Source organism: Muscardinus avellanarius (assembly GCF_963383645.1).
Source record: "Muscardinus avellanarius genome assembly, chromosome: 10".
Taxonomy (NCBI): domain Eukaryota; kingdom Metazoa; phylum Chordata; class Mammalia; order Rodentia; family Gliridae; genus Muscardinus; species Muscardinus avellanarius.
In genome coordinates, this window is record NC_137796.1 from 57,341,222 (window position 1) to 57,483,174 (window position 141,953).

At 49.5% G+C, this 141,953-nt stretch overlaps 5 protein-coding genes across 5 annotated transcripts; 1 reads left to right on the forward strand and 4 right to left on the reverse strand.

Moving 5' to 3' along the window:
- Positions 1–8,214: 8,214 nt before the first annotated feature.
- Positions 8,215–26,535, reverse strand: CEACAM16 (CEA cell adhesion molecule 16, tectorial membrane component; the record flags this gene model as incomplete). Its single annotated transcript, XM_080703622.1, has 6 exons — positions 8,215–8,273; positions 8,646–8,972; positions 11,505–11,783; positions 13,575–13,850; positions 14,164–14,508; positions 26,478–26,535. 6 exons carry the CDS (start codon positions 26,533–26,535, stop codon positions 8,215–8,217), a joined length of 1,344 nt encoding a protein of 447 aa, XP_080559748.1.
- A 33-nt stretch (positions 26,536–26,568) lies between these two features.
- Positions 26,569–27,807, reverse strand: LOC308269108 (tubulin alpha-1B chain-like; the record flags this gene model as incomplete). Its single annotated transcript, XM_080704267.1, has 1 exon — positions 26,569–27,807. One exon carries the CDS (start codon positions 27,805–27,807, stop codon positions 26,569–26,571), a length of 1,239 nt encoding a protein of 412 aa, XP_080560393.1.
- A 5,757-nt stretch (positions 27,808–33,564) lies between these two features.
- CEACAM19 (CEA cell adhesion molecule 19) lies at positions 33,565–44,629 on the reverse strand (the record flags this gene model as incomplete). Its single annotated transcript, XM_080703623.1, has 7 exons — positions 33,565–33,618; positions 34,384–34,437; positions 36,179–36,261; positions 37,795–37,841; positions 38,021–38,147; positions 43,128–43,496; positions 44,575–44,629. The coding sequence occupies 7 exons, from the start codon at positions 44,627–44,629 to the stop codon at positions 33,565–33,567; spliced, it is 789 nt and encodes a 262-aa protein (XP_080559749.1).
- Positions 44,630–52,128: 7,499 nt separating this feature from the next.
- On the reverse strand, positions 52,129–67,324 carry PVR (PVR cell adhesion molecule; the record flags this gene model as incomplete). Its single annotated transcript, XM_080703624.1, has 8 exons — positions 52,129–52,200; positions 52,602–52,633; positions 53,202–53,324; positions 55,402–55,574; positions 58,262–58,379; positions 60,162–60,473; positions 62,641–63,000; positions 67,264–67,324. 8 exons carry the CDS (start codon positions 67,322–67,324, stop codon positions 52,129–52,131), a joined length of 1,251 nt encoding a protein of 416 aa, XP_080559750.1.
- A 51-nt stretch (positions 67,325–67,375) lies between these two features.
- CEACAM20 (CEA cell adhesion molecule 20) lies at positions 67,376–118,545 on the forward strand (the record flags this gene model as incomplete). The annotated part of the gene is made up of 11 exons (XM_080703626.1): positions 67,376–67,492; positions 107,054–107,171; positions 107,279–107,356; positions 109,250–109,324; positions 109,455–109,733; positions 111,000–111,281; positions 112,572–112,850; positions 115,139–115,417; positions 117,814–117,931; positions 118,218–118,222; positions 118,472–118,545. 11 exons carry the CDS (start codon positions 67,376–67,378, stop codon positions 118,543–118,545), a joined length of 1,704 nt encoding a protein of 567 aa, XP_080559752.1.
- Positions 118,546–141,953: the final 23,408 nt, after the last annotated feature.

Genomic DNA, 141,953 nt, shown 5'->3' on the forward strand with positions numbered 1-141,953 from the left:
TGGCGCTGGGCCAGCAGAGGCCCAGCTGGAGGTGAGCTCTGCCTCCTTGCTCAGGGCTGGGGAATCAGAGGCCCTAATCACTATCCAGGTTTTGTGGCTTGGGGGGAAATGGGGAGCTGCCCTGGCCCCTCTCCAGGGGCAGAGGAATAGCCCAGTTAGAAGCCTGCTGTGTGACTATGCCTGGTTCCTGCCCCTCTCTGGGCCAAATTCCTCCTCCTCCTCCTCCTCCTCCTCCTCCTCCTCCTCCTCCTCCTCCTCCTCCTCCTCCTCCTCCTCCTCCTCCTCTTCTTCTTCTTCTTCTTCTTCTTCTTCTTCTTCTTCTTCTTCTTCTTCTTCTTCTTCTTCTTCTTCGTGGTGCTGGGGATTGAACCCAGAGGCCTTCCACCTCTAGGCAAAACCCCAGTCCTATTTTACTTTTTATTTGGAAATAGGGTCTCACTAAGTTGTTGAGAACCTCACTACGTAGCTGAGTCTGGCTTTGAACTTGGGATCCTCCTGTCTCAGGCTCCCAAGTACTGAGATTACAGGCATGGGCCACCACGCCTAATGTCCTTTTTTTTTTTTTTTTTTTGTGATACTGAGGGTGGAATGCAGGGACTTTTCTACCTCAGACCTATTTTATATTTTATTTGGAAACAGGGTCTCACTAAATTGCTGAGAACCTCACTAAATAGCTGAGGCTGGCTTTGAACCTGCGTGATCTTCCGGTCTCAGCCTCCCAAGCTCGGGGATTACAAGCGTGCGCCACCACGCCCGGCCCAACGTCCTTTTTTATTTTTTATTTTGAAATTATCTCACCAAGTTGCTAAAGATCTTGTTAAGTTGCTGAGACTGGCCTCAGACTTACGATTTTCCTGCCTCCAAGTACTGGGATTTCTAGCATGCACCATCATGTCTGGCTCATTATTATTATTTTCTTAGGGCTCTGTGTTTGATCCCCAGCAACATACACACACACACACACACACACCCAGCAACACACACACACACACACACACACACACACACACACACACACACACACACAGTCTTATTGTTTTGCTGGTGCTGGGATGCTGGGGATGGAAGCCAGAGTCTCCTGCACCTGATTTACCACAGAGCCACATCCCCAGCCCGGGAGTTGTTACCATTTGTGGTTATTGCTGTTCTTTGTTCTTTTCTGAACTATTAAAATAGGGGATCAGAGCCAGGCATGGTGGCACACACCTGTACTTTCAGGACTTGAGAGGCTAAGATAGGAGGATTGCAGGTTACAGGCCAGCCTCAACAATTTAGCAAGACTCTTAGCAACTTAGTGAGACCCTGTTTCCAAATAAAAACCAAAATAGGGCTGGAGGTATAGCTCAGAGGTAGAATGCTCCTGGGTTCAATCCCCAGCACCACAAACAAAACATAATAGACAGGGGATTGGAGTGTTTGGGAGGATTCAGTAGAAGAGCCCAGAGGGACAGGACACTTGGTCCTGGGACATCTGAGCCTCCACACCTCGCTGATACAGAATCTGGCTTGACCTAGAAACCTGAGCCGGCCCCTCTCTGTTGGCCCTCCTGTTGGCCCCATTCTGCACTGACTGCCACAGCGAGCTCCGGCCTCACACAACCAGAGGAGATGCTCTGCGCCCAGTTTTTCCTAACCCTCTACTACCGTAGCCCAGCTCTTACTCTTGGCTGTAAGTGAGAAAGGCCATTTTGTCCAGCTGGGAGGTAGGAGTTCCAAGGCCTGGCAGGGCAGAGCCGGCTGCCCACCTGGGACCCATTGTCTCTGCATCCTTAATACCAGAAATCGGATGTTTTTAGAGGCGGAAACATACCCAAGGGAAAGATTGCACTTTCCAGACTCCCTTGCAGCTAGGGTGGTCATATGACTAAGAGCTGGTCAATTAGATATAAACAGGAATTGTTGGGTGGAACTTTGGGAAATGTTCCTTAGGAGGTGCATAGTATGTTAGCTGGCTTGGGGCAGTTTTTACCCTGTGTTCTTTACTTTCTCCTTGCCTGAAAAATGGATAAGGCAGCTGCAGTTTTTGCAGCCATTTTGGATCATGAGCTCCAAGCTAAGGATGACGGAGCAGAAAGATTCATGTTCCAGATGATACTATGGGGACTACACTCCAGCTCTGAATAATTTTTTTCTGGGCATTAAAAAAAATGTTTGAGAAAAATAATCCTGTATTTATGTAAGTTACTCCTACATATGACAGATTATAAAAAAATTTTTTTCTTCTTGGAGCTGGGAATTGAAACCAGGAGAGTTCTACCTTCCAGACCTTTTATTATTTTTTATTTTGAAATGGGGTCTTGCTAAGTTGCTGAGGGTTTCACTAAGTTTCTGAGGCTGGCCGAGAACCTATGATCTTCTTGTTTCAGCCTCACAAGTACTGGAATCACAGGCGTGAGCCGCCATGCCTGGTTTACTGTTTTATCTCTTCTGTTAGTCTCCTCTGTCTCTTCGATGTTTGTTTTATTTTCATTCTTTCTTACTAGCCTCTGAAGAGAAAAAAAAAATTTTTTTTTTGCACTAGGAATTGAACCCAGGGCATTCTACCTCCAAGTTATATCCCCAGCCCTATTTTATTTTTATTTATTTATTTTTTTGTGGTATCGAGGATGGAACCCAGGGACATTGTACCTCTGAGTTATTACCCCCAGCCCTATTTCTTAGTCTTTTTTTGATTTCTGAAACAGGTGCTCACTGAGTTGCGAAGGGTGTTGCTAAGTAGCCGAGGCTGTCCGTGAACTGCGATCCTCCATTCTCTGCTTCCCAAATGCTGGGGTTACAAGTGCGTGCCACCATGCCCGGCCTTTATTTTTATTTTGAAACAAGATTTCACTGGATTAAAGAGAGTCTTACTACTTGCTGAGCCTGTCCTCAAACCTACCATCATCCTGTCTCAGCCTCCCAAGTATTGGGATTGCAGGCCTGCGCTGTCACTCCCAGCTCTGGAGAGGAATTCTAGCCCATACCTAGCCCTTTGCATGTCTCTGACTCTTCTGTAAACTTGGGGGTGGAATATGGACTTTATTTCCTTCTGGGGGAGGGGTTGGAAAGCATCGGGAACAGCACGGGTTCGAATCTATTCTTAACCCTTACCTGTATCGTCACTGGGAAGCCCCATAGCCCACACTGGAAACCACTGACACAGGTAATGGCTTGCTTTCTCTCTCTCTCTCTCTCTCTCTCTCTCTCTCTCTCTCTCTCTCTCTCTCTTCTTTCTTTCGTGGTACTGGAGGTTGAAGATTGAAATTAGGGACATTTTACTTCTAAAATATACCCTCAACGTGACTTTTTCATTCCTTATTTTTTAGTGGTACTGGGGATGAAACCCGAGGGCATCGTACCTCCAAGCTACACTCCCAGCCCTATTTTTTAGTCTTTTTATTTTATTATTAATATATTATTATTATTATTATTATTATTATTATTATTATTATTATTATTGGTACTGGGGTTCCTGGAAGCCCTTCTACCTCTGGGCTACACTCCCAGACCTATTTTATACTTTTTATTTGGAAAGAGGGTCTCTTAAGCCAGAGAGGCTGGCTTCGAACCTGCGTGATCCTCCTGTCCCTGCCTCCCAAGTGCGGGGATTACAAGCCTGCGTCACCACGCCCGGCTGTCTTTTTATTTTTGAAACAGGTTCTCACTGAGTTGCAAAGGGCCTCTCTAAGTAGCTGAGGCTGTCTGCTAACCTCGATCCTCAGCTCTCTGCCTCCCGAATGCTGGAATTATAAGTGTGTGCCATCACACCCGGCTTCATTATTATTGAAACAGGGTCTCACTAAGTTGCTGAGAGCCTCACCAAGTAGCTGAGGCTGGCCTTGAACTGGAGATCCTCCTGTCTCAGCCTCCCAAGTGCGGGGATTACAAGCGTGTGCCACCATACCCAGCCTGGCTTATTTATTATTTATTTATTTATTTACTTATTTTTGTGGTACTGGGGATTAAACCTGGGGCATTCTACCTCTCAACCCTATTGTTTTTTTTTTTTTTTTTCAGTACTGGGGATGGAATCCAGAGCATTTTACCTCCGAGCTACACCCCCAGCCCTATTTTTTAAGGGCCTCACTAAGTAGCTGAGGCTGTCTGTGAATCATGATCCTCCTGTCTCAGCCTCCCAAATTTTGGGATTACAAGTGTGCACCATCATGCATGGCGCCTGGCTTATTTTTTTTTATTTAATTTTTTTGTATTGAAGATTGAACCCAGGGGTGCTCTGCACCTCCAGCCCTTTTAATTTGTTTTGGTATTAAACTTTGGAGTGTTCTACTTCTGATCTCTACCCTAATCTACCTATCTTTCTTTTTTTCTTTCATTTTATGTGGTATTGGGGCTGAAACCCAGGGGCATTCTACCACCGAGCTACACTCCTAGTCCTATTTTTTTAGACTATTTATTTATTTATTTATTTATCGCGGGTCTGGGGATGGAACCCAGGGGCATTCGACCTCCGAACTACACCCCCAGCCCTATTTTTTATTCTTTATTTTGAAACCGGGTCTCACTGAGTTGCAGAAGGCCTCACTAAGTAGCTGAGGCTGTCCGGGAACTGCGATCCTCCAGGTCTCAGCCTCCCGAATGCTGGGATGACAAGCGTGCGCCACCACGCCCGGCTTGGCTATTTATTTTTTGAAACAGGGTCTCACTCGTTGCAAAAGCCCTCACTAAGTAGCTGAGGCTGTCCGCAAACTGTGATCCTCCTGTCTCAGCCTCCCGAATGCTGAAATGACAAGTGTGCACCTCAGTGCCCACCAGGCTACTTCTATTTTAAATATTCACCTTCCATGTTGACTTGGAAGTCAAAGAAAGGGTTCTAAGCCTTTGAAAAGTAGTTTGGAAAGCCCCACTACTAGGGGTCTTTACTGAAGGCTAACCAAGGCTGGAGTAGATTTGTGGCAGATGTAAGATTACAATCCAGATCTCACAGCCCTCATTCTGGAGTACTTACCCGCTGTCTGAACCCAGTGCGGCCATGCCTAGAGCATCATCTCCATCTCTGCCCGGACTCTTTCTTTTTTTTTTTTTTTTTCTTTTGGTGGTACTGGGGTTCCTGGAAGCCCTTCTACCTCCGGGCTACACTCCCAGAACTATTTTTGCATTTTTATTTGGAAACAGGGTCTCCTAAGCCAGCGCGCGGGGCTAGCTTCGAACCTGCGCGATCCTCCTGTCTCTGCCTCCCAAGCGCGGGGATTACAAGCGGGCGCCACCACGCCCGGCTGCCCGGACTCTTTCTACCCCCAGCCTGTATCATGCTTTGGTCTCTGGCGGGATCTCTTGGCTGGGTGAGGCTTGCAGCTCAGACTTGCTTTGAGAAGACTTAGAAGATGAGCTCATCCCGGCTCCTACTCCCTAGCAAAGGGATCCCAAGACAACAGAAAGGGGCACCTCCAGCCAATGGAACCCAGAAGATGTTGAAATTTCCTTCCCCCTCCCTCCCTCCTTCCTTCTGTTTGAACTAGGGATTGAACCCAGGGGTGTTCTACTCCTGAGCTACATCTCTAGCCCTTTTTGTTTTTATTTTATTTTGGTACTGGGGATTGAACCCAAGGGCATTCTGCTTTCTGGCTACACCTCCAGCCCTTTTTACTTTCAGTTTTGAAACAGGGTCTTGCTGCGTCGCCGAGAGTCTTGCTACTTTGCTGAAATCCTCATGTCTCAGCCTCCGGAGTACTGGAATTACAGGCCTGCACTGCAGGGCCGGTTGCAGGAACTCTGAGAAATGTTTTCATGCCCTGAGTGCAAACAGCTCTGCTTTAGGGCCCATTTGTCAGCGGGGTTCCGAGGTTCCGAGGGGCTGAGGGTGTCTTCCCGTAGCCCCAGGGAGGGGCTGTCTCTGGCCCCCTGGGAGCCTCAGATATAACCTGGGTAGCGTGGGAAGGGCCTGGGGTTCTGCCATTCAGCAGCGGGCGGCGGGCATTGTGATCTGGGCATCCCTATACACCCAGACTGGGAACAGCCTTAGGAGGAGAGGAGGCGAGGTGGCCACCAGGACGTGGCTGGGCTGGCGGGTGCGGAAGGAGAGGCTGACGCGCGTGTGCATGAACCAGGACGTTTATGGCCCCCTTGGCTCCCCGACAGCGTGGGAAGGAGCGGGGCCCTGTGGGCTCTAACTCTAGGTGGAGGTGGGCTCGCTGGACGATTGGGTCGCAGAGCTCTTGCTGGCTGCAGGCGAGTGGTCCTCTGCTAGGGGCAGCGGCGGGGGGACCAGGCAAAGAGCGCTTCTCTCCCGAGTCCTCGGCGGCGGCCGCGCTGCTACTCCAGGGCTGTGGGGAGCACGGGCAGGCGGTCATCCCTATGCAGCCGCGTCCCGCGCCCACCCTCCTGCTGCCCGCCAGCCGCGCCCCGCCGCCCGCCCCGCGCTCAGCCTGTGTCGGGTTCGGATTCGGAAAGTGGCGTAGGTCCTCGTGCGAGGGAGGGAGGTTGGCTGCGAGAAGAGAGACAGGTGAAGAGGAACGCCCGGGCTCCTCGGGGTGGCCCCAGGCCACCCATCAGCGCCCCCTCCGGAGGGCTCAGTTAGTGCAGGACAGATAAGGGCGTCTGGGAGTGGCTGCTCAGGGTTGGCTCCCTGACCCTGAGGCTTCCATGCTGAGGGTGCTCTCGCCATCGCTGGCTCAGGACTTCTGCCAGTGCCCAGTCTGATGGGGGAGTCAGACTCCAGACTTGGGAGATGACCACATTTCCAGTGTCTGAGAGCAACCCGTCTAATGCCCTGGGTCTCTGTAAATACCTGCTTGGATAGGGGAGGGAGACAGGATCTGGAAGCTCCCAGTCTGATGGAGGAGACATGGTCCCTGACTCTGGGAGCTCCCAGTCTGATGGAGGAGACATGGTCTTTGATTCTGGGAGCTCCCAGTCTGATGGAGGAGACATGATCTTTGACTCTGGGAGCTCCCAGTCTGATGGAGGAGACATGGTCTTTGATTCTGGGAGCTCCCAGTCTGATGGAGGAGACATGGTCCCTGACTCTGGGAGCTCCCAGTCTGATGGAGGAGACATGGTCTTTGACTCTGGGAGCTCCCAGTCTGATGGAGGAGACATGGTCTTTGACTCTGGGAGCTCCCAGTCTGATGGAAGAGACATAGTCCCTGACTCTGGGAGCTCCCAGTCTGATGGAGGAGACATGGTCCCTGACTCTGGGAGCTCCCAGTCTGATGGAGGAGACATGGTCTTTGACTCTGGGAGCTCCCAGTCTGATGGAGGAGACATGGTCCCTGACTCTGGGAGCTCCCAGTCTGATGGAGGAGACATGGTCTTTGATTCTGGGAGCTCCCAGTCTGATGGAGGAGACATGATCTTTGACTCTGGGAGCTCCCAGTCTGATGGAGGAGACATGGTCTTTGATTCTGGGAGCTCCCAGTCTGATGGAGGAGACATGGTCCCTGACTCTGGGAGCTCCCAGTCTGATGGAGGAGACATGGTCTTTGACTCTGGGAGCTCCCAGTCTGATGGAGGAGACATGGTCCCTGACTCTGGGAGCTCCCAGTCTGATGGAGGAGACATGGTCTTTGACTCTGGGAGCTCCCAGTCTGATGGAGGAGACATGGTCCCTGACTCTGGGAGCTCCCAGTCTGATGGAGGAGACATGGTCCCTGACTCTGGGAGCTCCCAGTCTGATGGAGGAGACATGGTCTTTGACTCTGGGAGCTCCCAGTCTGATGGAAGAGACATAGTCCCTGACTCTGGGAGCTCCCAGTCTGATGGAGGAGACATGGTCCCTGACTCTGGGAGCTCCCAGTCTGATGGAGGAGACATGGTCTTTGACTCTGGGAGCTCCCAGTCTGATGGAGGAGACATGGTCCCTGACTCTGGGAGCTCCCAGTCTGATGGAGGAGACATGGTCTTTGACTCTGGGAGCTCCCAGTCTGATGGAGGAGACATGGTCCCTGGCTCTGGGAGCTCCCAGTCTGATGGAGGAGACATGGTCCCTGGCTCTGGGAGCTCCCAGTCTGATGGAGGAGACATGGTTCCTGGCTCTGGGAGCTCCCAGTCTGATGGAGGAGACATGGTCCCTGACTCTGGGAGCTCCCAGTCTGATGGAGGAGACATGATCTTTGACTCTGGGAGCTCCCAGTCTGATGGAGGAGTCATGGTCTCTGGTTCTGGGAGCCCCCAGTTTGATTGGGGAGGCACAAATCCTACTTTTAGAAGCCTCCATCCTAATAGAGATAATCCATATTCCATTCTGAGAAATTGACTCTGCCTCACAATGGTAGATATTTACTCTCGCTTTTGCTCCAGTGGAGAGGAGCAGCCCCATCTGTCTAGGATCTCCGAATCTGAGCAGGAAGGTATGGCTGGCCCTCACTGTGTATCTCCAGTTTGCTAGGGGAGGTAAATGCCATCATTAACCCATTTCCCCAATGCAGCAGGAGAGGCAATGTCTCCTGTGTTTGGGTCCACTCACCTGCAGGAAAAATGATGCCCCACCCTCAGACTCTGCTCCCTCCTTTAAAACGTTCAATCTGACGCACCTCTGATGTGAGGGAGAAAGCATGGAAGCCCCCTTGCAGTGAGTTCAACTTGAGGGGCGAGGCCCCCGAGTCAGATGGAGGAGACATTTGGTCTATGTTCCCAGCCTTAAGGAGGAGGCAAAGGGCCCTTTGGGGAGCCCCTGTTTAAAAGGACCCCCGCCCCCCCCCAACACTCACGGGCCACCTGAAGCTCTACTTCCAGCGTGTCGGTCTTGCCCTGCAGTGTCACGGTCTTGAGCGTGTAGCGGCCAGCATCTGTGAGGTTCAGCTTCTGCACCAGCAGTGAGCAATTGGCAAAGCCCACCTCCCGGCCTGAGTGCGCAGGGCCTGCGATCCAGTTCCCTGATGGCAGCTGGCTGAGCAGCCGATTGGGCTCCGAGGCAGGCCCACGGTACCAGGCATACACCAGCAGATCCTTGGGGTAGCCCTGTACGGTCAGGGTCACATCCTGGCCTTCCATCGGCTTGGTGGGCACGGGCACGATCATCATGGTGATTGCGGCCGCTGGGGAGAGAGCAAGGATTCGGGTCATCAGGATCACACCAGGCGCTGTGTTCCCTCCTGCCCTGGCCAGTCCATCTGTACCTCCCCCAGCTGACTAGAGCTCTCTCCATACAGGTGCTAGGGAGGAGACAGAGGATGGAGGTGACCTGTGTGGTGCTGCAGGTCCATGAGAAACTGATTCTCTGTCCCAATGGATGTGCATCTCATCTATTGGACTAAGAATTTCCAGCCTCTGGGGACATCTCTCCAATCATGGAATCCCCTAGTGGGTCGGGGCACATCTCCTCCATCAGATTGGAAATTTCCAAAATATAGGGGCCATGTCTCCCCCATCAAATTGGAAATTTCAGAATAAAGGGGCCATGTCTCCCCCCATCAGAGTTGGGAGTTGCGTCTCCCACATCGCGCGTCTCTTCTGTCAGATCAAGAGGCCCCAGAATGTGGAGATTGAAGCTCTGCATCATATCGAAAGATTCTAGAGGGAGAAGACCATGTCTCTTCCATCAGATTGAAAATTCCTAAAAGGTGGGGGTCCCTGTCTCCTCCATCAGACTGAGAAACTGGAGTCTGTTAGGGTGGATCTTTCCAATGAGGCTGGGGATTCCAGATGTTAAGGGAATGTGTATGTCCTGTTAGATTAGAAATTCCTAAAAAGTGAGGACTTGAACTCTCCCATCAGATTGAGAGTACCCAAAGGTGGGAACTGGGTATCCTCCATCAGACTAAGAATTTAAAAAAAAAAGGTTAATGTCTCCTCAGAACCATGTCAGAATGGACATTCTCCTGGACCATGTCTCCTCCCTCTGACGGGAAGGTCACCAAGGGTGGATATCGTGTCTCTACCATCACTGCCTAGAACCCCATAGAGGATGAAGCTTTCCTCTTCTCTTGACTGGCATCTCCTTGAATCGAGGGGCATGCTTCCTTGTTCCAGTGCGTCTCTCCAAGGGCAGAGACCATGGCCATGTTTCATCCATCTGATCAGTGTCTCCTCACGTGGGAGCCAGTGGTATCTTTCCTTCCTTTGTCTTTCTCCTGGCACCCCACCACAGGATTGCAGGCTCCGGAGGCACAGGAACCCCTCAGGGGTGCCGTAGCCTCTCCTGACACATACCTGCACACCTCAGACCACCCCCATGTTGGCCTGCATGGGCAGGGCTTAGGATGTCTCCTGGGGTCATCTGGTCCACTCCCATCTCCATCCAAGACCAGGTGCCAAGGCTCCAGGTGGGGCAGGACAGGGGGTGCACTTACCTCTGGGACTGCCATTTCTGCGTTGGGTGAAAGAGTATCCACCCTTTGCGCGTGACCCGGTCCGTTAGCGGGATGGAGGAAGGTGGGGAGGAAGGGAAGGCCAGTCCCCACTGTCCCCAGGGGATGATGGCCACTTAGGGAGGCTCCGAGGTGGAATTAACGAGGTCTGGGTGTTCAAAGCCGCAGTCCCCGGGGATGAGCAAATGTCCCTGAGGATGCCGATGACCCTGAAAACGCCAGCTGTTGGCGCCGCCCCAGGCCCCAGGCTGTTTCAGGGCACAGGAAAGAAGATGATGCCTCCCGGCTGTGTTTTTCCACTTGCAAACAATTGGCTGTGATTTTTCAGTCGTGCGTGTGAGAGAGAGAGAAAGAGAGAAAGAGAGAGATCTGGGCCAGACAACCGTGCCATCTAGTTGGCTGCCAAGGAGCTGGCCGTCCGTGTTGGCAGCGGGAGGGTGGTGAAGCCCTCGGCAGCTGGTGACTGGATTCAGAGACATGAATGAGTGTCTCTGTATGAAGGGACATCTGTGTTGTTTCTCACGGTGCCACTTTACAATGTGGGACCCGTGACCCATTTCTTGTTTTTTTTTTTTTTCTTTCTTTCTTTTTTTTTCAGTATTGGGGATTGAATCCAGGGGCATTCTTCCTCTGAGGTACATCCTCAGGCCTTTTATTTCTAATTTTTTTTTTTTTTTTTTTTTTTTTGCGGTACTGGGGATGGAACCCAGGGCATTCTGGCCCTGAGCAGCACACCAGTCCTATTTTTTATTCCTTATTTTGAAACAGGGTCTCCCTGAGTCTCAAAGAGTCTCACTAAGTAGCTGAGGCTGTCTTCGAACAGCAATCTTCCTGTCTCAGCCTCCCAAATGCTGGGATTACAAGTGTGTGCCACCACACCTAGCTCTTATTTCTAATTTTGAAACAGGGTCTCACTAAGTTGCTGAAGAGTCCCTCTAAGTAGCTGAAGCTGGCCTCGAATCTGTGATCCTCCTGTCTCAGCCTCCTGAGTACTGGGATCACAGGCGTGTGCCGCCACGCCTGGCTCCGGGATGTATTTCTCACTCTGTCATCCCTCAAGGAAGAGGCTCTGGTTGGCCATTGTTTTCCAGGTGATAGGGCACTGGCTGTCTCTTTTTACACCTGGATGAGGGGACCGCCTGACACACTACTCTTTCACTGGCCAGTGAGTGGGCTGGGAAGGTGCTCTGTTGGGCGGATGCTGGCCACCCTTCCTAGTCTACTTGGGACTCTTGGGGAGGTCAGGCTGGCCTAACTCACCAGAGAGCTTGACCACCACCGAGGCAGAGCCAGACAGCAGGGTCTTGGGGTTCTTAGCGATGCACGTATAGGTGCCCTCCTGGGCGGCCGTCATGCTGCTGATGTTGATGTGGTCTTGGCCATTCTTGAGGGCCCGTCCATTGAAGGCCCACACGTACTCTGGCTCCGGGCAGGACCGGGACACGCACCACAGGGTGAGAGACGTGTTGAAGTCAACTTTGATGGTGCAGCCCGTGCGGGTGGTAGAATCCTGGAGGATGGCCACGCGTTCGGGGCCAACTGTGGGGGTAGGAAGGAGAGACAAGGGCCAGTAGAAGGGGGCGGGGAGTAGAGGTGGGGACTGGGGACTTCCTCGCCACCAGGCTGGGTCCCTGGGACTGTCTGGGTCTAGGGATGGGAAGAGAGAGAGGGACCGCCTGATGTTCAACCTTGACCTCTAACTGGCTCTAGGAGCCTGGGAATCACGTCTCCTCCCACAGGATCTGTTATTTTCTTCTGTAACAAGAGTGTACGGGCCAGTGACATTTCAAGGCAGCTTTGAGATCTGTGGCTTCATTAAATAAGGTAAACCGCTAAGTGCCCCCCACCCCAAGCCATTCCAAGAGAGTCTGGAATTCTAAGGCTCCGAAAGTCAATGCTTCTAAGCTGGGCGTGGTGGTGCATGCCTGTGACCCAAGGACTTGGTGTTAGGCTCTGGACCCCCCCAATACGGGGCAGGGGCGGGGCTGACCCGCCTCCTTACCCTGCAAGGCCCAGGATGTTCCCACGGAAAGCCACTCCCCTTTGATAAAGAGGGGAACGGAGCGATCCAGGGAGCTAAGCGAGCTCGGATGGAGAGAGAGAGACTTCTACACTCGTGGAAGGTCTCCTTCCACACCCCCCCCACCCCGCACCTGCGGCCCGGGGTGGGGGAGGGAGCCACCCGGGACAAGCGGGCTAGATCAATAAAGACTTATGGCACCTGCATGGATGATCTCGCGTGTCTGTGGGTGCAAAGGGATCGTGGACAGATTTTAGACCGTGCGCAGATCTTATACTTGGGAGGCCGAGGCAGGAGGATCGCAGGTTCACAACCAGCCCCAGCAGTTTAATGAGATATAAATAAAAATAAATAACAAAATAAAAAATAAAAAGGGCTAGGGGTATAACTTGGAGGCAGAATGCCCCTGGGCTCAACTGGTACCAAGGACGGGCGGGGTGGGGGAGGTCAATGTCTGCTGTTAGAGTTTTTTGGATTCTCAGAGTCTAGAATGCAGAGATTCAGAAATCTAGAATTTTCCAGTAGTGGGATTCTAGCCTCTGATTTTCTACATCACTGGCCCTCAGGGCACACACTTAAGTCAACTTAGTGACTTATTTATTTGGTACTAGAGGTTAAACCCAGGGGCATTCTACCTGTGGGCTACACCCCCAGCCCTTTTTATTTTTTTTATTTTGAAACAAGGTCTCAATAAGTTGCTGAGGCTGGCCTTGAAGCCGGGATCCTCCTGTCTTAGTCTCCCAGGTACTGGGATATAGTGTGCCTCCGTGCCTGGCTGACTTATTTTCCCAGGATTCCGCACTGCAGGCCTGCGTCTCCTGGGAACAACTGTGGGTTTTTGGTTGTTTTTTTTTTTATCACGTCCCCTCCCCTTTCCTTATTCTTTTTCCAACCAAGCATTCCTTGTCCTTTCTCTGCAGCAATTACCTCAAATTAAGGATTCTCAGTGTCAAAGGTGCTGAGTCGTTCTTTTTCTTTCTTTTTTTGGTATTGGGGATTGAACTCAGGATGTCCTACCTCTGAGCTCTACTCCCAGCTTTCTTTTTTAAACAGGGCCTGAGGGCCTCGCTAAGTTCCTGAGGCTGGCCATGAACCTGTGTTCTTTCTATCTCACTTCCAAAGTACTAGAATTACAGGCACGTGCCACCGTACCTGGCGAGGTCAGAAACATTTTAAGAGACACCCCTGGCTCCTAACCCTAGTCCACCTGTTGACTTGCTGTGTGCCCTCGGGCTCTCTCTCCTGGCCTCAGTTTCCCCATCTGTGAAGTCTGGGCACCAGGTGTCCCTGGCGACGCCAGGAGGACTCACAGTACACAGTCAGGTTGATGGGCTCGCTGCGGCTGACGCTGACCGGGTTCCACACTTCACACTGGTAAATGCCCGCCTCCTCCCTGCGGACGCCATGTCGGGTCAGCGCCCGGCCATCCGGGGACAGGCCGAGGCGGACGGCGACAGGCAGGGCGTCGCCGTTGAAGAACCAGCGGACCTCGGCGGGGCTGGGGCTGCTGCACACCAGGCGCAGGGTGTCTCGACGCTCCACCAGTGCCGTGCTGTTGGCAATGACCATGGGCTGGGCCAGGATCTCTGTGGGGCGAGAGACAGAGGGGGAGGGGGCCGGCACCACCTGCTCTGAGGGTCTCCTAGCCCCAGGCAAGACGCATGGCCAGACAGCGGCAGTACCCCCAGGCCCCCCGTGGGAGGCCCAGAGAATGGGTTTAGGAGGCAAGTCTAATTCTGGAAGCCATCCTGGAGGAGGTGAGCATCTTAGTGTTACTTTTTTTTCCTGATTAAGAAAATTGGAGGGGAAGATTCCCCCCACCCCATAAAAGGGATTGGGAGGGAGGTGGAAAGGCCTGGCCGGGGGAGAAGGTAGATGTGTGTGTGTGGGGTGTCTCACCATAGACCTGCACGTGTCCGTAGCCCACCTCGGTCTGGAGCTGCCTGTTAAGGGTCTGCAGGATGTAGGTGCCCGAGTGCCCGGGCAGGACGCCCTGGATGTCCAGGCTGCCATCGGGGCGCACGGCCTCCCGCCCGGTGTGGGCCGGACCAGGAGTCTCGTCGCCCGTGCTCACGATGTAGCTGGCCACCAGGTAGGTCAGGCTGAGTGTGGGCCCGGCGTACCAGCTGTAGGCAAGCAGTTCCTCTGAAAGCCCGTGGGCCACCAGTGTGACGTTATCCCCCTCGGCTGGCTGGGCAGGCTCGGGGGTGATGGAGATCTCTGCCCCCGCATTTAGGATGGCGGCTGAGGAGGAACCGAGAGGCTACATGAGGCGGCTCGGCTCATCCCCGCGTTTGGCAGAGGCGCTGACTCAGCCCAGAGAGAGGATGTTCCCAGCCTGAGCTCTTCTGTGCTCATGCGACCAGGCCACGCCGCGGCGTGTGTGTGTGTGTGTGTGTGTGTGTGTGTGTGTGTGTGTGTGTGTGTGTGATTGAACCCAGGGCATTCTACTTCTGAGCCATAGCCCCAGGCCTTTATTACTTTTATGTTACCTTTTGTTTTGAAACAGAGTCTTTCTAGGTTGCTGAGGTTGTCCTCCAACTTGCGATCCCCTTGTCTCAGCCTCCCAAGTACTGGGATTACAGGTGTGCACTACCACTCCGGGCTTCAAGCTAGGATTTGAACCCTGCAGACTCCCAACACCTCAGCCACCTAATCTATCTACCTAACCCTCCCTCCCTCCCTCAGACCCTTCTTCTTTCCCTATTTAACTGTGTACTGGGGATTGAACTCAGGGCTATTCTACCTTCACCTTACAAGCCCTATTTATCTTTTCTTTTCTTTCCTTCCTTCTTCCCTCCTTCCCTCCCTCCCTTCCTTTCTTCCTTCCTTTCTTTCTTTTTTGGTGGTACTGGGGTTCCTGGAAACCCTTCTGCCTCTGGGCTACACTCCCAGACCTATTTTATATTTTCATTTGGAAACAGGGTCTCTTAAGCCAGCGAGGCTGGCTCCGAACTAGCACGATCCTCCTGTCTCCGCCTCCCAAGTGCTTGGATTACAAGCCTGCGCCACCACTCCCAGCTTGTTTGTTTCTTGAAACAAGGTTTCACTATGTTGCTGAGATAAATTTCTGTGGAAAACCTCAGCTGGGCTGGTAATCCCAATACTTGAGAGGCTGAGACAGGAGGATTGCAGGTTCAGGGTCAGCCTCAGCAAGTAGTGAGACGCCTCGAGACCCTGTTTCTTTTTTTCTTTGTTAGTACTGGGGATGGGGCCCAGGTGCATTCTACCTCTGAGCTATACTTCAGCTCTGTTTTTTATTTTCATTTTGAAACAGGCTCACTAGGCTGCTGACAGTCTTGCTGAGGCTGTCCTTGAAACTGAGATCTCCTATCTCAGCCTCCCAAGTACTGGGATTACAAGTGCGTTATGGCATCACACCTAGTTTGAGAACCCTATTTAAAAAAAAATGAGATGGGGGTATAGCTTGGAGATAGAATGGCCCTGGATTCCATCCTCAGTACCAGAAAACAAAACAAAAAAAAAGCAGAGATGGCCTTTATCCACTCCACCCCTCCTTCTCAAGGGACAGATAAGCCTCAAACTGGAAGAGCTGGTCTGGGCCGTCTGGGTTTGAATGGTGCGCGACTGCCTGCCAGGGGCGGCCATGGCCCTTCTCGTATAGGAAACACTTAATAGTTGGCAGGTGTGGTGGCCGGCCTGTACTCCCAGGAATTGGAAGGCGGGGAAAGGAGGATTGTGGGTTCAAGACCAGCATTAGCAAATTAGTGAGGCTTTCTGTTTCAAAACAAAAAATTAAAAAGGGGAGGGGATGTAGCTCGGAGGTAGAACATCCTTGGGTTCAATCCTAAGTACAAAAAAAAAAAAAAAAAAGAAAGAAAGAAAGAAAGAAAGAAAGACTCATAGCCTGGTTTCTAGTACTTTCCAGGCTGGGGTGAGGGGCCCCAGGCCTAGCCTTCCACTTCTGTTGTGTGCCCTGGCCAGTGACTTTACCTCTGCGCCTCCGTCCACCCATCTATAAAGCAGGGTTACAAGTGGCCTTCCTCCAAGGGTGGTTGTATACAGTAAGCACTCATCGGTGCAGGTGGCTGCTCCTGGCCTGCCCCACACTTGTGCCTCTTGGAGGGGCACACGGCCTATGTACAGTAGAGCTGCCCTCCCTACCCAACATGCTGGAATTCTGGCTCCCACTGTCCCTCTTCTGGGCTGGGGGTCCCTCCCTTCCCAAGGCCCTGGGGGCCGAGGTCCTGGGGCGCCCTTCTCACTCACCACCGAGGAAGAGCCAGGCGTACCCGGCCAGTGCCATCTTTCAGCCCAGGCTGGGTCTTGGGGATGGTGGCCTTGGCGTCCAGGGCTTGGAGGCCCTTCCTGGCTGGGGCTTGGCTCCGTCTGCTGCCCGGCCCGGGAGAGTTTGGCGATTTGGAGCCGGGGGAGATCACCTGAATTTGGAGGGATCGAGTCTCCAAGGATCTGGGGCCCCATTTGGCCACCAGGGTGGGTGTGGCGGGCCCGGGCCAGGGGCCATGACCCGGCCAGGCCTCCTGGGGCAGCTGCCTAACCCTCTTTGTTCCAAAGGCCCGATTTGGTACAGGGAGAGGAACCAGGTCAGCGGGGAGGAGGGAGGGGAGGAGGGAGAGCAGATCTCAGGCAACTCCTGCTGACCACCGGCCGCAGCGTCCTTGGCGGGAGGCTGAGGAGTAGGCCAGCCACCCGCTCAGGCGACCTGCAGGTGTTCTCTCAGCAGGTGTCAAAGGATCCTGTCCAGGGGGCACCTTTGGGATCCTCATTTGGAGCTGGGGAAACTGAGGAACCAAGTTCCTACAGGGAGAGGGAATCTGGGCCCTGCCAGGCCGAAGGGAAGGAGGCTGGATGCCCATGCTCCCTGAGAGGCTCTGTTTCTTCTTGGCTTCCTGCAAGGGACAGAGTAATCCACCTTCTCTTCCTTTATTTTTGGTACTGGGGATGGAGCCCAGGGACATTCTATCTCTGAGCTACAGCCTAGCCCTTTTTGTTTTGAAACAGGGTCTTGTTAGTTGCTGAGGGCCTCGCTAAGTTGCTGAGGCTGGTTTTGAACCTGCGATCCTCCCATCTCAGTCTCCCAAATACTGGGATGGCAGGAGTGTGCCATCGCGCCTGGACTCTTTCTTACCTTCTGAAATCTTGTATGTTCAGTGGACCTATGTGGAGGTTTTAGTGTCTGAGAGAGCAGGGTTTTCTTGTTTTCATACTGGGGATTGAACCCAGGGGCATTCTACCTCTGAACTATATCCCCAGTTCCATCTATCTATCTATCTATCTATCTATCTATCCATCCATCCATCCATCCATCCATCCATCCATCTATCTATCTATCTATCTATCTATCTATCTATCTATCTTCTACCTCTGGGCTACACTCCCAGACCTATTTTTATATTTTTATTTGGAAACAGGGTCTCTTAAGCCAGCGAGGCTGGCTTCGAACCTACGCGATCCTCCTTTCTCCGCCTCCCAAGCGTGGGGATTACAAGTGTGTGCCACCACGCCTGGCTATTTTTTTGTTGTTTTTGAAATAGGGTCTCTCTAAGTTTCTGAGGGTCTCACTAACCTGCTGCAGCTGGTCTTGGACCTGTGATTTTCCTGTCTCAGCCTTCCACGTATTGGAAGGGCAGGCGTGTACCACCACACCTCACTGACAGCAGAGTTTTGACTTTGGTTCTATGTATACCTGAAGTGTGGGCTCTTGCTCAGGTCCCCATTTATTGCTCAGAAAAGGGCTGGGGATGTAGCTCATTATTAGAGCAGTTGCCTAGCATGCCTGAGGCCCTGGCTTCCACCCCCAGCACCACATACAAATGTACACAAAAGTTTATTGTTCAGAAAGTTGGGGCCAGTGGCACAGACCTACCATCCCGATACTTGGGAGGCTAGGTCAGGAAGATTGCAGTATGAGGCCATCCTCAGCAACTGGTGAGACCCTCTTTCAAAATCAGAAAGGGGTCCGGCCTCTTCCGTGGGCTGCGGGGCCCTCTGGAGGCACCTCTGGGAAGCTGATGCCGGGCAGTGGCCTCTGGAGAGCTGGCCGCTCTGGGTCCTGGCCCTTCTACTTGTGCTGGCCTGTCTGGCTGGCTCCTGGGCAGTGTCCTGGGCTGCCCTGCAGGCTGGGCTCTGGTGAGGGGTAACTGGTGCCCCGGCTCCCCCACCTGTGGCCTCACCTCACCCTGCTCTACCTTGGCCCTGCCTTCGCCCCGAGCGCTGGGCCGCATCCCAGTGACATTCAGGATACCTCATGTCCCCGGGCGCCTCTCAGGCTCCTTGTCCTCACGCGACCTGGGCACCTTCCCAGAGCTCTCCTGCCCCATCATCTTACCAGGGAGGGTGCTACCGCCTCCCCTCATCCCTGCTGCCACCCAACAGGCCCCCGCCGCACCCCACCCTGCGGCGCTGTGTGTGTGTGTATGTGTTTCTGGGAATTGAGCCCAGGGGTGTTCTACCTCTAAGCTATATTCCCAGATCTTTTTTATTATTTTTTTGTATTTTGAAACAAGGCCTCGCTAACTTGCTAAGGCTGGCCTTGAACCTGTGAAACTCCCATCTCAGCCTCCCAAGTACCGAGATTACAGGTGTGTGGCGCCCAGCACGATTTGGCAACTGCCTCTTAGGACACCTCTTTCATGTGCACCCTTCTCTCCCTCCTTCTTGGTCCAGGCACTTCTCCCCCCACTGTCTGGGTTCTGGTCGCCACCAAAACCTTTTGTAGTCTTCAGGGCCTGGGTTTTGCCTCCTTCCGTTGTCTCTTTATGTGGCAGACAGTCTTTTTTTGTTTTTTGCGATACTAGGTATTGAACCCAGGGGCATTCTACCTCTGAGCTACATCCCCAGTCCTATTTTTTAAATCTTTATTTTGAAATCAGTTGCGGAGTGCCTCACTAAGTAGCTTGAGGCTGGTCGCAAACCTGCGATCCTGTTGTCTCAGCCTCCCAAGTACTGGGATTACAAGCATGAGCCTCCATGCCTGGCTGTGTGTTTTATTTTTAAAACAGGGCCTCACTAAATTGCTGAGTGTCTTCTAAAACAGAAACCTGCCTCTGTTCTCCCCTGCTCAGAACCTGCTATGGCTCCCCAGTGCCCTCAGGAGGAAGTGCGGGCTCCTCACTGTGGCCCATGAGGCCTTGCGTGTCCACCGGGTGGCCTCATGGAACCCTCCTCCCTTCCTTCCCAAACCCTCTGCCCTGGTTATTCTGTCTCGATTGCCCTCCACACAGCACAATCTCTGTTCTAATTTCACTGTCTGCTCAACTCCTCCTCCTCCTCCCCCTCCTCCTCCAGGAGCCCCCCCACAAGGCCGCTGAGTGTCCCGTCCTATCCTGTCTCTGACTGGGATGGGCTGTCTCTGTGGCTGGGCTGTGAGCCTCAAGAATGCAGGGCCGGGCTGTCCCCATTGTTGTCCCCACCACTGCTCAGGGCTCAGAGGGTGTTTGTGCAACTGGACACTGCTATGGAGGACAGAGAGGTGTCTCCAGGGAGGCGCGGGTTTCTGGAGACCTGAGGATGTGAGGAGGCTCTGGGAGGCCCGGAGGAGAACCGGCTTCTGTCCAGACCCTGCCTTGGCTTCCACGGCCCCACGTATCACACGACCCTTCATGTCTGTCTTCTCTGCTGTCATCCTCGCCCCTCGCCTCCTATGAGCCTGGATTCTTGGCTCAGTAGGGAGCTGCAGCTTCCAGAGCACCTACTGTGTGCTGGGCTCAGGGCTGAGCAGAAAGAAGACCATGTGATGAGGGGGGGGAGGCTGGAGCTTTCGGATTTTTTTTGCGGTGCTGGTTGTGGAACCTAGGGGCATTCATTCTACCTCCAAGCTACACGCCCAGCCTGACTTTTTATTCTTTATTTTGAAACAGGGTCTCAGTGAGTTGCAAAGGGAATCGCTAAGTAACTGAGGCTGTCTGTGAACTGTGATCCTCCTGTCTCAGATTCCCAAATGCTGGGATTACAAGCATGTGCCACCACACCCGGCTTTTTTTGTTTGTTTTTTAGGGGGGATATTGGTCTAAAGTACACTCCCAGCCCTTTTTATTTATTAATTTGAAACAGGGTCTCACTAGGTTGTTGAGAGCCTTGCTAAATTGCTGAGGCTGGCCTGGAACCTGCTGTCTCAGTCTCCCAAGCACTGGGGTTACAGCCGCCCGGCTCTGAGAAGCCGTCTTGCAGGCCAGGAGCTGAGGGTCCGGTCCTTTGCCTCCGGAGGCTGCAGCAGGTGGGTGAGTCGCTGCCTCTTAGCACAGCCCTCTGGGTTGCGGTTGTAGATATGACCTTGTTCTGGCAGTTCCCCCATCCCTGGGGAGCCCCAGGGGGACCTTGGGATGAGCCTCGCTCTTGAGGCCCTGCCCACCACTGACTTGCCGAAGGTCAGCTGGGGACGTGGACCTGGGCCTCTGTGGCGGGCCCTCGCCTGAACCCCTCTTCTCTTTCTCCTATCTTAGGCCGGATGCAGGTGCGCAGGTGTTTGCCCAGCGATCCACCCCAGGTGTGGCTTTCTTTGCTGCCTGCTAGGGCTGGGTTTGGTCCCAGCTGCGTCCTAGAAGGCTGTTCTCAGGGAGATAGAACGCCCTGTCCCCTTAGTTCCTCACCCTGGGGAGAGCCCCCTCTGGAGAGGCAGCTGGCTGGAGCCACAGCTGGGACCTCTGCCCGGCCTGCTCTGCTGCGCTCACCCTGCCCGCCGGCCCGGGGGTTTCCAAGCCATTCACTCATTTAGCAAATATTTATTGAGCGCTGACGCCGTGCCAAGCTGTGTTGGTGATACAGACCACAGCCGTGTCTCTTCCCTGGTAGGGCTAAGTCCTGTTGGAGGGCTATGGGTGATAATGGAAAGCTGATAGAGCATAGGGTCAGGCAGAGGTAAGCGCCATGGGAAGAACAGCAGATGGCGAGAGAATGGGGCTGGCCGCTTGTTCTTTTAGCTAGTGAGGTGGGGGTGCTTCTGAGGATGTGAGCTGAGACCCAAAGGAGGTGACAGGGAGCCAGTGGCAGAGGTGATCCCCCCCCGCCTTCAGTACTAGGAATTGAATACAGGGGCATTCTACCCTGAGCTATGCTAAACTCCAGCGTTATATTTATTTATTTATCTATTTATTTATTTTGTGGTACTGGGGGTGGAACCCAGGGGCTTTTCTATCTCTGGGTTACACTCCCACTCCTATTTTATATTTTATTTGTAAATGGTCTAACTTGCTGAGAGCCTCACTAAGTGGTTGAGGCTGGCTTCAAACCTGTGTGATCCTGAGGCTGGCTTCAAACCTGTGTGATCCTCCTGTCTCAGCCTCCCAAGCGCTGGGATTACAAGCATGCGCTTCCATGCCCGGCTGGCTATTTTATTTTTGAAATAGGGTCTTGCTAAGTTGCTGGGGTCTTGCTATATTGCAGAGGCTGGCCTTGAACCTGTGATCCTCCTATCTCAGCCTCCCAAGTATTGAGATAACAGATGTGTGCCACCTTGCCTAGCATCTAACAGTCCTACTTTCCTTCTTTTTGTATTATTATTATTATTATTATTATTATTATTATTATTTGCAGTACTGGGGATTGAACCCAGGGGCATTCTACCTCTGAGCTATATCCTCAGCTCTTTTTTTTTTTTTTTTTTTTTGCGGTGCTGGGGATGGAACCCAGGGGCATTTGACCTCCAAGTTACATCCCTGCCCTATTTTTATTCTTTATTTTGAAACAGGGTCTCACTAAGTAGCTGAGGCTGTCCGCGAACTGCGATTCTTAGGTCTCAGCCTCCCAAATGCTGGGGATTACAAGCGTGCGCCACCACGCCTGGCTACCCTCAGCTCTTTTATTTTTTTAATTTTTTAATTTTTTTGTGGGTCTGGGGATGGAACCCAGGGGCATTTGACCTCCAAGCTACGCCCTCTGCCCTATTTTTATTCTTTATTTTGAAACAGGGTCTCACTAAGTTGCAGAGGGCCTCATTAAATAACTAAATGAGGCTGTCTGAGAACCACCGTGATTGTCATGTCTCAGCCTCCCAAATGCTGGGATTACAAGCATGTGCCACCATGCTCGGCTAGCTCTCTTATTTTTTTTTAGTGTGTGTGTGTGTGTGTGTGTGTGTGTGTGTGTGTGTGTGTGTTGCTGGGGATTGAACCCAGGGGCTGGGTACACCCCCAGCCCTATTTTATTTATTATTTTGAAACAGGGTCTTATTAAAATGTGAAGGGCCTCACTAGGTTACTAAGGCTGTTTTGGAGTCTGCAATCCTCCTGTCTCAGCCTCCCATGTCTTGGGATTTCAAGTTTATGCCACCATGCCTGGCTCTAACTTTTAAGAAAATCTTGAAACAAGGTCTTGCCAAGTTGCTGCAGGTCTCCCTGAGGATCTGAGGCTGGCCTCAAACCTGAGACTTGAATCCCATCCTCCCAAATACTGGGATTACAGGCATGCACTCCTGCACTCAGCTCCCTTTTATGTTTTACTTTGAAACAGAGTTTCTTTAAATTGGCTGCCCTCAGCCCTGCGTTGTGGCACACCCTTGTAATCCCAGCATTTGGGAGGCTGAGACTGGAGGATCACGGTTCGAGGACAGCCTCGGCTATTTAGTGAGGCCCTCTGCAACTCAGTGAGACCCTGTTTCAAAATAAAGAATAAAAGGCAGGGCAGGGGGTGTAGCTCGGAGGTAGAATTCCCCTGGGTTCCATCCCCAGAGCCACAATAAATAAATAAATTGGCTGGCCTCAAATTTACAATCCTCTTGCTTTAGTCTCCCAAATTGCTGAGATTACAGGTGTGTGTTACCTCGCCTGACTTGGGATGAGTGTTATTAGTAGTTGGTGTGACAGCTACTTGGGGCAGGGAGGCCCCTGATGAGCGTGAGGACAGCCAGAGGCTGTCACACTAGGAGCCGCGTGAGGGGCAGGGAATGCGGGAGCAGGTGGTCACCGAGGGACCTAGTGACTTGGAAGGCAGGATGACACCTAGCTGGGCGTGGTGGTGCATGCCTGTAATCCCAGTATCTGGGAGGCTGAGACCGGAGGATTGTGGTTCACAGCCAGCCTCAGATACTTAGGACCTTTACAACGCAGTGAAACTGTTTCAAAATAGAGAATAAAAAATAGGGCTGAGGGTGTAGCTCAGAGGTAGAATTCCCCTGGGTTCCATTTCCAGTATTGGGAAGAAAAAAAAAAAGGAGAGAGAGAGAGAGAGAGAGAGAGAGAGAGAGAGAGAGAGAGAGAGAGAGAGAAAGGCTGGGTGGTGGACCTGACCTGGGAGGTAGAATGTGCCTGGGTTCAGTCTACAGTGCCAAATAAACAAAAAAACAGAGAGAGGGAGAGAGGGAGAGGGAGAGGGAGAGGGAGAGGGAGAGGGAGAGAGAGAGAGAGAGAGAGAGAGAGAGAGAGAGAGAGAGAGCATACAATGCCATTATTTCACCTAAAAAGTAAAAATAACATAAACAGGACTTCCTGTTTAACAGCTTTCAGTGCCCTGTGTTTGAATTTCCAATTGTATATGGAATTATAGTGTATTAAAGACATGCCACGATTCCTTTAACATGCCGTGACACCCCTCCTGAGCAGCCATCCTTCCTGTTTAGTTCCTGAGCACTTTCTCCCAGGGAGAGTTCCCTCATCTTTCCGAAATCCCAAACTGGCTCAATAGTTTAGAATTTCTGCTTTAGCTTTGGACTGCTTCCTTCAAACTAAATCCTACACGGGACCCCCGCGGGTACAAGATGAGAAGCACTTCAACCTTTTTTCGTCTTCTTTGGGACACAAGGTCTTCATCCCTGAGCGAGAGGTGCAGCGGCGCCAGCTCCCCACACAGTCCCTGGAGCAGGGCGTTCTGAGGGCGTCTACACCAGCTGATCCCGCGACCCTGCCAAGCTGCACGAGCCCCCTGGCACACAATGGGGTTGGATTCAGAAGGGAAGGGTTTTCCCCATGAATCATAATGACTCTGGGGCCCGGCCCAGCCCACTTCCTTCCCCACCACCACTTCCTCCTTGGTAAAACAGGAGCCACCGCACGCCCTGAGAATCAGGAATCTAGCGGGGGGGGGGTGGTGGTGGTGGTGGTGGTGGTGGTGGTGGTGGTGGTGGTGGTGGTGCCGGACTCGCGGGACCGAGAGGTGGTGGGAGACAGCGACCCCTGGTGGCAGAGCGGAGGCGGACGGAGCGCGGGCGTCCTGGGACTGGTCCAGCCCAGGGCAGCTGTCTGACTGGGTTAACAGTGCCTGAAATCCCACCGTCAGCGACACCTCCTTTGGCCTGAGCATTACACCTTCTTGGTCTCTTGCAGATGCCAGACATCCCTTCTTGGGCTCAGACCTCGACGTCGGGCGGGTGTGACGTACACCTCTGTCCCTCTTCCTTTGAGACCAAAATGGAAGGAAGGCTGGGTTTGATTCCCTGCGTGTCCATGCCCAGTGGGACCTCACTGTTCTTCGTTTCAGTGTCTTGTAAAGTGGGGACAATCATATATTTCCCTTCCAGAGCTATAGAGGATAAAAGGTTCATAAATGTGAAGCACGTGGTAGGATGCATGTTTAGCAAGTATTCAATACTTTATTATTATTATTATTAGTAGTAATAGTAGTAGTAGTGTGGCTTGAGCCTACCTCTGGGCTACACCCTCAGCCTTATTTTTATTTTGAAATAGGATTTTTCTCTCTCGAGGAGCCTTATTGCTTGCTGAGGCTGCAATCCTCCTGTCTCAGTCTCCCAAGCACTGGGATCACAAGTGTGTGCCACCACGCCCAGATTAATTTTTTTTATTTTCTTTTTCTTTTTTGTGGCACTGGGGATGGAACCCAGGAGCCTTCTACCTCTGGGCTATACCCTCAGCCCTATTTTATTTTTTATTTGGAAACAGATTCTTACTAAGTAGCTGAGAGCCTCACTAAGTTGCTGAGGCTGACTTTGAACCTGCAATTCTCCTGTCTCAGCCTTCCAAGTACAGGGATTATAAACATGTGTCACCATGCCCAGCTTAATTTTTTTTTTTTTGAAACAGGGGCTTACTAAGTTGCTGAGGCTGTCCTTGAACCAGCATTCCTTCTGTCTCAGCCTCCCAAGTACTAGGATTACAGACAGGAGCCACCATGTCCAGTTTATTTTTTATTTTTATTTTTATTTTTTGTGGTACTGGGAATTGAACCCAGTGAGCTACACCCTCAGTCCTATTTTTATTTTCATTTTGAAACAGGATCTTGCTAGGTTGATGAAAGTCTCACTACTTGCTGAGGCTGTCCTTGAATCTGAGATCCTCCTGTCTCAGCCTCCCAGGTACTGGGATTATAGGAGTGCCATGCCTGGGTCTGTTATTTATTTATTTATTTATTTATTTATTTATTTATTTATTTATTTATTTATGTGGTACTGGGGGTGGAACTCAGGGGCTTTTCTACCTCTGGGCTATCCTCCCAGATGTATTTTATACTTTATTTGGAAACAGGGTCTCACTAAGTTGCTGAGAGCCTCACTAAGTAGCTGAGGTTGACTTTTTTTTTTGGTGGAATTGGGGTTCCTGGAAGCCCTTCTACCTCTGGGCTACACTCCCAGGCACCTATTTTTTATATTTTTATTTGGAAACAGGGTCTCTTAAGCCAGCGAAGCTGTCTTCAAACCTGCGTGATTCTCCTGTCTCCACGTCCCAAGCGCAGGGATTACAAGCGTGCACCACCATGCCCGGCTCTTATTTTTTATTTTGAAGTAGAGTCTTGCTATGTTGCTGAGGCTGGCCTCGATAAATTGCTGAGGCTAACCTCAAACCTGTGAGCCTCCTGTCTCAGCTTCCCAAGTACTGGCATTACAAGTTAGCGCCATCACATTAGCGCCCAACTTAATGTTTATTATTAATATTATTATTATTATTATTATTATTATTATTATTATTATATTTTTTTGTGGTACTGGGGATGGAACTCAGGGGCATTCTACCTCTGAGCTATACCCCTAACCCTACTTTTTATTCTTTCTCTCTTTCTTTCTTTCTTTCTTTCTTTCTTTCTTTCTTTCTTTCTTTCTTTTTTGTGGTACTAGGGGTGGAACCCAGGGGCTTTTCTACCTCCGGGCTATACTTCCAGACCTGTTTTATACTTTATTTATTTATTTATTTATTTTTCCCTTAAAAATAAGACATGATGGAGAAATCTTACACACATGGTCACAATTGAGTGAAGATGATATAACACTGTCAGCTAACTTGGAAGCTGAACTCTGGAAATGACAGGATCCAGCAACTGTAACAACTAATACTCCTCTCCTTCCTCCTCACCCTCTCCTTCCACAGAATCCACACCAACCTCCTCATAATCTTTCTCTAGGGCAGCCATGTCTTCACGGGCCTCAGAAAACTCTCCTTCCTCCTACCCCTCACCTACGTACCAGTGAACAAAGGCACGCTTGGCATACATCAGGTCAAACTTGTGGTCTAGGCGAGCCCAGGCCTCAGCAATGGCTGTGGTGTTGCTCAGCATGCACACAGCTCGCTGCACCTTGGCCAGGTCACCACCGGGTACCACAGTGGGAGGCTGGTAGTTAATGCCAACCTTGAAGCCAGTGGGGCACCAATCCACAAACTGGATGCTGCGCTTGGTCTTGATGGTGGCAATGGCAGCATTGACATCTTTGGGAACCACATCACCACGGTACAACAGGCAGCAAGCCATGTATTTACCGTGGCGCGGGTCACATTTCACCATCTGGTTGGCTAGCTCAAAGTAGGCATTGGTGATCTCTGCTACAGAAAGCTGTTCATGGTAGGCTTTCTCAGCAGAGATGACAGGGGCATATGTGGCCAGAGGGAAGTAGATGCGGGGATAGGGCACCAGGTTGGTCTGGAATTCTGTCAGATCAACATTCAGGGCTCCATCAAATCTGAGGGAAGCAGTGATGGAGGACACAATCTGACTAATAAGGTGGTTCAGGTTAGTGTAGGTTGGGCGCTCAATGTCGAGGTTTCTGCGACAGATATCATAAATGGCCTCATTATCTACCATGAAGGCACAATCAGAGTGCTCCAGGGTGGTGTGGGTGGTGAGGATGGAGTTGTAGGGCTCCACCACAGCTGTGGAAACCTGGGGGGCTGGGTAGATGGAGAACTCCAGCTTGGACTTCTTGCCATAATCAACAGAAAGCCGTTCCATCAGCAGGGAGGTGAACCCAGAACCGGTTCCCCCGCCAAAGCTGTGGAAAACCAGGAAGCCCTGAAGACCTGTGCACTGGTCAGCCAGTTTGCGAATTCGGTCCAAGACGAGGTCAATGATCTCCTCGCCAATGGTGTAGTGGCCCCGGGCATAGTTATTGGCAGCATCTTCTTTGCCTGTGATAAGTTGCTCAGGGTGGAAGAGTTGGCGATAGGTACCAGTGTGAACTTCATCAATTACCGTAGGTTCCAGGTCTACAAACACTGCCCTGGGCACGTGCTTGCCCGCGCCCGTCTCACTGAAGAAGGTGTTGAAGGAGTCGTCTCCTCCCCCGATCGTCTTGTCGCTTGGCATCTGGCCATCAGGCTGGATGCCATGTTCCAGGCAGTAGAGCTCCCAGCAGGCCTTGCCGATCTGGACACCAGCCTGGCCAACGTGGATGGAGATGCACTCACGCATGGTGGATACAGGTTAGGATGTGGAGGCGACAGGAACAGAAACCGGGTCCGTTCAGGTTACCATCCCCGACAAGCTAAGAGTCGAGGTAAGTAACGCACTCTATACTTTATTTAGAAACAGGGTCTCACTAAGTTGTCGAGAGCCTCGCCAAGTAGCTGAGACTGGCTTTGAACCTGTGAGATCCTCCTGTCTCAGCCTCCCAAACACTAGGATTACAAGCGTGCGCAATCATGCCTGGCTTATTCTTTATTTTGAAACAGGGTCTCACTAAGTTGCGGAGGGCCTCAATACCGCGAACCCAGATCCTTCTGTCTCAGCCTCCTGAATGCCGGGATTACAAGCGTCTGCCACCACGCCCGGCATGTTTATTATGAATTATTCTTACTACCTTGAGTTCTATGTCACATCTCTCGTTAGACTGCAAGCTCCCTGAGGGGGAACTGGTCTGGTGTTTGTCATAGGAGAAGGGCTATTGTTCAGCTTTTTTGGAAAAGAACTTCAGTACATGCTAGTCAAAGACATAGACAGAGATTTATTTAGGAAAATAAGAAATACATGTTCGCCGGGCGTGGTGGCACACGAGTGTAATCCCAGCATTCAAGAGGCTGAAACCGGAGGATGGCGGTTCATGGACAGCCTCAGCTACTTAGTGAGGCCCTCTGCACCTTAGTGAGACCCTGTTTCAAAATAAAGAATTAAAATAGGGCAGGGGGTGTAGCTTGGAGGTCGAATGCCCCTGGGTTCCATTCTAATACAGCAAAAAAAAAAAAAAAAAAAAAAAAAAAAAAAAGTTCAAGGGAAAATGCACGCAACCCCAAAAGTGAGTGAGGCCCTTTGGGGCTCATGGCTGTTCTTTTAAAGGAAACTCGGTGCAGGGTGGGTACAGATGGTATGTGAGGAGGACCTCAGGCAGGGGTCATAGGTGGTTTCTGGAGCTCTGGTCACCCTTGGGACTCGTAGGCTGAGAGTTTCCTAAATTGTAATTTTCTCAAGATATTTTAATCTGTCTTTTTAACAGTGCTCAGGGCAATTCTAGTTTTTTTTTTTTTGTTACTATTTACAGATATCCCAGGAATTTGAGGAGTCCTGGGAAAGAGAACTGGTTTGGGGAATAAAGGTTTGAAGAATGAATTTAGCAGCAGATTCTTTTTCTAAAGTTATATTTTCTACCTATTTATTGGTCCTACATTGGGTTGTCTATGGGGCTCAATCCACAGAGCTTTGTGGACAGCAACTGCTCGACAGATATCTGTTAATGAATGAATGAAAGCCAGGCGTGGTGGTGCACGCTTGTAATCCCAGTACTTGGGATGCTAAGACAGGAGGATTGCAGGTTCAAAGCCAGCTTCAGCAACGTACCAAGGATCTTAGCAACCTGGTGAGACCCTGTTTCAAGTAAAAAACCAAAATGGGCTGGGGGTGTGGTTTGGAGGAAAAAGCCTCTGGGTTCAATCCCCAGTACTAAAAAAATAAAAATAAAAAATAGAAATAAAAAAAGAATAAATGAGGCCAAGTAGGGTAGTGGTGCACACTAATTATAATCCTAGTACTTGGGAAGCTGAGATAGGAGGATCACAGGTTCATAGGCAGCCTCAGCTTAAGTGAGGCGATCCGCAACTTAGTGAGACCCTGCCTGTTTCTAAATAAAAAATAAAAATAAGAAATCAGGCTGGGGGTGTAACTCAAGAGAATATCCCTGAATTCCATCCTCAGTACTGGGAAAAAAAAAAAGAATGATGGGAAGGTTTGTAGCCCCTGCCCCGCTCTGGGCAGCGCTGGAGCCGTCAGTGGTGGCCGGGTCCCTGCCCAACTGGGGCTCACAGTCCAGTGGGAGAGACTGACCCACCGCCAGGGCAGTGACAAGGACAGACAGGGCTGGGGTTCATGGACTCACAGGGGACCAGAAAGAAGTTCAGTCCTATGGGCCATAGACCAGATTGGGGTTTAGGGGCCCCCAGGATGTAGTGCTTGGACTTTGGAGGAACGAGGAGCCATCCATCATTGGTGTTTTTGAGCAGGGAAGGCCGGGGTTGAGTTTGAGTTTTATTACTGATTCACTTATTTACTTATGGCACTGGGGATTGATCCCCAGGGAAATTCTGCCTTGGTGCTCTACCCCAGCCCTTTTTATGTTTAATTAGAAACAGGGTCTTGCTAGGTTGCTGACATCTTGCTAGATTGTTGGGTTTGACTTTGAACCTGGGGTCCTCCTGCTTCAGCCTCCAAATACTGAGATTATGGGCATGCAATACTGCGCTGAGTTTGGGTTTAACAGTGATCCTTGGGCTGCTTTGTGGTGGGATAGAAGTAGTGAGAAACCAGGGAGGAGGCTGGACAGGGAGGAAAGAGACATGGGATGGGTAGGGTTGGGGTGGGGACAGTGCTGGGCTTTAGGGACAGAGAAGGAGGCTGGGGGCATGCCTGCCTCAGTGTGGATGGGCGAGTGAGGTGCCTTTGTGCACTTAGCTCTAGGGCAGACTTTCTGTGTTCCCAGAAGGGTAAAGAAAGGGGCTGAGAAGCCGGGCGTGGTGGCGCACGCTTGTAATCCCAGCATTTGGGAAGCTGAAACAGGAGGGTCACGGTTCACGGACAGCCGCAGCTACTTAGTGAGGCCCTTTGCAACTCAGTGAGATCCTGTTTCAAAATAAAAAATAAAAAGTAAAAAGTCGGGCCGGGCGTGGTGGCGCACGCTTGTAATCCCCGCGCTTGGGAGGCGGAGACAGGAGGATCGCGCAGGTTCGAAGCCAGCCTTGCTGGTTTAAGAGACCCTGTTTCCAAATAAAAATATAAAAAATAGGTATCTTGGGAGTGTAGCCCAGAGGTAGAAGGGCTTCCAGGAACCCCAGTAGCCGGGCGTAGTGGCGCACGCTTGTAGTCCCCGCGTTTGGGAGCCTGAGACAGGAGGATCGCACGGGTTCGAAGCCAGCCTCAGCTACTTAGTGAGGCTTTCAGCAACTGAGCGAGACCCTGTTTCCAAATAAACTATAAAAAAAAGGTCTGGGAGTATAGCCCAGAGGTAGAAAGCCTCTGGGTTCCACCCCTAGTACCACACACACACACACACACACACACACAAATTCGGGCTGGGTGTGTAGCTTGGCAGTAGAATGCTGCTGGGTTCCATTCCCAGTACTGAAAAAAAAAAAAAAAAAAAAAAAAGAGCAGCTGAGGCTGTGGGTGGGTGAGCGCAGCCCACCGCCAGGCTGTATGAGCCTCTGCTGCCCCCTGCTGGCTCAGCACGGACTCTGTCCTGCCAGGGAGCCTGGCAACCCTGCCCATCCCGGCCACTCAAGGATCCCAGATCCCAGCCAGGGATGAAGACGGCCTTACCAGGGTGACCATGGGTCTGGTGCTGCAAGGCTCACGGTCCCCACTCTCACCCCAACCCCATCTCCAGCCGCCTTCTCCTTTTAGACTGTCTTCTCAAACCCTTTCTTTTCTTCTCCTCCTTCTTCCCCTCCCTCCCTCCCTCCTCCTGTTTCTCCTCCCTTTTCTTCTTATACTGAGGATTGAACTCAGGGGCATTCTACCTTTGAGCTACTACCCAACCCTTTTTATTTTATTTATTTATTTTGCAGTACTGGGGATGGAACCCAGGGACATTTTACCTCCGAGCTACACCCACAGCCCTATTTTTATTCCTTATTTTGAAACAGGGTCTCACTGAGTTGCAGAGGGCCTCACTAAGTAGCTCAGGCTGTCCGTGAACCACGATCCTCTGGTCTCAGCCTCTCAAATGCTGGGATTACAAGCGTGCGCCACCATGCCTGGCCCCTTTTTTATTTTTAATTTTAAAACAGGGTCTCAAGCCGGGCGTGGTGGCGCACGGTTGTAATCCCCACGCTTGGGAGGGTGAGGCAGGAGGATCGTGCAGGTTCGAAGCCAGCCTCAGCTACTTAGTGAGGCTCTCGGCAACTTAGTGAGACCCTGTTTCCAAATAAAATATAAAATAGGTCTGGGAGTATAGCCCGGAGGTAGAAAGCCTTTGGGTTCCACCCCCAGTACCATCGATCAATCAATCAATCAATAAAATAAATAATAAGGAATTAAAAATAGGGCTGGGATGTCACTCGGAGGTAGAATGCCCCTGGGTTCCACTCCCAGTACTACAAAAATAAAATAAAATAAAATAAAACAAAACAGGGTCTCTAAGTAGCTGAGGCTGGCCTTCAACTTGTGATCCTGCTTCCTCAGGCTACAGGGGCTGGGATCACAGGGTGCACCACTGCATGCCCAGCTAGATCTTCTGGGATCCCTGACCCTGACCCTCCCCAGCACCCAGGCCCCGGGCATCTCTGCTTCCACCTGACATTGTCACCCCTGACTCTCACCCTCTGTGTCCCTCTCACAGGGACCCTGTGACTGCGCTTAGGTGCCCCCGCCCCACGATCCAGGCACTGTTACCATCTCCTTATCCTCAACTGAACCACGCCCACACGGTCTTTTGCCATATAAGGTAACCTTCACAGGCAATGTAAATTGGGGGGCACTGGTTAGTCTGTGGCGTCTCTGCCCACCCCTCCACTCCCCAGGGCGGAAGCCAGCTTTGGCCAGGTCTGCGTGGCCTGGGTGGCCTGCCCCTCTCTCTGTCTCCTGACCTCCCCTCCCGCCTTCTCCCTCTCCTCTCTGCCTCTACCGCACTGGCCTCCTTGCTGCTCCTTGAGCATGCCAGGAAGCCGCCTACCTCAGGGCCTTTGAGCATCCTCTCTCTTTTGCCTAAAATGTTTCCCTCTAGAACCTATCTGGCTCCCCACACCCCACTTATCTGTCACCTTCTCCCTACTTAAAATCTCAAACCCTGCTGGGCGTGGTGGCGCACGCTTATAATCCCAGCATTCGGGAGGCTGAAACAGGAGGATCACGGTTCAAAGACAGCCTCAGCTATTTAGGCCCTTTGCAACGCAGTGAGACCCTGTTTCAAAATAAAGAATAAAAAAAAAATAGGGCTGGAGATGTAGCCGGAGGTAGAATACCCCTGGGTTCCATCCCCGGTACCTCAAAAAAAAAAAAAAAAAATCTGAAACCCCCAACACACCTGATCCCTCTTCTCTATTCCCCAGACACCACTAGGATATTTATTTTGTTTTCTGACTCTGCTCCACCAATGTGTCCCCCTAAAAGAGAATAGGAGTTTTTGTCTGTCTCGTTCCCTGCCAAGGCTGTAAGAGTCAGACCATTCCTGGCACACGCCGAGGACTCATTTATTGCTGAGTACATTTAGGGGCGGTAGGCCGAGGCCACTTTTGGGCCCAGGGCAGAGCGGGAAGCCGCTGCCTGAGGATTTTGCCAGGAGTCGGCAGCAGTTCTGAGAGGCTGGCTGCAGGGTGGCCAGCGTGACATGTCCTCTGGGTCCATGTACCTCCCTGCCAGGACCTGCCTGCTGGGGGCCACCTGGTCCCCTGGGAAGGGGCTCCACGGGAGACCGGTGGGGGAGTGTCACGCTGAGGATGGGGTGTTGGGAGCTCCGTGATCCTGTGACTGTGATGCAGCCCAAGACCCCCCGCCCCCAAATACCAAGATGGGGGCTTTGCTGGGGAGGGGTCAAGGGTCCGTTTTCCCTGGGCCTTGGCCGGTCAGGATGCTTGCGGAGTGCGATGGGAGCTGGGGCTGCCAGGCCGCTGCCCTTGGGACACCGACTGACGCGGGGCCCAGCCCCTCAACGGCTCCTGGTGGCCGTCCACGTTCTGCGTGTCTCTGCAGGTGTGAGGACCTGGGGTGGCTGAGGCTGGCTGCTCGGCTGGCCTGGCTTCGGGGCCTTCAGGATGTCAGTACCAGTTGGCAGTATGGGGCAGGGTCGGGGTTTAGCAGGTCCTGGGGAGGAAGGGTGCTCATGACCCCACAGGAGAACTGGGTCGGCAGGCGGAGGTGGAGGCGGGCAGGGTGGGAGAGGCACGGGAAGGGGAGGCCAAGATGGAAGGGTGACAGGAAGCTGGTGCACGCCTGTAATCCCATCACTCGGGAGGCTGAGGCAGGAGGATCGCAGGTTCAAGACCAGCCTCAGCAACTTTGTGAGGCCTTGTTTCAAGTTAAAAACTGAAAAGGGCTGGGGGTGGAGCTTGGAGGTAGAATGCCTTGGGTTTAATATCCAGTAACACACACACACACACACACACACACACACACACACACACACACACGGACAGGAGGGACAGAAGGAGTTGGGAGGCAGGACAGGGAGAGAGAATGAGAGGCAGAGATAAGGAGAAAGACACCAAGGGGGAGGCAGAGACACGGGGCACCCAGGAAAAACCAAGAGGGTCTGAGACCCAGGCTCAAGAGTGGGGCCCCGTGATGGGTTCAGCTGGGGCCTTGACCTGCTGTGTGACCCTGGGCAACCCCTTTTCCCTCTCTGGGCCTTGTTCTTTTCCTGCAAATTCAAGGCCTTGGAGACCTTCTATAAACGAGCAAACTGCAGGCCCGGGAGGGGAAGGGGCTTCCCAGGGCGTCTTGGGGAGTGTGTAACGGGCTTCCTGGGGAGCCAAAGCCCTTGAGACTAGGGGGTAGCAGGCAGAGGTGAAGCCAGCTTCCCAATCCTGGCGGTCCCTGGCTCCCCCGACACCCCTCCCACCAGCGCACCTGGTAGTGGTGGGTCTCCGGCTCGGGCTGCAGGGGTGGCGGTGGGGGCAGGGGCTGTGAGGAAAAAGACAGGTGAGCTTGACCTCTGACCCTCAATGTCCCACAGGCCTCTTTTTGGAGGGCCTGGGGGAGAGGGTCACCCCCGGTATCCCAGCGTCCTCCTCTGAGGCTGGTCCATGCACAGGGCGCCCTGTTCCGCGGCTGTCGCCACCTGAAAACACTCAGCCCTCGCAGGCCTGGCTCCTATGTTTTTGAGGCCTTCCCTTCTTGAATTCCTCTTTTCTAATTAATTAATTAATTAATTAATTAATTTTTGTGGTACAGGGGATGGAACCGAGGAGTATTCTACCTCCAAGCTACACCCCCAGCCCTATTATTTATTCTTTATTTTCAAACTGGGCCTCACTAAGTAGCTAAGGCCGTCCTTGAACCGCGATCCTCCTGTCTCAGCCTCCCAAATGCTGGGATTACAAGCGTGCGCCACCACGCCCGGCTTTCATTCTTTGTTTTGAAACAAGGTCTCACTAAGTTGCAGAGGGCCTCACTAAATAGCAGGGGACTGACTTCAAACCTATGATCCTCCTGTTTCAGCCTCCCAAATACTGGGATTACAAGCATGTGTCACCACACCCAGTTTTTCCTCTTTCTACTTATTTCTTTTATTATTTATTTATTTAGTGACACTGGGGGTGGAACCCAGAGGCTTTCTACCTCTGGACTATACTCCTAGACCTAGTTTATATTTAATCGGAAACAGGGTCTCACTAAGTTGCTGAGAGCCTCGCTAAGTAGCTGAGGCTGTTTTTGAACCTGTGCGATCCTCCTGTCTCAGCCTCCCAAGCGCGGGGATTACAAGCATGCGCCACCACACCCGACTTTCTATTTAATTTAAATAACTTTTTTTTTTGTGGTACTGGGGATGGAACCCAGGGGCATTCTACCTCCAAGCTACACCCCCAGCCCTATTTTTATTTTTTATTTTGAAATGTGGTCTCACTGAGCTGCAAAGGGCTTCACTAAGTAGCTGAGGCTGTCCGTGAACCGCAATCCTCCTGTTTCAGCCTCTCAGCCTCAGCCTCCCAAGTAGCTGAGATTACAGCTATGCACCACCATGCCCTACTTTTATGATTTTAAAAATAGCACTGGCTGGGCGTGGTGGCGCACGCTTGTAATCCCAGCACTTGGGAGGCTGAAACAGGAGGATGGCACAGGTTTGAAGCCAGCCTCAGCTACTTAGTGAGGCTCTCAGCAACTTAGTGAGAGAGACCCTGTTTCCAAATAAAGTATAAAATAGTTCTGGGAGTATAGCCTGGAGGTAGAAAAGCCCCTGGGTACCATAAAAAAAAAATAGGGAGCACTCTAGAGCAAGAGGGAGACTTGTCAAGAGAGACATAGCTCTTAAAATGCATGTCAAGGCATCCTGGATAGCAGGGTGTGGTGGTGACCCTGTTCCAAAATAAAGAATAAAGAAAATAGAGCTGGGAGTGTAGCTCGGAGGTAGAATGCCCCTGGGTTCCATCCCCAGTACCGCCAAAAAAAAAAAAAAAAAAAAAAAAAAGAAAAAGAAATTGGCCTTAGGTCTGAGTTCAGTGGGACACTCCTGTAATTCCAGTTCTTGGGCGGCTGAGGCAGGAGGATTCCCAAGTTCAAGGCAAGTCTAGGCAACTTAGTGAGACCCTGCCTGAAAATTAAAAAATAGGCATGGAGGGCTGGGGGTGTAGCTCAGTGGGTTCAATTATCAATACCAAGAAAAAGAAAAGTTGGCTTTAAGGGAGAGGATGGGGATGGGACTCACCTTTGCTGGGTTCCTGGGCCCCATATCTTTGAGTGGGGACAGCAGGTGCACAGGGGATGGCATCACTTCATAGACGCTGTCACCTGAAGCAGAGGACGAGGGAAGAACCCCGCTGACAGATGGTGGTGCCCGCCCCTGGATGCTCATTCCTTCACTGGACGTCTGTGCACAGCCCTCCTCTTGCCCACCCGCAGGCTGGGGACACCGTAGTGGCCAGGGCAGTCCAGGCCCCGCCTCCTGGGGCTCACAGTCCACTGGGGAAACACACCCATCCCCGCTCCAGAGCAAGGGCTGGGGGCTGGGCTGGGAGGGCTTCCTGGAGGAGGGATTTCTGAGGCACTAAAGAGGAGAGAGAGCTGTGCACAGGCAGCGGTGCTGCCTTGCAGAGGCTGCCAGGAGATGGCTGGCTGCTTCTGAGAAACTGTGTCTGTCCTGTCTGGATTATCCAAATACACCTTTTTTTTTTTTTTTTTTTTTTTTTGAGAAGGAGAATGTGACCTGTGTGAGACAGAGCCAGGAAAGAAAGACAGTGAGCACTGGTTAGTGAGGGGCCTTGAGAAGCCCCCTCCCAGGAGCCTGGGCTTCGTTCCAAGGGAGCCATGGGGAGCTTTCTCTTCCTTCCTTCCTTCCTTCCTTCCTTCCTTCCTTCCTTCCTTCCTTCCTTCCTTCCTCCTTCTCCTCCTCCTCCTCCTCCTTCTTCTTCTTCTTCTTCTTCTTCTCCTCCTCCTCCTCCTCCTCCTCCTCCTCCTCCTCCTCCTTCTCCTTCTCCTCCTTCTCCTTCTCCTTCTCCTTCTTCTCCTTCTCCTTCTCCTTCTCCTTCTCCTTCTCCTCCTTCTCCTTCTCCTTCTCCTTCTTCTCCTTCTCCTTCTCCTTCTCCTTCTCCTTCTCCTTCTCCTTCTCCTTCTCCTTCTCCTCCTCCTCCTCTTCCTCCTCCTTCTTCTCCTCCTTCTTTTTTTGTGGTACTGTGGCTAGAACCCAGGGGCACTCTACCTCTAAGCTTCACCCCCAGCCCTATTTTTACTGTTTATTTTGAAACAGGGTCTCACTGAGTTGCAGAGGGCTTCACTAAGTAGCTGAGGCTGTCTGTGAACTGCAATCCTCCTGTCTCAGCCTCCCAAATGCTGGGATTACAACTGTGCACTACCATGCCTGGCTTTTTTTTTTTCTTTTTCTTGCAGTACTAGAGATTGAATCCAGGGGCATGCTACCTCTGAGCTACACCCCCAGCCTGATTTTTTTTTTTTTTTAAACAGGGTCTTGCTAAGTTGTGGAGGGCCTCACTAAGTTGCTGAGGCTGACTGCAAACCTGTGATCCTCTTATCTCAGCCTCCCAAGTACTGGATGACAGGGGCTGGCCACTAGGCCTGGCTATGCAGGACTTTTGGGTAGAGGAACTGGGTGTAAGAGCCTTGGAAATAAAGCCTATCTTGGTCATGGCCTGTGAGGGTGGACTGGATGGAATGGGGGAACAGCCGCTGAGAAGATGAGGGAGGGCAGGTTTGGGGTCACAGTGGTGTGCTGAGGGCCCTGAGAAGCCTTGGTGGGGCCAGGGCTTGGGGATCCCTGAGTGGCAGAAGGACAGGGCGCCTGGTGCTGAGACGGGGCCCCTGGCTTACCAGCATCTTGCCTGGGGCTCAGTTCTGGCTTCTCTGTGGCAGTCATCCTGGGAGTGCAAGGAAGGACCATATTAGGATCATGAGATGCTCCGGTGGGTGGAGAGACACCCAGAGAAGATGGAAAGCCCCCTGCGCCCTGAGCGAGGTGGATGGTCCCTCCCTCCCGGTGCGGCCTGACCCCTCCCCACCGGAGGGACAGGGAGGAGAGAGGCCTGGGGCTCTGTACCTGGGGCTCCGTCCACACCGGCATCTGGTCACCAGGAGGTACAGGATACTACTAATAAGGAGGGTCCCGCCAGCAGTGTATCCTAAGATGATGGCAGCCTTATCAGTGAGCAGCACCCCGTGCTTCTCTGCATGGGAGAGGAAGAGAAGATTCTGTCTCGAGATGTCCTGGGAGGACTCAGTCTATCAAAGACCACGGAGAGCCGAAGGGGAGTCAACTGTCCTCCACCCCCCCTTTCTTTGAACTTTTTTTTTTTAATTTTAATTTTTATTTTTAGGTGGTACTGGGGATGGAACCCTTCTACCTCCGGGCTACACTCCCAGACCTATTTTATATTTTATTTGGAAACAGGGTCTCTTAAGCCAGCTGAGGCTGGCTCCGAACCAGCGCGATCCTCCTGTCTCAGCCTCCCAAGCATGGGGATTACAAGCGTGCGCTACCACGCCCGGCTGAACTTCTTTTATTCTAGCCAGAGTTTTCTCCTGGTTTTCAGACCTGAGCACCCGACCACACAGATGGCACAGGAAACTCAGTGCATCCCAGGTGGAATTTTTTGGTTCCTTACCTCAAGATCTCCATTTTGTGGCCCATGCCTGTCATCCCAGAAGTTGGGAGACTGAGACAGGAGGATCAGAGGTTCGAGGACAGCCTCAACAAGTAGTGAGACTCATCAACCTAGTGAGACCCTGTTTCAAAATAAAAAATAAATTCAGGCTGGGGTATAACTCAGGGGTTGAATGCCCTGGGTTCAATTCCCAGTACGATTAAAAAAAAAAAAATCTTCACTTTCCTAGGGTTTCCTGCCATCTACATGTTCCCCTGACATAATCCCACCCCATTTACCTGTTTTGTCTCACCTCACTTGAGGGTCTCTCCATCCATCCAGGGCTTTTTTGTTTGTTTGTTTGTTTTGTACTGAAGAACCCAGGGGCATTCTATCTCTCTAAGCGATACCCCACCCCCCTCTCCTTTAAAAACAAAATTCTACGACCTTGTAATCCCCGCGCTTGGGAGGTGGAGACAGGAGGATCGCGCTGGTTCGGAGCCAGCCTCGCTGGCTTAAGAGACCCTGTTTTCACATAAAAAAAGTTAAAAAATAGGTCTGGGAGTGTAGCCCGTGGGAGTGTATCCGGGAGGTAGAAGGGCTTCCAGGAACCCCAGTACCACCAAAAAAAAAAAAAAAAAAAAATCTAAACAGATCTTGCTAAGATGTGGATGACCTTGTAAGTTGTTGAGGCTGGTCTTGAACCTGTGATCCTCTCATCTCAGCCTACCCAGTACTGGATTATGAATTTAATTACCCAGGCTGATCTTGAATCTTTGATCCTCCTGCTTCAGCCTTGGGAGCCACTGGGATTAAAGGTGTGCATGACCCCACTTAGCAACCTTCCAGTTTGTGTGTTTGTTTGTTTGTTTATTTATTGATTGATTGATTGATTGATTGATTGCAGTGCTGGGGATGAAACTCAGGGCCTCCCACATACTAGGCAAGCACTCTACCATTGAGCCACACCACCAGCCCATTCCAGCTTTAAAAGGATAAGATGTTGGGCTGTGTATTGTAGGAGGTGTATGGTACTTACAAGATTCCCCGTTTCTTCCTTCCTTCCTTCCTTCCTTCCTTCCTTCCTTCCTTCCTTCTCTCTCTCCCTTTCTTTCCTGAGAATTGAACCCAGGGCCATTCTTTTTTTTTTTTTTTTTTTTTTTTTACTTTTTTTGGTGGTACTGGGGTTCTTGGAAGTCCTTCTACTTCCGGGCTATACTCCCAGACATATTTTATACTTTTTATTTGGAAACAGGGTCTCTTAAGCCAGCGCGGCTGGCTTGGAACCTGCGCCATCCTCCTTGTCTCCACCTCCCAAGCGCGGGGATGACAAGCGTGCGCCACCACGCCCCGGCGACCCAGGGCCATTCTTGAAACAGGATGTCACTAAGTTGCTGAGACTCTTGCTAAGTTGTTGAGACCGGTCTTGAACCTGTGATGTTGCTTTCTCAGCCTCCCAAGCCCTGGGGTTACAGGTCTGTTCTACCATACCTGACTGGATTTTCAAATCTGACCTGTCCCACTTGGAACCAAGCCCGTCCAGTTCCCACTCACCTGCCTTGAATCTCTAGCTAGATGCCGGTTATATCCCAGCCCGTCTCGGCAGCTAAGTTGGTAGGCACTGAGGTCAAGATGCTGGGATTCACCCTTGCTGGCTGTGTGACCTTGGGCAAATCACTCGCTCTTTCTGTGTTTCCGTTTCTTCATCTGTAAAGTTGGGGTAGGAATAATACCTACCTCGATTATCCAGCAACATTCTACTGGGCAGAAACTGAGGCCAAAAGGCTCGTGTGAGGCTCACAGGGCGTGTGGCACCCGCTCACACCCAGGCCCTGGACTCCCAGTGATCATCCTGTAGCTCCAGAAAAGGAGCCGTGTCCTGGGAGCCCTTGACGGTGGGCGGGGATACGCTATAGCAAAGACCATTATTTCCAAATGGGCTAGTGTTATTTTATATATATTTGTATAATCACATTTATAAGGGGTGTGTGTGTGTGTGTGTGTGTGTGTGTGTGTGTGTGGTGGGGTGGGTACTAGGTATTGAAGCCAGGGGCATTCTACCTTGGAAGTATATCCCCCTTTTATTTATTTATTTATTTATTTATTTATTTATTTAATTTTTTATTTGTGGTACTGGGGTTCCTTCTACCTCTGGGATACACTCCCAGACCTCTTTTTTATATTTTTAATTGGAAACAGGGTCTCTTAAGCCAGCGCGGCTGGCTTCGAACCTGCGTGATCCTTCTGTTTCCGCCTCCCAAGCGTGTGCCACCACGCCCGGCCTTATTTTTTATTTTGAAATAGTGTCTTGCTAATTTGCTGAGGCTGGCCACAAACGTATGGTCCTCCTGCCTCAACCACCCAGGTAGTGAAATTATAGGCCTATACCACCATGTTCTGCTTCTTTTCCTTTCCTTTCCTTTCCTTTCTTTCCTTTCTTTTCCTTCTTTCTTCCTTCCTTCCTTTCTTGTTTTTTTCTTCTTTCTTTACATGGTACTGGAGATTGAACCAAGAGTGTTTTATCTTGAAGCCTCACCCCCAGCCTGATTATTTATTATTTATTTATTTATTTATTTATTTATTTATTTATTTATTTTTGTGGGTCTGGGGAATGGAACCCAGGGGCATTTGACCTCTGAGCTACACCCCCTGCCCAATTTTTTTATTCTTTATTTTGAAACAGGGTCTCACTGAGTTGCAAAGGGCATCACTAAGTAGCTGAGTCTGTCCGCGAACCGTGATCCTCCAGTCTCAGCCTCCCAAATGTGCGCCACCACGCCCGGCTCTTATTTTTATTTTAATACAGGTTAAAGAGTCTCACTGCTTGCTGAGGTTGTCCTTGAACCTGTGATCTTCCTGTCTCAGACTCCCAAATACTGGGATTATAGGCATACACCATCATACCTAGCCTAATTTTCTTTCTTGAGCAAATCAAAACCTCTCTAGACTTTAATCTACCTACCTGTAAAGTGGAGATAAGACTGGCTCTTGCCTTGTGAAGTTGTTTTAAGGTAAAATCAAGTTACCGGTCAGGTGCAGCGGTGCACGCCTGTCATACCAGTACTTGGGAGGCCGAGATAGGAGGATCGCAGGTTCATGATCAGCCTCAGCTACTCAGTGAGACCCTGTTTCACACTAAAAATAAGGGCTGAGGGTAGAATGCCCCTGAGTTTAATCCATGGTATCACACACACACATACACACACGCAAAACAATAAAACAGGAGGCAGTGATTCTCAACCAGGAATGATTTTGATTTGGGGGACATTTGGCAAAATTTGGGGACATTTTTTATTGTCAGGATGAGGATGGTGCTAGAGTGTCCATGAGCAGAGGCCAGCCATCTGTGAACTAGTTCCGAACTAGCAGCCTCTCCAAAATGTCTGGAGTGCCAGCTCTGAGAAGTCATGCCGTAGGGCAGGGCCTGTAACAAGTGCCCAAGAAATGTTAGCCCCTGCTATTATTCTGCGCCCTGTCCCTAGCACTTTGTCCAGAGAGGATGCATCCATACACACCTGACCTAAGCCGGGCGTGGTGGCTCACATCTGAAATCCCTGTGTTTGGGAGGCTAAGACAGGAGGATCACAGGTAGGAAGCCATCCTCAGCAACCTAGCGAGGCAACTTAGCCCTGTTTCAAAATAGAAAGTAAGCCGGGCGTGGTGGCCCATGCTTGCAATTCCAGTGCTTGGGAGGCTGAGACAGGAGGATCGCGCAGGTTCGAAGCCACCCTCAAACTCAGTGGGTCCATTCCCCAGACCCACTTAGTGAGGCTCTCGGCAACTTAGTGAGACCCTGTTTCCAAATAAAATAGAAAATAGGTCTGGGAGGCCAGCCTCGGCAATATAGTAAGGCCCTCAGCAGTTTAGTGAGACCCCGTTTAAAAATAAAAATAAAAATAAAAATAAAATAAAATAGGGCTGGGGGTGTAGCTCAGAGGTAAAACATCCGTGTATTCTGTCCCTACTACTGCAAAACCAACCAATCAACCAACCAACAACCAAGCCTTGACCCATGAACATGAAGACTGAGAGGTGTAGTATAGTGCTCAGAGCCAGGCATTATAGGAGGCACTTAATCAATTTTTTTTTTTTTGTTTGGTGGCACTGTGGGTGGAACCCAGGGGCTTTCTACCTCGGGGCTATACTCCCAGATTTATTTTATATTTTATTTGGAAACAGGGTCTAAGTTACTGAGAGCCTCACTCAGTAGTTGAGGCTGGCTTCAAACCTGCGCGATCCTCCTGTCTCAGCCTCCCAAGCACTGGGATTACAAGCGTGCGCCACCACGCCCAGCTCTTAATCAACGTTTGATAAATTAATGCCTGTAAGGAGTCGATGCGATGTCCATTCTTTAGGATCTGGCACAAGGTAGACATTCAACAGGTGCTTTGTGAAATACCTATTGCATGAGATGATGAATGATACTGCCAAGGCCTGTACACAGTAGGTGCTTAATTAATACGTGCTGGATGGACGAATGAGAACCACAGGAAGTGGTGTTGGTACAGGGCTTGGCAGCTCCGGAGCCATTTGCATTCCCTCTCCCCCATCCCGGACACTCACCTGCCACCTGGACCTTGGTCTTGGCCCTCAAGATCCAGTCAGAGTTGACGGTGATGGCCACCTGGTAGGTGCCACTGTCGGAAGGCTGAGCATGGCGCAGCAGCATGGAGCCGTTGGGAAAACCCATGATATCCCGCTGTCCTATGGCGCTGCCGTCCCTCTGGGGCCGCTGAAGGCCAGGGATGTAGGTGAATAGCCTCGTGCCTCCATGGGTTTCCTCCCCCAGGTACCAGATGAAGTCCTGAAAGGTGTCTGGCACACCTTGGACTGACAGGAGAAGGTCCTGGTTCTTTTGAGGCTGCTCTGGAATCTTCTGGATGTGGAGGGTTGCCTGGGAGCTGTAGGGCAGCCAGAGGGCCAGGATAGAGGCTGTAGGGAATTATAGGGGAGGTCTGAGAACTGAAAGTGTTGGGCAGGGACCACCTTGTTCTCCTACCTATAGATTCTCATCTGGGAGCAAAGACTTTGAGTGCTGTGCATGGAAACAGTGATGAGATCGATTAGTGATGTCTGGCCTAGGTGCAGGAGAGGGGATACAGGCACGGATCCCACAGATTTGCCATCCTCTTGGCCCAGAAGGTTTTTCTGCTTTGAGATGCCATGTGGCCTGCCCCTAAACACTTTTTTTTTGTGTGTGGTGCTGGGGATGGAACCCAGGGGCATACTACCTCTGAGCTACACTCCCAGTCCCATTTTTTATTCTTTATTTTGAAACAGGGTCTCACTGAGTTGCAAAGGGCTTCACTAAGTAGCTGAGGCTGTCTGCAAACCACGATCCTCTTGCCTCAGGGATTACAAGCATGGACCACCATGCCTGGCTCAACACTTGGACTTTTTGAATTAATTTGTTCACGTATTCAAACAAATACTTACAGACACACAATTTATGTAATTCAAACAAATACAGGCACACACAGATTATGTAAACTACCATACCAACCCTATATGATATATCTAAAATTTCCTAGGTTTTGGGCTGAGTGTGGTAGCACATACCTTTAATCCCACCCAGTACTTGGAAAGCAAAGACAGGAAGATTGCAGGTTTGAGACTGGCCTCAGCAACTTAGCGAGACCTCCAACAACTTAGTGAAACCTTGTTTTAAGATAATAAATAAAAAAAAATAGGGATGGGGGTGTGTGTGTGACTCAGAGGTAGAATTCACCTGGGTTCAATCCCTGGTATCAAAACAAAAATACGATTTCCTAGATTTCTGTGAACTGGGGATACAGCAGGAAACCAAACCCAAATTTCCTTCCTCCTGGTTCTGACATTCTAAAACATTCCATAGATCAAAATGGAAATGAATGTATGAGCCTACTGCCCACCTCTTCTCTTACTGTAATAATGCCATCCTCCCCGATAACCTTTCCCTTGTTCTGAGAGGAGTTCGCAGGCCCCGGGCTGAGTCCTACCTCTCCCCTCGGCTTTTGAGGCTCCTCCTTACCGTAGAGCAGGAGTCCTTTCAAGAAGCAGCCCTGGGTCCTTATGGAAATCTCCATCTCGGTGTTCCGTGGAGATGCCGAAGGGCCATGGACTCCGAGGAGGCCAGAGGGCTGGGGCCCGGCTACCTGGAGTGAGCCGGCTCAGCGGGAACTCTTGAGGCACACCTGAGGCCGGCCGGCCCGGCACCCCATTCCCACAGCCTCGCGAGGCGCCACCGTGCACCCTGAGATGGGAGCAGACGCTGGTGGAACCAGTTTTCCAGGGTGACTGGGGAACTTGCTGGAACTGCTCCCCGGGCCCCTGCAAGCTCTTCTTCCCACTCAGTGGGACTTTTGGCAGCAGCGCATTACAGCCACTGATGCAGCAGCCTCCGGTGAAGCAATGCTCCTGTGTCGACCTGACATGCCTCGTCAGAGACCATCAAACGTCACTCTGCTTTACATAGGAGGAAGCTGGCTCAGGCTACCATAGATCAAAACGGGGATGAATGTGTGAGTCCACTGCCCCTTCCTCCTCTACTGGAATGATGTCATCCTCCCCATAACTTTTCCCTCCTTCTGAGAGGCGATCGCAGGAGGTGGGATTTCGGCTGGGGCTGGCCCACCTGAAAGCCCGTCTCTTGCCGGGTGTAGTGATGCACACCTGTAATCTCAGTACTTGGGAGGCTAAAGCAGGAGGATCGGAGGATGGCAGGTTGGAGGCTAGTCTCAGCAACTTAGCGAGACCCTGTTTCAAAATAAAAAGAACCGGGAAGCCGGCGTGGTGGCACGCGCTCGTAATCCCAGTACTGGGGAGGCTGAGACAGGAGGATCGCTAGTTCGACCAGCCTTGGCAACTTAGTGGGGTTCTCAGCAACCTAGTGAGACCCTGTTTCCAAATAAGAAATAAAATCGGGCTGGAGGTGGAGTTCAGAGGTAGAATGTCTCTGGTACCCAAAAAGAAAAAAAAATCCTCAGTTCCATGTAAATAAATACAAAACTGTTAGCTCTCTCTGAAGCATTCTTCATCCATCCATCCCAGCACACATGTCCTGTGCCTGGCCTGTGCTGGGTGGGGCTGGCGACACCACAGTGATTGAAATCAGTCGGGCTTGTCCTCATTCTGATACCAGAATCTTGGTACTTGTCCCAATTGCCAGATGAACTATTGCAGATAAAGCTTTGAGAAAAAGAAAAAGAAGTTTTTAAAAATTAAAAAAAAATTTATTTTGGTGGTACTGGGGGTGGAACCCAGGTGCTTTCTACCTGCGGGCTATACAGCCAGACCTATTTTATATTTTATTTGGAAACAGGGTCTCACTAAGTTGCTGAGAGCCTCACTAAGTAGCTGAGGCTGGCTTTGAACCTGTGTGATCCTCCTGTGTCAGCCTCCCAAGGACTGGGATTACAAGTATGTGCCACCACGCCCGGTGAAAAAGAAGTTATCAATTAGTTAGCAATCAGAAAGCAGAGTGGACGAGTGTCCTGAAAAGAGCTGATTTTCCCACACTATCTATTTATATCTATCTATCTATCTATCTATCTATCTATCTATCTATCTATCTATCTATCTATAGTGGTACTGGGGATCGAACCCTGAGATATTCTGTCTCTGAGTTACACCCCGAGTTCTTTTTACTTTTTATTTATTTATTTATTTATTTATTTATTTATTTATTTATTTATTTTGGTGGTACTGAGGTTCCTGGAAACCCTTCTACCTCCGGGGTTGCTTAAGCCATCAAGGCTGGCTTCGAACCTGCGTCTCCTGTCTCCACCTCTCAAGCGCGGGGATTACAAGCGTGTGCCACCATGCCCGGCCTTTACTTTTAATTAAAAAAAACTTTTTTTGTGTGTGGTACTGGGAATGGAACCCAGGGGCATTCTACCTCCAAGCTACACCCCAACCCTATTTTTTATTCTTTATTTTGAAACAGGGTCTCACTGAGTTGCAAAGGGCCTCATTAAGTAGCTGAGGCTGTCCGCGAATCCAGATCCTCCTGTCTCAGCCTTCCGAATGCTGGGATTAAAAGAGTGTGCCACCATGCCTGGCTCTTTTTACTTTTATTATTTATTATTTTTTTTTTTGCGGGTCTGGGAATGGAACTCATAGGCATTCGACTTCCTAGCTATACTCCCTGCCCTATTTTTATTCTATCTATCTATCATCTATCTATCTATCTATCTATCTATCTATCTATCTATCTATTTGGTGGTACTGGGGTTCCTGGAAGCCCTTCTACCTCCAGGCTACACTCCCAGACCTATTTTATACTTTTTATTTGGAAACAGTCTCTTAAGCCAGCGTGGCTGGCTTCGAACCTGCGCGATCCTCCTGTCTCCGCCTCCCAAGAGTGGAGATAATAAGTGTGCACCACCACGCCTGGTCCTATTTTTTTTTTTTTTTTTTTTTGGTTTGAGGGTGGATCCCAGGGGCATTCGACCTCCGAGCTACACCCCATGCTCTATTTTTTTATTCTTTATTTTGACACCGGGTCTCACTGAGTTGCAGAGGGTCTCACTAAGTAGCTGAGGCTGTCCACGAACAGCGATCCTCTGGTCTCAGCCTCCCGAATGCTGGGATTACAAGCATGCGCCTCCACGCCTGGCTCTGGCCCTATTTTTTTATTCTTTATTTTGAAATGGGGTCTAAATTGCAGAGGGCCTCACTAAGTAGCTGTGGCCGGCTTTGAACCTGCGATCCTCCTGTCTCAGCTTCCCAAGTACTGGGATTACAAGCGTGCGCCACTAAGCTCAGCTCCTTCTCGTACTTGTCATTTCCTCAGTCTGTCTGCCAGGGAGAGGTTGTGTACAAATCCAGCAATTATTCTCGCTAACACAATAAAGCAAAACCAGCTATTCTTGACTTTCCAGTTGCTGGATCACACACATCTGGTCTCTGACTCGATTTTCTTTTCTTTTCTTTTTTTTTTTTGGTGGTACTGGGGTTCCTGGAAGCCCTTCTTTCTCCGGGCTACACTCCCAGACCTATTTTATATTTTTGAAACAGGGTCTCTTACACCAGCACGGCTGGCTTCGAACCTGCGCGATCCTCCTGTCTCCGCCTCCCAAACGCGGGGATTACAAGCATGCGCCACCACGCCCGGCTCTGACTCGATTTCTTTTGCATTAGTAAAAAAAAGTCTAGCTGGGTGTAGTGGCAAACACTTGTAATCCCAGTACTTGGGAAGCTGAGACAGGAGGATTGAAGGTTCAAGGCCAGCCCCGCAACTTAGTGAGACCCTCAGTAACTTAGTGAGACTTTCTTTCAAGATAAAAAAATAAAAAAGAGCTAGGAGTGTAACTTGGAGGTAGAGCACCTGTGGGTTCAATCCTCAGTACCAATAATAAAAAAAAAAAAGAGAAAGTCTAGGTTTATTATAAAACATTTGGAGAATGCGCAAAGAAAATGAAATTCAAGCACCTTGTAACTATTCAGTAGTCACTGCTAATAGTCTTCATGCTGGCTTTGCCCCACTCCCAGAGGAAAGGTTCTGATTGGTCTAAGCCTCCCAGGCAGTTTCATTCTTGTGGCTAGGGATTGGCCAAGCACTGCATGGTGCTAGCCAATGAGATTGGAGGGACCAAGGGGATGGTGTGGGCTGCTTCTCTGGGTCTGAGTCCTGGAGGCAGCAGCCCTCTTGGTACCAACATGAAGATGCTGCCAACATGTGCCAGAAAGCAGAACAAACAAGAGAAGCAAGCCTGGTGTGGCGATGCAAGCTTGTAATATCACTACTTGGGAGGCTGAAACAGGAGGATCTAGGTTTGAGACCAGCCTCAGCTACTTACTGAGGCCCTCTGCAACTTATTGAGACTCTGTTTGACAATAAAGAATACAAATAGGGCTGGGGATGTTGCTTGGTGGTAGAATGCCCTGGACTCAGTCCCCAGCAACACACACACACACACACACACACACACACACACACACACACACACACTCACAGAATAAACAGGAGAAGGGCTGAGCCATACAAAGGCTTAAACTGAACCAGAGAATACGGCTGCATCTCCTCTTCCTCAGCCTCTACCGTCTTCTGGTACTGGGGATGGAATCCAGGGCCATTCTACCTCTGGGCTATCCCCCAGCCCTATTTTATTTTTCATTTGGAAACAGAGTCTTGTTGAATTGCTGAGGCTGGCCTAAAATTCACGATCCTCCTGTCTCAGCCTCCCAAGTCCTGAGATCACAGGCGTCTACCACTGTCCAGCCAGCACCTTGTTTTTAGTACTTGGCTGCGGGGTAGGGGGTTCTGCTCTTGGGGGCTGAAGCATCCTCACCGTCACATTTTTACATAGTCATCCTTCGCTTCATGACTTCAATTAGTTCCTGAAAAAATCTTCCAGAAAGTAAAGCAACAGGACAAGAAATTTCTTTCTATAAAAAAAAAATTCTTTTTTTTTTTTTTGTGTGTAGTACTAGAGATTAAACCCAGGGGCATTCTACCTCTGAGATACATCCCCAGCCCTATTCTGTATTCTTTATTTTGAAACAGGGTCTCACTAAGTTGCAGAGGGCCTCACTAAGTAGCTGCAGCTGGCTGCGAACCTGCAATCCTCCTGTCTCAGCCTCCCAAGTACTGGGATTACAAGCTTGTACCACCACGCGTAGCTAAAATATTTATTTTTCATTGTGTTAAAGCACACATACAATTTACAGTTTTGATAAGTTAACTGGCAGAGAGCAGCGGTGGCCTCTGCCCTGCGCACCCCGGATCCCTGGCTGCCCCCTGACAGAGCCCAGGCCTCTAGTCACCAACTAGCCTTTTGCCCCACCTCGGTGACCTGGTGGCTGTGGCCTGTTGAACTCCCACCCTGCAGGCTGCTGAGTCTCCCATCCCAACTGTGTTGGGCCCGCAAAATAAAATAGAAGTCTGTGTGCACCACCATGTGGGGAGCCGAGAAGCAATGTCCCTAAAAACCACCCTAAGCTTCCCCCAGGCTGCAGCTGTACTCTGGATGACCGCAACTTGCTTTAAAAGAAGAACAGAGAGCAGTTATCACTGAGGCAAGGCCAACAGAATGTGAGCAGTTAAAAATAAGTTAGGGACTAACAGTTCTCTTCCTGCCCTCGCTCTGATCAATGTAGCTCATGGCCATGAGAAAAGTTAGAGCAAACAATAAGACTTTCATACTGCAAAGGTTTATTGAAGGTTTAACATTCACCAGATGTAACATTGTGTGCGCAAATATCTGACTGTTCTAACATTCCAGCAAACTGTGTACGTGACATCCGTGCCTTGCGGCTTCCCGCCACTTCCCCCTCGGGGCTGTGTGCAAAAGGCTGTATTGGCAACTCCTGATTGGTCGCCCTGGCTCCACTCCTCCTCCTTAGCCCTTCTCCCCTTCCCCCAGCCTCTCACTGCATAAAAGGCTTGCCCCAACAATAAAGTTTGCTTCAGATCCTCATCCTGTGTCTGGAGTCATCCCTTCCCTACTAACCAATTTGCTTCCACAGGTACTCAGGAGAAGTTTCTCACCCACCACGTTGTGCGGTTGCCTTTTGGACAGCTCTCACTGCTGGTCAGCGAGAGCTCGGAGCCCTTTGGGGCTCCCCCCGCGGGGAACCGCACCACCACACTCAGCTGCAAGTGAGTTTTTTTTTCTTTTTTTTTTTCCTGTGTGTGTGTGTGTGTGTGTGTGTGTGTGTGTGTGTGTCTGGGGATGGAATCCAGGGACATTCAACCTTTGAGCTACACCCCAGCCCTATTTTGAATTTTTTATTTTGAAACAGTCTTGCTAAGTTGCAGAGGGCCTCATAAGTAACTGAGGCTGTCCAGGAACCGCGATTCTCTGGTCTCAGCCTCCCGAATGCTGGGATTACAAGTGTGCGCCACCTCGTCTGGCTCCAAATAAGTTTTTTTCTTTTTTTTTTTTTTGGTGGTACTGGGGTTCCTGGAAGCCCTTCTACCTCTGGGCTACACTCCCAGACCTATTTTTTATTTTTGGAAACAGGGTCTCTTAAACCAGTGCGGCTGGCTTCGAACCTGCACGATCCTCCTGTCTCTGCCTCCCAAGCGCAGGGATTACAAGCATGCGCCACCACGCCCGGCGTTGCAAGTAAGTTTTTGAAATGTATTTGTTAGCCTCTAGGAGCGACACTGGTCCCTGTCTTTTCAGCGTCATGCCGGTGTCTTCTCAGAAGGGACGCCATTCACGTTTGAGTCTTCCTTGTGTGAGCTGGTTCTTATTCAGATTCCTAGGTGCCAGGTCTCCTTCCCTTAGTAAATGGATAAAAACATGCTATTTTGTAAGTGGGGATGAAGAAAAGGGGGAGGGCAAATGTCAGCTTTGGAACAGGCTGTCCCTTAGCTGCCAGGTTCCAAAGCAGGCCCCCTTGAACAGTGTGTTACAGGCCAGCCTCAGCAATTCAGCAGGACCCTATTTTAAAAAAGTTAAAGAGGGTCGGGGATGTTGGATTTGGTGGTGTACACCTGTCAGCCGCCTACTGCGGAGGCTGAGACAGGAGGGTTATAGATTCAAGGCCAGCCTTAGCAACTTAGTGAGACTGTTTTAAAAATGAATAAACATAGCCGGGCATGATGGCGCACGCTTGTAATCCCAGCATTCGGGAGACTGAGACCAGAGGATCGCGGTTCGCGGACAGCCTCAGCTACTTAGTGAGGTCCTCTGCAACTCAGTGAGACCCGGTTTCAGAAAAAGAATAAAAAAAATAGGGCAGGGGATGTAGCTCAGAGGTAGAATGCCCCTGGGTTCCATCCCCAGACCCGCAAAATAAATAAATAAATAAATATGTCAATGTGGTGGCACATGCCTGTAATTGCAGTATTTGGGAGGCTGAGACAGGAGAGTCATAGGTTTGCAGACACCTCAGCAATCCGGCGATACTCTCAGTAACCTAGCACCTTGTTTAAAAATGAAAAGCAAAAGGGCTGGGGGTATAGCTCAGAGGTAGAATGCTTTTGGTTTCAATCTCCAGTATCACAAATAAATAACATAACAACATAACATAACATAACAAACATAACATAACATAACATAACATAACATAACATAACAACATAACATAACAACATAACATAGGGCTGGGTGTAGCTCAGAGGTAGAATGCCCCTGGATTCAATCCCCAGTACCCCAAGCAACAACAACAATAACCCAAATCCCTGGGACACTGCAGCGAGCTTCCTGGTCGGTGAGGCTGCTTGCCTACTACATGCATCCTTGCTGGGAGAATTCAGCGCTATCCCCAGGACTCTTCTGAGAGAAGCACCTGAGGCTGGCTGGAGTCTCCTGCACACCACTGGCTGGCTTGAATCTCCAGCCTTCTGCCGTGATAAACTGTGACTCTGAGCAGGACTGTTCTCCGAAGCGGGTCTACTAGCTTTCCCAAGTTCCATGAGTTCTTGCGAATGGTGGTGCCTAAGAGGGGGGGGCATCTCAGAGACCCTCAAACTTGCAGCAGCCCACCGTGCTGGGATGTGGAGGACAGCCTTGAGGTGTGTGGGAGGAAGCGATTCGGAGCCTTGGGCGGGTTTTCATCCACCAGGTGCAGTCCAGCCGGTAAGGCCACTTGACCACACCCTTACTAGTTTCTCTGCTCAGCCCTGACGCTGTCACCATTGGCCCCTTGTTGGCACATACTGGGGAGAGCTGACCTGGCCGTTCACGACTGAGTAGGCAACATCCTGGAAGGGGACATTCACACGTCAGCCCGGGGACCCTTTTCAAACAAATCATATGAAAGCATTAAAGTGTGACCCTCGAAGAGCCACACAACTGCCTGCTCCCCTCCCCTCTCCCCTTTCCCTGCCAATCAGGCAGTGCTCCCCCAAGGAGTGGCTTTGTTGGGGGGCACCTATTAAATGCAGGTCCCAGATCGGACTTGCAAGGAGTTGACTTTAGAAAACTCTGCAGTGGCGTCTGTGTCAGCAAATACAGCTCCAGGTGGTGGGAGAAAAGACCCAGGCTCCCAGTGCATGGCTGTGGGCATCTACAGAGGTCTTTCCTCTCCTTGAGAAAATCCCGGCAACTGATCTGTGGTCCACTCAGACCCTCACGCCCTCCTCAGCTCCCTCTCCACACTCACCCTGTTAACTGAGGGTCTGGGATGGGTCCAACCTGGAAAAACCAGAGAATCGGTCAGAAGGGAAGCCCAGTGCTGGGGTTGGGGGGGGGACGGGAAGAAGACAGGCATGGGTGTCCAGGCCCTGGAAAGCCAAAGTCCTGCTTCTGTTATTAACAATGAGAGGGGGCTGCCACTTCCCATGGCAGAGTATACATTTGTCCAACATGCAAAATGTACATGCTCTTTCGTGTGTGCGTGTGTGCGTGCGTGTGTGTGTGTGTGTGTTACTGGGGATTGAATCCAGGGGCATTCTATCTCTGAGCTATATCCCGGCCCTTTTGATTTTGAAACAGGGTCTCCTTTTGATTTTGAAACAGGGTCTCCTTCTGATTTTGAAACAGGGTCTCCTTCTGATTTTGAAACAGGGTCTCCTTCTGATTTTGAAACAGGGCCTCCCTAAGTTGCTGAGAGCTTTGCTGAGTTGCTGAGGCTGGTCTCCAACCTGCAATCCCGCTGCCTCAGCTTCCAAAGCACCGGGATTACAGGTGAGGATCACCGTGTCCGGCTGCAGGTGCTCAGTTATGGTGGCGCTGGTGGTGGTCATTCATGGAGGGGACTTACCAGGACGTTTGAAAAACCAGCAATAAACGAGAACCCCCAGGAGGACCAGGAAAAGCAGGCCCCCCAGGATCAAGCCGAGGATGCCTTCGTTAGGTATGTCTGACTGCTCCCCGATGGGTTGATCTGGAAGAGCAGAAGGAAATGGTGGTGAGGTAAGAAAAACCACTGGGGCTCTCACCTGCCCGGCAATCATTACCCTTTATTTTACTATTGAAATGGCACCCCAAATTTCCTTTAGGGCACTACCACTCTGCTTCCCTCATTCTACAGGCTTCAGGGCATTGGGTTCCACCCTGTGGTTCCTGGAATTGGACTTTGAATTAGACTTGGCCAATCAAAACATGACATCCTCCCTGGCGGCTGTGATTGGTTCATAAGTGGGCTGTTGCCAACCAAGTTGGACCAATGAGATCCAGCCCTGGGTCCTTGGCTAGAGCTATTAAATGTGGGGTGGTGTTGAGATGGGCTTGGTTGTGCATGCCTATAATCCCAGTACTTGGGAGGCAGAGTCAGAAGGGTCAAAGTTTTGAGGCCAGCCTCAGCAACTTAGTAAGACTTCCAGCAACCTAGTGAGACCCTGTTTCAAAAGAAAAAACAAAAACAAAAACAAAAACAAAAACAAAAAAACCCAAACCTGATGTAATGGCACATGCTTGTAATCCCAGAACTTGGGAGGCTGAGACTGGAGTATGACAGGTTCAGGACCAGCCTCAGGTACTTAATGAGGCTCTATGCAACTTAGTGAGACTTTGCTTCAAAATAAAGAATAAGCCGGGTGTGGTGGCGCACGCTTGTAATCCCAGCATTTGGGATGCTGAGACCTGGAGGAACATGGTTCGCGGACAGCCTCAGCTACTTAGTGAGGCCCTCTGCAACTCAGTGAAACCCGGTTTCAAAATAAAGAATAAAAAATAGGGCAGGGGGTGTAGCTCGGAGGTCAAATGCCCCTGGGGTTCCATCCCCAGACCCGCAAAACAAACAAAATAAAGAATAAAAATAGGGCTGGGAATGTAGCTCAGAGATAGAATGCCCCTGGGTTCAATCCCTAGTTACACACACACACACACACACACACACACACACACACACACAAAAGGAAAAATAAAAAAAAAAGCATTGAAGGTATAGCTTAGAGGTAGAATGCCTGTAGGTTCAATTTTCACTAACACACACACACACACATACACGCACACACAGAGTAAATAAATAAATAAATAAATAAATAAATAAATAAATAAATAAAAAACAGGTATGGTGGTGCATGCTTGCAATCCCAGAGAATGACTGAAGAGGCTGAGACTAAAGGACTGGGGGTATGATGACCACCTTAGCAACTTAGTGAGACCCTGTTTCAAAATAAATAATAAAATGGGCCTGGAGGGTTAGCTCAGAGGTAGAATGCTCTTGGATTCAGCCCCCAGTATCACAAAGTAAAGAAAATAAAAAATAAAAGGAAGGAAGGAAGACATTTTTTCCCCTGGGTGTGATTTTTTTCTCCTGTAGCTGCTGAAACCATCTGGATTCCGCAGGGACACAGCCTGCCTGAGACTAAGACAACCAAAGAGAAAGCAGAGATAAGAACTAAAAAGAAAAGTTCCCAGGTTACACGGTTTTAACACCTGGACTTAGCCATACCTGAAAGTGTGTTTTCGGAGCCGGGTGTGGTGGCGCACACTTGTAATCCCAGCATTTAGGAGGCTGAGACAGGAGGATCCGGGTTCGCAGCCAGCCTCAGCTGCTACCAGTGAGCATAAAGAATGCTCATTGGGGGTGTCGCTTAGAGGTAAAATGCCCCTGAGTTCCATCCCCAGTACCGCAAAAAAAAAAAAAAAAACTGTATTTTCAAATAAGCCCTCCCCCCTTTAAGCTTGGATGACTTGCAGCCATGCTTTTGCTAATTGCAGTAGTTAGATCTGTGCCTATTACACTTGGGAAGCCCTTTCTGGGTTCCCAGGGAAGAAGCAGCCTGCAAATGCCCCAGCCTGCGTTGGCAGAGGGAAGGGGTCCAGGCGGATGGACAGTGGTACTGGTGGTAGAGATGTTAGCAAGAAGGGAGAGCTGACCCTGTTGGTCCTTCTGTTCGAGGGCTTAGGGGTTGCACAGGGGTCAGGGACATCCTGTGGCTGAGGGATTCCCGCAGCCCAGCACTGCATCCAGACCTGCCCCCCCCCCCCCCCCCCGGCGGTCCTGCTGCCCCTACCTTTGTCGGTCCTGCTCTCCTCACCTCTGACCTGGACCATCACTTCCCCCTGGCTAGTGCCCAGGGCATTGGTGACCCGGCAGATGAAAGTCGTGTTGATGGATTTATCCACAGTAGGGATCAGGAGCCGGGCTCCCTGGGCCACGGCAGAGGGTGGCAGGGGACCTGTGGTCCTGGGAGAGACAGACCAGTGAGGAGTGACCTCTGCTGGAGGCCTGGAGGGATGGCGACTGGCAACCACTCTGTTCCAGGAACACAGACACCCTCATGCCATTTGTGTTTTGGTCTTGGGGACTGAACATGGGGGCATTCTTTTTCCAAGCTACCCCCTGCCCGGTCCTTCTTATTATTTTTATTTTTTATTTTTGGTGGTACTGGGGTTCCTGGAAACCCTTCTACCTTCGGGCTACACTCCCAGACACCTATTTTTTATAGTTTTATTTGGAAACAGGGTCTCTTAAGCCAGCGAGGCTGGCTACGAACCTGCACGATACTCCAGTCTCTGCCGCCCAAGCGCGGGGATTACAGGCATGTGCCACCACGCCCGGCTATTTCTTATTCCCAGTACTTGGGAGGCTGAGACTTTGTTTCAAATAAAAAATAAAAAGGGTTGGGGAGGTAGCTTGAAGGTAAATGCCCCTAGATTCAACCCCCAGTACCAAATAAGAGGGGGGAGGGGAGGACACCTGGAAGGCAGGTGCTTCCACTGACAACTGGTAAACAGCGGTGGCCTTCCACAGAGCCCAGTGTTTTAATAGGGTCACCTCCATGGTATTTGCATAGTTAAAATGGAAAACAAAGTCAGGGGCGGTGGCCAGCGCTTGTAACCCCAGTATTTGTGAGGCCGAGGCAGAGTGCTTGTAATCCCAGTACTTGAGAGGCTGAGACAGGAGGATTGCAGGTTCAAAGCCAGCCTCACTTAGTAGTGATGTCCTCCATAACCTGGTGAGACCCTGTTTCTAAACAAATAATAAAAAAAATCAGGCTGGGAATGGAGCTCAGAGGTAGAATGCCTCCGGATTCTACCTGCTGTACCACTCCCCATCCCCCCCCCCCAAAAAAAAAAAGAAAAAGAAAAAGAAAAACAATCTTTGTATACTATATTAGGTCCTGGTTAAATAACTGATGGCGCGGTGGCGAATGGCTGTAATCCCAGTACTTGGGAGGCTGAGACAGGAGGATCACAGGTTCAAGGACAAGGACAGCCTCGGCTACTTAGGGAAGCCCTCTGTGACTTAGTGTGACCCTGTTTCAAGACAGAGAATAAAAAGTAGGGCTGGGGGTGTAGGTCAGAATAGGATGCCACTGGGCTCAATTCTCAGTACTGCCAATAAAATAAACAAACAAATAAATAAGTAAATAAATAAAAAGGCTGAGGATGTAGTTTGAAGGTATTGGTTTTGTGGTCCCTGGGATTGAACCCAGGGTCTTACTTATGCTAAGCACTGACACCGCCCTGAGCTTAACCTTTGACCCAGGCAGGGCGAGAGTGCTGAGGGCACAGGTGCAGACCACCTGGGGGGCAGGCACCACCAGCACTGGCAGCATCCGCCTCCAACACTGTCCATCGCAAGCAGGAGCTTTACTGGAGCCTGGAGTTGTTCTCTTTCTCACTCTCTACTTTCTGGAATCTCCCCTTCCTCAGACCCAGGTGTCTAGCCTACAGCCCTCCTCCTTCCACTCACGATCCAGGTCCCAGCCCTCCTCCTTCAGACCAGGAGGTCCAGGCCCAGCCCTCCTCCCTCAGACCCAGGGCTCCAGACCCCAGCCCTCCTACTCCTTCAGACTCAGAGGTCCAGGCCCTAGCCCTCCTTCCTTAGACCCAGGCCTAGCCCTCCTCCCTGAGACCCAGGGGTCCAGGCCCAGCCCTTCTCCTTTAGACCCAGGGGCTTAGCCCCCAGGCCTCCTTCCTTAGATCCAGAGGTCCAGGCCCAGCCCTCCTCCCTCAGACCCAGGGGTCCAGACCCCAGCCCTTCTCCCTCAGACCCAGGGGCCTAGGCCCAGCCCTCCTCCCATAGACCCAGGGTCCAGGCCCCAGGCCTTCTCCCTTAGATCCAGGGGCCAGGCCCAGCCTTCCTCCCTCAGGCCCAGGGGCCTAGGCCCCAGCCTTCCTCCCACAGAGCCAGGGGTACAGGCCCAGCCCTCCTCCCTCAGACCCAGGGGTCCAGACCCAGCCCTCCTCCCTCAGACCCAGGGGCCTAGGCCCAGCCCTCCTCCCTCAGACCCAGGGGTCCAGGCCCAGCCCTCCTCCCTCAGACCCAGGGGTCCAGGCCCAGCCCTCCTCCCTCAGACCCAGGGGCCTAGGCCCAGCCCTCCTCCCTCAGACCCAGGGGTCCAGGCCCAGCCTTCCTCCCTCAGACCCAGGGGTCCAGGCCCAGCCCTCCTCCCTCAAACCCAGGGGTCTAGCCCCCAGGCCTCTTTCCTTAGACCCAGGGGCCTAGGCCCAGCCCTCCTCCCTTAGACCCAGGGGTCCAGGCCCAGCCCTCCTCCCTCAGACCCAGGGGTCCAGGCCCAGCCTTCCTCCCTCAGACCCAGGGGTCCAGGCCCAGCCCTCCTCCCTCAGACCCAGGGTCCAGGCCCCAGGCCTTCTCCCTCAGACCCAGGGTCCAGGCCCCAGGCCTTCTCCCTCAGACCCAGGGGTCTAGCCCCCAGGCCTCTTTCCTTAGACCCAGGGGCCAGGTCCAACCCTCCTCCTCTAGACCAGGGGTACAGACCCCAGTCCTCCTCCCTCAGACGCAGAGGCCCAGTCCCAGCCCTCCTCCCTCAGACCCAGGGGCCAGTCCCAGCCCTCCTCCCTCAGATCCAGGGGCCCCGCCCCCAGCCCTCCTCCCTAGACCCGGGCTCATTCCCCCTCACTCACGTGCTCCAGTCATAGCCCGTGGGCTCGGGGTTGCTGCGGACGTCGCAGGTCAGAGTGGCCTCCGTACGGCCGAGGTACCAGTTGTCGTCATAGCCGGAGATGGAAACTTCAGGGGGGTCTGGGGAAGGACACACAAGCTCAGAGGCAGGGAGTCTTCTGAGGGTTGAACTTCACCTCAGGGCGGAATAAGGTCCTGGGAGTTCGGGGCAGAGCCAGGATGGAGAGATGTATGAGGAGTTCAGGGCGAGGGGTTCCCTCAGAGACAGGAGCCTAGGTGTCCTTGGTCAGGGTGCAAGGGACCAGGGGCTTCTGCCTGCGAGCTATACCCCAGACCTAGTTGATTTTTCATTTTGAAACAGGGTCTCACTAAGTTGCTGAGGGCCTCCTTAAGTTGGTGAGTCTGACCTCAAACCTGCAATCCTCCTGTCTCAGCCTCTCAAGTACTGGATTATAGGCATGCACCACCATGCCTGGCTTCTATATATATATACATATATATGTATATATATGCATATGTGTGTATGTGTGTGTGCGTGTGTGTGTGTGTTTGCCATACTGGGGATCAAACCCAGGGGCATCCTATCTCTGGGCTATACCCCCAGCCCTCCTCCTCTTTCTTTCTTTCTTTCTTTCTTTCTTTCTTTCTTTCTTTCTTTCTTTCTTTCTTTCTTTTTTCTTTCTTTCTTTCGCAGCACTGGGGCTGGAACTCAGGGGCATTCTACCACCAAGCTACGCCCCCAGCCCTATTTTTATTGTTTATTTTGAAACAGGGTTTCACTAAGTAGCGGAGGGCCTCACTAAGTAGCTGAGGCTGTCTGCCAACTGCGATCCTCCTGTCTCAGCCTCCCAGATACTGGGATTACGAGCGTGTGCCACCATGCCCGGCTTATTCGTCATTTTGAAACAGGGTCTCACTAAGTTGCAGAGAGCCTTACAATTTGCCGAGGCTGCTGCAAACCTGAGATCCTCCTGTCTCAGCGTCCCAAGTACTGGAATTACAAGTGCGAGCCATGATGCCCGGCTCCTTTAATTACTTTTAAGGTGTGGCTACTAGTCCCACAGGTACCCTGCATTCCCCAACTGGACAGTGCTGGAGCCATCAATGTGGACAGATTTTGGGGTGTCATCATTGACGCTGCCTCAAGAGAACTAAAGGAGGCGACAGAGGTGTAGGAGACCTAGGGCGGGCAGTGTAGACAATACTGGGCAGAGGAAAGGAAGACCATTCTGGGAGGATAGTGTAGACAATGCCCAGGGGATCAGTGTAAAAAAAAATGTGGGCCAGTCGGGCATGATGGTGCTAGCCTGTAATCCCAGTACTTGGGAGACTGAGGTAGGAGGATTGCAGGTTTGGCGTCAGCCTCAGCTACTTAGTGAGGTTCTCTGCAACTTAGTGACACCCTGTTTCAAAATAAAGAATACAAACTAGGGCTGGGGGTATAGCTCAGAGGTAGAATGCCCCTAGGTTCCATTTCCAGTATTGCAAGATACTCAGAGGTAGAATGCCCTTGGGTTCCATCCCCAGTATAACTCCCCCCAAGACCCCCCACAAAACACAGGGGTTACAGGAGCCAGTCTAGACAACTCAGGAACAGGGACGACTCCCCACAGGTGGTGGCCACGGTAGGAGTGGTTCTTCCTCGTGTCCAGGGGCCCTAGTGTAGAGGAAGGCAAGGCTGTGTGAAAAGCAGGCCAGGGAGTGGGTGTAGACGGTGGTGTGCAGCAGTGTGGATGGTGGCTGGGACAGTGAGTGCAAACACGGTGTGTGTGGGGGTGTCTGTGTAGACTGCGCAGGACGAGCCAGTAGGAGGTGTCAGTGTAGACAGTGGGGGCGGGGGCGTCTGTGGCTCACGGGTGTAGACAGCGGGGTTGGAGGCGGCTCACACGCAGGCGCACTCACAGCGGACGGAGAGGGCCACGGGCAGCCGGACCTGCTCCTCCCAGCTCTCGTGCTCCACTATGCAGGTGACCTCCTCGCCGTCCACCTGGCTCGAGGGCACCAGCCATAGGAGGCTGGTGACGGTGAAGGTGCCGGCGTCGGGGTCAGGCACCTGGCTCTGGGTGGCCGTCCCGTTCAGCCGCTGAGACCAGGTGACGCGGGCGGGCGGGCGCCCCCTGCTGGACACGCAGCGGGCCACGGGCACAGGCTGCCCCGGGAGCGCGGCCGGGCCGGGCGCCACCTCCTGGGCCTCCGCCGTGTTCCGGGGCTGGGCTGGGGAGAGAGAAAACCGGACAGGTCAGCTTCTGCCCGTGGTCACCATTCCCCAGACCCCTCGGCAGCAGCAGGGTACTTATTATTATTATTTTTATTTTTTTGCGGGTCTGGGGATGGAACTCAGAGGCATTTGACCTCTGAGCTACACCCGCTGCCCTATTTTTTATTCTTTGAGACAGAGGGCCTCACTAAGTAGCTGAGGCTGTCCGCGAACCGCGATCCTCCGGTCTCAGTTTCCCAAATGCTGGGATTACAAGCGTGTGCCACCACGCCCGGCTAGCAGGGTTGCTATTTAAGGGCGCAAGATGGCCAAGTTCAAATCCCAGCTCTGTCCCTGAACAGCTGGGTGGCTGCAGGCAAATCTGTTTTCGTGTTTGTTAGCTGGGGATAATGAAGATATCATAGGAAATAAGAATATGTGTGGCCAAAGCCAGTCGTGGTGGTGCTCGGCTGTAATCTCAGTTATTGGGAGGCTGAGACAGGAGGGTTGAAAATTCTAGGCCAGCCTCAGCAACTTAGACCCTGTTTCAAAACAAATAACAAAAGAAACAAAATAAATAAATATGAATGATCGAGAGTGTAAGTTGGAAGTAGAATGCCCCTCGGTTCAGCCTCCAGCACAAAAATAAATAAATAAGTCAATAAATAAATAAGTCAATAAATAAAACAAGTAAATACATAAACACAAGAATATATGCAGCAAAGCTATTAGAATGGTACTTGGCATGTAACGAGCGCTCGATAAATCTTACTTGGTTGGTAAGTGCTGGGACTTAGCAATGACTGAGATCACCCCCATCCTGCCTTCCTGGGGGTACACAGCCTTAGAAAGAGATGGGCATTTGCCAGACAGCAAGGACCCAGAGAGGGCAGGGCCCGGGTGGGGGGCTCAGCAGAGACCCCTGAGTCTGACTGCAGCTGAGGGCGAGAGGGCTGCCCCCTGGCGGTAGAACTCCAGAGTCCTACTGACGGGATCTGAACCATCATGGTGGTGACTCTGAAGCCTGGGACTTCCCCGGGTCCCTTCCTGCCGCTCCCTGGGGAATTACGGAGCACATTCTCATTCATGGATTCACCAGTTCTGTTTAACCCTCAGCTTAAACCCAAGTCCTGGAGCCTCAGGTTTGTGGGAGTGACAGGGAAGTGCTGTTTGTGCTACTGGTGTGTGCACGGTTGCAAACACTTGACACTTAAGGTGTCAGGCATTGGCATATCCGGGCAGGTTCCTGGTACCTAGGGTGCTGGTGTGTGGGGCGGAACCACCAAGCCCTCTTACTAAGTTCCTGTCACACCCTTTCTGGTGTGTGTGAGATGAGCCCAGGGCCCCGTGCACGGCTCCAGGCAGGCTCTTCCACTGGCCACGGGGTCCCTGGTCCCTTTTTCTCTGTTTCAACTTTGCCACCAAAAGCAGGAGCAGTAGCTGACAGACATGAGGAGCTAGCGGGGGCCAGGCCACGGGGGCCAGCCCCAGACCTGCCTCCTTCTAGCCAGGCATCATCCCAGTACTTGGGAGGCTGAGACAGGAGATAGGAGGATAGCAGGTTCAAAGCCAGCCTCGGCAAGTTAGTGACATTCTGTTTTCAAAACAAAAACAAAAACAAAAAAATAAACAAGCTTGTAATCCCAGCATTCGGGAGGCTGAGACGGGAGGATCGCAGTTTGTGGACAGCCTCAGCTACTTAGTGAGGCTCTACACAAGTTAGGGAGACCCTGTTTCAAAATAAAGAATAAAAAATAGGGCACGGGGTATAGCTTGGAGGTCAAATGCCTCTGGGTTCCATCCACAGACCTGCAAAACAAAACAAAACAAAACAAAAAACATAAAAAAAGGGATGGGGGTGTAGCTCAGAGGTAGAATGGTCCTCGGTTCAATCCCTACTAACCCCCCTCCCGAAAAAAAGGAAGTGTCTCCTTCTTAGGCCTCACCTGAATATATCCTGTGCTGTTACACCAGCACAGGGAGACTCCAGAAGACACTACTCTATTGCCCAGGTGGTAACGGTGGCACTGGGCTGCAAGCTCATGGTGCCCATATGGGTTTCCTTCCCAACATCACCTCCCTCGTGCTCTGCGCTTGGCCCCCAAGATCTTCCCTTCCCTCCATTCCGCGCCCTGCCCTCCCTGTGTCCCCGCAGGGAACCTTCCTCTGACCCCGCCTGCTCACCCAGCACGTGGAGCCCGGTCCCTGCCCTCCGGACGCCCACCGGGAATATGGTGAACTCGCAGGAGTAGTAGGCCTCGTCCTTCGCTCGCAGATCCAGCACCTGCAGCGAGGCGTCCCTCTGTTCCACCACCTGATTGGCGGCCATGAACTGCATCCGCTTGGGCTCCGAGAAGCTGGTGCCCTGCGTGGGGTGGAAGACCGCCACCGTGCTTTCGTTCCCCTTTGGCTTCCTCTGCGTCCACGACACCATCGTCACAAACGTGCCGGGCTCCAGAGACTCCAGGTGGCAGGGCAGCGTCAAGAGGTGGCCCAGGAGGCCGCGCACCTCCGCGGGCGCCCGGACAGCCATGCTCCCGGTCCCTGTGGGGAAACCAGGACGCTCTTTATAAGTGGGGAAATGGTACTGGGGAGGCTAGAACAATAGGATCACGGGTTTGAGACCAGCCTCAGCAACTCAGTGAGACTCAGCAACCCAGTGTACGTAGAATGTCCCTGGGTTCAATCCCCGGCACCCCTTCCCCAAAATAAAAGGGGAAGTGGAGGCAGAGTGGTCTGCTCCTGTCACACAGGGGTAAGCCGGCCAGGCAGGATCTGAACCTGGGCTACCTGGAATTGGTCCACAAGGCCCTATAGAAAATCTTGCTCTGCGCCTATGTGCCTTCAGCCCAGCACTTAGTAGGTGCTCAACATGCACTGGCTCTTATAGTCAATATTAGTAAGAAGGATAATGGAAGCCAGGGCCTATGGTGCATGCCTGTAATCCTAGTACTTGGGAGACTGAGGCAGGAGGACGGCAGGTTTGAAGCTAGCCCTGGCAACTTAATGATTCTCTCGGCACCTCAATGAGACCCTGTCTCAAAATAAAAAATAAAATAGGGCTGGGGATATAGTTTGAAGGTAGAATAATCCTGGGTTCAACCCCCAGTACAATAAGAAAGGAGGTGGAGGAGGAGGTGGAGGAGGAGAAAGAGGAGGAGGAGGAGGAGGAGGAGGAAGAAGACGGAAAAGGCAGAAAGAAGTAAAAATCTTGAAAAAATCCAGCCCTACCATTCACTCACTGTAGTACTAGTGTAGGTGGTTTCACTCCTTTGAGCCTCAGTTTCCTCATCTCTGTAAAATGGGCACTGTAATTTGGAGCTTAAGCATTCCTCAGAGGTCCACGTGGTAAAGGCTTGGCTCCTTTAAGAGGCGGGTCCTAGGGAGGCCTTGTAGTTATTGGGGGCTTGGTCTGGAAGGGGATTGTGGGACCTGGTCTCCTCTCTCTTGTGCTTCCTCCCTATGAGGTGAGCAGCTTTGCTTCACTTCCCACTCCTGCCAGTGATGCCCAAGCCCAACGCAATGAGGCTGAGCTTATGAATCACGCACTGAGCTTGCCAAAGCTCTGAGCTAAAACAGACCCTTTCTCGTTATAGGCCGGTTACCTCGGGTGTTTGTTATGGTGATGGTAAGCCACTGACACACTGGGGTGGTCAGGGGAGTCGCTCGCAGGATTAAATTATGAGAGATATGTAAAGGGATTACATACACTCAGCACTCTACTATGGTGATTATTAGTTTTGTTTCTTTTTATTTGGAAACAGGGTCTTTTAAGCCAGTTGAGGCTGGCTTCGAACCCGTGCGATGCTCCTGTCTCAACCTCCCAAGCGCAGGGATTACAGGCATGCGCCATCACGCCTGGCGAATATTAGTTTTTATTTATTGGTATTGAGCCTTGAACCTTCATTCTACCTCCAAGCTACACTTCCAGCCTTATTTATTTATTTATTTATTTATTTATTTATTTATTTCAGTACTGGGGATGGAACCCAGGGGCATTCTACCTCCAAGCTACACCTCTAGCCCTATTTTTTATTCTTTTTTTGGAAACAGGGTCTCACTAAGTTGCAGAGGACCTCCCTGAGTAGCTGAGGCTGTCTGTGAACCGCGATCCTCCTGTCTCAGCCTCTCAAATGCTGGGATTACAAGTGTGTGCCACCATGCCTGGCTTTTATTTCTTTTTTTAATTAATTAATTATTTTTGGTACTGGGGATTGAACCCAGAGGCATTCTACCTCCAAGTTATACCCTCAGCTCAATTTTATTTCTTATTTAGAAATAAGGTCTTACTAAGTTGCAGAGGTCCTTGCTAAGCTGTCAAGGCTGGCTGTGAGCCTGTGATCCTCCTGTCTCAGCCTTCCAAGCACTGGGATGACAAGTGTGCACCACCACGCCTGTCCCCCTTTTAATATTTTTATTTGCAAACAGGGTCTTGCTAAGTTGCTGAGGGTCTCACTAAACTGCTGAGGCTGGCCTTGAACCTAGAATCCTCCTGTCAGCCTCCCAAGTACTGGGTGACTGTAATAGTAGAGAATATTATAATTCATGGAGAATGTTAAAACTGTGGATATTATGAGGGGAAAGCTGGAAGGCGGTGGACAGAGACACCTGGAGTATGCTGGGCACGCTGGCTGGATTCGGGTAACTGGAAAGGTGAGTGTCTGAGGTCTGGATCCAGGCGCCGACTGCTGTTTTCGTGCTGTGTGCTCCAGCTAAGTGCATCTCCTCTTACCTACTCCTCTGGAGTGACAGCAAGTTACCCTCCCTGGCAGGGCTGTCGCGGGAGGTGACCTCGCCTGCAGCCCCCTCCAGTCCTCTCCCGGGTCCCATGAGACACCCTAGTACTTTCATGCCTTGAGACCGAGGGGAAGACTGAGCTGGGAGGGTGACGTCTGGCGCCCGGGCTGACCGGCTGGGGAGGCAGAGCAGTTGCTGAGGTTAACCTTCAACCTGCAATCCGCCTGACTCACCCTCCCAAGTACTAGCATGCACCACCACACCTGGGGCTGTGTGTGTGTGTGTGTGTGTGTGTGTGTGTGTGTGTGTGTGTGTGCGCGCGCACTACTGGGGATTGGACTAAGGGACATTCTACCTCTGAGCTGTACCTCCAGACCCTCCCCTCTTTTATCACTTAGTCAAGATTTATTCCAGCCGGGCGTGGTGGCGCACGCTTGTGGTTCCCGCGCTTGGGAGGCTGAGACAGGAGGACTGCACAGTTTCAAAGCCAGCCTCAGCTACTTAGTGAGGCTCTCAGCGACTTAGTGAGACCCTGTTTCCAAATAAAATAGAAAATAGGTCTGGGATATAGCCTGGAGGTAGAAAGCCTCTGGGTTCCACCCCCGGTACCACCACCAAAAAAAAAAAAAAAAAAAAAAAAGATTTATTTCAAAGCCTGAAAACTTCAGAGTAGTTAAAATAGAACCACTGTAATTTCTTATAATACATATAAAGTTAATATAAAAAATTTTAAAAGCTAGACACAATTAACTAACTCTTAAACAACACATAATACAATTTCAAAAGCAATAGCTTTTTTTTTTTTCTTTTCTGGAACTGGGGATTGAACCCAGGGTCATTCTACCTCCAACCCTCGCTAAGTAGCTGAAGCTGGCTTCGACACTGCAATCCTCCTATCTCAGCCTCCCAAGTACTAGTATTCCAAGCACGGAATACCACGCCCGGCTAGCAATGGCATTTAACAAAATGTAAAGTGACAATAAACTCCAAAGAACTTTCACACAGTTGACAGAACATAAGTAGCATCAAGCTATTTGGATTAAACAAATACAAATTTATCTTTACACTTTCTTTTTTTTTTTTTTTTTTTTTTTTTTTTTTTTTTTTTGGTGGTACTGGGGGTGAGTGGAACCCAGGGGTTTTCTACCTCCAGGCTATACTCCTAGACCTATTTTTCTATTTTTATTTGGAAACAGGGTCTCACTAAGCTGCTGAGAGCCTCACTAAGTAGCTGAGGCTGGCTTCGAACCTGTGTGATCCTCCTGTCTCAGCCTCCCAAGAGCCTGGCTAGGACTCCTTATTTTTTATTTTTTATTTTTGGTGGTACTGGGGTTCCTGGAAACTCTTTTACCTCCGGGCTACACTTCCAGACCTATTTTATATTTTTTACTTGGATACAGTGTCTCTTAAGGTAGCGAGGCTGGCTTCGAACCTGCACAATCTTCCTGTCTCCGCCTCCCAAGGGGGGGGGTGTTTACAAGCGTGAGCCACCACGCCCGGCTAGGACTCCCATTTTACAGGCGAGAAAACCGAGGCTTGGGGCGTCAGTGATTTTCTAAAACTTGGGGCTGCTGAGTGGCAGGGCTGAGATCGGAACCCCTAATCGGGACAGATCCTCCCAAGTACTGGGATTACAGGCTTGCAGCCCTTGTGCTTGGCACAAAAGCTAAGTTTTGAATCTAGGGCGGGCTGACTTCAAAACTGTATCCAGACCTGAATCCCCAGTAGACTGAATACACAGCAGACACTCAATAAATGCGTGTGGTGTGATGCATGAGGAAGGAAGGGCCAGGCTCTTTGGAGCCGGGCCTTTGGGTCTGGAGGGGAAGCAGGCCTCCCTGCAGGGTCCCCTGGGGCGGCCGGGCTATCTGGCCGTCCAGGTAGGACCTGCCTGTGGTCGGGAGAGGGCTGTAAGGTTCCCGGGCCGAGTCACCCCGGGGAATGCGTCTCCCCAAGACCATCTGCTTCCCGGAGCTGAGTCCCCAAGTCCTGCCACCTGGGCACTGCCCGGCCTGGGGGACCCTCCTTGGGTGCCCGCGGGAGGGGAGCGGGGCCGCGCGGGTCACTCACCGGCTCCGGGGGGTGCCGGGGTCAGCGCCAGCAGGGCCAGCAGCGCCAGCAGCGGGGCCATGCCCGGCTCCTCCGGCCGCAGCCTGCTCCGGGCTCCGGCTCCGTCGCCGCAATGACTCGGGTCCGGTCGTCTAGTCCCGCCCAGAGCCCTGCAAGCCGCGCCCCCGCCCGCCAGGGCGGAGGGGACGGCCTCGTGTCCCCAGCTGGCCCCGGTGATCGCCCTGGAGGGGTGCTGATGCCGGGCGCTTCCCACCCGACCAGACCCATTTCCCAGGAGGGCAAGCTGAGGCTCGCACGCGTGCCCTAAAGCGAACTGTGTCCCCAGCCCCTCCGCCTGTTTTGGTACTGGGGATTGAACCCAGGAGCATTCTACCTCCAAGCTACACTCCCAAACCGATTTTAGTTTTTTTTTTTTATTTTGAATCCGGGTTCCCCTAAATGGCAGAGGCTGGCCTTGAGCCTGAGGTACTCCTGTCTCGGCCTCCCAAGTACCGGATTACAGGCGTGCACCACCACGCCCCACTGGTTTGTGTGTTTAGCCCAATTCCTCCTATAGAGTCTGCACTCCCAAAACAGCCGCAATAGAAGAGCGCACAGGCCCTGTCCTCGGTGCTGAAGACACGGCAGTACCAAGAGACAAAGTCTGTGCCTTCCTGGAGGCCACACTGGGTGGGGTTAATAGTGAGGCGTCCGGGCTCCTGTCAGCATGGCAAAGGTCATGAGGGGAACATGGCAGGGTGAGGGGTCCAGGGAGAGTTCCATCAAACTCCCGAGGACACAGCTCTCAGCCTTGGGGGGTAATGAACACTAGAATACTGGGAATTAAAAAGTAGACCAGGGAGCCGGGCAGGTGGTCCACACGGGTAATCCCAGTAGTTGGGAGCCTGAGACAGGAGGATCGCAGGTGGGAGGACAGCCTCAGCAACTTAGTGAGACCTGCTTACAAAAAAATAAAAAATAACAAAGGCTGGGGGCATAGCTCAGAGGTAGAACGTCACTGCGTAAAACCCTCAGTCCCACATACATGCACATTAAATAAAATAAAATAAGGCTGGGGCTGAGGGTGTAGCTCCAAGGTAGAGTGCTCCTGGGTTTGGTCCACAGTAATGCACACATGCGCGCACACACAGGCGCACACACAGACACACACACACACACACACACACAAAACACACACATACACACACACAATCTGTGTTCAGGCTGTAATATTAAGATGACCCACCCAGAGAGGAGAGGTTGAAAAATGGGCTCAGTCCTCTTCTTTTCTTCTTCTTCTTCTCCTTCCCCTCCCCCCTCCTCCCCCTTCTCCCCCCCTCCTTCTTCTTCGTCGTCGTCTTCTTCTTCCTCCTCTTCCTCTTCCTCTTCCTCTTCCCCTTCCCCTCCTCCTTCTTCTTCCTCCTCCTCCTCCCTCCTCCTCCTCCTCCTCCTCCTCCTCCTCCTCCTCCTCCTCCTTCTTCTTCTTCTTCTTCTTCTTCTTCTTCTTCTTCTTCTGGGGTCTGGAGATGGAACCCAGGGGCATTTGACCTCTGTGCTACACCCCCAGGCCTATTTTTATTTTTTATTTTGAAACAGGGTCTCACTGAGTTGCAGAGGGCCTCACCAAGTAGCTGAGGCTGTCCGCGAACCGCGGTCCTCCGGTCTCAGCCTCCCGAATGCTGGGATGACAGGCGTGCGCCACCGCGCCCGGCTTTGGCCTCAGCCTTCTGAGACCGCATAGTTAGCGGAGATAACAAGGTCTAAAGCCAAGAAAGACAAGGCCGCGACCATCAAACCCACTGAGATAAGACAATGGTCTGTCCTGTTCTGAAAATGATATTAGTGTCTCTCCAAGATGATGAGGGGCAAATTCCAGGTGCCGAGGGGCAAAGGCAGGTGTGGCATAGTCCCTGAAGGAACCCACAGTAACCTTGCATTTATTAGCACAATGAAAAATCACACCTGGCACGCTCACTTTGGCGGCACAGAAAACAAAATTGGGATGATACCAAGAAGCTTAGCGGGCTCCTGTGTACGGATGACACACAAATCCGTGAAGTGTTTCATAGTTTTGAATGGATTACAAAACCATGGGATATGTACACAATGGATTTTTACTCAGCCATAAAAAACAAAAACCAAAATTGAAGCTGGGCGCGGTGGCGCACGCTTGTAATCCCTGCACTTGGGAGGCGGAGACAGGAGGGAGGATCGTGCAGGTTTGAAGCCAGCCGTGCTGGCTTTTTCCAAATAAAAAAGTATAGCCGGGCGTGGTGGCGCACGCTTGTAATCCCCGCGCTTGGGAGGCAGAGACAGGAGGATCGCGCAGGTTCGAAGCCATCCGCGCGTGCTGGCTTAGGAGACCCTGTTTCCAAAATGAAAATGTAGAAAATAGGTTTGGGAGTGTAGCCCGGAGGTAGAAGGGCTTCCAGGAACCCCAGTACCACCAAAAAAAAAAAAAAAAAAGACAAATAAAAAAGTATAAAAACAGGTCTGGGAGTGTAGCCCGGAGGTAGGAGGGTTTCCAGGAACCCCAGTACCAAAAAAAAAAAAAAAAAACACCCAAAAAAACAATTAAAAAACCCACAAAATTACGTCATTTGCGGGGAAATGGATGGAACTGGAACACATCATGATAAGTGAGGTTAGTCACAAAAAGTAAAAAAAAAAAAAGGATGCTGTCCTTAATAGGTGGAAGCTAGGAGAAGAAAGGACACGGGAGGAACTCAAGAAGAAAGAGAAATCCAGACGAGGCGGCCTAACTGAGGGGGATGGGAGGGAGGAGGGAGACGCCCCAATGTCCACGATGTCCATTCACATCCATATCAGAGGCGGTCACTAAGCCGAGCATGAGGAGGAGGGAGGAGGGAGGGGAGGGTGGGATTGGGGAAGGGCTAGAGAAGTGAGGTGTGCATGTGTGTCTCCACCGTTCTGTACCCCAGTTAGATGGACGACTGCAAGCCGGGCGTGGTGGCGCACCCTTGTAATCCCAGCATTCGGGAGGCTGAGACGGGGGGATCCGGTTCGCGGCCAGCCTCAGCTACTTAGCGAGGCCCTCTGCAACTCGGTGAGACCCTGCTTCAGAATAAAGAATAAAAAATCAGGCCGAGGGTGTAGTTTGGAGGTAGAATGCCCCTGGGTTCAATCCCCAGCACCACACACACACACACACACACACACACACACACACACACACACAATGTATGACTACAAAGTACCACTAAAAATTAATAACAGTATCTTAACTTCAACGACAACAAAGCACACCTGAAGACAGACCTTTTTGTGGTACTAGGGATGAAACCCAGAGGGATTCTACCTCTGGGCTACATCCCTCCCTATTTTATTTTTTGGTTGGAAACAGGATCTTGCTAGGTTGATGAGCGTCTGACTACTTGCTGAGGCTGTCCTTGAACCTGCGATCCTCCTGTCTCAGTCTCCCAGATACTGGGATTAAAAGTGCGCCAATATGCTCAGCTAGTCAGAGACTTAAGATAGCAATGATCCTAATACCTGAGAGGCTGAGACAGGAGGGTTGCAGGCTGGAGGCCAGCCTCAGCAAATTAGGAAACTCCTGTCTCAAAATAGAAAATGAAAAGGGCTGGGAGTGTAGCTCAGAGGTAGAATAGCTTTTGGGTTCAATCCCTAGTACCAAAAATGAAAAAAAGAAGGAAAAAATGCCTAGGGGTAGGTATTTCAGGGGCAGGGCACAGAGAGTCCAAAGGCCCTGGGGCAGGAGAGCCCCCGATGATGAATAGCAAAGGCACTGGTGTAGCCGGGGTGGAATGCTGTTGGGAATCGTCTTTAAGCTGAGATTGACATCTGGGACCAGCACACGCTGAGTACCTAATACCGGCTGGGTGGACTCATCTGCAAGAGGACAAATTCCAAGAGACCTGATGGAATTGATAATAGTGTGGTCTTTGATGTCTTCTCCATCCAGTAATGTTTAAGGCTTCCTTCCTCTAAGCTTGTCACATGGCAGTCTCCCTGTCTTTCCTGATCTTAACCCATGACAATTTCCTGGCTTCTGCATTGATTCATCTTTTATTTTTTGCGGGTCTGGGGATGGAACCCAGAGGCATTTGACCTCTGAGCTACACCCCCTGCCCAATTTTTTTATTCTTTATTTTGAAACCGGGTCTCACTGAGTTGTGGAGGGCCTCACTCAGTAGCTGAGGCTGTCCGCGAACCGCGATCCTCCGGTCTCAGCCTCCCGAATGCTGGGATGACAAGCGCGCCTCACCACGCCCGGCTTGTGTTTATTCATCTTTTATGGTGCTTTTGTTTCTAGAAACAAAAATTGCTAGCTGCAGGACAGGAGATTCGAGCTGCCTCCTCTCCAGCTGACCCAAATGTCAAATATAAAATATTAAATATAATAAGAGTTTTCTCTAAATTATCAGAGCTGACTCTGAGTTTTTTCATGCAAGAGGCTTCTGTGTAAGAGGCTTCTAGTCAACAGCAGCAGCTGCTACGGAAGTAGCGGAGGGGAGACTGGGAAACTGTCGCAGAGAGCAAAGGGGCAGGCTGTTGTGGTCTTTGTGGGCCAGAGCGAATACTTTATATTTTATAGAGACGAGGACACTTTGGAGGGGTCCCTCTGGCTGCCGGGTAGGGAAGAGGCTTTGGGGGGCAGAGGCGGGGCTGAAGCCCAGTGGGAAGCAAGGGCAGTGGAGTAGGAAGGAGGGGCTGGGGTGGCTCAGGGGTGAGGGGCTCCCGGTTCTCACCTACTCTGTGAGTACTAGGGAGCTATAGAGAGTCTCATGCAGGAGAGGGACCTCATTGCAGTGAAATATTTTTGTTTTGTTTGTTTTGGTGGTACTGGGGTGGAACCTGGAGGCTTTCTACCTCCGGGCTATACTCCCAGACCTATTTTATACTTTATTTGGAAACAGGGTCTCACTAAGTTGCTGAGAGCCTCACTAAGTAGCTGAGGCTGGCTTCGAGCCTGCGCGATCCTCCTGTCTCAGCCTCCCAAGCGCGGGGATTACAAGCGTGCGCCACCACGCCCGGCTTTCAGTGTGACTATTCACGACTGCATCCTGCGGGAAGCCTAAAGCTGTAATGTGTAGCCTTCAGTAGCCTTTCCTTTGGGAAGGCTTCTCTCTGTCCTTTTCTTCTCTGCTTATTCCTAGCTAGCTACCTAACAGAGATGCCCCTCCACAGGTTTTATCCCAGTAAAGTCTGTATTGTAGTTGAGCCACCTCCTGTCTCCTTCTTCCCTGAGCCTTTCGGACCTCCTGGACCTCGGGCTGCATCGAGATGCCCTGTGGGGCTCTGCATCCCGGCCCTGACCACACTGGGTCATCATGGGTCTGTCTCCCCTACCAAACTATGAGCACCCAGAGAGGGCCAGTCACCTCTCTTGGTTCCTAGTACTGCCCAGCACAGGGCCCTACACAGACGAGGTGCAGAGGGAAGTGAGCTGAGTGAATGAGTGAATTGATGGCTTTGGCAAGTATTTGGTCTCTGATTGCTCTGCCCAGCCGTCCTTTTTCTCCTCTAGCATATACAATCATGTTGCACAATTACGTCACTAGCTGGGCCTGGTATTACATACCTCCAATCCCAGTACTTGCGAGGCTGAGACAGGGAGGATCACAGGTCAGAGGCCAGCCTCAGCAATTATGCAAGATCCTATTTCAAAATAAAATATAGGTGCCAGGCATGGTGGCTCATACTTGTAATCTCAGAACTTGGGAGGCTGAGACAGGAGGATTGCAGGTTTGAGGACAGCCTTAGAGAGTAAGGAGATTCTCAGCAACCTAGTGAGACCCTATTTTAAAAAATAAAATAAAATAGGACTGGGAGTGTAACTCAGAGCTAGAATGTCCCTGGGTTCAATCCCTAGTACCAAAACAAGACAACAGATAATTATGTTATTAATGCTGGAATTTTCTTTTGTGGTACTGGGGTTCCTGGAAGCCCTTCTACCTCTGGGCTACACTCCCAGACCTATTTTATATATTTTTTATTTGGAAATAGGGTCTCCTAAGCCAGTACGGCTGACTATGAACCTGCGCGATCCTCCTGTCTCCGCCTCCCAAGAGCGGGGATTACAAGCGTGCGCCACCACGCCCGGCTTAATGCTGGAATTTTAAGAAAGCTTATAGATAATGAAGGTGCGTATGTGTGTGTGCATGTGTGTGTACATGTGTGTGAGAGAAAGAAATAGAAGGAGAAGAAGAGAGAAGATGAGGAAAGAGGGAGAGGGAGAGAAAAAGGACGCTTGAAGAAGAGAATTTGAGTCTTGAACAAAAGTGACCTTATCTTCTGAAGACGTGTCATTTTGCAGGCCTCTTTGCTGACCAGAAAATTCCCAAGTCTTACTCAAATACACTCGTCCCCCTGATTACCTAAATGACCATATTGTCTTATCTAAAATGTGCCTGACAAGCCCTTGCTTATCATGTTCCTCTGCTTATGGAAAATTTCCATTGTCCTGCTTAACCCAGCTAACCAACCCAACTAACTCCCTTACCAGCCCCCTAGCAATGACTAACCATCACTCCCTCCCTGTCCCATAGAATCTCTCCTTAAACAACCTATATAAGTTTCTAGTGTGCAAGTGGACACCAGCTCCAACTTTTACTGGAGATCCCCTTTGCGGTCTTATTCCACAGAGCCTGTGCTGGTGTTGAGCCCTCTTCTGTCTTCTTGTCTCCCCTGTCCTCCCCTGAAAACTTTTTTTTTTTGGTGGTATTGGGGTTCCTGGAAGCCCTTCTACCTCCGGGCTACACTCCCAGACCTATTTTTACATTTTATTTGGAAACAGGGTCTCCTAAGCCAGCGCGCGCGGCTGGCTTCAAACCTGCGCGATCCTCCTGTCTCTGCTTCCCAAGCGCGGGGATTACAAGCGTGCGCCACCACACCCGGCGCCCTGCCCTATTTTTTATTCTTTATTTTGAAACAGGGTCTCACTAAGTTGCAGAGGGCCTCACTAAGTAGCTGAGGCTGTTGCGAACAGCGATCCTCTGTTCTCAGCCTCCCGAATGCTGGGATTACAAGCGTGCGCCACCATGCCTGGCTAAAATCTCTGTTCTTGCTGGGCATGGTGGCGCACACTTATAATTCTAGTATTTAGGAGGCTGAGATAGGAGGATCGTGGGTTCGCAGCCAGCCTCAGCTACTGAGTGAGGCTCTCAGCAACTTAGTGAGACCCTGTTTCCAAATAAAGTATAAAATAGGTCGGCGATTATAGCCCGGAGGTAGAAAAGCCCTTGGGTTCCACCCCCAGTACCACAAATAATATTAAAAAAATAGGACTTTGGGTATAGCTCAAAGGTAGAATGCTATTGTACCTTTATTTAAAAAAATCTCCGTTCTTAGCTGGGTGTGGTGGTGCATACCTGTAATCACAGTTCTTGGGAGGCTGAGACAGCAGGATTTCAGGTTTGACGACAGTCTCAGCAAGTTGTGAGACTCATCAACCTAGCAAGATTCTGTTTTAAGATAAAAATAAAATAGGGTTAGGGGTATAACTTGGAAGTAGAATTCCTCTGGGTTCAATCCCCAGTACCCCAAACCCCAACATCGTGTGTCTCTAATCCCAGTTCTTGAGAGGCTGAGACAGGAGGTTTGCAGAATCTCAGCAATCTAGTAAGACCTTGTTTCAAAATAAAACAAAATAAGGGCTGGGGTGCAGCTCGGAGGTAGAATATCCTTGGGTTCAATCCCCAGTGCCCAAATCAATCAATCAATCAATCAATCAATCAATCTCTGGTATCAGAACTGTGGTTTTTTTTTTTTTTTTTTGGTGGTGGTACTGGGGATGGAACCCAGAGACCTTCTACCTCCAGGTTACACTCCCAGACCTATTTTATATTTTATTTGGAAACAGGATCTCTTAAGCTGGCTTCGAACCCGCGCGATCCTCCTGTCTCACTCAGCCTCCCAAGCGCAGGGATTACAAGCGTGCGCCACCACGCCCGGCTAGAACTGTTTTCTAAAGACAGGTGCAGATGAACTCGTGGATTCTTTTCCAGCTCAGTGTGTAGAACTCTCGGCAGTGCTGGTGTTGCTGCTCCCACGGCTGTTTCTGTGCCTGGCTCAACCTCTGTGGGGGCTTTGAACGCCATAGCCGAGCGCTTGGCAGGGAGGGAAATGAGGAGGTCGAGCCATGTTCACACTCTCGCCCCCATGCTCCAAAACTGGGCTGCCTCCGGCAGGCTCTGTGAGTGGATCCCCGCACCTGCTCCTGGGGCATGGCAGACGGCAACCCGCCCTCTCTGCACTCCTGTTCCTTTCCATAGGGGAATTGCAGGAGTCTACAGTGCCGGCCTGCCCTGGGCTTGGGTGGCAGGTGGGTGTGATGTAGGATACAAGGAATAAGTAGGTAGAAAGGAGACAGACAAGAACAGAAAGGAAGCCGGGCGTGGTGGTGCACGCTTGTAATCCCAGCATTCGGGAGGCTGAGACCGGAGGATCGCAGTTCACAGACAGCCTCAGCTACTTAGTGAGGCCCTTTTCAACTCAATGAGGCCCTGTTTCAAAATAAAGAATAAAACATCGGGCTGGGGGGTTTAGCACAAAAGTAGAATGCCCCTGGTACCACATCCCTGGTACCACTGAAAACAAACAAACAAACCAAAATAAACAAACAGAACAGAAAGGAAAAGCAGAATGAATATAACTTTCAAATAAGAACCTAGTACTAAAGTGCCTGAACCTTTACTCTCCAAACCAGTCCTCTTTCTCAGGGCTGTCTCTCCCAAATTTCTGGGAAATCTATAGCTCCTAGAGTTAACTGAAACACACTATAATTGCCCTATGCATTGTTAACTGGCCAAATGTGGTAGCTTGAAAAATCTATAATTTAGGATATTCTACAGCTTATCTGTTAATCAGATAATAGAGACCTTTATTATTTGAGGACCCTAAGGCTGAGCAGACCTCCAGATCACCAGGAACCATCTCGGGACTACTGGGCGGAGATCATCCTCACACACCTCTTCTAGCCCTCCCCTCAGGAAAGTCACCTTTAAGGAAAAAAAGTCCTCAGCTGGGCGTGGTGGCGCCCAGCATTTGGGAGGTTGAGACAGGAGGACCAAGTTTCGTGGACAGCCTCAACTACTTGGTGAGGTCCTTTGCAACTCAGTGAGACCCTGTTTCAAAATAAAGAATAAAAAATAGGGCCGGGGGTGTAGCTTGGAGGTAGAATGCCCCTGAGCTCCATTCCTCAATACTGCAATAAAATAAAATAAAACAAGTAAATACAACATGGAAGCCGGGCGTGGTGGCGCACGCTTGTAATCCCAGCATTTGGGAGGCTGAGACAGGAGGATCGCGGTTCGCGGACAGCCTCAGCTACTTAGTGAGGCCCTCTGCAACTCAGTGAGACCCGGTTTCAAAATAAAGAATAAAAAAAAGGGCAGGAGGTGTAGCTCGGAGGTCGAATCCCCTTGGGTTCCACCCCCAGACCCGCAAAAACAAACAAACAAACAAACAAAAACAAAAACAAAAAAACAACATGGAGACATCTTTGTTTTTGGTTTGAAGAAAAGATATTTCTTACAGGCCTAGGGTTTTGTTGGGGGGATTGAGCCCAGGGCCATTCTAACCTCAGAGCAATACCCCCAGTCTTTTTTATTTTTTATTTTTGAAACAGTGTCTAAATTGTGGAGGGCCTCGCTAAGTTGCTGCAGTTGGCTATAGACCTGCAATCCTCCTGTCTCAGCCTCCCAATTACTGGGATTACAGGTGTGGGACACTAGAGCTCTTCTTCTATAGGGGTCTTTCCATGAGGGGTGGGCAGGAGGAGGCATGTAAGTGGATAGAGCATCAGACATAAAACAGTTTCCGGAGCTCAGAAGCAACTTGTTCAGACACGTCAGCAAATAGCACAGATAACTTTAGAAACTCAAACAACCTTAGCCGGGCGTGGGCACGCTTGTAATCCCCGCGCTTGGGAGGCGGAGACAGGAGGATCGCGCAGGTTCGAAGCCAGCCGCGCTGGCTTAAGAGACCCTGTTTCCAAAAAATAAAAAAAGTATAAAATAGGTCTGGGAGTGTAGCCCGGCGGTAGAAGGGCTTCCAGGAACCCCAGTACCACCAAAAAAAAAAAAAAAAAGAAACAACCTTTCCAGACACGTCAGTGTCTGGCTCAGACCAATGCGCCTGTGCTGCTGTTGGTGACGGACCCTGGGATCACAAGATTTCTTCTCTCATCAAATGGTCTTACATCATCAGCACATCTGTGGCTACTGGCAAATGTCTGGTAAGATTTGATACGCCTGCCAGAGACACTTGACAGCATCCCCAGAAACCCTGGGCAAGAGTCACTTCTCCAACCAGCTGTGTACTGTGCCCTGCTGGGTTTGCCATGCCCATGACTCCGCTTCTTCTCCTCTTCGCATTGACTGAGGATTAGCACCACTCTCTGTGTCCAGACAAACTTTTGAACCTCCTCTTCTGTTCCCAGACTTGGTTCATTATCCTCCCCTCTTTTTTTTTTTTTTTTTTTTTTTTTTTTTGTGGTACTGGGGATGGAACCAGGGGCTTTTCTACCTCCGGGCTAAGCTCCCAGACCTATGGAAACAGGGTCTCGCTAAGTTACTGAGAGCCTCACTAAGTAGCTGAGGCTGGCTTTGAACCTGCGCGATCCTCCTGTCTCAGCCTCCCGAGCGCTGGGATTACAAGTGTGCGCCACCACGCCCGGCTTTGCTTAGAATTTGAAGTGCTCTCTAGAATGAGTATATTTGTTTAGTACACGTGTTCGACCTAAACTGTTAGAATTGCTAGCCTGAAATGTATTGTCTGATGCTCATTCATGCTAGTTGGCTTTGGCAAAGCAGTTGCCCAGCAGCTAAAACTAGCTTAACGCTGCTTAGAGAATGTCCTAATGATTTCCTGTGTGCTCTAGCCTTCAAGGTGTTGAACGAGCCTTGTGACACAGTGACAAGTCACAAATGGTGTGCGATGTGGCATACTGGTCTCAGGACTTTGTGGCCTGTCGCTCACAACAGGGAGGATGGTACCCGTCCAGTCGTGACAAGATGACTTAGGGAGTTTTCATCATCCTCCAGGACCTGGCCAGATCGTCACTGTCTTATCAGTAGGTCTCCATTTTGTTTAAAGGATTCCGGGACAGACAGTAGTGCTGGAGAAAAGTATTCTTTCCTTTGACTTGCTGAGCTCTGTACCAGCAGGGCATGGAATGGAATGAATGTTCTTAAGACTTTATTCCTGGTCTCGAAGAGGCGAGAGGGGAGAAGGGAAGAGAGACGGACTCCCCAAACAAAGCCAGTTCTTCCTTTCATTACTGGTTTACAGCATGAAGGTTGGGTCATCAAATCATGAATTGTCTCTGGCTAGGGAGTAGAGCAGAGGGTTAGGAGAGCCTCAGAAGATAAGTCGTTATCTGGCAGTGTCGCAAGCGAGAGCGGAGAGGTTGCTTCTCCGGCAACCTCCTCGAGGCGGTCTTCCACCTTTAAGCAATGCAGGCAACTGCGTAGTAAAACAGGAGGAAATGGTTTAGATAGTGAAGGGGCATTGAAGTTGCTGTCTTCAGCTCCCTCAAGAAAGGCAGAAAAAGCAGGCACGAAACTGTAAATCCTTGAGCCAATATTCTTTAGACTCAGAACAGTTTCCCACACATTTGGACTATTTATAGGTGGGATGGGTAAGTGTCCCCGGAGCTCTTCTGTGTGAACCCTGCTGCCAGCTCCATAGACACCTCCCTGAGGGCAGCCAGCAGTGCTCAGGGGAATGAGTTGAGTCTGGTAAATTCCTCAGAATCTTTTGGGACTAACAGGCCTGACTGAGAAGTAAGGGTACTGGGGAAGGTTTTTTTTTTTTTTTTTTTTTTTTTTTTTTTTTTTGTGTGTGTGTGTGTGTGTGTGTGTGTGTGTGTAACTAGGGATTGAACCCAGGGGAATTCTACCTCTGAGCTACATCCCCAACCCTATATTTTATTCTTTATTTTGAAATAGGGTATCCGCTGCGAACCTGTGATCTCCTGGGATTACAAGCATGCGCCTCCACACTCTGCTTGGTAGTGGGGAATTTTGCCACAGGCTTTTATTTAAAGATACAGTTCTTTAGTTTTCCATTCATGTCTCCTTTCTCTTTCTTTTTTCTTTAACTCTACCTCAACACCACAAAAACAAAGAGAAAATCAGTTTTTCTTGATTAACTAGCTCCTAGTGTCATGGCTTGGATCTGGAAAGTTCTCCAAAGGCTCATGAGTTGAAATCATGGGCCCTAATGTAGCAAGGCTCAGAGACAGGGCTTTTAGGTGATGATTGGCTCCTGAGGGCTGGGACCTCACCCATGAATTAAATCATCAGATGGATTGATAGCTACCTTGTGCAGTGGCCAATACCCATCATCCCAGTACTTGGGAGGCTGAGACAGGAGGATTGCAGGTTTGAGGGCAGCTTCAGAATTTTTTTTTTTTTTTTTGGTGGTACTGGGGTTGCTGGAAGCCCTTCTACCTCCGGGATACACTCCCAGACCTATTTTTATATTTTATTTGGAAACAGGGTCTCTTAAGCCAGCAAGGCTGGCTTCGAACCTGCGCGATCCTCCTGTCTCCACCTCCCAAGCGGGGGGATTACAAGTGTGCGCCACCACACCCGGCTCCAGCTTCAGAAAACTTGTGAGATCTTATTTCAAAACAATAAAACAAAACAAAACAGTGATGCGGTGTAGCTTGGAGATAGAATGCTCCTGGACTCAATCCCCAGTACCAAAGAAAGATCAACAGCTGCCAGGAACCGTAGCTTTCTTTCTTTTCACCCTTCTACCATGGAATTTCTGCCTCGGAGCCAATCAACTATGGACTGAACTTCTGAACCACGAGCCAAAAGAATCTTTTCCTTCTGTCATTTTTTTTTCTCATCAGAAAATTTGGTCATAATGACAAAAAGCTGAATAACACATTCAACTTTGTGTGTGTGTGTGTGTGTGTGTGTGTGTGTGTGTGTGTGTGTGATATTGGGGATTGAATCCAGGGGAATTCTACTTCCAAACTATACCCCCAGCCTTATTTTATTTTTATTTTATTTTATTTTATTTATTTTTTGGTGGTACTGGGGATCCTGGAAGCCCTTCTACCTCCGGGCTACATTCCCAGACCTATTTTTACATTTTTATTTGGAAACAGGGTCTCCTAAGCCAGCGCGTGCGGCTGGCTTCGAACCTGTGCGATCCTCCTGTCTCCGCCTCCAAAGCACGGGGATTACAAGCGTGCGCCACCACGCCCGGCTGCCTTATTTTATTTTTGAAACAGAGTCTTGCTAGGCTTCTGAGAGTGTCGCTACATTGCTGAGGTTTCTCTTTGAACCTGTGATCCTCCCGTCTCAGCCTCCCAAGTACTGGGATTGTGTATGTGAGCTACTGTCACGGGGCAGCATGGTCACTTCTGTGGGTTTTTAGCTTCTGTGGTGAAAAGAATTTCAACATGTGTCAGTCAGAGATAGAGGCAGAGGTCTTAATTCAAGTAAAGTAAGGCTACACTTTCAGGGGGAACCTGGCCATCTTCAGGGCATGAGAGCAGCACAGGGAGAGAGGCAAGAGCTGCCCAAAGTGGCCTCAAATGTCCAAAATGGCCCAGAGCTCCTCAGAGCTATACTTTCTTATAGGACTTACTAGAGAGAGGGTGGCCAGGTCACTTGAGACAGTGGCCTCTTCTCTTTGAAGCTTTCTGGTTCACAAAAGGTGGGAATTTCTTTTAGAAAAGAATCCTAGGGAGCAGAGACAAGAAGCCTGGGTGCAGGGCTCTTTAACAAAAGGTATAACTTTTTCTGAGGATCTTCTTGGAGGCAGACAAAAGTTGAAACTCTCCCGGGTTTAATCACCTCAGAAATTTCCTGAGCCAGCCCATTATGATTTAAAAGTATGGGCCTGGCTTTTTATTTTTTTATTTTTTTATTTTATTTTCAGTTTCTTTTTTTATTTTTTTATTAATTTTTTAAATTGGTGCATTGTAGTCATATATCAATCACATTGGAGTACAAGACTTGAGAGGATATACAAGCACACATCATCCAATTAGCCCTCCTCCAGCCCCCATCCCATTCCCTCCCCCTCCCTCTATCCCACGCTTCTTTGGTGATTTACTTTGATACATTTGTTTATGTACCTCCTGCGTTTTAAAGAGGCTCCGTCCTCCAGTATTACATACCCTCTGATTGGTCACATTAGTTGCTTCACTATAGGGCTCTTTCTATAGCTCAACCTCTTCCTGTTGCCCTTTTCCTCCTAGTTATTGCTGATGAAGAGAAGCGTCTGATTTATATTTTCTGCGATATTTCTCTGTGCATGCTGCGTTGCAAGTACCGATCCCACTCTTGATGGTCCCAGTAGTGGCCTGGCTACTCAGTGGACTGATCCAGACCTCGCTGGCTCAAGCAGCGGCCTTGCCTCATGGGAGGCCCCAGTTCTGGTCTCGCTGGCCCCTGCACCGGTCTAACCCCTAAGCTGGCTTTGGTCCCAGCCTTGGAGGCTGCAGGAGTGAACTTGCCTCACGCCAGGCTCCGATGCTGGCCATTGGCCACTGCACCAGTCTAACCCTTTGGCAGGATTCCAATCCCGGCCTCGGAGGCCCCAGTACCGGCCTAGCCTCAGGCCTTGTTGGCCCCAGCACCAGCCTAACCCCTCGGCAGGTTCCGTTCCCGGGTTAGGAGGCCCCAGCACTGGCCATGTCTCACGGTAGGCTCCGATGCTGGTCTCGCCTCACGGCAGGCTCCGATGCCGGCCTTGCTGGCCCCAGCACCGGTCTAGCCCTTCGGCAGGTTGTTATCCTGGCCTTGGAGGCCCCAGTACTGGCGTTGCCTCACGGCAGGCTCCGATGCCGGCCTCGCTGGCCCCAGCACCGGCCTAACCCCTTGACAGGCTCTTATCCCGGCCTCGGAGGTCCCAGTACCGGCCTTGCCTCACGGCAGGCTCCGATGCCTGCCTCACTGGCCCCAGCACCGGCCTAACCCCTCGGCAGGCTCTTATCCTGGCCTCGGAGGCCCCAGTACCGGCCTTGTCTCAAGGCAGGCTCCAATCCCGGCCTCGGAGGCCTCAGCACCGGCCTTGCCTCACGGCAGGCTCCAATGCCGGCTTCGCTGGCCCCAGCATTGGCCTCACCCCTCGGCAGGCTCCAATCCCGGCCTCGGAGGCCCCAGTACCGGCCTTGTCTCATGGCAGGCTCCGGTGCTGGCCTCGCTGGCCCCAGCACGGGCCTAACCCCTCGGCCGGCTCCGATACTGGCCTCGGAGGTCCCAGCACCGGCCATGCCTCACGGCAGGCTGCAATGCCGGCCTCACTGGATCCAGCACCGGCCTAACCCCTCAGCAGGCTCTTATCCTGGCCTCGGAGGCCCCATTATCAGCCTTGCCTCACGGCAGGCTCCGATGCCGGCCTTGCTGGCCCCAGCACCGGCCTAACCCCTCGGCAGGCTCTTATCCTGGCCTCAGAGGCCCCAGTACCGGCCTTGCCTCAAGGCAGGCTCCAATCCCGGCCTCGGAGGCCTCAGCACCGGCCTTGCCTCACGGCAGGCTCCAATGCCGGCCTCGCTGTGGGCCTGGCTTTTTAAGAATAGCAGGGTGTGGTGGCGCATGCTTGTAATCCTAGCATTTGGGAGGCTGAGACAGGAGGATCATAGTTCGAGGACAGCTTCAGCTACTTAGTGAGGCCCTCTGCAACTCAGTGAGACCTTGCTTCTAAATAAAGAATAAAAAAAAAGTAGGGCTGGTGGTAGCTGGGTGTTGGTGGTGCACGTTTGTAATCCCAGCATTCAGGAGGCTGAGACAGGAGGATCCGGGTTCGTGGACAGCCTCAGCTACTTAGTGAGGCCCACTACTTAGTGAGGCCCACCGCAACTCAGTGAAACCCTGTTTCAAAATAAAGAATAAAAAATGTGGCAGGGGGCGTAGCTTGGAGGTAGCATGCCCCTGGGTTCCATCTCCAGTACCAAAAAAAAAAAAAAAAAAAAAAAGAATAACCAAGCTTTGTTAAACTCAAGATTTTAGACCTTAAAACTATATTTTTTCTTCCTTTTCAATGTGGATGAAAGTGAGAAGATGATGAAAATAAAACCTGGTTGTCCTCATACAGTGCAAGTTTTTTTTTTTTTTTTTTTTTTTTTTTTTTTTTTTTTTTTTTTTTTTTTTGGTGTGGCACCCAAAGCACACAGCTCCCCCTGGAGGTAGAATTCTGGACAACTGACAACTTAGGCCTTGAGAAGTACTGTTGGGATGTTTTAGTTTTAGTTTTTGATCTTTTTTGGTGGCTCTAGGAATTGAACCCAGAGGCATTCTACTTCGGAACTATACCCTGAGTCCTATTTTATGTTTTAGTTTGAAACAGGGTTTTACCTACTTGCTGAGAATAGCCTTAAACCTGTGATCCTGTCTCAGCCTCCTTCAGGGATTACAGGCATGCGCCACCATGCCTGGCTTCCGGGTACTTATTGTTATTGGCACAGATGAGCATTGTAACTCACTCATGTAACTTCATACATTCTCTTCTCTCACTTATCCCTTCAACGCCCTATGAGACAGGTGCTGCCCTTCTCCTCCAGGCCAGAGGAGGAAACTGAGGCACACAGAGGTTAAGTGACTTATCCAGGCCACAAAGCCACTGAGTGTCCAGGCAGACCCAGGCATTTGGCTCTGGAGCCATGATCTCAAGTGGAGATACTTTGTAAAGTCTATTGATCCTCCTAACATCTCTGGGTGGTAGATTTTATTGTTCTCATTTCTTGCAAGAGAAAACAGAGATGCACAGATGTTAAATAAATTGTCTGACCTCACAAGCAGCAGTAGCAGGATTTTTTGTTTGGTAGTATTGGGGATGGAACCCAGGGGCATTCTACCTCCTAGCTATGCCTCAGCCCTACTTTTTATTCTTTATTTTGAAACAGCATATCACTGAGTTGCAAAGGGCCGCACTAAGTAGCTGAGGCTGTTTGTGAACCTAGATCCTCCTGTTTCAGCCTCCCAAGTACTGGAATTAGGAGCGTGCAGCACCATACCCAGCTAAGTATCAGGATTTGGATAAGTCTGTCTGGGGTAAGTAAAGAGAGGCCAGTGTTGGATAAGAGTGTGGGGCTATGGAAAGAAAATTTCAGACCGAAGGAACGTTCTGGCTGAACTTGTCCTACCCTCCTGGAACCACCCTGAATCCATGTTCCCAACGTCAAATGGGCCCCCAGCAGCCCTGAGCAGTTTATTTCTCCTCTGCTGGTGTTGGGTTCTGTTCCACTAGGCAGCCATCCCAAATAATTCCTGCTCTCTGCAAAGCCCAGATTGCTTGTCACCTGGGGACACCTCAGATGGGCTGGCTGGGCTTCCTGGTTCCACTTCACTCGGTGGGGCAGAGTACACTTCAGTTCTGTCTCCCCTGGTGAGTTCATCTTCATCCCATACCAGTTCCATCCTCCCTCCAGGCCTCACACAGTGGGTTTCTCCTGGTTGAAGATTAGAACCTGTTCTAGCTCTTGACAGTAATATTTACTATCGTGTGAGTGTGTGTGTGTGTGTGTGTGTGTGTGTGTGTGTGTGTGTAAGGTGACGGTGTGTTGGGCAGACGGCAAAGCATCACTTTAATAAGAAGATAATGAAGATAGACATGGTAGTGTATGCCTGTAATTCCAGTACTCGGGAGGTTGAGACAAGAGGATCGAAGGTCTCAGCATAAGTAATGAGAGTCTCAGCAACCTAGCAAGACCTTGACCTTGTTTTTAAAAAAAAGTAAAAAAGGCTGGGAGTGCAGCTTGGAGGTAGAATGCTCCAGGGTTAAATCCCCATCGCTACACACACACACACACACACACACACACACACACACACACACACTCCAGTGCCCAGGTGTTGGAAAGAGGCCCATTTCCTAGTTCTGGATATAATTAATATTTCACCGCCATATCCACTTATTGGTGTCGTATCACTATTTTTCACTTGTTTGTTTTGGTGCTGAGGCTCAAGCCCAGGGCCTTATGCATGCTAAACCTGTGCTCTAGCCCTTGATAGGTTGGGTTCCTCCCCCTCCCCTCATAGGACAGGAAGTGGAACCCTGGAAGCCAGAAGCGGAGACATTGCAAGACTCCAGACATCGCGGGACAGACTCCAGATGCCGCGACGCTCCTGATGTCGCGAGAGGACTGGCATTCCCATGCCGCTAGCCCCACCCCAAGACCTGGCTGCGTAAATACCCTCGCTTCCTCTGCGTCATGACTCTGCCTACCATGACTCTGCCGTCCAGTTTTTGGTCACTTCCCCCATGGTCGGCAGACCTTGCCTAAAGGTGCCAGTTTAATTCAAGAGGCCTCGCCTCACACAAAAACTTGGCTGGTTTTTGCCTCCTTTGCGACCCCCAACTCAATATCAGTGTTACAACACTGAGCTCCCCCAGCCCCACTGCTGTTCTAAGGGACATTTCCATCACTAGTGAAGCTGCACACCTTTTCCTGCGTTCTGATCACTTGAGGATGACGATGTCTTATGTGAATTGCTTATTCATATACTTTGCCCACTAATATTGGGTTGTCTTTCTTTTTCTCTTTGTTTTTCAAGAGCTCTTTTTTTGTGGTACTGGGGTGTGAACCCAGGACATTCTACCTCTGAGCTACATATCCAGCCCTTTTTGTTTTTAGTTTTTTTTTCTTTCTTTTTTTTTATTGGTGCACTGTATTCATACATCATAGTAGGATACATACTTTTGTAGACATACATGCACACTTTTCCCAGTCAGCCCCCACCCAATCCCCACCCCATTCTCTCCCTATCCCTCCCTCCCATGCTTGGCTTAGTAGTTGACATCTAGTATTATGGCAATTTATCTAAAATTAAAAATGATAATCTCACATAACAGTTTCATTTGTCTGATAACAAGCTTTTGATGACTTAAAGATAACATTTCAATATTTCTTTTTGCTTTCTTTCTTACCAGAGAATATTTTTTTTCTATTTTTTAGGTGAAACTATCATATATTTATGTATTTATTTTTCAGAAAAAAATCTATCCTAATATGGAATATGGAGTTTTTAGTTTTGAAGCAGGGTCTCACTGTCATAGAGCAGGGTTGATTTCTCAATTTAGGATGCCTCTGATATCTCTGAATCCCTAAAGAGGCCACCAGAAATGCCATGAGAGAAAGACTGACTCCTCAACTCAGGATTTGCAGGATCCTTGGCTTATATGATGGAAAAGCATTTCAGTACCCTCTAGTCAGAGACATAAATAGAGGCTTATTTAGGAAAGTAAGATATATTCATTCAAAGGAGAATGCTGGCTGTCTCTGAATGATAGGTAATTTTGGGAGTGCACAGCTTTTTTTTTTTTTTTTCCCTTTTGTAGAACTGGGATGGAACTCAGGGATATTCTACTTCCAAGCTACATCCCCAGTCTCATTTTTATTCTTTTTTTTTTTTTTTTGAAACAGGGTCTCGCTGAGCTGCAGAGGGCTGAGGTTGGCCGTGAACCTTCAACTCTCCTGTCTCAGCCTCCCAAGTACTGGGATTACAAGTGTGGGCCACCACACTTACAGAGCTCTTTTTTAAAGGAAACTTTGTATCCTCGTGGTTCAAGGCCAGGCTGAAACACAGAAAAAAAAAATAGTATATTGACTATTATGTTTCTCTATTATAACTTGCTCACTGTAAGGATTATATTGCTATCACTACTTATCTCCTTCCTATTCTTACATATTTGGCAGAGCCGTCTGTAAACCAAGAGTTCTTTATTCTTTAGGAGTAAATTTGTTGTTATGCCCAGACCTTTCTCCCAGAGAGACCACCAAGGAGCCGAATCTGTATGCAATAGCAGGAGAGCCTTTTTTCAAGTGTAAGCTGTGCGCCTGACATAAACCAAAACAGCGGTTCTGAACAGGAGCCCAGAGCACACTTTAGCCTCTATTTTTATACCTTTTTAGACAAAGAGCCTCTGTTGATTGGGCAATTCTCATGACCTTTACTGTGATTGGCTTAGAGGACTTTTAGGTTTAGCTGTTTACTGGGGATTGGTCACTGTTTTTCCTGGACAGCTGTCCTTGCACAAGGGTCTATATTTGTACGTGTTTTCCTTAACTTCCCTGAATGTTACTACAACCTAGCCCTCAGAATGTCAGCTTGATCTTGGTCGGGGGTGGGGGTCTCTTAGGCCAGAACGTCCTGTTTTCCAGTTGATGCTGCAAGGACATCCTGGTTTTCAGTTAATGCCCAGTTCCCTCAGCATTCATTTTGCTTAACTATTTAATTGCCATCTCATTGTCATATCCTTTAAAGAAATAAGACTCCAAGAGAATGTAGTACAAATAGATCTTTATTTAAAAATTTTTAAATTTGAACAGAACTCGTAGATTCTTCAGAAATTTTAGAATAACTTTCAGCAAATGGAAATTCTTTTAATGGGGTCTGGTGGTCCTGGATCTGCAAAATCTCAAGAGGGACAAATTTAGTTTTATAGCATCTTAGAAGAACTCGTTGGAGAGATGTTTTGAGCATCAGCACCGTATCTTACTTTTTGTGAGCCTAAAAATAGAAGCACCATTATAAATTATAACCTAGAATACAAGGTGGAGCCAAAGTCATACCTAGTTAAATTATGTGCAGTATTTTAATGGCTCCATAAGTCTGGCTTTTCCTTTTCATCCCATAATATCACACTTGTTTCTGTTATGCTCCATTGATGGGTGCTCAAGACCAAGGAGGTAGCTATATTGGGCCAGCATCATTTTTTAAAAATTATTCTATTGCTAAGGTCAATCAAGACTTCTCAGGGTTACTTTTAAGGTCTTTGTGCGGAACCTCTTGGCTCCCTTTATCATATGACATCTGCCAGGATGGGTCATGGTATTGCTCTCGCATGGCTTCCCCTGAAGCGTTGGGGACATTCTTTCTCCAATGACCCTCCTTTCTGCAGAACATGCGCTGGTGGCTTCTAGTCTCTGGGGTCTTCGCAATCCCCCTGATTGCGACTCACCAGAGTTGCAGGATCCTTAGAAGAGTCTCATCGTTCCCTGGATTTCTATTGATCATACAGGGCAAGAGCCAAAATGTTGGCTGTTTTTCCTTTATTGGCCCTTTTATTTCCTGATTTTTCTCCATTCTTGATCATCCAGAAGGTCAGTTTTACCAATCCTTTTCTTTTTTTTTTTTTGAGAACTGGGGATTGAACCCAGAAGCATTCTATCTCTAAGCTACACCCCAGCTCTATTTTTTATTCTTTTAATTTAATTTAATTTTTTTTGTGTGGTACTGGGGATGGAACCCAGAAGCTTTCTACCTCTGAGATACACCCCAGCCCTATTTTTTATTCTTTTTATTTTGAAACATAGTCTCACTAAGTTGTGAAGGGCCTCACTAGGTTGCTGAGGCTGTCTGCAAACCGCTATCCTATGGTCTTAGCCTCCCAAATGCTGGGATTACAAGCGTGCACCACCACATCTGGCTAAATTTTACATTTTAGAAGATACTTGGTAAACAAATATATCTAACCTACAAAGAATCCAGTAATAACATCACAGTTATACAGAAGTGTATATATATATATATATATATATATATATATATATATATATACGTAGTGTATAAACATATACACTTAGTTTTACATTTTGAGTGAATTTTAGAATCCATAGCTTAGTAAAATAACATTTACAGTCTCTTTAGTCTAACAGCAATCACAAAAATTAAAGAATAAGCCAGTGGCGCGAAGAATAAAGTGGTGACGCATGCTTGTGATCCCAGCATTCTGGAGGCTGAGACCAAAGGATTGCAGTTTGCAGACAGCCTCAGCTACTTAGTGAGGCCCTTCACAACTTAGTGAGACTATGTTTCAAAATAAAGAATAAAAAATAGGACAGGGATGTAGCTAGGAGGTCGAATGCCCCTGGGTTCCATCCCCAGACCCACATACACACACATAAAGAATAGCTTTAGACCTATTATAAATTCAGAAAACTGTTATCAGAAATAAACTTATCTGAAGTACAATTGTATCTCATTTATATAATAACAAAACATCTATTTAATCAAAGAAAATATGTAAACTAGGTTTTAATTGGCAAAAGATTTTTAATGAAATGATATTAAACATATAGATGACAGATGTTTAAATAACTTCATTAACCATTTTATATGCATATGGCATAAGAGATCACTTACTGGTTACCTTACATGTATACAAAACCCATATATCAACTGGGCCTGGTGGCACACACTTGTAATCCCAGTACTTGGGAGGCTGAGACAGGAGGGTTGTGGTTTGCAGACAGCCTCAGCTACTTAGTGAGGTCCTCAGCAACTTAGTAAGACCCTTTTCAAAATAAAGAATAAAATAGGACTAGGGTTGTATCTCAGAGGTAGAATGCCCGTGGGGGGAATATTTTATATATACATATATTTTATATATACATATATGCATATTTTATATACATATATATACACAATATTTTTTATATATACATATACATATAATCTTTAACTTTTTAAACTTTAACAAAACATTTAGATAAACAGCATATTTAGCCCTCACATGTATACACAATTATAATCACAGACATATAATAATCCAAAGTAATATTTGTTTATTGAGCCTGAGTTATAAAGTGATCATTTAACAGGCTGTAAACTACACAGACACTTAAACCATGACTCTGTTAAGATTTAAGATTCGTAAGTAATCAGCTGGATGTGGTGGCGCACGCTTGTAATCCCAGCATTTGGGAGGCTGAGACAGGAGGATCGCTGTTTGTGGAAAGCCTCAGCTACTTAGTGAGGACCTCTGCAACTTAGTGAGACCCTGTTTCAAAATAAAGAATGGAAAATAGGTCTGGGAGTACAGCCCGGAGGTAGAAGGTCTTCAAGAAACCCCAGTACCACCAAAAAAAAAAAAAAAAAAAAAAGCAAAGTTGTTGTTCTCTAGGATAGTTTTTTTTTTTTTAATTTACAGAGAGCAGATTGATAACTTAAGAAAACCCAACTGAAGCCTGGTGGCACATGCTTATAATCCCAGTACTTGGGAGGCTGAGACAGGAGGATCACAGGTTCGTGGCCAGCCTCAGCTACTTAGTGAGGTTGTCCACAACTTAGTGAGACCCTGTTTCAAAGTAAAGAATAAAAAATAGGGTTGGGGTGTAGCTCGGAGGTAGAATGCTTCTGGGAGGTTAAATCCACAGTACTTAAAAAAAAATAGGCCTGGGGGTATAGCTTGGATATATGACGTCCCTGGGTTCAATCCTAGTACCAAATAAAAAATGAATAAAAATAGAAAACCCAGTTGAAGCTGAGTGTGATGGCACACACCCGATATTGCAGCAGAGCAGGTCCAAAGGGTAACTTCCAGAGGAAATACAGGCACGCCCAAGGCCCAGGGCTTGGAGAATATGCCTTCTCGTGGAATCTTCTTTTGCTTTCTTTTTTGAAGTTTCCATCTATATCCATATGACAAGCATGGGGAGATAGGGCGGTCCAGGGAGATGCGATGGGAGTCTCTAAGATCTCATCCGCCGGCGCCTGTCATCCCAATACTGAGACAGAAGCCTGAGACGGGAGGATCACAGATTTGAGAACAGTCTCAACAACGTAGCAAGACTCTCAGGAACCCAGTGATGAGATAGGGTGGGAAAAATAAAACAATAGGCAGAAAGGAGACAGAACAGAGAAAGAAAGAGAGACTGTAGTTTTAAATCTAGACACTCCATTATCTCATCCTTACGCTGAAGGTCTGTCTAATAAATATTAAGACACTATATGTCCAGTGAATTGTGCATAGATGTTCTGTGTTTAGGCTGATCAAGGAAGTCTAGAGAAAGATACTGTTCAAGGCCCGTGATATCAGTAAAGTCCAGGTGCTATCTATGAACTAGATGATGTCAGCCTGAAGATTCTAAGAGCCAGACCCCCACCACCTGCTCTCTGCTCGAGCAGAGGAGTCCAAACAGTAGGCTGAGATCCAGCCTCTCAAGCTTTCCGTTTACACAGTCTCCTGTAAAAGAAAAATGATGCCTTATTAGTGAAATACCCAAGTCAACGGCAGCAGAGTATAGAGTTAAGAACCTGGGTTTGGTCAGGCGTGGTGGCGCACGCTTGTAATCCCTGTGCTTGGGAGGCGGAGACAGGAGGATCACGCAGGTTTGAAACCAGCCTTGCTGGCTTAAGAGACCCTGTTTCCAAATAAAAATATAAAATAGGTCTGGGAGTGTAGCCCGGAGGTAGAAGGTTTTCCAGGAACTCCAGTACCACAAAAAAAAAAAAAAAAAAAAAAAAAAAAGAACCTGAGTTTGGCATTGGGTGTGGGTCTGAATCCCCACTCCTTTCTGAGCCATGTGGCTTGGACATGACCTGACCCCTCTGCTGAAACGAACTTGGTCAGTCCTGGGGGGCAATAAAACTGAGTCCATTTGAGACCGAAATCCTCAGAAAGATGGACAAGGGCTTAGGTTGCAGTCCTGCAGCCACTTATCTGCCGCGATTTTTTTCCTTTTATGAAATAAACTCCTTTAAGTTCCTGTTCACGGCGCTAAAGGTGGAGATTCCTCTCTGGGAAAAAAATCTGAAAAAATAATTAACATGGACACCCGCCTTCTGTATGACTGACAAAGTTTTAATTTCCATCACCAGTATTTATACCCTATACCCCGTGTAAGCACCAAAGGACAATAGTGAGGCATTAAGTGTAAACAAGATAAACAGGATAAAAGAAGATCCATGGCATCACAGTTTAAGATTCATCTGGGACTAGGTGATTGAAGTCACTCCCCTTGGCCTTTGTCATTGGAATCAGGTTTCTGTCCTCACAGGTGAGCCCTAGGGGGCAAGGTCTGGAGTCCGGAAAGGCATCCGGAACAGGCAGGCATCTGTAAAGGTGGGGGTTCACACCCAAAGTCCGTTTTGGGGAAATTCAGTCTTCTAGGATCTCCTTTGATTCTTCCAGAGTCCTTTTGTCTCTAGGGCTTAGTCCAGGCCCTCCTTTATCAAGATCCATGGGCTGCATTGCAGATTTGTCTGGTCCTGTCTGCTCTACCATCCCCTATGAGGCAATACTTATATTACAGTTAGTAAAACAGGGCAAAAACATTATAACACAGGTGATTGGATTTCTATAATTGTTCTTTAATGCATGATTTTGGGGCAGATTTTTGAGTTTTTTACTGTCCTGCTGCTGAGTCCTAATGATAGGCTTGTTAAGGCCAGATAAGAGCTTATTAGCATCTCTTAAGAGGAAAAACAAATGGCCCAGGTTCCAGAGACAGTTTTACATCTCTTTGGGAAATGGGGCAAGAGGTGGTTTGCAGCTTTCCCTGCTGGCAGAGAGGTGCTGGGAGCTAATCTTTAGATCAAAGGACCGGCCTGGGGGGGGGGGAATTTTGCAGCCCCTGAATTCTGGTTGCCCTTTACTAGAAAATTTATCTTTCATGGACTCAATTTCTTCCACAGTCCTAATTCTTGGGATCCTGTTTTACATCATTGGAGCTTTTTAGTGTAGAAATCTAAGAGCAGGGAGTATTTCTGCCAGAGATGACGCCTCCTTCCTCGGGGCGTGGCCTCCTTGGACCTTGCTGATTGATACAAACGTTTTTCACGCTCGTATATGCCGAGGGGGAGGGGCGGTGGTGCAGATACCAGCTACAGCCACGCCCTCTCGGCATCTGCATGCTAATTATTCATGCAGTCCATAGACAAAATCTCAACGTGAGAAATAAGCCCCGAGAGAAGGTGTGGTCGCTGGCCAAAAGTATTCTCCACTCTTAGATATTCTTTCATAACTATTATTCTTTTAGTAATGATTCTTTTAACTCTCCACATGAATTGCTCTGGTGGTGTAAGATCAGGACTGTGAGAGAAACTGAGTCCATGGAAAATAAACTTTCTGGTAAACGTCCTCAGCTTTGTTCAAATGGTAATAGATGCAGTGGCAGCATTCCAGTCAATAATTACAAATGCAGAACTCCACCCTATCTTTGACCTTCATTAGCCAAGGGCTGAAAGGAATCCTGACCTTTGCACCTAGTAATAGTGATGCCTGGAGATATAGCGACACCACCTGGTTAATAAGCATATCATTTGAGGAAAAGTGCTCAGCTGCTAGAGAAGTATATTTGACAACTAAATCTAAAAAAACTTCATGTTATTTCTTGGTGTTTACCTGCTAAACTGTGTTATGAGTTTGCTTAAGCTTTCAGACAGCAGATTGTATTGCAGAAAAAACCCAGCAGACATTCATCGAAATAAAGCTGGAATCTCGGACTTCGTCCCCCATTCAGCTCAAGGAGGTTGCTAGATAGAGAAGGACATTGGACTAAGCCCTAGGAATAAAAGTTCCGAAAGGGTTAAAGAAAACTCTTAAAAACCGGACTCCTCAAGTGATTTTGGGTGTGACTTTTGTTCTTCTGGAATTAGCCCACTAAAAGCCTCTGCAGCTGCAAGGCCAAAGGGGCTGAATCGGAGCACAAGACCCACCTGGGATAATGGGACTGATTTCAATCACAAAGACCTGTGATATCACAGGCCTTACTTTTGTCTTGTTCAGGGTTGGTAATCTGCATGTGTATATCTCTATTGTACCTTGGGTGTTTTGCACTTTTTTACTAGAGAATCACTGGGAGAGGGGAATATATAAAAATCTTGTGTCTATAATAAAGTGTTTGATTGCACAAGAAGCATTGATCCATGTCAGGTTCTTTCCAGAAGCGCCGCTAATAGGATTATTTCCTAGAAGGGAAAGAATCGCTGCAGATAAGAATCTGCAGTACTTCATTCTATCCTTCCCCATCTTTCCTGAGATCCTCGACCGCGAGTGGACTCGCGCCCCATTTGGACTGAGTTGGTTTGCGGCACGGTGGCACCCCTTACTGAGTCTCTTTCCTGCCTCTGCATCTTGAGGATAAAAACCCTCATTTCATTTGGATTTGATGAACGGCTGGGTGCAGGGTCCCACACAGTCATCCATGAAACATTTACTGAGCACCTGCTGTGTGCCCAGCACTGCCCTAGGCATCAGGCACACATTCAACAGTACACAAAACAGAAGGAAACTGAGCATGGTGGCGCACGCTTATAATCGCAGTGGCTGACCAGCCTCAGCTATTTAGTGAGGCCCTCTGAAACTTAGTGAGACCCTCTTTCAAACGAAAAAAATAAAATCAGGCTGAAGGTGTATCTCGGAGGTAAAATGTCCCCGGGGTTCCATCTTCAGTACCACAAAAACAAAACACAAAACAAAACAAAACCCCACAACAACCCAGATATGGTGGCACACGCTTGCGATCCCAGCATTCGGGAGGCTGAGACAGGAGGATCACAGTTCTTGGCCAGCCTCAGCTACTTTGCAACTCAGTGAGATCCTGTTTCAAAACAATGAATAAAAAAATAGAGCTGGGGGTGTAGCTCAGAGGTAGAATGCCCCTGGGTTCCAGCTCCAGTAAAAAAAAAGAATAAAGATAAAACCCCACAGCGCACGCGCGCGCACACACACACACACACACACACACACACACACACACACACACACCACACATACACACGGAGATCCTTGCCCTTGTAAAGCTGACATGCGGGGAAGGCAGAGAAGCTTCAGATAAACAGGGGAGCAGAGAGTGTGCCAGTCTGCGGTGAAGGCTTGGAGAGCTATACACCAGGGCTGTGGGCTCAGAACTCCTGGGGTGCACTGGGGCGGGGGGGAATGCCCCGCTCAGGGTGGGCTCTCTGAGGAGGCACCACCTCCACACAAACTTGAGTGAGGGGAGAGAGGAAACCATGTTGGTGTCTTTGGAAGAATGGGGTGGAAAGAAAGCCAGGTGCAAAGGCCCTGGGTTAGGGCTGTACCCCAAGTGTTTATAGACCAGTGGGGAGGCCATTGTGGCTGAAGTGGAGAAAGTGGGGCATGGGGGTGAGGGCAGGGAGCAGTGGGGTGTTGGGGGCTCCCACAGGAACTATGGCTTTTCTTCTGAGTGACACAGGAGCTATGGAGGACGTGTGAGCAGAGGAAGCACAGAAGGTGACCGAGGTGTTCACAGGAGGCCAGGAGCAGGGAGAGAGGCAGTGGCCATGACGGCCCAGGCGGGAGGTGGCGTCGGTGCTGGTGGGGCCAGTGAGAGGCTTCAGATTCTGGAGAGAACTGAGGTCAGGCCCAGGAGACGCTGCTGCACCAGCCCAGCTGGTCTTTTCGTGAAGTCAAGTCCTGCCGAGGCTCCTTAAAAAGATGTTTGCTTCCAGATCTAGGAGTGGTGGTACCCACCTGTAATCCCAGCTACTCCGGAGCCTATGCTAGTAGAATTGCCAGTTGAAGGCTAACCTGGGCAAGTTAGGCAGACCCTGTTTCAAAAACAAAACAAAAGGCTGGCGTGGAACCTCAGTGATAGAGCGCTTGCCTCGCGTTTGCAAGTCCTGGGTTCAAACCCCATTATCGGAAAAAGATAGCAGCGCTAAAAAAGCTGGGAGTGGTGGCACGCTTCTGTAATCCCAGTGCTTGAGAGACTGGGGTGAGGCAGGGGATCACAGGTTCAAGGCCAGACTTAGCAACTTAGTGAGACTCTAAGCAATTTAGGGAGATCTGTTTCAAAATGAGAAATAGCCAGGTGTGGTGGCGCACCCTTGCAATTTCAGTGCTTAAGAGACTGAGAAAGGAGGATTGAAGGTTTGCGGCCAGCCTCAGCTACTTAGTGAGGCTCTCTGAAACTCAGTGAGACCCTGTTTCAAAGTAAAGAACAAGCCGGGCGTGGTGGCGCATATTTGTAATCCCAGCATTCAGGAGGCTGAGACCAGAGGATTGTGGTTCGCAGACAGCCTCAGCTACTTAGTGAGGCCCTCTGCAACTTAGTGAGACCCTGTTTTAAAATAAAGAATAAAAAAATAGGGCAGAGGGTGTACCTCGGAGGTTGAATGCCCCTGGGTTCCATCCTCAGACCCACACACACAAAAAAAAGAATAAAATATAGGGCTGGGGGTTGTAACTCGGAGGTAGAATGTCCCTGGGTTCAACCCCCAGTTCCACCATAATAATAATTATTATAACACATAATAATTATAATTATTAGATAATAAATATATTATAATAGTTATATTATAATATATAATAAAATAAATGTTAAAATATATGAAATAAAATATATAATAATCATTATTATAGTAAAAAAATAAAATAGGTCTGGAGGTGTAGCTTGGAGATAGAATGCCCCCTGGATTTAATCTCCAGTACTGCAAAAATAAATGAACAAATAAATATTTTTTTAAAAAGGGCTGGGGTGTGGCTTAGAGGTATAATGTCCTGGGTTTGATACCCAGTACCACAAAAAAGAGAAAAAGAAAAAGAAAAAGAAGGACTCTTTTCTTCGTCTCGTCTAGAGCCTCCAATGGCCTGGGCACACCGCTGAGACTCCAGCGAAGACCTGAATCCAGCCAGGACTGGCTCCATCCTGGGCAAACGGCTTGCTGCCTCTGGCCTCTGTTTCCCCGTTTAGACAGCAGGGCTCTCTCTCCCCCCAACATTTGTCTTCCATGGGCTGACCCAAGACGAACAAAGGATGCATGTATTGGTCCAGGACCTTCAAAGATGAGACAGTGGGACCCTGAGCAGTTATAAACTCAGTTGGAAGCTGGAACACGGCTCACTGTGCCAACCTCTCTCTAGGCTGGCTGCCAGTGCCACTTGGGCAAGGTCCTTGACGGGAGGCTGGGCTATTCTCCTCTGTTAGATGAATTCGGTTCTTATTTCAGACCCCCCCCCATAAGCTAAGTCTCCTGAAAGGCCCTGGTCTGACCAGTTAAGCTACCATCCCCCTCTGACTGCACCTGGTCACTTACCTGGGAGACCTGCCGCCTCCTGGTGCCCTTGGCCAATCAGTGAAAGGGACATTCCCCGCTGACCCCAAGCCAATTACCTGGCCGCACGACCCCCTCCCATGGGACTCTAGCCAATTAGTTCAAAGGGCATTTCTCCTAGCCTATGAGCCCCCAATCTGTAACCCCAAGCCCCTATATAACCCTGATCCCAGCACATGCTCCCTCTCTTCCCGGATTCTTCTTTCTCTCTCCCCCTCTGTCTGTCTGTCTGTCTGTCTCTCTCTCTCTCTTTCTCTCTCTCTCTTCCTTTCATACTGGCCCCTCCAATAAATCTCTTGGCTACAAGGTGGTCTCTGGTGTGATCACACTTTGTCCTTTCACCCTCCCCCTCAGGCTGTGTGGGCACTGTGAGGTCTGACTGGGAGGCGTGGGCAGAGGAGGTCGAGGACAAAGGACTTCTGGGAAGGCTGGAAAATGCCTCTCTCCCCTGCCTCCAGCCCCATAAATTTACCTGTCCTGGGCCGCAGTTAAACTACCAACTGGAGAAATATATGACATCTCACCCTCCCTCCCACCCAATGCCCCATATAAAGCCTTTAGTTTGTAAGGAAGGGGGTTCCTGACTCTCGTAGATCCCCCCTCCCCTTCCCCGTCAGTCATCCTCCCAGGCTCCACTCCAGTTAAAGAGCCTGCTCTGGTCTGTAGAGCTGTGTTTTTCTTTATTCCTATATTTTCTAACAGGCTGAGCCTGCAGCAGGCAGGACACACCAGCCGGCTGTCTCTGAGCAGCTCTGGGCTCCTTGAAGGCTGTTCTCTGTGACTGCGGTCCCTTGAGGAAGAAGCCTTCCTGGGGTCTTTGAGGAGCCCCAGTACAGCGTCTAGTTGAGGGTCCTTCTCTTAGGGGAGGGGGTGGATGGCTGTGACTCAGCTTTGATCATCCCTGGAGGTCTGGCTGGTCCCACTTCCAATCTCCCAGGTCCCACATACACACCAGTGTTCATTGTGCCGGACCCGGTGATGAGGCTTTTCTCTGTGAAGAGATCACATGGGGAAGCTGCAGGCCAGGGTGGCTTTGAGTGGGACAAGCCAAGTTAATTTCTCGCTCCATCCATGTTGGTTCTATGACCTAAGTTCTTTGCCCTTCTGACCTACACAATTTCCTTATAGGTGTGTGGTGTCCCCCTGAGGTATGCTATGAAGATTAAGTGGACACCATTTTGAGGTGTGCAAAAGAGTAGGCAGGGGCTTTAGGCTGTGATTAATAAAAATGCTGAAAGAAGCCGGGCGTGGTGGCGCACGCTTGTAATCCCAGCCTCAGCAACTTAGTGAGTCCCTTTGCAACTCACTGAGACCCTGATTCAAAAACTAAAAAGACTAAAAAGTAGGGCTAGGGGTGTAGCTCAGAGGTAGAATGCTCCTAGGTTCCATCTCCGGTACTGCCAAAAAAAAAAAAATTTCTTGGGAAGCTGAGGCAGGCAGATCGCAGGTATGATTCTTAGTAACTTATCAAGACCCTCTTTCAAAATAAAAATAAAATAGAGTTGGAGGTGCAGCTCAGAAGTAGAACACCGCTGGGTTCAGTCCCCAGCGCCATACACACAAGGATGAAAAAGATGGAGACTCGGGATATGGTCCAGTAAGCGATGATACTCACAGGCACTGAGAATGGTCCAGCCCCTCACAAGGGTGTAGCTACTAATAGCCCTTCCTCACTGGGGGCCATGTGGGTGAAATTTCAATTGAAAGTGTTAGGGACTTGTATAATGGCACCTGTGGAGGCTGAGAGCCACAAAGGCCAGAATCTCTGGCCTGAGAGGCCCTGTGATTTACCCACATCAAGTTGCCTCTGTGAACTTCATTGTTTTATTTATTTATTTATTTATTTTGGTGGTACTGGGGGTAGAACCCAGAGGCTTTCTACCTCCGGATTATACTCCCAGACCTATTTTTTTTTTTTTTTTTTTGGTGGTACTGGGGTTCCTGGAAGCCCATCTACCTCCGGGCTACACTCCCAGACCTATTTTTTCTTTATATTTTGAAACAGGGTCTCGTAAGCCAGCGCGGCTGGCTTCGAACCGGCGCGATCCTCCTGTCTCCGCCTCCCAAGCGCAGGGATTACAAGCGTGCGCCACCACGCCCGGCATCCCAGACCTATTTTATACTTTATTTGGAAACAGGGTCTCACTAAGTTGCTGAGAGCCTCACTAAGCAGCTGAGGCTGGCTTTGAACCTGCGCGATCCTCCTGTCTCAGCCTCCCAAGCACGGGGATTACAAGCGTGCACCACCACGCCCGGCAACTTCATTGTTTTAAACTATGGGATGGAAGTCATGGGTGGTGGCACACGCTTGTAATTTCAGTACTTGGGAGACTGAGACAGGAGGATCAAAGTTTCGAGGCCCTCTGCAATTTGTGATGTTTTGTTTCAAAGTAAAAAATAAAAAAGGCTGGGGGTGTAGCTTGGAGGTAGAATGCTCCTGGGTTTAATCTCCAGTACCAACCAACCAACAAAAAACCCAAACAAACAAAACCCAACCAGCCAACCTACCAACCAACCAAACAAACAAAAGACTATGGGATGACCAGGCATGGTAGAACACACCTGTACTCAGGAGGATCACAAGTTTGAAGCCTGCCTCAGCAACTTAGTGAGACCCTGTTTCCAAATAAAAAATAAAATTGTGGACAGAGTTTTCTGTCCGCCTTCTTTTTGTGTGTGTGTGTGGTACTTGGGGAGGAACCCAGGGGCTTTTCTACCTCTGGGTTATACTCCCAGACCTATTTTCTATTTTATTTGGAAACAGGGTCTCACTAAGTTGCTGAGAGCCTCACTAAGTAGCTGAGGCTGGCTTCAAACCTATGAGATCCTCCTGTCTCAGCCTCCCAAGCGCTGGGATTACAAGCGTGCGCCACCACGCCCGGCCCTTCTGTCTGACTTCTTCCCTGCTGCACCCCCAGCTCCTAGAACAGTCAGCAGGACTCAGGAAACCAGCAGCCAATGGTTCTCAGGCAGCCAGGCTGCTGCAGGGAGACCACAGACTCACTGCTCAGGGCGGGGTCTGAGATGTGGCATGTTCTGGGGAAGACCCGCTTCCCTGTTCTGAGTTGCAGACTGCTGTCTCCGTACTGTTTTCCCCAGGGTGGAAAGAAAGCAAGAGAGCAAGAAAGCTCCCTATTCCCTCTCCTTTTTATGGGGTGCTAGGGATTGAACTCCTACCTATGAACTACGCCCCCGGTCATTTTTGTTTTGAAATAGAGAATTGATAAGTTGCTGAGGGTGGCCTTGAACCTACAGCCCTCCTGTTTCAGCCTCTCAAGTATTGGGATTACAGGTGTGTGCCACTGCACCCGGTTTTATGGTCCCTTTTATAAGGTCACTAATCTCAGTGAGGGGGCATAATTACCTCCAAAGGCCCCACTCCTAATACTGTCACCTGGAGGGTCAGGATTTTGCCATCGGGACTTGGTGGGGGGGGAGGGGCACTGACTGCAGCAGTGTGTGAGGACACGCATCCCTCCCTCCCGGGGGCCGCAGTGAACTTCACAGCGCACGGTCACCGGACCTGCTGAGGATCTGGGTTTACTGAGTGCTTACTCTGTGCAGGTGCCATCCTGAGCACTTGCCGGTGCTCGGCTTTTTGGTCCTCACGACAGAGAGGAGACTGATTTATCACAGTCTGCAGGCAGGAATACTGAACCCCACAGGGGTCACTTAACTGTCCTGTTGAACCATAGCTGGGACACCGAAGATGGCCCAGGCAAGTGGACAGCCTCTCCCTCAGCACCACAGACCCTCCAGACAGGCAAAACCATCACCGTCTCCACCATGGGACTAATCCCCCTCCAGAGAGGAGGGAAATGGGCGTCCACACAGCATGTGGGGAGGGCGGACTTCAAACCACACAGTCTGGCTGCAGAACGGCCCCATGCCTTCTCGGGGCAGATAATCTGTGACCATCTGTGGCAGGATTGAGACCCGAGCAGAGGCACGAAGATGAGGTGGATGGGTGAGTCCGAGACCTCTTCCCCCAATGCTGAGCTGCGCCGTGGGTCCTAAGGAATGGTTTAGTTTTCAGAGCCTCATCTGGAACCCCCTTCGTGCACACTTTCTCCATTTCGAGCCACCCCAACTTCCTTTTATGCCTCAAATCACTGACTTCTCTCATGCTGTTCCCCCTGTCTAGCCCCTGTATCTTCCAGGTCTCGGGGCTGAGGCCCCCTCCTCCAGAAAGTCCTCCTTCCTGCCCTCTCTGGGCCATCACTGTCTGGGGTGGACTGGGAGCCTCTGTGAGGACAGGCTGGAGCTGTTTTGGTGGCTTCTGTGTCTCCAAGACCGCCAGGTGCATTTGTGAAATGAATGAATGAACAGACAGGTTAATGGCAGTTCCCTCTCCCATCTGGTTATAATAAGGCTTGATCCAGAGGCTCCTGAAGGAAAACAGCAGGTTTTACTCATAGAGAATTAAAACAAAAAGAACAAAAACAAAAATCAAGCTAGGTGTGGTGGTACATGCCCGTGACCCCAGTATTTGGGAGGCAGAGAGGAGGATTTCGGGTTCGAAGCCACCCTTGGCAACTTAGCAAGACTCTTGGCAACTTAGTGAGACCCTGTTTCCAAATAATGTGGCTCAGAGGTTGAACGTCTGTGGGCTTAATCCACAGTAGCGCACGCGCACCCCCTCCCCACACAGTTTTATTGTGGTACTACTGGGGATTGAACCCAGGGGCATTCTACCTCCGAGCTATTCCCCCAACCCTATTTTTTATTGTTTATTTTGAAACCGGGTCTCACTGAGTTGCAGAGGACCTCACTAAGTAGCTGAGGCTGTCCGCGAACTGTGAACCTCCAGTCTCAGCCTCCCAAATGCTGGGATTACAAGCGTGCACCACCACGCCCGGCTTTTTTTTTTTTTTTTTTTTTTTTTGGGTCTGGGGATGAAACCCAGGGGTATTCGACCTCCAAGCTACATCCCCTGCCCAGTGTTTTATTCTTTATTTTGAAACAGGGTCTTACTATGTTACAGAGGGCCTCACTATGTAGCTAAGGCTGTCCATGAACTGCGATCCTCAGGTCTCAGCCTCCCGAATGCTAGGATTACAAGCGTGTGCCACCACACCCGGCTTTTTTTTTTTTTTTTTTTTTTTTTTTTAGTAGTACTGGGGGTAGAACCCAGAGGCTTTCTACCTCCGGGCTATACTCCAAGACCTATTTTATATTTTATTTGGAAACAGGGTCTCACTAAGTTGCTGGGACCCTCACTAAGTAGCTGAGGCTGGCTTTGAACCTGCACGATCCTCCTGTCTCAGCCTCCAAAGCGCAGGGATTACAAGCGTGCGTGACCACATCTGGCTTAGCAGTCCTCTTGTATTGAACCTTTACTATATTCTCCAGGTCTCTGCTCAGATGTCCTCTCCTCCAGGAAGCCCTCCCTGTGCCCTCCCCTGGGATTCTCCCAGCCCTGGCTCCTGCACTCCCAGCCTGTCTGACTCCAGGGCCTTTATGATCAAGATCCTTATCACAAGCTTATCAGCTCAGTTAATATTGATAGGCTGTTCACAGAGACCTTGGCACCCAGCCCGGTTTTAGGAAGCTCAGGATAACTAATCATTATTACTGTTATTGTTGTCATTGCTGTTGACTATAATAATTGTGATTCCTAGACCTCAGGGATCCTAGAATTCCCGGTTGCCTGCTGGGTAGGAAAAAAAAATAAGCTCGGGAGGAGAGTGGGGGCAAGGCCGAAGTTCTTTCCCTGCCCCGTGCCCTGAGCACCTGTCATTACAGGGCAAAGAGGGAAGAGAAGGGAGCTAGCGGCTTCACTTGGAGCACAGACGCACAGACCGGATCGTGGCTGTGTACGGGAGCCGGGAGACAGAGGGCCTGCACAGCCAGGCCAGACGCCAGGACCTATGGGGACTCCTGGCTTAGGAAGCCACCCGTGGGCAATAATCCTGCTCTCAGGTGAGGGCCCGGCTTCCTTCAGAGAGGCGTGGGTGAGTGGCTGGAGAGGGCTGTGCATGTCTATTTGTCAGTAAGGGTGTGTGTGTGTGTGTGTGTCCAGAAAGAGATAGATAAATTGGGAGGCTGATACAGGAGGATTGCAGGTTTAAGGCCAGCCTCAGCAACTTAGTGATCCTTCCCCAGTAACTTAGACCCTGTCTCAATTTTTTTTTTTTTAGTAGTACTGGGGGTGGAACCCAGAGGCTTTATATTTCTGGGCTATACTCCCAGACCTATTTTATATTTTATTTGGAAACAGGGTCTCACTAAATTGCGGAGAGCTTCACTAAGTAGCTGAGGCTGGCTTCGAACCTGTGTGATCCTCCTGTCTCAGCCTCCCAAGTGCGGATATTACAAGCATGCGCCACCATGCCTAGCTCTGTCTCAAGTTTTTAAAACTGGAAAAAAAAAAAAAAAAGGGCTAGGATTGCCGTGAATGGTGGTGCACACTTGTAATCCCCGCGCTTGGGAGTTTGAGACAGGAGGATCACGCAGGTTCGAAACCAGCCTCAGCTTCTTAGTGAGGCTCTCAGCAACTTAGTGAAACCCTGTTTTCTAATAAAATATAAAATAGGTCTGGGAGTATAGCCCAGATGTAGAAAGCCCCTGGGTTCCACCCCTAGTACTACTAAAAAATTAAAAAAAAAAGGGGGGGGCTAGGATTGTAGCTCAGAGGTAGAATGCCCCAGGGTTCAATAGAGAGAGAGAAAGAGAGAGAGAAAGAGAGAGTAGAGAGAGACAGAGAAAAAACGCTAGAAAGAAAGAAACCAAAATATATATTGAAAGAGAACTATAAGGAGAGAGAGAAGTACACAAGAGGTAGAGAAAAAGAATGAAAATAACAGTAGATACTGGACCAGGGCCACTCAGGGAGAGATGGATAAGAGAGGGAGGTGGAGGATGAAGAGACAGAGAAGGAGCCGGGCCTGGCAGCCCACACCTGTAATCCCATTGCTTGGGAGGCTGAGACAGGTTCAAGGCCCGTCTCAACAAGTAGTAAGACCCTGCTTTCAAATAAAAAATTAACAGGGTTGGGGGGATAGCTTGGAGGTAGAATGCCTCTGGGTTCAACCTCCAGTACCACCCCGCCCCCAAAAATGACAGAGAGAAAACTGTAAGTCACACAGAGAGAAGAACGACAACAAAAACCTCAGAGAGGGAGAGAGAGAGAGAGAGAGAGAGAGAGAGAGAGAGAGAGAGACAGACAGACAGACAGACAGACAGACAGACAGACAGAGGCAGGGCAAGAACTGGAGCACAGCAAACAGACAGGAGGGACAGGAAGGAGGAGGGTGCACTGACCTCGGGCTGTGTCCACGCACCAGGACAGGGGTAGATGTTAAATTCACCCTTAAGGACATCTGAAGCCAGACATGGTGGTGTACGCCTGTAATCTAGTACCAGGGAGGTTAAGGCAGGAGGTTCACAGGTGTGAGGCCAGCCTCAGGAACTTAGTGAGGCCCTCAGCAACTATCAAAACCCTGTTCCAAAATTTAAAAAGTGGGAGTGGGAAAAGAGCTTGCAGGTAGAATGTCCCTGGGTTCAAGCCCCAGTAGCCTCCCCAAAATTTGGCCTGGCACGATGGCAGACTTCTGTGACCAAGAACTCACTCTGTGAATACTTGGGAGGCTGAGGCAGGAGGATTGTATGTTTGAGGACAGCTGCAGCAACCTAGCGACAACTGTGTTTCAAATTAAAAAATAAAATAGGGCTGGGGGTGTAGCTTGGAGGTAGAATGCCCCTGGGTTGAATCCCCAGTAAAACACACACACACACACACACACACACACACACACACACACACACCACACACACACACACCTGAGGCAAAAGGAAGAAACAAGAATTTTTTTTTTTTTTTGCGGGTCTGGGGATTGAACCCAGGAGCATTTGACCTACAAGCTACACCCCCTGCCCTATTTTTTATTCTTTATTTTGAAACAGGGTCTCACTGAGTTGCAAAGAGCCTCACTAAGTAGCTGAGGCTGTCTGCAAACCGTGACCCTCCGGTCTCAGCCTCCCGAATGCTGGGATTACAAGCGTGAGCCACCAAGCTCGGCTGAGAACATTTTGATTAAAACACACACACACACACACACACACACACACACACATTTTGAAGGTGAAGAAAGGATTTTGCAATGTGCCACTGGCCAGACCCTGCTGTGGGACTCTGAGCCCACTCCTCTCTCTCTGAGCTCCAGCTCCCTGGCTGTCTGAAAGGCTGCATGGGCTCAGGTTCTCCTGGGTCCTCCGTGGCCACAAGCGGGCCTGACAGCTTCTGCGGGTTTCTCTGCAAGGTTTGCCTCCTCCTATGGGACAGAAGCCAGGACCTTTGAAGCAGGAAGACAAAGGAAAGCCCTCTTGTCTCAGTCAGGGGTGAGGGGCAGGGCCGTTCACTTATGGTTTTGTGAGGGTGGAAAGATTGTCGCTCTCACTTTACAAATGGAAAAACCGAGACACAGACGGACCATCCTTCAGTTGCCCAAATAGGTGGCCAAGCTGGGATCGAAACCCAGATAGTTGCTCTGAGACTGTGACCCTAACCTTTAACGGCAATGGAGGCCGAGGAATACGGATACCACCGCCGCCATCAGAAGAAACGGAGGTGCAGAGAGAGCCAGCCCTGGCCCGGGATTATGGCACCAGGAAACACCAGGGTTCAGATCTGACCCTAAACATCTCAGGCGCCCACGCCCTACATCACAAAGGGCAGGAAATGGGAACAGCGCTGGGGCCAAATTGTTTGTGTTTTCGTTTGGTAGTACTAGGAATTGAACCCAGAGGCATTCCACCTCCAAGCTACTTCCCCAGCCATATGTGTGTGTGTGTGTGTGTGTGTGTGTGTGTGTGTGTGTGTGTGTATGTATATGTGTGTGTGTGTGTGTGTGTGTGTGTGTGTGTATATATATATATATATATATATATATATATATATATATACATTTTGGAACAGGGTTTCACTAGTTGTTAAGGGTCTTGCTAAATCACTAAGTTGCTGAGGATGGCCTTGAACCTGTGTTCCTCCTATCTCAGCCTCCCAAGTACTGGGGTTCAGGTGTGTGCCACCAATTCTGGCCAATTTTGGGGGGGTGCTAGGGATTAAACCCATGGGTATTCTACCTCTAAGCTATTCCCCCAGGCTTATTTGTTTGTTTGTTTGTTTGTTTATTTATATTTCAGAACAGAGCTTTGCTAGTTGCTGAGGCTGGCTTCAAATCTGTGATCCTCCTGTCTCGGCCTCTCAAGTACTGGGTTACAGGTGCATGCCCCCATGCCTCTCTTAAATTGTTTTTTTTTTTTTTTAAGGGCTGGAGAGGGACCTGGTGGTACCCTCCTTTTGGCCTCATGGAAAGATGAGGGGCATCAAGGTCAGCTGCATGGGAGCTCGGGTGCTGGAGTTGGGTCCACACCCATAGTCTCTTCCAGCCTGTGCCAGTGTAAAATGACCCACAAGGAAAACTAGGAACTGCCAGATCTTGTTCCCTTTTTCTCCCATCCCACGCAAGGGAAAGTCCTGAGAGCAAGCCCAGGGAAGTGACAAAGGCCAATCTCCTATCAGAGGTAAAAAGGAGAAATTCCCATTTATGGTAGTGGGGTGGGGTTGACTGTACCCATCCCTGGCTTACAGGAGGAATTAGCTGGTGTGTTGACATCATGGTCTTTTTTTTCTTTTCCCAGTACTGAGAATTAAGCCCAGGGGTGTTCTATTTCCAAGCGACACCTTTTATTTTATTTCTTTTTCAATTTTGATATAGGGTCTAAGTTGCTGACGGTCTTGCTAAGATGCTGAGGCTGGCCTTGAACCTGCAATCCTCCTGTCTTGGCCGCCCAAGTACTGAGATTACAGGCTTGGACGCAGGGTGAAATCATGACCGTTAGGGCCTGGGAGACCAGGCTCCCATTCCGCTTTCTGCCACTTAATCCATGGTCTTAGCGAGCGACTTTGCCTCTCTGAGCACTCATTTTCCTCTGTGTGGAGTGAGAATGACTCTATCATGTACCTCTATTGAAGATGGTTGAAGAAGGCACAGTGACCACTGGGGGACCCCGTTAAGGCTTTCTGACACTTATGACCACCCCCACCACAACCCTAGGGTGTGGGTGATGTTTTGTCTGTTTCACAGCTGAAGAAAATGAGTCTCAGAGAAGACACAGACCTGCGGCAAGTCACGCAGTTAGGAAGCGGCGGGCAGGGCAAGCTTCTAGGGATGGGTGCTACACCCCTGACCGCAGACCTCCTTCTGCTTCTGCACACCACAGCTGGCCACCTCCTCCTCCCCTCTGCTCCCCCCTCCAAACGTCTCTTCTTTCCCTTCCAGCCTTACTCCTGACTGCGCGGAGCCCTCCAGCGGCAGCCCAGCTCACCCCCAGCGCCAAGGAGCTTATCACCACCCAAAGTGAGAAGGATGTCATTCTCTGTTTGGGACCCCCCTGGGCACTCCCCCAGTCATGGCAGATGCAGAGGTGTGGGCACAGAGAACAGAGCTTTCACTCTGATCTCTGAGGTCACCCATCTGGGCCCCTCACCCCACGTCTCAGAGGGTGAATCTCAGAGGCAATAGCTGCCTAGTCCAGGCAGCTGTGTTGGGGCAAAGTGGTAGGCTGTGGCCATAGTGCTGTGGGAGGAGAAGGCTGATTAGGGGGAGAGCCAGGGAGCCAGGCGTGGTGGCTCATGCCTGTGATGCCAGAACTGGGGAGGCAGAGATAGGAGGATGGCAGCTTCACAGCCAGCCTCAGCAACTTAATGAGACCCTGTTTCAAAATAGCAGATAAAGTAGGGTTGGGGGTATAGCTCGAAGGTAGAATGCCTCTGAGTTTACCTTCATGCATTGTTGGTAGGATTGCAAATTAGTATAGCTGCTCTGGAGAATAGTTTAGAGGCTCCTCAAAAGCCTGCAAATGGGACCACCATATGACCCACCCTTGGGGATCTTCCCAAAGGAATCGGAGCCAGAAGATTAGAATATTCTGTGAATGAGAAATATCGCAGAATATAAAAATCAGATGCTTCCCCTAATCAGCAAAAACTAGGAGGAAAGGGGCAACAGGAAGTGGTCGAGCTATAGAAAGGGCCCTATAGTGAAGCAATTAAGGTGACTAATCAGAGGGTATGGAATAGGGGAGGATGGAGCCTCTTTAAAACGCAAGAGGTACATAAACAAATGTATCAAAGTTAATCACCAAACAAGCATGGGATTGAGGGAGGGGGAGGGAATGGGATGGGGGCTGGATGAGGGCTAATTGGATGATGTGCGCTTGTGTATCCTCTCAAGTCTTGCACTCCAATGTGATACATGATTACAATGCACCAATTAAAAAAATAAAAAAACAAAAAGAATATTCTGTGAATAACACCACAATTCACAATAGCCAGACTATAGAACCAGCCTCGGTGTCCTTCCCCTGATGGATGGGTTATGAAGCTATGGTATGTCCACACGATGGAGTTTTACTCTGCTGTAAAGGACAAAATCATGTCGTTGGCGGGAAAGTGATTCCAACTGGAGAGTATTATGCTGAGCAAGATTAGCCAGTTCCAGAAAGTGACGGGCCCTGTGTTTTCACTCATATGTGGAAGCTGGAGAGAAATCGGGGAAGAAGTAGACTGGTGGGAGGTGAGAGAGGAGCCTGATTGAAGGAAATAGTTCAAATAATGTTGTGTTCATATATGAAGTTATTATTATTATTATTATTATTATTATTATTATTATTTTGGTGGAACTAGGGATGGAACCCAGGGCATTCTACCTCCAAGCTATGCCCCCAACCCTATTTTTTATTCTTTATTTTTGAAACAGGGTCTCACTGGGTTGCAAAGGGCCTCGCTAAGTAGCCGAGGCTGTCCGCGAATCGCGATCTTCCAGTGATCGGCCTTCTAAATGCTGGGATCACAAGTGTGCGCCGCCACGCCCGGCTTGAAGTTATCAGTACCAATTTTACCATCATGTACAGGGAAGAGGAGGAGGGACCGGGTGGGGTCTGGAGGGACACACCCAAGTGCTGTGTGCACGTCTGTTTCCGTTGTACGCAACTTCGTTATGATGTTTAAATACAGCACTTCAATCAATCAGTACAGCTGGGAGAAGAGCTCAGAGATCAAAGGCCCCCGGGTTGAATCCCCAGTACAAAAAAAAAAAAAAAAAAAAGGAAGAAAAAGAGAAAAAGAAAAAGAAAAAGAAAGAAAGAAGTGGGTCAGGGGCCCTTGCTGGCCTCTTTGTATGAGCTTGATTCTCTTTGCAGTGAATATTGATTGACCCCCTTGTGTCCCAGAGCCTCTGCTATCCTTGCAGAGCTCTTTCGGGGGTTGGAGAGGCAGTGTAAATATTACCAGGGCAAGCGGCAGGGCCAGCATCTGAGCCTAGACAGTCTGGCTCCAGTGTCTTCCGCCCGTTCTAAAACGGTCCCGTCTCTCTGGATCCTTCTGTGTCTATGTCTTGTTGTTTTTCTGTTAACATCTCTACCTCTGTCTCTCCCTCTTGATTTCTCCTTCTGCAGATTCACTGGCCAAGCCCACCATTTCAGTGAGCCAGAGCACTGTGACCGAGCAGTGGGAGATGGTCACCTTCTACTGTGACACCACAGATGTCAACGTTAGCATCCACTGGGTCTTGAACAACCTCCCCTTCGTGTTCAACGAGCGCATGCAGCCGTCCGCAGATGGCAAGACCTTCACCTTCCTCGTTGTCCAGCGCGAGGATGCGGGGGCTTACCAATGTGAAGCCTGGAGCGCCCTTGGGGTCCAGAGCAGTGATGCCATCTTCCTGGCTGTGAACTGTGAGTCCATTTCCAACCTCAGCCCATCACAGGCACTCCCCTGGACCCTTATTTTGTCTCACAGCTTTAAATTCCATCCAAAGCTGGGCACGGTGGCACACGCTGGTAACCCCAGTAGATGGAAGGTGGAGATAGGAGGGTTGCAGGTTTGAGGCCAGCCTCTGCAATTTAACGAGGCCTTCTGCAATTTAGTAAGATCCTGTTTTCAAATAAAAATAAAATAGGGCTGGGACAGTAGCTCAGAGGTAGAATGCCCTGGGTTCAGTCCTCAGTAACCCCCCCCCCCATCCATCCAAACCAGGTACGGTGATGCACATCTGTAATCCTATAATCCCAGTACTTGGGAGGCTAGGACAGGAGGATCGTCTGCAGGTTCGCTGCCAGCTTCAGCAACTTAGAGAGACTTTATTTCCAAAATAAAAAGGTCTTGGGGTGTAGTTAAGAGGTAGAATGCCCCTGGGTTCCATCCCCAGTACATACACACACACACACACACACACACACACACACACACACATACACAAACACACACACACACACACACATTCTCTCTCTCTCTCCCTTCTCTCTCTCTCTCTCTCTCTCTCTCTCTCTCTCTCTCTCTCTTTCCATCTGAATGCTACCTTGTCTGCATTTGACCTCTGTACATATAACTATTTGACCTGTCTACTCAGAGTCTACTGGAAATATCCAACCTAATGGATCTAACAGGAACTCTCAAGCCTCAGACATTTGACCCACAGTCTCGCCTGGGCAGGGAGCAGAGTGTAAGCCAGCACATCTTAAAGTGTGTCTCTCAATCTTGCTCTGCTCATGATATAACTGACATTTAATCACCACCAGAATCCCATATCTCCTTTGTAATGAGCTTGAGCAGGGAGGAGGGAAATATAGTATTTACTGATCGCTTGAGGTCCCACATAAGGGAGCTGTTGCTAGTGGGATTACATTTACTTGTAATCCCAACACTTGGGAGGCTGAAACCATAGGATCGCAGGTTCATAGACAGCCTCAGCGATGTAGTGAGATTCTCAGCAACCTCGTGAGACCTGCTTCAAAGTAAAAAATAAAAAAGGCCTGGGGGTAGAGCTCGGAGGTAGAATGCTCCTGGGTTCAATCCTCACTACTACGAATAAATAAAAAGAGCTGGGGGGTAGTTCAGGGGTAAAATGCCCCTGAGGTCAACTTTCAGTACCCCCTGATTCCCAAAAGAGAGAGCTGCTTCTGGTGCTTTTCTTCCCACTGTGATCACTGCTGTCCTCCTAGACGGTCCTGACGCTGTTGAAATCAAGCTGGAGTCGGCTGTAACCAGCGGGGAGGTGGTGGAGGTGGTGGAGGGCTCCGCTGTGAACTTCTGGGTGGAAGCACAGTCTTACCCCACTCCTGCCTACGCCTGGTTTCTCCCCAACAATTCCATCCTGCCTCCCACCACGAGAATATTCACCATCGGTGCCATATCCAGGGAAGACCAGGGCATGTACAGGTGCCTGGTGTCCAACAACGCCACCCACCTGTCCCGCCTGGGCACACTTAACGTCCAAGTCCTCGGTGAGTGTCCTTTGCTGCTTCCACACCTTTGTTTCTCTGAGGATCAGAGGCTGCTGCTGTCAGAAGCCACCGGAAACTTCATCTAGGGATGTTGGCCATTCCGTGAGAGGGGTGATCCCTGGATCAGTATCAAGTTGCATGTAAAATGTCTGTGCTCAGCAAGGCCGTGGTGGCACACCTGTAGTCTCCGTACTGTAGTCTGAGCCAGGAGGGTTGCAGCTTCGAGGCCAGCTTTAGTAACTCAGAGAGTTGTCATCCACTTAGTGAGATCCTGCTTCAAAATAAAAAATAAAATAGGGCTGGGGTGTAGCTCAGAGGTGGAATGTCCCTGGGTTCAATTCCCCAGTACTAAAACAAACAAACAAACAAACAAACAAACAACCCATACAGTTGGGCGTGGTGGCGCACGCTTGTAATCCCGACATATGGGAGGTTGAGACAGCTAGATCATGTTTTGCAGACAGCCTCAGCTACTTAGTGAGGCTCTTTACAACTGAGTAAGACCCTGTTTCAAAATAAAGAATAAAAAGTAGGGCTGGGGGTATAACTCAGAAGTAGAATGCCCCTGGATTTCATCCCCAGGACTGCAAGAAAAAAAAAACATACAACACAGAAAATATACTATACATTCCATATTCAATACCCTGCACACATATTTTCAACTATCACAAACTGTATATACAAAATGCATATGTATGCTACACACACAGCACATTCATACAAAGCTATATATACAACACACAATATATGCATGTAACATGGACAATACCACAGACAGGAAACATACTCATGTAGAGAAAACACATGCACATATAACACACAAGGTGTATATGCGTATCACCTACAGACCTCACATACACACAAAAAAATAGGGGTGTACCTCAGAGTTCAAATGCCCCTGGGTTCCATCCCCAGACCTGCAAAAAAAACCAAAAACAACAACAACAACAAAAAAAACACCACATATACACAACACATACAGCAGGCACAGAATATATACTTGCATGGGAAATATGCAATGCACACGCCACACTCTTCAACCACACAAAATCCAGAACATAATCACACAATCGTTGCACGACGTGCATCCATTCACAAAAGACATCCACGAACCACACACACCACACAGTCCTATCCAAAGCACAGAGGCACATACACACCACTCACAACCCACACACGCACGCGCATGCGCACAGGCATGCACACATATCCCCGGGATATCCTTGTGGATCCCGTGAGGGCAGGAGCCTGGGGAAAGGTCCTTGAACCTGGGTCTCCATACCTTTCCAGAAAAACTGACCAAGCCTCAGGTGGAGTCCTCGGGCCTGAATCTCGTGGAGAATGTCAGCTTGGTGAACCTGACCTGCGGGACCACCCACAAGAGGGTCAATGTGCAGTGGTTCCTGGGCACTCAGCCCCTCCTGCCCAGTGAACACCTGGAGCTCTCGGCCGCCAACAGGACCCTGGTCATCCATGACCTCCAGCGGGACGACACGGGGCCCTATGAGTGTGAGATCTGGAACGGGGTCAGCAGAGCGCGGAGCGAGCCGCTCAGCCTGACCATCAACTGTGAGTGGCTGGGGTCGGGACCTGCTCGCCCTCCCTCCAAGTTCTTCCTTCTAGCATTCATCTCTTAGTCCTTGTTCCACGGCAGACAGGAATCTGGCCACCAGACATGGGCAAGTGCCTGTCCTCACAAAGCCCGCCTTCTAGTGGAGCAGACAGACTGTAAACAGATGCGAGGTCACAAGGACAAAAAGCCAGGCCTGCCTGCCAGGTGTGGCGGCACAGGCCTATAGTCCTAGTACTCGGGAGCCTCGGCAGCTTAGGGAGACCCTGTTTCTTGACAGTCCACAGTGTTGGGGCTGGGGCGACATGCATAGGGCACAGCGGTGGCTCCTGAGGCCTGGCGTCGTAGGAGACTCCTTTGAGAAACTTTGCTTGCTCTGAGGCAGAGTTGTTGTTCTGTGGTGTGGACCACTATCTTTTGTGCAGCACAGAACGGAAGAGAACATTTTCTCCTTCTGCTGAGATTCTTTTGCACAGAAGTTAAAAGAGCCTTTGTTAGCCAGTGTGTTAGCACACATCTGTAATCCCAGTACTTGGGAGGCTGAGACAGGAAGGATCGCAGGTTCAAGGCCAGCCTCAGCAATTTAGTGAGGCTCTCAGAAATTTAGTGAGACCTCGTTTTATTTTTATTTTATTTTATTTTTTGTGGGTCTGGGGATGGAACCCAGGGGCATTTGACCTCCAAGCCACATCCCCTGCCCTATTTTTTTATTCTTTATTTTGAAACAGGGTCTCACTGAGTTGCAAAGGGCCTCACTAAGTAGCTGAGGCTGTCTGCGAACCGTGATCCTCCAGTTTCAGCCTCCGGAATGCTGGGATTACAAGCGTGTTCCACCACGCCCGGCTTGAGACCTCGTTTTAAAATAAGAGATAGGCAGGGTGTGGTGGTACATGCGTGTAATCTCAGTGCTTGGGAGGCTGAGACAGGAGGATCGCACAGGTTCGAAGCCAGCCTCAGCTACTCAGTGAGGCTCTCAGCAACCTAGTGAGACCCTGTTTCCAAATAAAGTATAAAATAGGTCTGGGAGTATAGCTCAGAGGTAGAAAGCCCCTGGGTTCCACTCCCAGTACCACACACACACACACACACACACACACAGAAAAAGTAAAATAAGATATAGGCCAGGTGTGGCGGCACACGCATGTAATTCCAGCATTTGGGAGGCTGAGACAGGAGGATTGCTGTTTGCAGACAGCCTCAGCTACTACTTAGTGAGGCCCTTTGCAACTCAGTGAGACCCTGTTTTAAAATAAAGAATAAAAAACAGGGCTGGGGCTATAGCTCGGAGGTAGAATGCCCCTGGGTTCAATCTCACACACGCACACACACACACACACACACACACACACACACACACACACACTTTGTTTTCCAGGTCAGGACTGGAATTTTTTTTTTAGCTCCAACTGAGAAAGGGGAAAAAAAGGGAAAAGTTAGCTAGGTATGGTGGTGCACACTTGTAATTCCAGTACTTGGGGGGCTGAGAGAGGGGGGTCTCAGTTTTGTGGCCAGCCTCATCAATTTTTATTTATTTATTTATTTATTTATTTATTTATTTATTTATTTTTGGTGGTACTGGGGTTCCTGGAAGCCCTTCTACCTCTGGGCTACACTCCCAGACCTATTTTTTATATTTTTATTTGGAAACAGGGTCTCCTAAGCCAGTGCGTGAGGCTAGCTTCGAACCTGCGTGATCCTCCTGTCTCTGCCTCCCAAGCGTGGGGATTACAAGCATGCGCCACCACGCCCGGCTATTTATTTATTTATTTATCGTGGGTCTGGGGATGGAACCCAGAGGCATTTGACCTCTGAGTCACACCCCCTGCCCTATTTTTTATTCTTTTTATTTTTGAAACAGGGTCTCACTGAGTTGCAGAGGGCCTAAGTAGCTGAGGTTGTCCACGAACCACCATCCTCCAGTCTCAGACTCCCAAATGCTGGGATTACAAGCGTGCACCCCCCCCCCCCCCCCCCCGGGCTCTAGCCTCAGCAATTTAATGAGATCCTCTGCAACCTAGTGATACCTTGTTTCACAATAAAGAATAAAATAGGACAGGGGGAGGTGTAGCTTGGAGGTACACTGCCCTGGGTTCCATCCCCAGTATTGCAAAAAAAAAGAAAGAAAGAAAGAAAGAAAGAAAGAAAGAAAGAAAGAAAGAAAGAAAGAAAGAAAGAAAAAGTTCCAACGCAGAAGTGGGAAGGCAGAGCGGGGTAACCGGGCAACAAGGGGCCTGCGCGTGATGTTTAGCTTTGCACGCAGATGGGTGATGTTTAGCTTTGCACGCAGATGGGCCTGACCAAGTGAACATCACCTGGGGCTCTGCGTCTGGTGCCGTTAGCTCCATCGAGGTAAACCTCAACTCCAGTCTCACCCTGCAATGTTGGGCGGAGTCCAAGCCGGATGCTGAGTATCACTGGACCTTTGGACACCCCACCGGGGAGCATGTCGGGGCGCAGCTGATCATCGAGGTCCTGACCTGGGAACATCAGGGCACCTACAGCTGCACAGCCCTCAACCCTGTGACAGGCCTGGCCCGTTCCGCCTCGGTGCAGGTCAGGGTGGTAGGTGAGTCTCCCCGGGAAAGGGACCCTGGGATGTCTATGGCCTTTTCCCAAGCAGGCCCTAGTCAACCTTCCCCATCATGGGCTGGCGGGTGATAGCAGGCGTTCTGCATGGGCAGGTCCTGGCCCAGAGCTGTTGAATTCCAGCCCCTAATGCTCAGGCCCTGGTTGGTGTCCTGGCAAGCTCTTCAGGCTGTTGTGAGTTCCAGTTTTTTTGTGTGTAGAAAAACAGTGACTCAACCTGGGGCAGCGGTGCACATTTGTAAATCTCAGTACCTGAGCGGCTGAGACAGGAGGACGGCAAGGTCCCAGCTAGTCTCAGCGACTTAGGGAGGTCCTGTTTCAAAATAAAAGAATAATCATAATAATAAAAAACAGGGTGGGGGGCATAGCTCAGAGGTATAATGCCCCTGGGTTCCATCCCCAGTAACACACACACACACACACACACACACACACACACACACAGACACAGAAAGAAAAACAATGACTCAAGAATATAGCCAGTCAAGTGGGAGTTTATGAGGAACAATAATGATAACTAGATGTACTGGCAGGGAGCCCCTCCATTCCTGTCTGGAGTTCTTGAGGGGGCAGATAGTATTGTTTTCACTAGTGTTTATTAGCTGTGTGACCTTGGTGAGTTAAAGAACCTCCCGGGCCTCTAATTCATCATTGGTGAAACAAACATAGTGATTGTGTCTATTTCTTAGGGTTGTTAAAGATAAGTTAACGTTCATAAGGTTATTAGGGTTAGGCTTGGCATATTGTGTTTGTTTACCAAATAAAATTATTCTTTATTGAGCCTGTGCCATATACCTGAACCAAATATTTTTATATGTAATATCAACAATCCTCTTCCTCTTCTTCCTCCTCCTTTGGTACTAGGGATTGAACTCAGGGATATTCTACCTCCACGCTACACTCCCAGCCATTTTTATTTTTTTTTAATTAAATAAAATTTTTGTGTGTTGTACTTGGGATGCAACCCAGGGGCATTCTACCTCCAAGCCTATTTTATTCTCGAATTTTGAGACAGAGCCTCACTAAGTTGCTGAGGCTGGTTACGAACCCGTGATCCTCCTGTCTCAGCCTCCTGAGTACTGGGATTACAAGCAGGCACTGCCCACCACCCCTGGCTCCTTTTTTGTTTTGAAACAGGGTCTTATTAGCTTGCTGAGAGTCTCACTACACTGATGAGGCTACCCTCAAAACTATGATCCTCCTATCTCAGCCTCCCGAGTTCTGGATCACAAAAGCATGTCCTACCGCACCTGCTTCAACAAACACTTGTTGGGCTCTCTGCATTATCCAGTTAGGAGGCAAGTCTGTTGCTGTCTCCATTGTACCCAGAGACTCAGCTCCCGGTACTGCTGCGTAAAACCAGACCTGCTACCTCTCAGCAGTGTTCTTGGCTGTCTATGAAACTGCGGACCCCATACAGCTTCCCAAACCATTTCATGTAATCAACAACCCTCTGGTCGTGTGAAGACCGTTAGATGGAAGAAACAGGGGCTCCGGGGAGGAGGCGGGCAGTTGGTGAGTTTGCTTGACACTCATGACTACGTGGTAGAATCTGAATGAGATCTCGTGTGAAGGACCAGATAGCAGCCTCTTTCTTGTCATCATCATCATGTTTCATGAAGAACCTACTGTGTGCCAGGCAATGTGCTGGTACTTTTCGGCACAATCCCATTGAATTCACTAAAAAAAAGTGTAGGGTTAGGGATGGTTATCTTTGTGTGATGCATAAAGAAATGGCAGCTCAGCCAGGCGTGGTGGTGCATGCCTGTAATCCCAATACATGGGAGGCTTAAAGGCTCAAGGCCAGCTACAACTTAGTCAGACCATGTTTTAAAATAAAAATAAAACAGGGCTGTGTGTATAGCTTGGTGCCCAGTCAGTAACCCCCCCCCCAAAAAAAAGAAAAAAAGTATAGAAGAGGTGATTGAAACTTAGAGAGGTTAAATAGCATGTCCAGATTGGGACACAGGTCACTTGATTGTAGAAACGATGCTATTAAGTCCACAGTCTAGCTGGGCATGGTGGCACACGTTCTTAATCCCAGTAGTTGGAAGGCTGAGAGAGGAGGATCGCAGGTTCAAGACCAGCCTCAGCAATTTACTGAGACTCTCAGCGACTTATTGAAATCCCATTTCTAAATAAAATAAAATTCGGGCTGGGGGTGTAGTTTGGATGCCTTTGGGTTAAATTCCCAGTATCCTCCACAAAACCAACCTCAAACCCAAACAAACCACCCCCACACAATTTGCTGTATCCAACACCTGGAAAACAGTTGCTCAGAACACATTGGTGAAGATGGAGCCCCAAGCCCAGGGCTGGGCTGGTGGTGCGGACGAAGGTAAGTCAGGCCTGGCTCTTGGTTCTCTCTCTGCTCAGGTCCCCCGTCATCCTTCCTATCTCTGCTGGCCATTGCTGGCGTTGTCATTGGGATCCTGGCTGTCATTTCCCTGGTCACAGGACTTGGCTATTTCCTCTACATCAGAAACATCAGGTGGTAATTCCGGGAAGGGGTCTGGGGGAGCTGTCAGCTGGGGGCCCCCTGGAGCTGCCTCCATGGTTACTGACTGTGGTGCTGACTGTGGCACCCGGGGGATCAATGCTTGAGGGCATTGTCCAAAGATGGACGTGGGATATGGACCAGAGCCTGTGGAGCTGGGCAGGAACTAGCAGTGCGGAGTTGTGAGGGCTTTGGATTTCAGGCCCTCAAGGAGATCAGCAGAAGGTACCATCCCTGAGACCAGACTGCCTGCCTCTGACAACGACCACCCATTCGCACCCAGTTCCAGTAAGTCACCTTATGATGGATATTGGGGTAGAAATCTGGACTGAGGAACAGCTGGGGAGCCCAGGCCTCTCCTCTTAGCTCTGCCACCAGTTACTGTGTGAGCATGGGCAAGCTCTGTCCTTCCTGAGCCTCAGTACCCCCATCTAGGATCTGGCTAAGACTGAAGCCAGCACTCTGAGATGTTCCTCCTGTTCTGACAGCCGTAGCAAAAGCAGGACATGCTGACGCTCTCTTCCTCTTCTGTCTCAGAAACCCTCGTTAATCGAAAGCTGTGGACAGAGCGAATCAAGCACAGCTCCTTGCTGACCACAGCTCCTTGCTGATGGAGTGTTAGCCAAACCCAGGCTAACTCCATCTCAACGGGATGCCTCCAGCGCCCCCTGCTGGTGGCTGAGAATCCACCAAAGGCAGAATGCTTCCGAAAGGCTATAAAAGGCCTGCAGAGACTGTCCAATCCAGTTCCCTGGCAGAGAGGAAAACCAAGACCAGGGAAGATAAATAGCTAACCCCAGGCAGGCCAGGCAGGACCCACAGGTACAGAGGGGCTGGAACTGAGATTTCTCTCTTCATCTTTGTTCCCAAACAGCCTTATCTAACCCAGCACATCCCCAAGTCAGGCTCACTGGGGACATGATGGGGAGTTCTGGAGAAGAGGAAGGCTTCTGCCATGGCCTTCCTGAAAACAGAGTTTCTGGAAAAGCAGCTTATTTTCCTATATCTCTGTCTAACTCCAGCTCTGGGTTGGGATTTGCTTTCTCTAGAGAAACCGAGGCATGTGTATGACAATATACCCGAGCCCCGGGGACAGATTGGAGCCCAAAAGGTGGGTGAGTTCCAGAGGGGTGCTCTCTGCTCCCCTAACTTTTTGGCCCTTCTCCAGCCCAGCAAGGCTGTTCTAATCTTACCTCCTAGGGTGAGGGGCTGGCATGGTGTCTGTTTCTCTCTGTCTCTTTCTCTTTGGTACTGGGGGATTGAGCCTAGGGGCATTCAACCTCTGAGCCACACCCTTAGTCCTATTTATTTATTTATTTATTTATTTTATTTTGAAACAGGATCTTGCTAAGTTGCGGAGGCTTCCCTGAACCTGCAATCCTCCTATTTCAGCCTCCCAAGTACTGGGATTGCAGGTGTGTCACCACACCCTGCGTGGCATGGTCTCTTGTGGACACTGAGGGCCAGCGTGGGGGCTTCACATCATATTCTCTGCCTTCTTCGAGGATCTCAGGACCCTCCCTGGCTTTCCAATCACTTCTTGTCTTCTTGCTCTTTAACGTGACGACGACCAGGTTCAGTCCCTCTGGAAATATAAAGTGATGTAACTGTTTTTTTTCTTTTGTAATTTTGAAGTACTGGGGATTAAACCCAGGGGCACTCTACCCCAAACTACATCTCTAGCCCTTTTCATTTTTTATTTCATTATTTATTTGTTTGTTTGTTTGTGGAGGGGTACTGAGGATTGAACCCAGGGGTTCTCACCTCTGAGACACTCTTCCAACTCTTTTTATTTTTATTTTTATTTATTTATTTATTTTGGTGGTACTGGGGTTCCTGGAAGCCCTTTTACCTCTGGGCTACACTCCCAGACCTATTTTTATTTGGAAACAGGGTCTCCTAAGCCAGTGCACGCGGCTGGCTTCGAACCTGCGCGATCCTCCTGTCTCTGCCTCCCAAGCACGGGGATTACAAGTGTGCGCCACCACGCCCGGCATCCAACTGTTTTTATTATTTTGAAATAGGATCTCAGTAGTCTGCTGAGGTTTTTTTTTTTTTTTTTTTTTTTTTTTTGCAGTATTGGGGATGGAACCCAGGGGCATTCTACCTCCGAGCTGTACTCCAACCCTATTTTGATTCTTTATTTTGAAACAGAGTCTGACTGAGTTGTGGAGGGCCTAAGTAGCTGAGGCTGTCTACAAACCGCGATCTTCTTGTTTCAGCCTCCCAAATGTTGGGATTATAAGCGTGCACCACCATGCCCAACTTTGAGGGTCTTGTTAAACTGCTGAGGCTGGCCTCAAACCTGCCATCCTCCTGTGTTGGTCTCCCAAGTACTGGGATTACTGGGATTGCAGGCGTGCACTACCACACCCAGCTTTTTTTTTTTTTTTTTTTTTGGTGGTACTGGGGTTCCTGGAAAGCCTTCTACCTCTGGGATACAGTCCCAGACCTATTTTTTATATTTTTTAAATTTGGAAACAGGGTCTCTTAAGCCAGTGAGGCTGGCTTTGAACCAGAGCAATCCTCCTGTCTCCGCCTCCCAAGTCGGGGATCACAAGCGTGCGCCACCATGCCCAGCAACACACCCAGCTTTTATTATTTTATTTTGCATTAAGGTCTTGCTAAGGTTTCCCAGGCTGGCCATGAGCTTGCCATCCTCCTAACTCAGTCTTCCAAGAAGCTGAGATTACAGGTGTGTGCCATCACACAGTGCTGGAATGTAACTGCCTTTGAGGCTTACAACTATTTTTGAGCACTTCTGGGAGTGCCCCCCCCCCAAGCTCTAAGGCCTCTCCTGACAACTTGATTCCCCCCCAGATGCTGCCATGTGACCTTGCAGAGCAGTTCTATGAGGTATGTTGGCCCTGCGGGCTCTAAGGAAGCTGCAGAGGAAGATCAAACAATCTGTGGATTGTTTGATGAGCCTGAGAGCCCTCCTTATGTAATGCAATGTGCACTGCAGAGCCAGGGATGGGGAGAAGGTGGCCTGAGGCCTCACAGGGCCCTGGATCAGAAGCTAGGGTCCTGGCTCTCCTTTCATTCCTTTCTCTAGGGCTCAGAGCTGGATTCCAGCGAGGCAGTAATGGCACAGCACATGCCAGGGTAAAAAGGAGGCCGGAAACCCAGTATGGTGGTACACAACTGTAACCCCAGAACTTTGGGATAGACTGAGACAGGAGGACCACAGGTTTGGGGCCAGCCTCAGTAACTTAGTGAGAGCCTCGGCAAACTAGTAAGACCCTGTTTGAAAATGAAAAATAAAATATGGTTGGGGGTGTAGCTCAGAGGTAGAATGCCCCTGGGTTCAATCTCTAGTAACACACACACACACACACACACACACACACACACACACACACACACACACACAAAACCAGCAGAGGAAGAAGTGCTCTGGCCAGCCAGCAGTGGGCCTGGCCCTAACCTTCTCTCCATTCCTGATTCTCTGCGAGAACTCGGGCAGATCCAGCCCCGTCTGTGGGTCTCTGAAGTGTGTAAGTTGGCCTCTCCCAGGCAGTCTCTGTCTGTGGCCCCTTCTGACTTCTCTGGTCACTTGCAGAAAGAACCACCGTTGGCATCCTCTAACAGCATCTCCTCCAGCCCCCGGGTGCTGCCTCCCAAACTTCTGACACAGCCATCAGTGCCACCTCTACCAAGAAGAAACATGGAGTCCAACTATGAGGTATTTTTGTGCCACTCTGAGTCTTTGGACAAGTGGAAAGTTGTCATCAATCTGCCTTTTCCGCCCCCTGCCGAAGAGTCTGATAGCATGAACAACCAATAGGTTTCCCCTTTAGGAAGGAGAAGGAGGAGAAGGAGGAGAAGGAGAAGGAGGAGAAGGAGAAGGAATCCACCCTTTTATTATTGAGCTTTTCTCCCTCTGAAGATGCCAACAGGGCCAAGAGGCAGATGTTTGCCTCCTCTGCCTTCTCTTCCTCCTCTTCCTTCTTCTCCTCTTCCTCCACTTCCTCCTCCTCCTCTTTATCCTCTTCTTCCTTCTCCTTCTCCTCCTCCTTCTCCTCCTCCTCCTCCTCCTCCTTCTCTTTCTCCTCCTCTTCCTCTTTCTCCTCCTCTTCCTCTTCCTCCTCCTCCTCTTCCTCTTGATACTGAGGTTGGAACTCAGGGGCATTCTACCTCCGATCCACGCGCCCAGCCCTTTTATTTTTTGAAACAGGATCTTGTTAAGTTGCTGAGAGCCTCTCTAAACTCTTAGCTGAAGCTGTAAGCTGTCCTTGGACCTGTGATCCTCTTGTCTCAGCCTCCCAAGTACTGGGATCACAGGCATGCCCCACTGCGCCTGGCTTGCGTCTTGCTTCTTCAGAGCTAAGATGAAAGTCACGGTCTTATGTGAAGAATCACATATATGCAATAATTCCACCCTGTCACCTTTGCCACATTACCGATTAGATGCATGTCACAGGTCCTGTCCCCAAGGAGAAGGGGTCAATAAGGGCACCAATCCCAGGAGGTGGCGATTATGGGGTTAGTTTAGAATCTGTCTATTACAGTGTGGAAGTATATGGGCCACTCAGAAACAGAGCGGTAACAGTGTGACCAAAGTCTGGTGAAAAAGGAGGAAGATCTTTGGACTCTCCAAGGATGAGAAAAGAGAGGACCAAGCATGGGCCCAGACCATAGCCAGGTAGACCAGGAGGCTCTGCCCAGCATGTGGCACTCACTCTTTCTCTTTGTTTAACAGGTGCTTATGAATCCAGAGCCCCACACCTACTGCCAAATCAACCCCTAGGCCGAATGAAAGCAGAGAGAGTTTCTCCAGAAGTCCTAGAGAAACCGCACTTAATCACGTATTCGGTGACATTTGTTGAGTTCACATTATTATTATTGTTATTATTGTTGTTATTATTTTGTATCGTCTTAGGGATTGAACCCAGGGGCATTTTATTTCAAGGTACAGCCCCAGCCCTGTTTTAGTTTTTGGTTTAAAACTGGATCTCACTAACTTGCTGAGGCTGGCCTCAAGCCTGCAATCCTCCTGTCTCAGTCTCCCAAGTTGAGCACACTTTATAGTCCAGCCATTCCCCGTCTCTTTGTAGACCTTGGTGTGTTCTATTTTGATGTGCAGATCAGGCTCTGGATTCTGGCCCCCCCAATTATTAGGCTTTGGACTCATGTTTCTTTAAAAGCAACAGAAACCGGTGAACCTAGCAGTAGAGGTGTGAAGGGGGTAGGGACCTGCTTCTGACCCCGGCAGCCAACAGACTAACAGACGGCCTGTTTCAAAGATGGTATTTTCCCTCCTGTTTCCACCCTTCCCTTCACTCCCCGTTAACAAATAACATGTACTTATCCGTTTACTGATGGAAGAGGACCTGGCATCTATGGATCTGAATAAGAACTGACACAAGGAAGATGTAAACATGGATTACATCCCTTTTGATAAGACACCAGCATGATGCTGCAGAGGCTAACCCTTAAAAGGGACTCGATCCCTTGGTTTGGGAGAGAATCCAGGGCTTGTTCCTGAGTGCTTAAGTTCACTGGCTTCTCTGATTTGCTAGCAAAGTAATAAATTTATTTTTCCTCCTTCCCAAAGGCTTGTCTCAATTATTTGGTTTGGCAAATTAGGGCCAGCGATTTGGTAACATTTTTGGCACCCCAGGTAGTACCTGAGTGCACCCCTTCCTTCCACTGCCTGCAGACCATGAAGGCCACGTGGGAAAGGCAAACCCACCACCCCATTAGTAAGGGAGAAAGGGAAAAAGCCAATCTACAGTTTTGTTTTAGTGGTGTGGGAATTGAACCTAGAGGCATTCTAACTTAGAGCTACACCACCAGCTCAATTTTATTCTTATTTGAAAACAGGGTCTTGCTAGGTTGGTGAGAGTCTCACTGCTTGCTAAGGCTGTCCTTGAACCTGTGATCCTCCTGTCTCAGCCTCCCAAGTACTGGGTTTACAAGTGTGCACCACCACGCCCAGCTTTAGTCTACAGGTTTGAAAGATCGCCCATGTGGCTCCCCTCCTGTGCAGAAGGCTTATCAGCAGAGAGACTTTTGGCTGGGATCTACATTTTACCTTGGTGAGCAAATAAAAGCTAAGGGCCTCCAGGCACTCTGGCAGTCCTCACCTGAGCAAACATCTGCCTCTTGGCCCTGTTGGCATCTTCAGAGGGAGAAAAGCTCAATAATAAAAGGGTGGATTCCAAGACAAGATTCTTAAACTTTTCTAAGAATTGTGAGGAGTACTTCAGATCTCTAGAACATTTTTAGGCATGTTCTGATTTGAGGCTGCTTAAAGAAATGGTTAATAAGATTAATACATTTTTTTTTTTGTGGTGCTGGGGATAGAACCCACGGACATTCTATCTCTGAGCTACACTCCCAGCCCGATTCTCTTTCTTTCTTTCTTTCTTTCTTTCTTTCTTTCTTTCTTTCTTTCCTTTTCTTTTCTTTCTGTCTTTATTTATTTATTTATTTATTTATTTATTTATTTATTTTATCGGTGCATTGTAATCATACATCACATTGGAATACAAGACTTGAGAGGATATACAAGCACACATCATCCAATTAGCCCTCATCCAGTCCCCATCCTATTCCCTTCCCCTCCCTCCATCCCATGCTTGTTTGGTGATTAACTTTGATACATATGTTTATGTACCTCCTGCTTTTTAAAGAGGTTCCATCCTCCCCTATTCCATACCCTCTGAGTGGTCACATTAGTTGCTCCACTATAGGGCCCTTTCTATAGCTTGACCTCTTCCTGTTGCCCCTTTCCTCCTAGTTTTTGCTGATTAGGGGAAGCATCTGATTTTTATTTTCTGCGATATTTCTCTGTGCATGCCATGTTGCAAATACCGATCCCACTCTTGACGACCCCAGTAGTGGCCTGGCTTTATTTTTGAAACAGGGTCTCACTAAATTGTGGAGTCCATAACTAAGTAACCGAGGCTGGCTGGCCATGAACCTAGATCCTCCTGTCTCAGCCTCTCAAGTACTGGGTTACAAGCATGCACCACCATGCCCAGCTGGTTAATATAATTTTGATTGGATGCAACACCTAAATATTAAGGAAAAAGGTTTCAGCGAGTAGAGGGGGAAGTTGACACTAACCCCTCACAACTAATTTATGTTGCCTTTAAGATGGTAATACTGGCTGGGTATGGGGGCACACATTTGTAATCCCAGAATTTGGGAGGCTGAGACAGGAGGATTTCCAGTTCAAAGCCAGCCTTTGCAACTTACTGAGACACTGTTTCCAAATAAAAAATAAAATCCGGCTGGGAGTGTAACTTGGAGGTACAATGCTTCTGGGTTCAATCCCAGTGCTAAAAAGAACAAAAACAGCTTAGTAAGGCCCTCCACAACTTAGTGAGGCCCTGTGTCAAAATAAAAAATAAAAAAATAGGGCTGGGGTGTAGCTCAGAGGTAGAATGGCTCTGTGTTCAATCCTGAGCTTCCCCTGCCCTGCCCAAAGATGTGTGATACCATCGGGCGTGGTGGCGCACGCTTGTAATCCCAGCGCTTGCGAGGCTGAAACAGGAGGATCGCACAGGTTCGAAGCCAGCCTCAGCTACTTAGTGAGGCTCTCAGCAACTTAGTGAGACCCTGTTTCCAAATAGAATATAAAATGGGTCTGGGAGTATAGTCCGAAGGTAGAAAGCCCCTGGGTTCCACCCCCAGTACCACACCTGGCTATCATAAACATTTTTGACTCTATTTTTTTTTCTCTCTCCCTTTTGCTGTTCTGCTTATAAGATAATTTTGCTATTCAAGGCTTGGAAATCTGTTGTTTTAGTCAGTCTCAGGTGACATGTAAATGTCTCTGGGTTGGCTTTTGGACTCATTCGAGACTGAAACCAAATTAAAAACAAAGGAAAAAACTGTCTCTTTAAAATCCAAGCTACTGTAAGACTTATACAGATAGATGATCTTAATTTATTTGTTTTGTTATAAAATATAACTTTGAGCTGGGCATGGTGAAAGCCTCAGCTACTTAGTGAGGCCCTTTGCAACCCACTGAGATCCTGTTTCAAAATAAAAAATAAGCCGGGCGTGGTGGTGCACGCTTGTAATCCCAGCATTCGGGAGGCTGAGACCGGAGGATAGCGGTTCGTGGACAGCTTCAGCTACTTAGTGAGGCCCTCTGCAACTCAGTGAGACCCAGTTTCAAAATAAAGAATAATAAAAAAAAATAGGGCAGGAGGTGTAGCTCAGAGGTCAAATGCCCTTGGGTTCCACCCCAAGATCTGCAAAAAAAAAAAAAAAAGAATAAGAAATAGGGCTGGGGGTGTAGCTCTCAGAGGTAGAATGCACCTGGGTTTCCCTCCCAAGTACCGCAAAAAACAAAAAACAAACAAACAAACAAACAACAACAAAAAATATATATATATATAAACTTTGACTTCCTTATCTCTATTTTCCTCAATGAGGAATGAGATCAGGTGTCCCCCACTTGCCGCCTCCTCTTCTCTTTTTCCTTCTTCTTTGGTATTGGGCATTGAACCAGGGCTGTTCTACCTCTAAGCTATACCCTCAGCCCCTTTATTTTTTTTAAATTTTACTATGAAGTAGGATCTTGCTAGGTTGCTGAGCCTGGGATCCTCATGTCTCAGCCTCCCAAGTATAGGGATTACAGCATATGTGTCACCACACCTGGTTGCTACTCTGCACTGTCCTGTTAAGTAAGGACAGCATAGCTCAAGGCCTCAGGTGTGCAAACATGCTTTTCTCCAGCAGAACATTACAAGATTCAGTTTTTAAATGTTAGCTATGAGCACTGGCCTTTCTTGGGGATGTGCAGGGCTGGGGCAACCTAGGCCTGCTACAGCAACCCCCAAAGAGGGGATGAAGATGAGGGCGATTAGGGCTGAGAGCTGAGACCTGCCCGTGTCCCTCCAGTGGTTACAGGAGAGATCGAGCAAAGGGGCCAGTAAAAGACTCGAAGACAGGAGGAAAACCATGAATGGAAAATCCTGGCAACCAAGAAGGGGTTTCCAAAGTGGATTGTTTTCTGGGGAGCTGTAAGACTATAATAATGACGGTAATATTAATCCAGACATAAAAAATTGCTCATTGGGCTGGGTGTGGTAGCACATGCCTATCATCCCAGTACTTTGGAGGCTGAGATAGGAGGGTTGCAGGTTCAAGGACAGCCTCAGCAACTTAAATGAGCAGCAATTTAGCGTGTTCCCGTTTCAAAATAAAAAAGTAAATAGGGCCGGGAGTATAGCTCAGAGATAGAACTCCCCTGGGTTTGATCCCCAGTAGCTCCCCCCTTAAAGTAATTGCGAGATATGATACAGGAAGTCTGGGTTAAGAAAGATTTTAGAAGCTGGGCGTGGTGGCGCACGCTTGTAATCCCCGCGCTTGGGAGGCAGAGACAGGAGGATCGCGCAGCTTCGAAGCCAGCCGCGCGCGCTGGCTTAGGAGACCCTGTTTCCAAATAAAAAAATGTGAAAATAGGTCTGGGAGTGTAGCCTGGAGGTAGAAGGGCTTCCAGGAACCCAGTACCACCAAAAAAAAAAAAAAAAAAGAAAGAAAGATCTTACATGCTGCGTTTAACAAAGAAATATCTTCTGACGTGAACCCTGGGACCCCCATCTACATTCATGCCATTCTAGCTCCCCAGTGGCTTTTCAGCTCTTACCCAGATCTTGGTCAATGTGGCTAATATGAAGTTTGGAGTCTCAGCCAATCCCTAAACAGCTGACAGAAGCTGGACATGGTGGTGCATGCCTATAATATCAGTACTTCAGCAGGTTCAAGGCCAGCATCAGCAACTTAGAGACCCTGTTTACAAAGAAATAAATAAAGTGGGGCATTGTGGCATACACCTGCAATCCCAGTACTTGGGAGGCTGAGGTAAGAGGACTGCAGGTTTGAGGACAGCCTCGGAAAGTAGTAAGGCCCTCCACAACTTAGTGAGACCCTGTTTTAAAATAAGTAATAAATAGGGCTGGAGGTATAGCTTGGAGGTAGATGTCCTTGGGTTCAGTTCCCAGTACTGAAGAAAACAAAAACCAAAACAGCAACAACAACAAAAAAACTCAAAAAGAAAAGGATGATGAGCTAACAATCAAAGCATCCATGATGGTTTTGTGATATTTGTGGTTGTAGATCAATCTGCAAGATTGGATATGCAACAAGGTATTTCTAATTGTGTGTGTGTGTGTGTGTGTGTTTGGGGTACTGAGGGTAGAACCCAGGGGCTTTTCTTCCTCCAGGCTATACTCCCAGACATATTTAATACTTTATTTGAAAACAGGGTCTCACTAAGTTGCTGAGAGCCTCACTAAGTAGCTGAGGCTGGCTTCGAACCTGTATGATCCTCCTGTCTCAGCCTCCCAAGTGCTGGGATTACAAGCGTACGCCACCAACACCCGACTTCTAATTGTGTTTTAACTATAAGTAAGGTTTTGAGAATTTCTTCCTGTGTCTATCTATCTTACTAAATTTATTTGTAGGAACTTTACCTTCTATTATGAATAAATGCCAACCTTTTTTATCTTGTTTGTAAACTTGGTGTTGCTTATATAAAAGCAAGATATTAATGGGTAGGCAAGAAACAATGTTTTGAGAACAGTAAGAGCCTAGACTCTGGAATCAGATTTCCTGGTCTCAAACCTAGCTCTCTCTAACAATACAATCTAGGGTACATTCCTTAACATTTCTGGGCTTCAGTTTCATCTGCTGTAAAATATAAATAACAGAGCCAGGCATTTGTAGTGCTTGCCTGTAATCCCAGTACTTGGGAGGCTGAAAGAGGAGGATCACAGGTTCAAGGACAGCCTCAGCAACTTAGCAAGACCCTCAGAAAATTAGAAATCTCATTTCTCAAAAAAAAAAAAAAAAAAAAACCAAAACTGGGCGTGGTGGTGCATGCTTGTAATCCCAGCATTTTGGAGGCGGAGACAGGAGAAGCATGGTTCGTCAACAGCCTCATCAGCTACTTAGTGAGGCCCTTTGCAACTCAGTGAGACCCTGTTTCAAAATAAAGAATAAAAAATAGGGCTGGGAGTATTGCTCTGAGAGAGGACCCTCCTGGGTTCCATTTCCAGTACCAAAATTAAAAAAAAAAAAAAAAAAGAATGCTCCTCGATTCAATCCCCAGTACAAATTTTACACCCACACACCCACACACACCCACATATATATATGTGGGTGTGTGGGTGTGTGTGGGTGTGTGTGTAAGTATAACAAACAGTCCCACTTCATAAGGCTAAATAAGAAAAAAATATAAAGACTTTATAACAAGTTAGGTGTGGTGGCACATGTTTATTTTTTTATTTTTATTGTTTTGTAGGTCTGGGGATGGAACCCAGGGCATTCGACCTCTGAGCTACGCCCCCTGCCCCATTTTTTATTCCTTATTTCAAAAGGGTCTCACAAAGTTGCAGAGGACCTAAGTAGTTGAGGCTGTCTATGAACCACCACAATCCTTAGGTCTCAGCCTCCTGAATGCTGGGATTACAAGTGTGTGTGACCACGCCCGGGCTGGTGGCATGTGTTTATAATCCCAGTACTTGGGAGTTGGAGACCGAGGATTGCAGGATTGAAGCCAGTCTCAGTAATTCAGCAAAGTCCTATGCAACTTAGTGAGACTCTGTTTCAAAATAAAAATAATTAAAATAGGTCTGGGGGTATAGCTTGGAGGTAGAATAGCTCTGGGTTCAATCCCCAGTACAAACAAACAATCAAACAAACAGAGTGTTACATAGAGTTTATTGTTATTTATTTCATATTCGATTATTTCCTAAACTCTCCTCTATGTTTCTTTTAGTTAACTCTTTTGGGTCTGCTGGTAATAGTAATTTTGTATTCTCTGTACCCAGTAGTGATAACATAAATCTACTTTGTATTGAAGTTTTGTTTTAAAAACCAAGGCCAGGCCAGGCATAGTGGCCCACACTTGTAATCCCAGTACTTGGGAGGCTGAGAGGAGGATCTCAGGTTCAAGGTCAGCCTCAGCTACTTACAGAGGCAGCTCAGAAAGCTAGTGAGACCCTGTTTCCAAATAAATAAAATCGGACTGGGGGTGTAGCTTGGAAGTAGACAGCCTCTGGATTTAATCCACCGTACCAAAAACAAACAAACAAACAAACAAACAAACACAAACAAACAAACAAACAAAAAGACAAAATAAAATAAAAAGGGCTGGGGGTGGGAGTATAACTTGAAGGTAGAATACCCCTGGGTTCAATCCCCAGCACCAAAAATCAAAACAAACACCGGATGATGATTGTTATTTGGTAATGGGGATTGAATCCAGGGGCATTCTACATCTGAACTACACCCCTAGCCGTTATTTTTATTTCTTGTGGTACTAGGGATTGAATTTTGGGGCGATTACCACTGAACTACACCCCTAACTCTATTTTACCTTTTTTTTTTTTTAAATTTTGAAACAAGGTCTCATTAAGTTGTGGAAGTCCTAAATTGCAGAGGCTGACCTTTTAACCTGCTTGCGATCCTCTTGGCTCAGCCTCCCACTCCAGGCCTACCTATTATTTATTTATATTATTTATTTGGGATTAAATATTGAACCCAGGGGCATTCTACCTCCGAGCTATACCCCCCCCCTCGAGCCCTATTTTTTATTCTTTATGTGTTAACAGGGTCTCAACTAAATTGCAGAGGGCCTCAGTAAGTAGCTGAGGCTGGCAGGGAACCTGCGATAATCCTGTCTCAGCCTCCCAAATTATGGGGTTACAAGCGTGCGCCACTACGCCCAGCTTTATTTTTTATTTTCAAACAGGGTCTCACTAAATTGCTGGGTTCTCCTTGCTAAATTGCTAGGCTGGCCTCAAACCTGCGATCCTCCTGTTTCAGTCTCCCTAGTACTGAGATTACGGGTGAGTGCCACCTTGCCCAGCTACCTCAGAGTCTCGAAGTGCTGGGTGGGAGCCGACTCACTGTAAAATGGGGACATCACAACCATCTCCGAGGTTGGCCACCAGCACCCATAAACAGCAGGCGTCCGGGAGTGGGGTCCCGGCCGTTTTCATCCGGATTCAGGTTTGAGAGCGACTCCGCAGTGCCGCGGTCCAGCGGGTCTCAAACCGGCCACTCCCTACACGTCAGCCTCAGCTCGGCCTCCCAGTCCCGCTCCTCCTCTCTACCGGTGCTGCAAGAGGCTGGGGTCAGCACCGCTGCAGCCCGCTCCGACTCCGACACCGAGCTCCGGCCGCCGTGGAGGCTCCTGGGACTTGTAGTTCCGGCTCGAACGCAGCACACTTCCGGGTTCGGCCAGAAGCGCAGCCATTGTCCAGCGCGCCGGCGCTCGCTGTGCTCCGGTGCCGCAGCCCTTGGAGTTAACTCCGATCGGCCTAGCGGATGACGACGAGGGGCGGAGACCACACTAGCTCAGCCGGACTCCGACGTGCAGTAGAGTCAGTCCCTGGGGCTGCCTGACCCGGGTGCGTCCGTGGAGAGAGGCCAGGCCTTTGCTGCGGAGCAGTGGACGCCCAGGTGGGTGGGGGGCGGGGCAGCGCCGGCTGTCCGTTTTGCGCATGCGCAGGGTCTAGGCGGGAAGCTGGAAGAGGTGGTGAGTAGGGGTGGGTGTCCTGACGTCTTAGCGGTTGCTGCCTTAGCTCGAGTGGCGGAGTTAGATGGAGACTTTGGGGCAGCTGCGACTGTGGTCGGTGTGCATCCGTGGGTGCTGACAAAGGGGTGCATTTATCTGGGGCATGAGGGTCCTCAGGTTGGTGGGAGACCGGTCCTATGCGTGACTATGAGGGAGTTCCTAAGAAGTGCTGCGAAGGGCCTGAGGGTGCCTAGGTTGATGGAGTACATAAGCACAGATTCATGCTCCTGGAAGGTGGGACTATGCCACTGTGCTTGTAATCTTGAGCGGATGTTTGAGTAGGAATTATGAAGTGATTTTCTAGGTAGGTGGCCCTGGGGACTGTGGACAGACAAAGCTGTTCTCACAGGCCTGGGGAACACCCAGGCTGTTGGAGAGACCAGGTTGGAGTTACAGGTTCTTGCCCCAGGAGAGGTGGCGGTGTTTAGAGAATCCTTGGTAGGAATCTTTGCTGAACAGCAAGGCCCCAGATTGAGGATACCCAGGCCTAGAGGCAGGCTCTGGGCAGAGTGCTCCCTGTACATGCTGGGGTATCTGAATAGGAAACAGAAACGTAGTTTGATGATTTTGCCTTGGATTGGAGATACAGAATCTGAGCACTAGAAGACTGAGCTGCAACAGTTGCCATCAGATTGGCAGGTGTTCCAGGAGGAAGCTGGAATAATTAGTAGCATTATTTCTTTGTGTCAGAGACTTTGCTTGGACTTCTCTGCTTGCTGGTGTGAGAGGACCTAGGTTGAGAGAGGGATGAAGTCTGGGTTGCAGATATGGTCTGGAAGGGGCTGACTGTGCCTGCTACCCGGGTTTTGGGCATGAGGTGGCTTCCATGTTCCAGTGGGAGCAGCTCCAGCATGGGCTTGAGAACCTGCAGGGTGCGGAGTGTCCAAGTCCTAGGACTGATTCTAGGGTTATTCTCAGGCTACTGCTTAGGTGTTCTGGTGTTTTGACCGCAAGCTGGCAGTGGGACAACTGACACCAGGACCCTCATTGGGGTCTGTGGATGTCTGAGATATATCCTAGGAAAGTTGAGGCATAGGGGGGAAAGATGCAGATTCGCATCTCAGGATCATCAACTCCACAAGCCTCCCAGACTGGCAAACACTCAAGTCCTGGAGGAAGATTCCAGGCATGAACACGTTCTGTGTATGCGTGGGGGTGGCCTCAGTGCAGTGGCTTCTGGAGAAGAGTTCTGGGAACCCTAGTTTGGGTCTTGAGATTCTGATCTTAGGAGGCGTGGAGCTGTTCCAGCTGAACCCTGTGTTTGCTAACTTTTGTGTAGAGTGGGGAGACATAGGCAGTTCCAGGACCGCGGTACCACCTGAGGATGCCTGAGGTGGGTGGAGGGAACAGCTGCAGGTTCAGGGCTGCTGAGAGGCAGGACTGTGCTAGGCTCGTAGGTTCCCTCTGTGGGTTTGAAGGTAGGAGTACTATGTAAATAGCTTTAGTATATGTTTGTTTGTTTGTTTTAAATTTTTCCTGTTAAGGTCAGTTAAGGCTTTTCAGGGTTATTTTTAGCTACTTGGTGAGGCTCTGCTTTTACCAGTTGCTGAGATGGATATATCAGGCATCCTCAGGTGGTACCACGGCCCTGGAACTGCCTATGTCTTCCCACTCTAATGGTATAAGAAGGTTGGAATGTCTTTGTTCATGGCCCAGAGGATAGAAAGTGGGAATTAACTGCCTGGGACCATCAGTGGCTAATTAAAGAGAGACCTGATTATCAGCCACTGAAGTTTCGTTTATGGGGAACACTCTCCTGCAACATAGAGGAAAGAGAAAATGTCAGCCTTTCATTTTTTTTTTTTTTTAATTTGGAACAAGGGTCTCTTAAGCCAGCTGAGGCCGGCTTCGAACCTGCGTGATCCTCCTGTCCGTGCGCCACCAAGCCCGGCTCAGCTTTTCGTGTTAGTAACTCTTTGGGATCTCCTATATTAGGACACCAAACAATTAAACCTTGAATAGCTGCTGAGTAAAAGATGGAAGAAGAAAAAGAATCCCAAAGTCAAGACACATAGCCTCTAGTTAGACAAAACAAAAATAAATCAGAACACAACTATATGCACACAAACTTGGGTAAAAATTCATGAGCTCAGAAAAAGTGAAGTGGCCATGTGTACCTGTAATAAAAGACTATACTCTGCTGTAAATTTATATAGGTGTTTGTGTATGAAAGCTCTGTTTTTTCTTTTTGACAGGTTAAAATACAGGGCTTTAGAATCCTATAACTAACTTTTAGAGGGTAGGAGAGGAAACAATAGAAAATAGAAAAATTTAAATTTAAAATAAAATTTTAAATTTAAAATAAAAATTTAAAGCCTGAGATAGGCATCCCTCACCATACTTTAATAGCCAAACCTTATTTTGAGCAGGGGTCAGTAAAGGATGAGTGAGGGCTTTTTATTCTGCGTTAGCTCATAGTTAAATGTCATAACTTTCAGAATTTCTTTGGTGAAAGAGTTCTGACTGGGAGTGGTGGTGCACGCTTATAATCCCAGCATTCTGGAGGCAGAGACCGGAGGATCGCATTTTGCAGACAGCCTCAGCTCATTAGTGAGGCTCTTTGCAACTCAGTGAGACCCAGTTTTAAAAAATAAAAAGACTAAAAAATAAGCCTGGGAGTATAGCTTGGAGGTAGAATGCCCCTGGGATCCATCCCCAGTATTGCAAATAAATAAGTAAATAATTAAATAAATAAAGGACTTAAAAAAAAAAAAAACAGAGCTGGGGGTGTAGCTCGGAGGTAGAATGCCCCTGGGTTTCATCCCTAGTGCCGCAAAAAAAAAAAAAAAAAAAAAAAAAAAAGGTCTGGAAAACATTTTTTTGTTCTTTAATTCCTTAAATACCTAAAAGGATAAAGATTTATATTTCATATCTTGTCCTCGAGCCTAGAGGAAAATGAACACCTCATTTCTCCAACAGAGGGTATCAGTCCACTCTCTAAGGGGTTAGGCCTCTTGGAAAGAGGGCACGGGTCTCTGGCCGGGAATGGAACCCAGACCACACCAGTGAGAAGGCTGACTCTTAAGCACTAGACCACTTTGCTCTGTTAAAAAGAGGGTGCAGGGAGAGAGTAAGGGACGGAGAGAAAGGCCGAGGGGCAGTAGCCTGGGTTCAGCGGCAGGGCCTTGGCAGAGGATTAGGCCAGGCCACAGAACTGCGCAGCCGGAATAGAGGCCGGAATTAAGTGGGGAGTACCACTGTGGTGAGGCGGCCACTGGGGTGCCCCAAGTGGCCCCTGATGCAGTGTGGAGGTGCAGACCCTCGGTCGTCCAGTAAGGCAATGCTGAGCCTGAGCCTGGATCACTCGCCTGGTGGGTGGGGCCAGACACAGGTTGTCCTCCCTACAATTCTGATTTTGCATCGCACAGATCTCCAGACCTAGAGAGGAATTTCCGAAGCAGAGAATCCTCAGGCCTTTCTTGGGGTGTGTGTGAGAACTCTGGAGCCGGGAACCCTGGGCAGCAGGAGGGGGTTGGGGAGCCTTTCTGGGTGCCTCAGAAAGGCAGATGGGGGCAGAACTTACCAGCCCAAATGAGTGACCAGTGTTGGATGCAGGAGCCTGGAGTAGCAAAGGGTCTTCCCCTTGGAGCTATATGCAGAAGGAGAGGGGAAGGGGAAATGGTATTGTTCTGTTGTTGAGTAGTCAGCCAGAAATACCTGACCGCCATCTCCATCCTGGGTTTTGGTACCATAATGTCAGGTTATATGGGGACAGAGAAAGCACAACTCAACAGCAAAGAACAGATTGTATTTAGGAATAAAACCTGGTAGGAGGCAACTGACTGGAATAGAGTCCACGAAGGTCAGGAGTCTGCCTCCTTACAGGTTAGGGGCTTTTTAAGGGGCAAGGAATGGGGATGGGTATAGGAGAAGTCATGTAAGCTGTTGGTTGGTGTGCTAGTGGCCAGGTCATCTCGGGATAGGGCAGTGGTCAGGGGCAAGCCGAGAGGCATGGCCAGACCTCACAGTGCCCACAGAAATCTGGGCAGGTGTGGCTCAAATAGGGACCTGAGGAAACTAGGGTAGGGGGAGCTTTGGGGTGCAGCTGCCTTGTGAACACACGCTATAGAGCTTGAGTGAGGATCTGGAGAGGCTTGGGTAAGAGGATTGGGTAAGAGGGAGAGGTAGGGTACAGGGGCTGGGATTTGCCAGGGGCTGCTGTAGTTGCAGGTACAAAGACAGCTGAGTTACTGAGGTCCACATCCTGGGCCTGGGAAAGGCCCTGTCCTGGCATGCGCTGGTGTCTGCCAGAGGTCCCCCAGGCCTTGCAGACTCTTGCAGTTTCAGGCCCAAGAACACCCAAGTTGGTAGAGGAACTAGGTCAGAGCTACAAATTCAGGGCCCTGGAGAGTGTTGAGGTGGGAATCTGGGCCGGTATTGTTCTGATAAGACAGTGGAGGGACCAGGACCTGGCTGCTGCTCAACTTTGCTATTTGAGCAGGAAGTGGGAGGCCATCTTCGAAAGGTTGTTGGAGGGACAGGAGAGGCTGACAGAGAAGGGTAGGATCAGCATTCATTACTGAGTCAGTTCCCAGGAGGGGGCTGTGCATTTACTCAGAGGGTATGATTCTGGGCCATCAATGCCAGAGCCCTGACGGCCCTAGGAAGAGCTTGAAGAGGTGCTGGTTAGGGTCTGCATGCATATTCAGGTTAGGGTGGAGATTTTTTTTTTTCCCCTCATGTGCTGGATGTTTGTGGAAATCACAGACATGGTGGGAGAGAGTGACTGATCGGTGGTGGGCAGAAGGCTGTGTCTGGGCATGAGGTGAGCTTACAGGTGAATGGTTGTAGAGGGGTAGGGTTGGAGCTGCAGAAGCCTGGCCTGGGAAGGATGGTGGGACTCTTGGTGCATGCACAGGTATTTGGGCAGAACCCTCTGGAAGCACATTTGCCGAGGGGAAAGCATCTTGGGATCAGAGACTGTTTCAGGGGGCAGGTTGTGCAGGGGAGCGGCAGGCCCAGTGGACCTGCAGGAGAATGCTGGCTGATGCTGTATTAGGGCTTCTTTTCTCAGTGCAGCCCACACCCCGCTGTGCCTGGAGGAGAGCATGGAAGGGCGGGATGAGAAGCCCCCGAGACCCCTGAAGGCATGTGTGCAGGTGAGTGGAACCCACCTTTCCATGAGAGCCCGAGCCTGTGGGGCTAATCCTCTGGGTTCTCTTTGCATATTTTTTTCTTTTTTAAAGTTATTTAATTAATTAATTAATTAATTTAGTGTGTGTTTTGTATGTGTGATCTCTCTTTGCATATTTTAAGGGCTTTGGTGGCTGGCAGACATTTAACGTTTACCCACTGTGCATTTTATGAGTCTCTCCACTGCAAATCTTCATCCTTTAGTTGACACAATTCTTTCTGGGAAGAGTCTGGCATCCTGAATCAAAAGTTCTTAGGAGCCAATTCCCCCTTGCCAGGTATCGACAGCCCTGTGGAAAAATGAACAGCTGAGAATATCTTAAATGCGCAAGGAATTACGGGTAGTTCAGTGTTAAGAGCAGCCAAATGAATTATGGTAAGACCATGAAGTGGGATGTGCTGTGGTCTTTGAAGTTTGAAGTTGATGTGATAATGAATGGTTACTGGCAAAAAAAAAAAAAAATATTTGTGATTTAAATTAAACAAATGGCATTTAGAAGTCATTGTGGATGTGTGTGTGTGTGTGTGTGTGTGTGTGTGTGTGTGTGTGTGAGAGAGAGAGAGAGAGAGAGAGAGAGAGAGAGAGACAGACAGACAGACAGACAGACAGACAGACAGACACAGACTGGGGAGAGAACCAGGGGCATTCTACCTCTGGCTCCCTATCCCTATTTTATTTTGGAACACAGTTTCACTGCGTTGCTGAGGCTGGCCTTGAACCTGCAACCCTCTTGTCTCAGCCTTCTAACAGGTGCGTACCATCAGGGTATGTGTGTGTGTGTGGGGGGGGTGGTACTGGGCATTGAACCTAGGAGCCTTCTACTTCTGAGCTACACATCCAGCCCTGTTTTATTCTTTATTTTGAAACAGTTTCTCACTAAGTTGTGGAGGGCCTTACAAGTTGCTGAGGCTGGCCATGAACTGGCAATCCTCCTGACTCAGCCTCTCAAATACTAGGATTACATCTGTGTGCCACCATGGTCCACTATCATCAGGTTTTGAAAAAGGGATATAGTTGTGTATATAGAAAATATGTTAGAGCCGGGCATGGTGGTGTATGCTTATAATCCCAATTTTGGGAGGCTGAGACAGGAGTATCGCAGTTTGCAGACAGCCTTAGCTACTTAGTGAGGCTGTTTGCAGCTCAGTGAGACCCTGTTTCAAAGTAAAGAATAAAAAATAGGGCTGGGGATGTGGATCAGAGGTAGAATGCCCTGGATTCTATCCCCAGCACCAAAAAAAAAAAAAAAAAAAAAAAAAAAGGAAAATATGTTAGAGACTATAAATCCATCAGTTAATAAAAATTATCTGTAAGTTACATTATAAGTGATTTTATTTACTTTTTTTTATGGTACTAGGGATTGTATCCAGGAACATCCGACCTCTGAGCTACACTCTCATCCTTATTTATTTATTTATTTATTTACTTATTTATTTATTTATGGTGGTACTGGGGGTGGAACCCAGGGGCTTTTCTACCTCCTGGCCATACTCCCAGCCCTATTTTATACTTTATTTGGAAACAGGGTCTCGCTAAGTTGCTGAGAGCCTCACTAAGTAGCTGAGGCTGGCTTCGAACCTGTGCCATCCTCCTGTCTCAGCCTCCCAAGTGCTGGGATTACAAGCATAGGCCACCATGCCCAGCTTATTTTTTGTTTTGAAACAGAGTCTCACTAGTTTGCTGAGAGCCTCTCTAAGTTGCTGAGGCCATCCTCAAACCTTTGATCCTTGTATCTTAGCCTCCCAAGTACTGGGATTACAGGCATGCACCACCACGCCTGGCTTATAAGTGATTTTTAAAATTGCTTATCCATAGACTTGTATTTTTGTACAGGCCATTTGAAGGTTAAAACCTTAATAGTTGAGCTGGGCATGGTGGCACACACCAGTAAACCCAGTACTTGGGAGGCTGAGACAAGAGGACCACAGATTCAAGGACAGCCTTAAGAGGTAGTGAGACTTTCATCAACCTAGTGAGACCCTGTTTTATAATAAAAATAAAATAGGGCTGTGGGTGTAATTGAGAGATAGAATGCCTCTGGGTTCTAGCCCCAACAACGCGCGCGCACACACACACACACACACACACACACACACACACCCTTAATAGTTGAAAGCATTTTCCTACAGCAGATATTCTTTAAAATGTAGTCCCTTAAAAATATTAAGTTTAGCCGGGCGTGGTGACGCACGCTTGTAATCCTAGTATTCGGGAGGCTGAGACCAGAGGATCGTGGTTCGCAGACAGCCTCAGCTACTTAGTGAGGCCCTCCGTAACTTAGTGAGACCCTGTTTCAAAATAAAGAATATAAAACACAGGGCAGGGGGTGTAGCGCGGAGGTCAAATGCCCCTGGGTTCTATCCCCAGACCCACAAAAAAACAAAAACAAAAAACATTTGCATTTCCCCTTTCTGAATGGTTTGATCGTGAAGCCAGTAGGTGGGGCAGAGCTGGGCAGGCACCTGCAGTTGAGAGGCTGCCTCTGAGGAGGTCATGCCTGGTCAGGCGAGGAGAGGAGAGCGTCTGTGTGACGGGTATCAGTGGCCAAGTAGGGTGAGGAGGGGTCCGTGGGATGGCAGTCTGGGATGTGCAGGGGGCAGCCTGGGGTGGGTGTTAGAGCTCACCAGGGGTCTGGACGAGAGGTGGCCTGAGGTCAGGAGTCAGAGCCCACCTGGGGTGGGGTTGGTGTCCACGTGGGGAGCGGGGATGTGGGGTGGGTGACAGGGCCAGAGTAAGTGAGAACGGCACCCACAGAGGGGCGCTCCAGTGCGGCGATTGGAACCCAAGCGCAGTGAGCAGTGTCCATGCAAGGGCTAGCCCAGCATGCGGTTGTCAGAGCCAGGGCAGGGTGACGCCGGCGCTAACGTCAGGGTGGGGCACGGCTTCCTGGTGCGTGGGAGCCTGAGCGGGCGAGGGCCTCCGACACCAGAGCCAGGCAGGATGTCCATCCATGCAGCAGGGCGGGCCAAGTCCACGTGGCACGGGTGTGAGTCCGTGAGCAGAGGCGGCCTGGCCTGGGGAGTCAAGCCCAAGCAGGATGAAGTCGGCCCTTGGCAGAGGTGGCGTGTGTGGGGGACTGGGCCGCGTGGGCGTGGGTGAGGGAGGGGTCTATGTGGGAGCAGGTGTGGCAGGAGAAAGAGTTGGTCCTCACAGGGGCCATCCGGTAACTCCAGCAAGGAGATAGGACCAGGAGTCTCACGTGGGAGCGGGGAGGTGGAAAGAGATCAAACTAGAATGAACTCGGTGATGATCAGTAGGAATTGGAGGTATTGGTGGAGGCTCATGGTTCTCTGTACACACAGATATAGAAATATGTAGGGGCGTGTGCCTCTGTGTGTACAGGCCGTGCGCACATATATTTCCTATCCGTCCATTTGGAGAGTCTGGGAATGACGACGTTCCAGTACCACTGTGGGTACCTACTGCCCAGATTTTGACTTTTAGTTGTACCATATATGGGTTTACTGTCAGTGTCTGTTAGCGTTCAGTTCTTTTGCTGTTATAAATAGCACTGCTGTGAATGTTTTTGCATGTGATTCCCTGTGCATATGTACAAGAGTTTTAGAGGAAGTTAACTGCACGTAGAAATTGACGTCTTTATCAGATCTATGTTTTTTTTTTATTTTTGCTTTTTTTTTTTTGTGGTACTGGGGATGGAACCCAGTGGCATTCTACCTCCGAGCTATACCCCCAGCCCTATTTTTTTAGTCTTTATTTTGAAACAGGGTCTTACTGAGTTGCAAAGGGCCTCCCTAAGTAGCTGAGGCTGTCGGTGAACCGCGATCTTCCTGTCTCAGCCTCCCACATGCGGGGATTACACACCTGGCTCAGATGTGTTTTGATAAATTAGTGACTTTGGATGTTTTCTGGACATCTTCCCCCTCCCCCTATTAGGGATTGAGCCATAGGGTGCTCTGCCGCTGAGGCACATCCTCAGCCCTTTTATTTTTTATTTTGAGACAGCCTTACTAAGTTGTCCAGGCTGGCCTTGAACTTGCAATCCTCCTGCCTCAGCCTCACAAGTAGCTGAGATTATATATAGGGTTGGGCCGCCACACCCAGCTTTTCTAGGAATCTTAATGTTCCTTTGCCATTTTCTTCCATGTCCGACACTGAATTAGCAGTCTGTTCATTGTATTTTACTTATATCACAGAGTTGTTGTTGTGTAACCAGTGTGAGGTCATGTGTAAAGGGCTGAGGAGAAAGTCGGGGCAGACAGCTGTATCCTGCATGACTTTGTTCTCACAGCTAGAAATGCGCCTCTTATATTTTCCAGGGCCATCAGCAAAAGCAAAAACACCTCTTTCTTTCTTGTGTTATCATTTATTGTATACTCAGAACTTAGCAGCCTAAAACAACCCATGTTTATTTTGTCACACAGTTCTTAGGAGTCAGAAATTCATGAGTGGCTTAGCTGGATGTTTCTCCTCCTCCTCCTCCTCCTCCTCCTCCTCCTCCTCCTCCTCCTCCTCCTCCTCCTCCTTCTTCTGGTACTGGGGATGGAACCCAGGGGTCTTCTACCTCCGGGCTACACTCCCAGACCTATTTTATATTTTATTTGGAAACAGGGTCTCTTAAGTCAGTGAGGCTGGCTTCGAACCTGCGCGATCCTCCTGTCTCAGCCTCCCAAGTGCGGGGATTACAAGCGTGCGCCACCTTTGTTTTTGTTGCGCTTCTTTTTTTTTTTTTTTTTATAAGAACTGAGGATGCGACTCAGGGGTATTCTACCACAGAGCCACACCCCATCTCTTTTTATTTTGGGACGGGGTCTCGCTCAGTTCTCTAGGCTGGCCTTTTACCTGCGATCCTCCTGTCTTAACCTCCCTAGTGGCTGGGATTGTAGGCGTGCACCACCTCGCCCAGTTTAAACCAGGCTTAGGGTCAGTGTTGAGGCTGTGGTCACGTTGCTGGCCGGGGCTGCCGGCTTCTGAAGGCCTGGCCGGGTGGGGTGATCTGATTACATTCGTAGACTCACTCATGTGGCTGTTGGCAGGATGCCTCAGCCCCACACCCCAAAGGCCTCTCCCCAGGGCCGCTCAAACCACTGTAGCTGATGAAGTATGTGTGTGTGTGTGTGTGTGTGTGTGTGTGTGTGTGTACATCTAATTGCACACAATCAAAATAGAAGCCTCAGTGTCTTTTATCCTGTGGTCTCAGAAGTGACACAGCATCACCTCCTCTGTATTCTCTTGGTCACACAGACCCACTGGTGCCATGTGGGCGAGGACCACGCAGGGGTGTGGATACGAGTAGGCAGGAGCCATTGGGCCAATCTGAGTAACAGGCCATCAGTGTTCTCAACTCTGAATGTCTTCTGGTTAATTTGAATCATTATCAG